The sequence below is a fragment of the Thermobia domestica genome, chromosome 7 (genome assembly GCF_964235325.1).
Source record: "Thermobia domestica chromosome 7, izTheDome1.hap1.1, whole genome shotgun sequence".
Classification (NCBI taxonomy): domain Eukaryota; kingdom Metazoa; phylum Arthropoda; class Insecta; order Zygentoma; family Lepismatidae; genus Thermobia; species Thermobia domestica.
Genome location: NC_137460.1, coordinates 2,501 through 128,546, shown reverse-complemented (window position 1 = coordinate 128,546; position 126,046 = coordinate 2,501). Strand labels below are relative to the sequence as shown.

The 126,046-nt window shown below is 35.5% G+C and overlaps 2 protein-coding genes across 6 annotated transcripts; one reads left to right on the top strand and one right to left on the bottom strand.

Moving 5' to 3' along the window:
• The first annotated feature begins 21,017 nt into the window (after positions 1–21,017).
• On the top strand, positions 21,018–74,002 carry LOC145689821 (ribosome biogenesis protein SLX9 homolog). Of its 2 annotated transcripts, none has more exons than XM_081764032.1 (4): positions 21,018–21,176; positions 30,074–30,367; positions 57,318–57,528; positions 73,770–74,002. In XM_081764032.1, exons 2-4 carry the CDS (start codon positions 30,082–30,084, stop codon positions 73,891–73,893), a joined length of 621 nt encoding a protein of 206 aa, XP_081620158.1. In that variant the 5' UTR covers positions 21,018–21,176; positions 30,074–30,081; the 3' UTR covers positions 73,894–74,002. The 2 variants fall into 2 exon arrangements, with proteins under 2 accessions (XP_081620158.1, XP_081620159.1); XM_081764033.1 differs by lacking the exon at positions 21,018–21,176 and adding an exon at positions 21,233–21,351.
• Positions 74,003–93,982: 19,980 nt separating this feature from the next.
• Positions 93,983–111,425, bottom strand: LOC145689820 (uncharacterized). 4 transcript variants are annotated; one of them, XM_081764031.1, is made up of 3 exons: positions 111,324–111,425; positions 108,446–108,997; positions 93,983–99,560 (listed from the first exon to the last, which is right to left on the bottom strand). In XM_081764031.1, the coding sequence occupies exons 2-3, from the start codon at positions 108,880–108,882 to the stop codon at positions 98,342–98,344; spliced, it is 1,656 nt and encodes a 551-aa protein (XP_081620157.1). In that variant the 5' UTR covers positions 108,883–108,997; positions 111,324–111,425; the 3' UTR covers positions 93,983–98,341. The 4 variants fall into 4 exon arrangements, with proteins under 4 accessions (XP_081620157.1, XP_081620154.1, XP_081620155.1 ...); XM_081764028.1 differs by having other exon boundaries at positions 110,657–111,415; XM_081764029.1 differs by having other exon boundaries at positions 111,112–111,415.
• Positions 111,426–126,046: the final 14,621 nt, after the last annotated feature.

Below are 126,046 nucleotides of genomic sequence, written 5' to 3'. Positions count from 1 at the left end.
CTGTTTGAATAAGTAAATGATCTTTGAATATATGTCATATAGACATGAAAAAAAGAATACAGATAAATAGGAAATAAATCAATGATTACTTGTACAAATAAATTTTAGTTTCATGAAACTTCAGACATAAGAAGAAGTGTGTGAAACAGTTTATTCTCCTTTGCCATTACAAAGTTGGTGTTAGTTGTTTTTTTACCTAGGTATTTCCTAAGCTTTTAACATATAGCATAGCATACCTAATGAAAATTCACAGGAATTTCTAGCACTGATCAAATACATGATGTAGGCTTCAGTTTTAACATATATTCACAACTTACTACATGGATTGTCTACAAGAATCCTTAACATTTGGCGAATTTTCGATAGCATTTGTTCCTCCCTATTGTGCGCGATACTTTATCTGTAAACATATTTAGCGAAAGTTCAATAACTATTGTCTTATGATAACAACTGTAATAAATTTTTTCAAGTGTGGAGTAGTCTGTATATAAGATAGCACCACTCGTTGCTAAAAGTTGTCACAAAAGGAAGTAATTCAACATGTCTTAAAGATTTATCGTGGCACTCACAGATTTCATTTATTATTCAAAATAATTTCATAATTAAGCGTACACAGATACCATAGTAAGTAAGTAAGTAAGTAATTTTTATTTGTAAGAGACAATTTGCTATTTAATCTCTACATTTATTCAGAGTTCGATTCCGTGCTGCACAAAGAAAATATTCTGATGGCAGCATTAAGTATCTAAAATGAACTAAAGTTCTTCTTCTTTGGGAATTGCGGTGGGTTAGTGGTAAGGCGCTCACCTTTAGTGCTTGGGGGTCGATCCTAGGATGCTCCAATTATTTGAACATTTTCATGACAAGTATCAAGTTTTGAATTATGAAATGGTTAAACACTCTGTATCTATGTTTCTCAGGGCCGCTTTTTATAAAGTGTCTAAGAGTTTTTATACAACAAATCTTCATGACCTAAGTGTACGGGACTCCATTTCATTTTTTCTTTAATCCAAATAGATAATGGCATACCAATTAACATACATATCATTCTACATTGAAACCCTTTATCTATATTAATCTTAGATAGTTGGATATTATCGTGTTTTTGCACAAATTTTATATAAAATACCGTGGATCGCAAATCCACAGCTTCAAAACCCAAAAGAAATACCTAGGTAAGTATTCATGGAATAAAAACTGATTTCATTGTATGTTCCCTGCTACCAACTACATTTTAGTGTTCACAGAAGAAAAAAGTATTCAAATTCTCTATCTTGTCTGCATAAAATTTCTCAACATTCGACCGCTTTTTCCCACTCTCATCATATACTTTTTTCAAGAGCTTTTATAAAACGAAACAATGTAAATTCATTCACTCATCTTTAACGGATTTAATCAAAAAGGTAAAAATTCAGACTTTTCTTTCAGTATACTATCATTTAATAGCAACAACTAATTACTAAACGAAAATGTTGTTGTTTTAATTCTTATTTATGGACACCAGCAAATATCTCATTAAGCTTGATTCACCCTACAACTATGTATATTGGTTAAAAAATAAAAGGAAATTTAGAAAAAAAAGTTTGATACTGGAGGGAAATCAAATTAGTTATGATAGCATAATTAAAATCTTTTCAATTGAAACTGTTAACTGAATAGTGCCGCGTACTGAAAAGCATAAAGATTTTTTCCTGCTTTTAAAAAACTCTTCAATGGTAACTGTTAACTGAATAGTGCAGCGTACTGAAAAGCATAAAGATTTTTTCCTGTTTTTTTAAAAATTCTAACAACAATTCTTATTCTGAAAATATCTTTTCTATGCTTCGAAACGTTACTGTTAATAAAAGGTATCTATAAGTTCAATATTACCCGGAAAAAAAAGTTAGACATTTTATGACCTTTGTTAGGCAGGTTTAAAATTCAAATGAAAGGAAACTCAAATTTTCCCATTCACCCAAAAACATGATTTATTTACAGTTTTTTTTCTTTTTACAAAAATTTTTGTTTCGGTTTTTTATTTTTTCCATTCTTTCATACTTCTCCCATGCTTTTATAAACACATCGTCTTCCCCGTCATTTAATAAATTCAAATCATTGTCATTTACCCCCTCCCCCACTGGTGGTGATATTGGTCCCACTGACATCACTTCTTCTTTCTCCGCCACTGGTAGCACTGGTATCACTTCTTCTTCTTCTTCTACCACTACTAATACTTCTTGGGGTACTTTTTCTTCCACCACCACCACCGGGTTGTATCTTTTTCTCCTTTGTTCCTCTCTTCTTCTTCTTTTCCTCCCTTCGGCCACATCCAATAATTTCTCCATCTTATTAAACCACTGGATGTGGCGGTACGAAGAGAGGGATGAGGAGGAGGTGCTGGAAGTAGTTGCTTCTGATTGTGCTTCCGTCTTTATAAAATAAAATAAAGAAAAGCGTTATTAGTACAAATTATTTTCACCAAAATGAAATCAATTATAATCTACACTAATAAAATTCTATTATTCTAATCACAAACTCAATTACATTGTTTAACTTGAAGAACAACTTATATATAATTTTAAAGGGGTTAACTTCACAAAGATTTGACCGCTATGTAAGAAGTTATATATGATTTCCGGTGTGGATTTTATGGTTCCAATTAGTGCTAAAATTTTTTCCAGGAGCAAAGTTTAAAGTTGTGTTTGTGTTTAATTTTCAGTATTTTTAACGCTAATAATCATGCTATTGGTACAAACTGTTCCGGCTTCAATTTCCAGTTGTGATAAAATATTAGTTTTATATAGCCATGCTACTGAACAAAACAGCAAACTTAAAATCAATTCAATTTATGTAGGTATACGTCTCATATACCCATACTACTGAAGGAAACAACAAACTTAAAATCAATTTAACTTAAGCGATAGCCTACGTCCCAAAGTTTTCAAGTTTATTTTCCAATAATTGTTAGTTAGTTAATAGGTTCATGTCTCATATAGCTTTGCTGCTGAACGCCTTGGTTAACTGAAATTAAGCTACTATTAATAAATCTTACAATATGTCCGTATATATTTTAATAAACGGTGCTAACGACCACGAATTCAATTTGCGGTTGTATCATAAAAGTTTCACGTTAAGGCTGACGCATTTGGTTAAAGTGAATTACAATTTAATTTCCAATGGTTCGACATGTTCTAACCCCTTAATGCTTTTGCCTTTGGTGCAAACAAAACCATGTTACCGTATTTACTAAAGTTATCATCATCTTTACTGCAAACATATTTCCGTTCTCAAGTACAAATTTCGCATGTCATAATTTTTTAATGTTATTGCCTGTCGTGCTAAGACGTACAATTTTAATTCCCGCGCGGGTCTACCCGCATAAACAAAGTCACCTTAACACTGGGGTGCGGATTTAATTCCCGCGTAGACCTAACACTGACCTGCAGGTTCAAATCCCGGGCAAGCCTACGCGCATAAACAAAGTCATCTTAACAGCGGCGTGCGTGTTTAATTCCCGCGTGAACCTAACAATGGTGCGTGGGTTCAAATCCTGGGCGGGCCTACGCGTATAAACAAAGTCATCTTAACAGCGGCGTGCGGGTTTAATTCCCGCGTGAACCTAACAATGGTGCGTGGGTTCAAATCCCAGGTGCGCTTACGCGTATAAACAAACCAACCTTAAATGCTTTACACCAACAGCGCTGCAAAGGGTCGGAAATTAATTTTCAATGATAAGCATTATATTTAATCTCGGGTTTTATTCAATGTCACTCCAATCCAGTTAGCTATAAAATATTCCCCCACATTCAAATGTATTCTGTAATATTTCCATATATCTTTCACGCCATTTCCACGGACTAAACAAATTAAGTTATTTTTTCACTGTATATAAATCAAATTTCCACCCGGACAAAGTCAAACAAAGTGATTTATTAAAAATAAAATACGTTCGCTTCATATGAGCGTTGTCTTTAGTTCAAACCTTGAGTCGGTCATAAATGAACAAACGAAATGTATATCAGTTTTCTTTTACATCCCTATATCAATTTTTAAACTTATAAATATTCTTTCAACAAGAAACAAAAATAAGATTGTGTATGTGTATTCAATAACCATATTAAAACAGTAAAATTACATTTCTTCTTCTATACTTATTTTTTTTCTTTCTTTCATCGAATAACCCCGTACTAATCATTATATAATTCTCTTCAATCATTTGTTTTCATTACTTTAATACAAAATCAACTATAATAGAAAATTGTGGTTCTATGCCATCTGTCGGAGAAATTTTAAATTAACTTTAGTTTAGTTTACCTCCGTGCGCCGTGTTGACGTATTTATTATTAGTCCTGAATATATATATATTTATATTTTAAAGGTACAGTATGATATATATTTCTTTTTATCCATTAAATACTACTGATAGCATTAAATAAGTACCAAGAACCCTTCTCGCAGTTGTGTTCTGTTAATAAAACATAATTTGTGAGGGCATAGTTGATTCTTCTTCTATCAGTAAACCACCATACGTTCATTATATTACAAATTCTTAAGGGGGACCCACCAACACATATGGACCTTCAGTTGAACATAATTATCATCATGTTATTACCTATTCAGAAAAAACCGCAATTGTAGGGACTAACTAATGGGGAACATGCCCTCAACCGGTAAAAACATGGTAGAAATAGCCCCACATAATTTCCTTTTGCTATAATATAATACTGTTAAAATCTAGGGTCGCCTATAACTAAGGGCCCCGCCAGTTATAGCTACGTGCTACAATAGGCATACGTAATTTCCTTTTTGCTATAATATAATACTGTTAAAATCTAGGCAATCTATCTCAGAGGCAAAAGCCCCTCATTGAGGGATATAGTACGAATAGGAGTACATCATTTCCTTTTGCTATAATACTGTTTAAATCTAGTCAATCTATCTGGGAGGCAAAACCCACTTAGTTGGAGGGCCATCATTTCCTTTTGCTTCGAGGATACACAACAAGTTTTTTCATATCAAAAGACTGTTCAATAACCAATGTATTTAGTGGGTCCGTCCTTTCTCTTTCTTTCTTAACATTAAAGCTATTGTATGCGTTATGTGGCTACCAACCCCGCAATAACTAACATTCAGTAATATTTACTATCAAAACACGATAATGTTGGGGAAAAACGCTCCCTCTCCTCCCCAAGACTAAAACATTTCTTTCTGCAAATACTAGTCTTAGTTCAAACATTTGCGTTCCTAAAAGATTATCAGCTATGTTGCCAAAGCGTAGTAGTATGCCATCTATTGGCAAATGATCTTACTTAAACAGTTCAAGTCCCATCTATACAACGTACATATATATATATATATATATATATATATATATATATATATATATATATATATATATTAGGTATAACGTATTTTAAAGTGATCATGTTTCAGTACACAATCGGTGTAACAGTTAAAAAATCGTAACAAATGAATCAAACATATTGTAATTAAGTATACTATAATTAAGCAAATAAAACTCTACAAGTAAATGGTCCGTCTTTAGCCCTTAGTAAATCATAATCGCAGTTCTTAAGGGAAACATAGCCGTATATTAATTTTTAAAATATTTTCGAAATTATTTGTAGGTTCACATTTTTAATATTTTTCGAAATTATTTGTAGGTTCACACTACAAGTGTTCTGAGCTTGCTTAGCAAACGAACGAACCAATAAAAAATAGAAATCGATCCATAAAATAAGTTGCTCCGAGTAATTTATTACGCGAGGTTAAATTAATAAGAACCGAACCGTTAAATATATTAGGAGAGTATCTTTTATTCTCTCTCACATATTATTCGAACATGATATTTTTTTACAATGAGCTTCTAATGAAGCGAAAGAATGAGAAAATAATAATAATAATAATAATAATAACTTTAATAATAGATTGCAAACACTTGAAATCTTATCCCTCTTGCATGATTACAAAATGGTCGTAGGTTTATTCCCCGACAATGTTTCTCAAAAGCAACTCGTGTAGTTTACCAATAATTATTCAAAAAACTTCCATTATAATTAAGTGAATAATACATGTCAGTTTAGCATTTAAAAAGTTCTCACCTTAAAAATCAGAGTTCGTTCTGTTAGAATCACTGACGAAAAAAGTTCAATAAACACACAAATAAAGTTTTTCAACACACATACTATGGAACTGTGTAAAGAACAATAATAATAAACTTTATTTCAATAGTATATATATATAAGGATTTCAATGTGTCCCTCCTCCAAGCATCATGTTTTCATCAGGTTTTCAACCCGATTTCATTAATTATAAATAAAGTCATCATGTCCGCTAACATCGTTTATTCATTGCTGCACCAAGAAATCTAAAAATTTCTTATTTACAACTTCATCAACCGCTGTAAATGACCTTTCAAGGAAAAGCTACCATTTTTCCTCATTCAGACAGGGTATCGACATTGGGCCCTGTAGCTATGTACGGTTCTCATCTAATTAAGGAAAATGCTTACATGTAACACTTTCATCAGATATTAGATATTCTGCCAAAATCAGATATTACCACAAAAATACATTTACGTGTTTGTCCAAACATCTTGTAAAAGGGAAGAAACATAAAATTTCTATCTGTCTTCTTCATCACTCCCGATAAGTATCGCTGTGACAATCATAGTTAATGGAAAAATATTTCAGTATGTCGCCAGACAGTTTTCTTACGGTCAAGGGGAAAGCGTCTAAGGTTATTTCAGTATATATTGCAAAGCGGAAATAAAATTAGAAAGTACATTGACACTCTATATATGTGTGTCACAAGTCATAGTTCTAACGTAAGCAAAAGGAAAACGCGTATAAGGCAGTGACCCGGAAGTAATGGCATTTACAAAAATAAAATTGTGTTCATTCTAAGCTCGCCTTCTCTCAGAGACGGAAGAACAATTCAGTCACTCCGTATTTCAAACTTGGCTGTAAACACGGAGTTAACTATAAGGAATAAACAAATCAATAAAACAATGAATATTAACAAAATCAATAAATAAACTATTCAAAGCATACACACACACACTTCCTATTTCACATATGTTTTTTTTCTCGCCAATTTACATGTGAGGACTGCAATAATTCTCAGTACAATACAACGTTCACCTCTGGTGCTTGGGGGGTCCCGGGTTCATTCTCAGTACAATACAGCGTTCATCTCCGGTGCTAAGGGTCCCAGGTTCATTTTCAGTACAATACAGCGTTCACCTCTGGTGCTAAGGGTCCCAGGCTCATTCTCAGTACAATACAGTGTTCACCTATGATGTTAAGGGTCCCAGGTTCGATCCCAGTACGTATCACATAAACTTTTACACATTATAAGTGTTCTCAGCTTCTAATAAAATGGTTTCCTCCCAAAATAAGTTGCTACGACTAATTTATTAGGAGACTATAAATAATTTGCAAGTTCCCACTTTCTTTGTAAAGCGAGGCAATATAAAAAACCAATTTATTCTCTCACATATTGTTCGAACATCTTATTTGCTCCGATTAATTTATTAGGAGAATATAAAAATAAAAACAGGCATAATGGTGGGACTCAAATATTTCATTTTTTCCAAATTATATATATTTCTCAATGTAAGTTTCTATTAGTCAAACTCATTTGTATAATATGAGATTCGAACTGGGTCTTCATCTCATTGTCATAACGTTTCATCATATCAACATATTTAATTCAAATCGAACCAATTCAAATTTCCATTATTATTTTTAAAAATATCCAGTATACAACCTCGAAAAAGAGGACACGACCTTTCCAACAATACAGACATGTCATCACAACTAAAAAAAAAGAAACATAGGAACTTTCCAAACCACATAACCGACATGTCATCAACCCCTAATGACCTACCAAACCGTCTGACAACACATCCATTAAAGGACCATGTTAGAACATAATTATTACGTAAAGTACCGTTAACATTCTTCCTTTCGGGTGTAGAAGTTCAGTCTCACCTACTATATAATATCAGTTTACCCTTGCCCTTACCAACATTATCTGTATAATATTGCCACCTTATCAGTAAGTCACCCTTGATATCTCACAAAGAGAGTGAGTAGAGAGAAGTTTGCGATGATTAAATTTATTGTATGTTTGTAAGAACAAAACATATTGTACTTATAAATAATATGATTTCTTAAAATATTACGTATATATTGGCAATATTCAGTACACAAGGAAGTAAACAAACTAATACTTTTAAGTAGAGACAGAATGATTCAGAGGCGGATCCAGGGGGGGCGATCGGGGCAATCGCCCCCCTCCAGAAGAGGAAACTTTCTTATTTTATATATATAAATAAAACCCATCCCAAAGTTTGGAGCCCTTAAATGTAGCAGTATGACAACCCACCGCTCCCCCCCAGAAGTCGGTCCTGGATCCGCCCCTGGAATGATTTGTAATTTTTATATTAAGATCATTTATAATGTTTTCTAGCCTTGAAAATCTTAAACTACTTTTTAGTCAAAGGAGTAATTTCAGATGTATGTATAATTCACATTACTCAAGAAAAGAACTACAATTAGTAACACAAGAGCGAATTCTATAGGAAAATTTGGCAATAACAAATATTATTAATACTTTATATACAGAAAGAAAATCAATGTGTTACTTATCCTTTTCCAAAATGTTAAATGAATATAAAGTTTGGTAGAGAAATGTATTTTATGATTTTGTATTTGAGGGATTAACATATGTTTTAATCTAACCATATTGAAAACTAATAGTGCAGAAAAGTACTAATTTCAAAAATATTAATTTCAAAACCACATCTTTTTGGTACGTATCATCATTTGCTCTCAGAGATGTGTCACTCTGAAAATGTTTTCACAATTGAAAAAAGTCTTGAATCTGCCTCTTCGTGCTCGCAAGTCAAGTCTGAAACTTCCTTTGAAAAACCACTTTGATTGACAAAACATTTGGGGCGGTATTCAGAGTGAATTCGTTAATCGGAGGTTAGTCATAGACTAGCTAGTAAGCATACTAACTCTTTATTAAGGAAGATGCACTTTTTGGTATTCAGAGTCTACTTTGAGTACAACTAAAATGATGATTTGGGCGTGATTAACTTATAGAACCCCAATGCATCGGTGAGTAAAATAAATGTGGCAACTACGGAAAAGTAGATGAGCGCATGCGTATCTGTAAAAATGAAAACACATGAATTACGAAATACGAAAGGTTGTGTCCCACGCTAAACCATGGGTAAAAGATTAGCCACTGCTCTAGATTAATTAGTCACATGTGATTAACTTCGTCAAATACTACGTCCTAATCAGAGACTCTGAATACAATTTTGATAACCATCCGTTAGTCAACCCGTAGTATGGTTTTAATCAGACGTCAAAACGTCTCTGCATAAGGCCCTTGTTGTCTAGCGTGGAAAACAGAGACTTGTTTCTTAAGATTTCCTTGTGGGTATCTTGCTGTCAGTCCTTTGCAAGAAAATGTGACAAGGATCTCTTCAAGTTCGCATTACTTAGCCTTATGATGGAAATTTCCAGTTCTCTTCTGGTGTGATCCCTGTATCTTGTGAATATTGGACTGCTCCTCTTCTGATTCTTTCTGCATCCTTGATTACGTCAATCCGCGTTGCTTCAGTAGGATATATTTTCTGCAAGATGAATGAAGATAAGCCTCCATACGTCTCAGGTAATTTGGAGGGTAGACTGTGGAGTAGAAACATAGCATCAATGACCTCGTTACTCTAGATTTCGGTGATTCGTCTGGTGGTATAAGTTTTTCAAGATGTCGGAGCAATTGAGCCTAATCAGTTTTAATAATGGTTCCACCAATATGAAGTAAAGAAAATGTCAAGGGTGTTAATGAATACTGAAGTATATTCTCAAGGGATATTTTCATTTCAATAGCGAGACAACATATTCTACCAAATACACCACAAATAAGTTGAACCTCTTTTATCTTATTGTCTTTAGTGTTTATCTTAACTTTCACACCATTTGACTTTTGATTTCTCTGCCAAAAATCTCGCTGTCAGTCAGTCAGTCATTGTCGTGGCTGTTGTTGAGTGGTGAAGTAACGGGCTTGAGTCCTTGCCTTCCATGTGTGTTGCGGCGTGGCTTGCTTTGAGTGGCGTAACTGTTCTTCGGGGCCGCAACTGTCGCTGCCTCCGTGAAGGTCATCTGGGGTGTTCAGGGGCGAGGCATCCTGTACAAATGTCTTCTTGGTTCTTTGGTGGCGATGTTCTCAATGTGTGGGTATGCAGAACTTCTGACCTGGCACCAGAAGGAAGTTGATTGTTGTTGTCGGACCTCATTCAGCGTCGCCAAGTTGAGATTTTTATGAAGTTGAGCCACCCTGGTGTCCCACGAGTGTCCTGTGATTGCTCTCGCAGTTTTGTTCTGAACTACTTGCAGCTGGCAGATGTGTGTATCGTACGTGGCCCCAGGCTTGGTGGGCGTACAGCAGTACCGATCTGAGGCACATCTTGTAGACGTGAAGCTTGGTTTCATAGGTGATTTGGGGGCTCAGGAAGAGCGGAAGGAGGGCTCGGAAGCGTTGTGTCGCCTTCTTCGCTGACGTGGAGAGGTGGGGGATTAAGGAAAGTTTCTTGTCGAGGATGACTCCGAGGTACTTTGCTTTGGGGACTGAGTGGGAGGTTGGTTCCTTGTAGGGAGAGGTGGATGGGTCTCTGCTTCCTGTTTTTTGTAAAGTCTACCAGGGTGGTCTTGTTGGGATTTATCTTGATGCGCCAATTCCGTGTCCAATTTTCCAACATGTGTGTGTCGCTGCAAATAGACTTCTGCATACCGGTGATTCAGATGGCTGGCAAACAGTGCGGTTTCATCGCATATGTGGCAGTGGTGGTGTTGGCGGTCTGAGGGATGTCGCTGGTATACACGTTGTAGAGAATGAGGGAGAGGCAGGAACCCTGCGGATCTCTCGCTCTAATACTTCTTGACGTGGTGGTATGGTCTGCATGGTGTACATGGAAACTCCTGTTTTGCAGATAGTTGGGTAATAGTTTCACGAGGTAGGTTGGGAAACTCGCTTGCGTGAGTTTATGAATGAGATCTTCGTGCTACACTTTGTCAAAGGCCTTTTCTATGTCCAAGAAAAGGCCTAAAGTGCGCCCATGTTCGTTAAATCTGAAGGTGATGTCATCTGCCACTCGCACTAGTTGGACTGTCGTGCCATATCCTGGTCGAAAACCAAATTAATGCAACGGGAGGATGTCCTGGGCAGCCGCCGTTGGATGACCCTTTCCACAAGTTTGCTGAGGTGAGATAACAAACTGATAGGCGGTGGTTTTTGAGTTCTGATATGTTCCCCAGCGTCATAGGGATGAGTATGACACTTGCGTCCTTCCAGACTGAAGGGAAGTAGCCGGTGTTGAAGATGGCGTTGATAAAACGGCAAAGGAGCGCTATGAGTCTCCTTGGTGCGTGTTTGAGCGCTTGGGGTGGGACGCGATCCAGTCCAGCGGCGCGGTGGGTCGGGAGATGCTTTACAATTTGTTCCACTTCTCTTGGGCGTACCAGTGGGGGGTGGTTCAGCAAATGAAAGTGATTGGCAGTGTGGATGGAGTGCTGAACTGTCTCCAGCGTCAGGTTGTATATCATTCGGTTGAAAGGCACCTTCTAGGTAGTCCGCAAAGAGGGTGGCTTGCTCTTCCGGGTTGTACACCAATCCTTGTGGACCTCTGAGGGGTTGCGCACTTGGTGGGCCAGTAGGTCGGGCAAGTGTTCTGACTAGTCGCCAAAAGTCACGTGAAGGTGTGTCCATCTCCTGTAGGGTGTTATTCCACTTCTGGAGACGCCTGCGTAGCAGCCTCATCTTTATTCTTATGGAAAGCGAGTTCCATACATGCTTGTATTCTGGGTGTCGTGTTCGCTGCCAAAGTTTTCGAGCTGTTCGCTTGAGGTGGATGAGTGCCGATGTGCGGGCCTCTGCCGAGTCTGGTTGCTGCTCGTCGGATGGATTGTTGCTGCTGGTGGTGGTCACATCTATCGCAGTGAGAATGTTGGAGGTTAAGGATGCTACTGCTGCGTTGATGTCTTCAGGGATGCGTAAAGGGAGACGAGGGTTCACCAACGCTGCCAGAAGGTCCTTGTACTGCTGCCAGTTGGTCTGTCGCAGTGTAGGTAGTTGCCTTGCAGGAACATGTGTACGGATGTCCACTGTTAGCTTGATGGGGATATGGTCTGAGCTGAGTTCCGGAATGGTAATGGGTCCGTCCGTCAAGGCGATGTTTGCGCTAAGCGCCATGTCCAAGATATCGGGCTGTCCGCCATTCCGGGAAAAGTGCGTGGGTTCCGTAGGCGCGGAAGACAGAAAGTTGACGCCACGGAGAGCCTGATGGAGAATACGGCCATTTCGGTTGGAGGTGCTTGAGTTCCAGTGTGGTGTTTGCTGTTTAAGTTTCCACCAACCAGCACTCGGTGTCCCAGCCTCCTGAGAAGAGTGAGGTCTGGCGGGTGAAGAGGTCCATTATGAGGTTTGTAGGCGGAGATCAACTGCAGTGGGCCATCCGGAGAGTGGACCGTGACTCCTATTGTTTCAAATGAGGTTAGTGCCGGCGTGGGGAGAGGGTCGTGGGCAATGTGCAACTTTATGAGGATGGCCATACCGCCCATGGGTCCTTGTCGGTCTGAGCGGTATGTTGTGTAGTTCCTGACAGCAAATTGCTTGTCGGACTTCAGATGAGTTTCACTGATGATGGCCACGTCTATTCTTTCTCGGGTGAGGAAATCTTGTAGTTCCTCACGTTGGTCGGCTATGCCGACAGCCTTCCAGCACGCCACTATCAGATTGCGGGTAATAGCAAATTTATTGCGTCCCATCATCCAAAAGGTCTGCGGCTACTTCCAGGACAATAGTCATTTTGGTGATGGGATCTGTGGCTGCAACTATTTTTCTTAAACCTTTCTTCAGCTTCTCGATGATGGATGTGAGATTCAGTTCCTTGAAGAGATCTAGAAGTTCTTTGATAGAGGCTGCTAGCGAGTGGTCGTTGGCTGGATTGGTTTCTGCAGGTGGAGGCGTGGTCTGTTGGCTAGTACGGGAGTGCTTGGCGGTGGCATCCGTGGGTCGCACTGACTGAGTGTTTGTCGTAATCTTAGCACTGTCACTGGTTGCATTATCACTAGTTTTACTGTCACTGTTCTTATGCGGTTGCTGCGAGGCTGTTTTTGATGGTTTTGAATGGACTTGGCGGGTGTGGACTTGGCTTTGGGTTCCGTTGAAGGGCTGGAATTAGTTTGAGCTTTCTTGTTGGGTGATGCAGCAGATTGTTCTGTGCAGGTGTTGGACTCTTGTTGGTTGGCTGCTCTTCTGCTCTTAGCCGTTTTGATATATTCACATCCTTGATAGTTAGCGGGGTGATTGCCGCCGCAATTGACACACGAGACTGGCGATTCACGGGTCTTCTTGGGGCATTCCGACGTATGGTGCTGGCTGCTTCATTTTACGCACCGGGCGTCCGCTCGGCAAGTCAGTAGGGAGTGCCCGAAGCGCTGGCAGCGGAAACACTGTAAGATGTCAACGCCTTTGTAGGGCTCAACTTCCACCCTATAGCACAGGATATAGCGGAGGTCATAGATTTTTTCACTTCCTTTGACTTAATGAGGTGCACGAGAAAGAGCGGTAAGCGAGGACGCTGCCCTGTGCTGTCAGGTCTGCCTTAAAGCTAGGTCACCGAGATGACCGGGAATTCTTGGCCCACTAGATCTTCGTAAATATCCTTGATTTTAGCGTCTATGGGAAGCTTGCGTATGACCACTTTCATTGGTTGAGATGCTTTTGGAAGTTCCGTGGAATAGGAGTAGCCTTGGCTGGAGCAAAAGGCGTCCAACTGCTCGAAGTCGCACAGTGTAGTGCATTGAAACTTGACATACTCACGACGCTGCTCCAGTTTGGGAGGGGCAGATAGGGTAGGAATATGGATTTCACGAAACCTGTTGGTGATGTTATGAATGTAGATCGGGGGATCTTCTTGGCTGCTACTACCGGTGCGGTCGCTGTCGACGTGGAGGCTGCATTTACATCACTCTGGGCATTGACAGTCAGGGGAGAAAACATGTTTCTAAACTGCATTAGGGAGGAGATGAAGCCCTCTGTTGGAGGTCGCGCCGTCTTTCTGGGACATTGAAATCCAGGGGGATCTGGGACCTGGTCTGTGGCGTTGTCCATGTCCACCACCAGCACCAGGTCGTCGATGTTCAGCGTTGAGAGGTCCACTGGGGAGCTGGAACTGGGGTCGCTAGCAGAAGAGGACTCTTCAGGGGGACGCTATGGTAACTTTCTGTGCGGTGGGATCAACTGGAGCATACAGCTCCGTGTTGTGGAGGCTGTCTTCTAGCACTTCTTGGTTGCACTTGTCTAGCTTGCTAGTGGGGAGGGGTACACGCTGGCGGGGGCCGGTGCCGAGTGCTGTTTTATCGCAGTCCCTTGAACTTCTTTTTAATTTTCTTTGTCTGGCCCGGGGGGATTTCCTGCACTTGTTGGGTTGCGTGGACGTTATATGCACTGGTAGAATGTATATTGGCTCAGAAAAACACCACGTAGTGACGGGTCTAAGTGATACTTAAAGGGACCTGAACAGTACTCTATTGGTATCGTCGGTAGTAATTTGTTGGTTCTTATTGTTCTAACACTGGTCACGAGCGTATTAGACCTGCTTGGACAGACATAATGTTTCTTTTCTCCTTGTATTTTTGAGTCAATATAGTCAGTCTTTATTCATATGGTGATCACTATCTTTTAATGTTCAAGCATCCATTTTGTTCTAACGAACCTTGCCGGGTGCTCGTAGCGCACTATGCACAGATATACGGTGGAATCTGCTTGAATATGAGAGGGCTAGAGCTGGCTCAGCCAGTCAGGTGAAGGCGCTTTCGTTTTCGTCCGCACTCTTTGATAACTACGTTTTGAGCGTCAGTACGTGACGTTGGGTGTGGGGAGTGCTTTGTTCCTTGTTGCATGCAGCATACGACATGCACACACGACCTACTGCATACTAACTATGCACTCCACTACACTATCATAGCACTGTGTACTGAACGAGAGTTTACAAATGGTTGCCGTAATGTTTATGTTGGTAGGGAAAAGTTTATTTTTCACCACAAATTTGTTTTTCCTTGAGGAAAACACGATTTTAACGGAATGAAAACTCGCACGACTTGGCTACATCCGGGTTCTCCTCTCGCTGTCTTTCTTACATTCATTAATAATCCATTGTTCCCAGAAGATATTCTTTTGTTTTATCCCTTGCTGCTTTACCTGTTCCAATATTGTAAAGTATATCATCCTGAATTGTGATGATGAATGGGTTAGCTGATTCCTCAATTACATGGCATACTGCCTTTAGATCTAAATTGTCTCGAAGAATTCTAGATTTTCTGAGTTCACTACAGACATCGTCCTCAGTGTTTAATCCTGCCATCTCATTTAGACAGTAATAATTTCTGATCTCATACTTCTGGTTACAGTCCAATGCAAATGAGCGGAAGCTTGATTTGTCATCGCTGAAATCCCTGTCAGTCTGCTTGCTGAGTCTCTGTTTACGATTTGTTCTAAGTTTGATCAACTGGGGCACCACTGTTTTGAAGCTGAGCCTTCAAACCAGGATACTTTTCATCAATCTTTTTATAGTTTTCTTCATATTTAATCATCAATCGAGCATAATTTGAATGGTTTGTGAAAAAAAAGAGAGAGACAGAGAGATTTGTCATCATTGGCAGACAGAAAGTGAAGAGGTCTACATCATTCATTCTTACAGCTCTTGACATTTTAAAGTATAGATTTACGTAATCTATGTACATGAACCAAAATTGTGCTGTACAGCATGCTCATCTGTGCGTGTAGCATTGCAGAATACTTCATATTCAGAAAGAAATTCTTTAATTTCTTCTGGGTACTCATTTGCTGCATAAAAATCTCTATCGTGATAGATATTAATCAAATAGACCTCAAATCCAGATGGAGTCTCTGTATTAGAGCGATTGAGGAAATGTTTGATATGTTGTGTTTGTAATAATAGTGTAAACTGGTGCAAGTTTGGATCTATTGAAGTATCTGCCGGAAAGAACAAATCCTTTGACATAATTTTGTGCAAAAACTCCACTTTCACATAGAATATGGGAACATCCAGACTCTGATGTGGTGCTTCCGCACGAAACCCCGTTAAGTTTTTCCTTGTACCATATGACCTAATTTTTAGTCCTTTTTTCAAAAATCTTGTATTAAGGAAATTTGGCCCCAATTCTTTTTAACTAACAAAGTGTTTTGGTGCAAAGGTACTTGAAAAGAAACAAGACGGCGAAAGAAATTTTCTTGTACCTTATGACGTAAATTTTGGCCCTTTTTAGAATTTTGAATCTTGTCTTATGGGGCTAAAGCACCCGAAAATCTTGTCTTGTGGACCCCTTCTCCACCAAATCCCGTTAAGTTTTTTCTTGTGCCATATGACGTAATTTTTAGCTCTTTTTTTTCAAAAAATATTGTCTTAAGGGGATTTGGCCCCCAATTATTTTGTCTTACGAAGTGTTTTGGTGATTGGCACATGGAAAAGAACAAAATGGTGAAAGAAATTTTCTTGTACCTTATGACGTAAATTTCGGTCTTTTTTCGAATTTTTAATTTTGTCTTATGGGTCTAAAGCACTCGAAAATCTTGTCTTACGGACCAGGTTTTAGTTTTGGACATCCTTCCGCAGCAAACCTCGTTAAGTTTTTTCTTGTACCTTATGACGTAAATTTTGGCCTTTTTTCCAAATTTTGGGGGCTAACTATAGCCAAAAGACCCACACCAGATATGGGGGGTGAACAATTTGTACTTTATGACGTGATTTTTCATGTGCTAGCTCCCTGTCCAGCATATTTTATGTTCAAGAATGAAATCCCCTATAAAACGAAGTATGAATCTCTTATCAATCTTACTGCACAGTTGGATCATACTGACCAAATAGCTAAATTTATTGCCCATTCGCCGGAAAACGCAACATGTAGAAGTATTACAACAGTTGTCGAGTTTTCAAAAGTAACGGACAACTGTTGTAGTGCTTGGCAAATGAAAAATTAGAATATATAAGAGCAAGTCCTGTTCTAAGGGCGATAGCCGACAGTTCTCCGAGTGCGATCGGAACTTTCACTTTGTGTTGAAACCAATTGATTCCTTGAGTCTAATTTTACAGCCCGAAAAACTTACTCTTAGTGATCTACCAATGAAAGGTTAGTAACAACCTCTCGTTTGAAGGATATTATGAGTGATTTATCGACTTACCTGGAAACATTTCATAAGTATCACAATAAAGTGATGAAAGAAAGTCTGTACGCATTCCTCGAGCAGATTTTGAAGTTGAGTTGAGTTGAATTTCAGTTTAGCGTCCCTTTCAGCAGCGAGGCCATGTGAGACGTGGACCTACTGATTAACGTGGAATCCGAACCACATGAGCTCCCGCCGGGAATCGAACCCGGGTCTCCCACGCCAAAGGCGCGTATGCTAACCGCTTAGCCAGGGAGGAGCTCTCGAGCAGATTTTGAAGACTATGATAAGCTCCATAATGAAGTTGAGGGCCATATGTGATAGAGTTGCAAGAAAATTTTGATAGGAGATTTGGGGATACCGTTGACAAAATTTCTTTATGGTCCCAAATGTTTAACTGTAGTGACATAAAGCCTATGGATAATGCAATAAAAGAATTCAAATCTTTGTGTGATTTTTTCTATGAATTTTGACGAATGTGTAACTGAATATAAAGGACTAGCTCGGGAGAGCAATGCTCCCGGAAGTAGAAACGAGAAACACAGTTCTGATTGGTTGGCGTTATCCACTTCTTGTCACGTTACACTAAAATAGCAGAAATCAAACGCTTGCTGCTGTTGGCCTTTGTGGCAGAGTGGGCTAGCGCTATATGCTACTAATAAAATTCTCTTTTGGCGTAAGTTCAAACCCGGCCCGAGGAAAGTTTTTTTTTACATTTTTATAACATTAAATTAAAATAATATGAAAATAATACTTAAAAAAGTGATTTATTTACTTTTGTGCAGATAAGTAGTTGTAGTACTTATACCCTTATACTCCATGATATAGGGCTCGTTTTGTTCTCCTTGTACTTCATGATATAAATTTTGTGACCAACTTAAAACAACTGGCTAGGATAGCGCGTAAAACAGCTGGCTAGAGTAGCGCGCGGAAAAACGTACTTCCGGGAGTATTACTCTCCCGAGCGGGTCGTGAATATAAATGTTTTCATTCAATTTTAAAGAAGTATGCAGAGAAGAATATGAAGGTGATCAGGACCGGATCTAAGATATTTTACGACCGGAACAAAGACGTATATCTGCCCTAATTTCTCCCAATTTTGCATCGAAATGGCGCCCCCTACATACTCTCAACCAGCCGCGCCCCGGGCAAATGTCTCGAATTGACCCGCCCCCTAGATCCGGCCCTGAAGGTGAGTGATATCTTATGTAAACTTCAAGTGGGACGGTTTTCGTACCCTACGACATCTAGATGCCATATAAAGTGTGTGTCCTTTAACCCTTTCTGTAACCCGGGTTTTGGGGTATTTTTTAGACTTTCAGTCAAGCAGCTACTGCACCGTCACTTTTTATCCTAGGATCATGGTTCATACCTCATTCTCTTCAGAATGGAACCGGCTTTCAAATGGTACCACTTGTATGCTCATACCATATACCAGGAGAGAGAAAAATGATGTCAAAGGGAAAATTTCAGAGGGATTTTTTCACATTTTGGGCCCCTCTGGAACGGCCCTGTGTGAATGTAGAGATCTAAAAAAATCTGATAAATAGTACTTATTATACTGAATGTGTGTTCCAAATTTCAAGTTTCTATCTTGAATACTAAGGGCGGGAGAAATTTAATCAAGAATCCCCACAATGCCCCAAATTACCACAAAACACCATGATCGCAGGTAAAATATTTCCTGAGACATCTCTATTTACCCTAAGACTATAACCCGCCAATCATTCTCTTCAGAATAGAACTGCCTTTAGGGCGGTACCATTCACGCGTCTCTATCGTGTATCTAAGGCGAGAATATCCCGAAAAAGGGATTTTTTGGTTCTCAATATCCTTTTTTCAAATTTTAGCCCCCCCGGACCCCCTGTTTTAACGCAGAGATCTAAAAAAAATCTGATAAATACTAGTAGGTGGGCTGAATGTTTATGCACAATTCCAATTTTCCAGGTTCAAAAGTAAGCCCGCCAAAAAATATATACCGACAATGTCCCATATTCCCGTATACAGAGGGATATTTTGTAAACATTCCCTGAGACATCCCTAATTACCCTAGGATCATGGTTTGCATATCATTCTTTTCAGAACAGAACTGCCTTTCAGGCGTTACCACTCACATATCTCCATCATGTATAAGGGGGGGAATCCCATGAAAGGAATTTTTTTTGGTAAAAATATCCCTTTTTTCAACTTTTAGCCCCTCTGTATCCCCTGTTTTAACACAGAAATATGAAAAAAATCTGGTAAATACTACTCGGTGGACTGAATGTTTGTGCAAAATTTCAATCTTCTACGTGCAAAAATAAGCCCACCAAAAATAATGAACATAGGCGAAAAAGAAAACATAAAAGAAAATATATGTTTAAAATTATGATGTCATCACCTCCTATGTCTGGACGCAGAAAGGTGTGAAACCATACGTAACGTGTTCTACAATGCCTCTGGATTAAAAAAAAAAAAAAAAAAAAAAAAAAAAACCGGACGAAAAAGCTCAAATAGGAGTTATACCCACCCGTGTACCATGAAACACCCGTATGGTACAAATTGTACCTTGGGATCCCCAAAGGGTTAAGTCCCTGTAAAGTTGAAAGATCATTCTCAAATATGGCACGAATTTGTATTAAATTAAGAAACAACTTATACCAAGTCGTTTAAGTTCACTTGTGTTAATATCTATGGAAGGTCCTCGTGAACTGGAACTTTTAGATATAGGAAGTATTATAAAAATCTTGTATAATTCATCCCCAAGAAGAATCGCACTGCCTTCTTTTAAAATTTAAAGTGTAAAATATGCTGGTTTATTAAAAATATATTATTTAAATATTCAGTTCATGAAAAGGTAAGAATCTTCTGGATTATTCTTCATACTTTAATAATTGAATAAATATAAATCTTTATCTGATCAAAAATATTATTAGTAATAATTCTTTATATGGAGTATTTCAATAGTTAAAAAATTGGAAAACAAACATACAGTTCTCTGAAAGTATGTAAACAGATTCTATGCTCCCAATTATTAAAGTTATGGATTGCATATAGCACATGGTTACTTTCCACAATTTTAATGGGTTCCCCCCTAGAAGTTCAGATTCTCCTCCAGAAAACAGAGGGAACTGCATAAAACAACTGGTTTTAGTTTGTGATGATAGGCACAGCAGTCACCAGTTATAATTGATTTTTGTACATTAAGGGCCTTTTGATGGGTGGAGGGCAGAGTCGTTTTGATGGGTGATTAGTAGCATACTAAAGAATTCGACTAACATATGTTCCCTGCAGTAGTCAGGATTTTAGTATGATTCTAATCATAACGTCAAAATGACTCTGCATAAGGCGGTGAATGTTTTGCGTTGCTTTATGTTCAACAATTTTTACGAAGTCTGGTACGGGACAAGTCCTGAGATATTGTGAAGCGATAATATAAATTGGTATGCTTTATCACAAATATTTAATTACATGTGTATTGTCTGTGGTGTTTTCTGTCAAGCGAACTGTCATATTATATTATTTCTTTTATTCACGAATTCGAATTAAAATAGAAGATATGGGACCTTATTATGTCACGGTTTCATGTTGATCGCAACATAACACAATGTAATCGAAGAATAAATGACAACTTTTTGTTGCGTTAATGCAGTGTTATGTAATGTACCCATAAATCGATAGTTTTGCGTTGCTTTGACGCAAACCGATAAATGCAGGTATTTGGTATAATCATAGCGTGGCAATGATGCAACGGAGCGAAAATATGGGGATTTGGTAAAGGTATTGTAATTTATGTTGCTTACTAGGGATTGCGAAAAAAAAAAAAAAAAAAAAATGAAAAGTTGACTGTCGATTAAAAATAGGATATTGACAAGCTTCAAATTTTCATAAATACATTGGCCAGATTGTAAATAACTGGCACTAAAGTCTAGTTCGAAGACAGCAGCACTTTTCAGGTATATATAGGGTCTACATAATACATCTAGTATGAACAGAAAGAATAAGGGAGTAGTTAGGCAATATGGGGGCCAACCAAAATTTTATAGGGAAAATTCGTTGGTATATATTGTGAATACGACTGGCTATAGAAAGCAACTACAAATACTCATTTTTTGATAGTCACAAATAAAGGTAAAAATAAGTATGGCCTTTGTGCTGATAAGTAGATCCAACATGTTAAGGCTTTGGTAAGCTTAAGGTAGGGTAGAGTGATTTAGTTTAGGTTGTTTTGGCTACTGTAGTAACAGTTTCGATACCAGTGGCCCTGCACTGCGTCACTGAACCCATAAGTACATTTGGATTCATTCGAGCAGACTGTTCTACCAAATAGAAAATTTATAGGTAAAATACGATATGAATCTTTTTTTGTGATGGAATGAGAGTGTGACTATAAGTAATTAGTGTCCGTGCACAGCTTATTGAAATGATTGTTAGGCAACAGTGAAAGTATTGTATGTGTAAGTGTGCTCTTCCACTTGTTCCTTTATGCGTATACCCCCCCGTCGCTGACGCGCCTGCTACATACGAACGCACCCCCTCGGTATCGCTTCTCCTCCTAGGGACGTAACCCATGTTGCGGTGACTCAGATAGCATTCATGCTTTGTAGTGGGCACCTAGTACATGTTGGTTCGTGCTTTATGCACTGTAGATTTTATGCCATACGTCCACACTGTATTTACACTCAGCCCTCATAAAGACAGTCTGTAAGTAGTAATGGAGCTCCTCATTAAATGCATGCTCTGCTAAAAGAAGTACACATCTCTAACCTAACCTGAAACTAAGAAGTATGTCAACATTTGGTAGAACCGTCTACTCGAGTAATCCCGTATATTTGTAGGGTGCAATTCTCGGTAGAAGAGTACTAAAACAAACCTTCACAACCATTTACTTTCACTAATCACCCGTCTCCTTTAGCCTAATGGTCATAACTACAAGATGTTAAAAAAAAAAAAAAAAAATACGATTCGCCTCTCTAATACAAGTGATTTGAATAGTGACTTGCTATGCGAACAAAAGACAATACCGGAGTGACGAAAGCTAACAAAGAACGTAATGAAATTTAACTAGATTTAGTAGTGTATATTTCTCATTATTTATTTTGTCACGTGCAGATTGAGTATCGTTTGGGAGTTATACGTACGAATTGTAACTTGTATATACTTGTGTCTAGGTTTTACCAATACTTATCCAGGAACGAATACGAATTTTCATTAATTGGGTTTATTTAATTTAGGAAAGCCATGCCTACTATTTGAGTGTATAACAATTTGAAGGAACTTATTTTTAGCGGAATGACCACTGAAAACTAAGCAGAATGAAAGCGAAGCGAAGCATGTAAGCATTAATTGCTGTCTTCAGCACATGAAAATATAGGAAAGGAAGAACACCCCTTCTCGTCATGACATTTTCCTGTATAATGCAGTTCTCTTGTGGGAAGAGTCATGGTCATTACCTACTACATTAATACAAATAATTTTAAGTCTGTAAATACTGTATTATACAAGCATTACAGATTAAGAGTTGAATTTGAAGATGATTATTAGCAATGCTTAATTTGGCAACATCGTACATATAGAATTCACATTGTGTTGGAAGACATAATTGTATGCAACGTAGAAGATTACATTGTAAGATATATATAGAAAAAAAAACTTGATTTAGGTGTTAGTGCATTAAATAAATTATACTGTATTCAATATGCGTATAGACGACACTGTTGTAATAAATGTATAAAGACCTGCATATAAGAACGTTGTAAGCATAATTTCTGACAAAAAGTGACCACGAGAAGCATTTGAAATAGGTTAAAATATCACATGAAGGAACATTAGTCAGGTTAGTTTTAATTCTTATTTGCACTTCTTTGGTCGGCAATTCGGTTCTATAACACTCAGTGAGCTACGTATTTCGAAGATCTTCTTCTTACTTGCGTAAACCATCCAAGTCTACTTTCTTACAGTTTTTCTACTACGGACCTTACCAAGGTTCTTCGCATCACTTTATTGTAAATTTTTTCCTTCCGCGTCACTACACATATCAACCCCAGCGACAGTCAACTTCTTTTCCTCTTCTTCGTCCCAGATGAAGTCCCACTTAAAGGATGTCGTAAAAGGAATTCCCTGAAAAATTGTGTGACATATAGGTTTGCATTTCTTTATAATTAATGCAAAGTCTTTTCGATGTTTCCATCGTCCAAATTTAACTTTGGATGTTTTGGTGTTTGGGTATTCGTGCCGCTAATTTGTGAGTTAGTATTTTTAATATTAACAAAAATATTAATAACTTATTGTTGATTTTAGCGTTACTCTAGAGAATGGACTAAATTAAATAGAATGTAAAATATTTTGAAGCTTCATTAGTGTCTAGCTATCGAAGGCAACCGGCTCCTATGGCCAAAATCATACCGATTTCCAGAGTACATGATAGGAGAATGTTAATTAATGTTAACAAAATGAGCTAGATTGTATCCGTGTTAAAGAAAAAGGTAGTATGATTCTTCTTTCCAGCTATAGCTTCCACCATTCCACGCGATAAGTATTTACGTGCATATGTCTATTCCACGATAACTCCTGTAAAAAAAATTAATTTTTAATAAATTCTACATTATCCAGACATTTTCACCCTTTACGAGAGAAGACGATTTTTATCTACTGATTCTGGATTGGATATTAATGTATTTTTTTTTTCTTTTTTGTTTACAAGTTTAAAATCGAATGCCAAGGTGAAAATAGGAACTGGCAACTGTGTCCTCTTGCTGGTAAGCGACACTCCTGTCGCGCGTCAGTCTAGAGACCATTGTTCGAAAGGCGGACAACAGTATGATCTTGTACGCGGAACATTGTGTTGAGACGAAGTTTATATGAAAGAGAGCATAAAACGAACTGAAATTTACAGAAGACTTCAGTCACAACACGATTACCTCAGTAAGACATTTAAATGGTTTAAGAATGGGCGTACGTCTGTCACAGACGATCCCAGTCCACAGCATTCAGCGCGCTGAACATCTTATCCCTAACAGTCGTCACAATGCGTAAGCGTGTAATCTTTCTTTACTAGTGTTGTAAATAGAAAAAAAACCGTTCGTTTTTTTTCAGAAATGTACGTTTTTTTTAGAAAAAAAACATTGCCTCTCGTTTTTTTTCTAAATTTCGTTTTTTTTCAAATAGTCATTTCTAATGCATCTTACGTCTATTTAAGTATTAAATATTTTTATGTAGGTATAATCACCGTAAAATGCAACATAAATTAAACGGTAGATACTGATACGCTACAAATATTTTACAATTTACATGAATACCATACCTATTAACAATTCGAGTTTCAGCAGTTTTCATCAATATCAACTAAGAAATAAAAGTAGAAATGAAGTTTTGTTTTTTCGTGAAAGCAGGTCTTTAATAAGTACGAAAATAATGTCACGAACAGTATAAAATTCACATAACTTGTCTAAAGATAAAAACTAATACTAATTTGCCTAATAGTATTTTTCTAAATGTCATATATAAATAATTTGTCGAATAGATACATATGATATGCAGAGCCGGCTCTACCATATATGCAAAACGTGCATTTGCATGGAGTGGCAAGTTTGGATGGTCCGGCAAAATCTGTCATAAGTATATTATTTAAATTAAATATTTCTTGTTGGAAACAGACTTTATGATGATGGTAGTTACATTTACTAAGCTGACCTTCTATTTGAATACTACATTCATAAATTATGTTTAGGATGCATTAGTTTAAGGCCACATGGACAATGCTAAAGCAAATAGTCGAATAAATCCGAGCACAAATTGCTTGATTGTTGCCAAATGCAAGAATTCAATTCTCGAATAGTAGTGAATATCTGTTCCATTTAGTAAGTTATCACAGTTTTGATATGACAACTAGTCTTGTTTTTGTCAGAAACAAGTTCCTTATCATTGAAGATAGAAACAAGTTTTTTAGAAAATGTTAACAGATATAGAAGAGAAATCAAGAAATAAAGATAAAAGAACTAGTTGCACTGGAATTGCATGAGATTGAAGCTCGATAGTGAATTCTATAAAAAGGATTACCATCTATCCTCTGCAGGTGTGTTTGCTTTATGTTTCACTAACATAATAGATTAATATTTAAAAAACACACACACACAACGGGATTGCATTTTTAGTGAGTATTTAACCCTTATCCGAGCAACCGGGGCTTCCCAGGCCCAGTAGCTTCATTTTTCTAAAATTTCTCAATAACCATACATATTTAGAAGACATAAAATACTGAATTCTTCTATCTTTCGTCGAAGTTAAAATCATGAACATATCGAGTTGGTAAAGCTTTTTTTTTTTTTTTTAAATTTGAAAATCTTTTCCTGACGTAACCGGGCAACCGGCGCCTAGGAGGTTCCGTATAACTTTAGTGAAATTCCTGTCAAATATTAGATCAAATTGTCACATAATTATATATTGAACACGTGACTATTGTAACCTTTAGTCGGAACAGTATGCGGCAACAGACATTGAATTTTGAGTGTTCTGCACTTAAAATATATACTGGGCCTGACAGGCCCCGGTTGCCCGTTTACGTTAAAAAAATGTCTTGCCCGGATAAGGGTTAAGCCTTTCTGAGTGCAGCTGCACTTACCCTCACCTTTGTTGTTCATGCTGGAGTAGCATACTTAAAATCATGACTTTTAAGATTTGTTCTTTCTGGAGAAAGGGGGAGGCGGCAAATTATGCCATTGCATGGGGCGACAAATTGACTAGGACCGGCCCTGATAATATGTATATAAAAGACACGAATATAGGATGACTCAAATTGAAGCCATGCAGGATGTTTCAAAATTAATATTAGGGTTTTGAAACTTTGTAGTATCTATTACAATTAACTTACAATTATAAATATTATATAAAATGAAAGAGCAACTCAAACAGTTTTGTACGCACGCATGTACATGCATTGTTTCTTCTGTCTGCCGTTAGAAACAGCAAGCAGCAAAGATGTAAACTGGAGAGCAGAAAGTTTTTTGTGTTTTAATAAAGACTGAATCTGTACAGTGCAACGGTCTATGTGAAGAATATTAAGGAGACGCTTGCAACTACATCCTTATCGTTTGCAGTTGCTACAGGTCTAAAGTCTACAGACTACGGTTTACATGCCAATTTCGCAAGTGAAATATTGCTGCATAACAATGAAGATTTTCTGGATCGTGTCGTCTTCAGTGGTAAATCGACATTTCACCTAAGAGCTAATGTGAACACTCATAATGTTTGTATCTGGCCGTCAGCAAATCCTCAGGAGATGGTACACTTGAAACGAAACTCTCCTAAATTGAATGTGTTTTGTGCCATATGGCGGAAAGTTTATGGGCCTTTCTCGCCTATCGACTAGGTGTGTGCCGTGTGACGAATGAATCTCACATTGAACACTTGTAGCAAAGACTGTTTGAGGTGCTCTTTTACTTGATGCATTGTTTATAATTGTACGTAAAATGTAATAAGTACTACGAAGACTTAAAACCCCAAAATTCATTTTGAAACACCCTGCATTTCTCACCAACAGTGTTGGAACTAAGATGTGAAAAGGAGAAAATTTTCCTTATAAAGTTATTGTTTACAACTACGATAGTATTATTAGTCGAGACTATAACTACAACAACAACACGAGTTAGTATTAAAACAAAATGTAATCAAATGTATACTCAGTGGCCCAGGTGGCTAAAGTGGCACACACGGGTGTGTCATTTGTTTAATCCACTCCTGTGTGGACACTAATTAAGATATCGGGATATTATTCTTGCAAAATATGGTTGGACTATAGTTTATTATATTAATTTTTTTCTTCTGGTGTCGAATTTCCTTCTCAAATTTCACCCCAGTCAAAAATGCGAGAATTTTTCTGATTACAAATTTCCTTTACTACTTTTTCCCTGTAGCTTCCTTCGTTGTAGAAAGACCTCCTTAAGACTTGCCAAGTAGATACCTCGGATGGATACCTAACTGATGACATCAATTGGACTGGCCTGCGCGCAGTGTTGCCAATTAGAGAAATTAAAATTTTCCTAAATTTGGGCAAAAATTAGAAATTTTTATTTATAAATCCGTACCTATACGTCCGAGTGCAAGTCAACTTACGCCAATCGAACATTTGTCCTTACTTAAGAAACGCAAGTTCAGATCGTTACAATGGGATAATTAGGGAACGCACGAAGAATTCATATTTAGGTTCTAACCCTTGATTTTTCTAATTTTTCCCTACTTTTCTATTTACCGTAATATATTTTTGGTAATTACAAGTTTTGTTCCTTAAATATCGTCATAACACTTGTAGAATATATTAGTGGTGTACCAATGTTTAATTTAAGATAGTTTACGTCTGTCTGGTAGCAGTATTACCAGATACAGAAAATTTTAATTCCAGATTTTAGGGGGAAATTTGGAAAAAATATCTGTTTTGTCTCTATTATTTCCCTCTTGTTGGCTATATCGGACCAAACGTACCAGTATCTGGAAATCTCGTCTTTGCTCTACACAACGCACTATAGAAAGTTTCAACAGGATAATTAGGGGAAGTACAGTTGAGGTTTACAGTAGACCTTGTTCTCTAATTGGGAAGAAAACTGTGATTTTAAAAATGGTAGAATGAGATATTTTTTATTAACATGCTTACTTTATTAGATGTCATACTACTTGTAGGATATATTAGAGGGATACCAAATCTTATTTTAAGATAGTTTGTGTGTGTCTGATAGCAGTGTTGCCAGATACAGAAAATTTTAATTCCAGATTTTAGGGGCAAATTTTGGAAAAACTTCCCTTTTTTATTTCTATTATTTCCTTCTTGTTGGCTACATTCGAACAAACGTAGCAGTGTCTAGGAGCCTCATTCTTAGCCTAAGCAGTGCACCATAAAAAGTTTCACTAGAATAATTAGGGAAAATACAGTTGAGGTTTATAATAAACCATGTTCTGTAAGTGGTAAGAAAATGGTGAATTTCTGAGGTAGAATGAGATTTTCTTTAAATTTCATGCTTACTTTGTTATATATCGCCATGATACTTGTAGGATATATTCTTGGAGTACTAAGGTTTATTTTTAGATAGTTTTCGTCTGTCTGATGGCAGCGTTTCCAGCCAAAACAATTAATTCCCACTTTTAGGTGAAAAATTCGGAAAAAATCCCTTTTCCCCTCTAATATTACCCTCTTACTGGCTACATTGAAACAAACGTACCACTACCTGAAAGCTTCCTCTTTGCCCTACAGAACGCATCATAAAAAGTTTCAATAGGATAATTAGAGAAGTTGTAGCCCCGGCATATTTGATTTTTGCTTGTGAGGCGTAAAAAGTGTCAAAATTTCATGTGTATGACAGAATTTTTTCTTTCTCTCTTTGGATGGAAGCAAGCGACTACAGGATTTCACTGTACCTTGTCAACACACCAAAGATTCTTTTTGGTGATTTGAACCCATATAGCAGGAGTGGTACTAGATACAAAAAAAATTGAAATTCGGTTAGGGATTTTTTTGTATATTTTCACCCCTACATTTCCGTCAATAATTTCCTACCCATTGGCAACACTGCAATGCAACTTACACCAAAAAATAGTCACATCTATTTTCTAAAAAACAAGGCCTTAACCATATCAATCGAATGAATGGTTTTTGAGCAATAAGTCACTAACTGGAAATGTAGGAAAACGCCAAAAATGACCTGGAGCCGAAAGGAATAATCACACAATTTTGCTAGTATATACGTATAAAGAAACAAAAGATTTGTAAGTTACGAGGGCTTCGACTCAAGTTCTGTTGATTATTTCAATAATCTGCAACGTAAATCAATAAATAATAGTTGCCAGAAAAAAAACAGACATTTGAAAAAAAACATGAAAAAGAACGATGTTTTTTATTGAAAAAAAACTTCACAGAAAAAAAACCGTTTTTTTACAACACTATTCTTTACGAAAATAAAAAAATAAAATAAAAAGATTTAGCCACTTATCATGTTTTGCAACTGACATGTTAAATATATATATATATATATATATGTGGGGGCTTTTAAAGACCTGCGCCAAGGGCCCTCAACTTGGCCAGTCCGACAATGCACTGTAGAGTTGAAAAGAGCGTCAGAGCAGTGAAAGCATGCGGACTCTTTGAGTTTCGAACAATTACGTCATCACATAAAATGCTGGCAAGTTTCTTGTAGCACAAAGACGAGATTATTTACGTGGAACTTTTACCCTGTCGTGTCACTATCAACAGTAAATATTACTGTCGTGTTCTGTGTCATAATGCTCTACGGAAGAACGGCCTAACCTAACCATAAAGAGTGTTCTGTTTCTGAAGGACAGTGCAACACGTCATAAACTCAATGCACAATACAAATATTACAGCAAATCGTCTGGGAGTTATTAGTACATTCTCTGTATAGTCTGAACTTAGCGCCAGGTGATTTTTCAACTTTTTAGGTCTATACAAGAATTTTTCGTAGGTCAACATTTCCACACAGACGACGAAGTGAAGCAAGCCGTCATAGAATGGTTCAGACGTACTGTCAAATCTCCCTGTAGCCAAGTCTTGCAGGGAAAAGAAATGTAATGTCTACTCCTTAACTTTTATATATATGCCTGATAAAGCGCCTGGTGTATGGGGTCCCTGATTCAATAGTTCGTGGCAGGTGGACTTTGTGAGAATAAACACTATGTACAGGTTTTTCTCGGGGCTTTCCCACTTTCTTCATGCCACCATTTCGTTCATTATCATCAGCACCGTCTCCCTTAGTGTAGGTGCATAAATGTGGGACGAAAGAACTTTAAAAAATGTTGTATGCTGTTTATTGGATAGGTAAAAGAAATGTGTATTCCATGTATTTCCTTTCAGTATACAGAATGGGGAAGCTGAAGAGACCTAGACAAAAATACCATTATTCTGTCACAAGGACAGAGAAGAAACCAAAGGACGACGCCGTCGAAACGTGTTCCACTCCTTCTTTAGCGCAGCGTGTGGATGTGTCAGACAACTTGTTCGCTGGGATAGAAATTTCCCCTGAAGACCTGCAGCAGTCACTTCCAGATCTTGACAGAAGAAGCATTGTTTCCAGCAAATTCTCAGCCAATGAAAAACAGTTGACCAAAAGGGAGAAACTGAGAATTCGGCGGGAAATGTTCCTAAAAAGTAAGTTTTTGTGTCATATATTTCTAGATGTTGTTGAACAATAAGAGAACATTCATTTATGAATAGCTATGAACATTATGTGTAAAGAGCTCTTTTTCTCAGCTACGTTTGCAGAAATACTGGACACATCCTCTGGCGAACTTTTTAGAAGTGTATTGAACACTACTTTGTTAGAACGTACACTTTAAGGCTCTCCCCATTAAAAAAAAAAAAAAAAGTCAAATTAAAGAGAATGAAGAATATAAAAAATGCAGAAAGTGAGCCAGGTAGTATCTACAAAACGGTATTGTATAAACTAACACCCTCCGTAGGTTCCCAACAATTATAACATGAACTGTCCCCATAAGAAAAGGCTTGCAATTAGTTATTAGTTTATTTAATAGTACTTGCCACACTTTGTATATTTTTGATATACTTTCGGAGTTGACATTTACATACCGACCTTCTGTATGTTTCGGATACCGTAAAGTGTCGATATACCGAAGAGAGAAGGGAATCGAGTGTTACATTGAATCGCACACGACATTAGAAATTGTAAAATATATCTTTCTGAGTAAAGGTTCCACTCTGGAAAGATTAATTTGATCATTTTTTAAAATTTTATACTATTTCATTATGTATTAAGAAAATGTAAATAATATCTATACATTTAAAATAACGGGAAAACTCAGAACTTGTGTGTAATGAAAGAAGGTGTTTATTACGGAAACGTTAATATGCAGATGTTATAAACATGAGGGTAGAGGAGGCCGATGAATGGGAGGCTCTAATAATGACATATATACACTAAACTATCGTTACTATTTTCGGTTATGCAGAAGGCTTTTGAGGTCTCTTTATTTTCACGAACTTTGGAAATAAACTGAAGACGGCGAAAGTTGTTTCAGGTTCTTTTTATTATAATATACACATTATGAACAACACAAGATACAATAGAGGCCGATGGCTGATCAGTGGTAGAGTGATCCGTGAAGTTCCTGATTGATCCCAGCTCGCATCAAGTGGTTTTGTGGTGGACAAAGATTTTGTGCTTGAATTTTCTAAGTGTTCTCTTCGTCTCTTCCATTTTGTTCATTAATATCATCGCCGTTCCACTTTAGCTTCTGAGGATAATCGTAAGACGTAATAATTTATAATTAATAATAGAAAGACCTCCAAAGATTAGAAAATGCATTGCAGGGCTTTTAAACCATCTGTCAATCAGTGTGCATTTGCTTTTTTGTCATTTCTTGCTTTGCGTCTTAATTATATAGGATAACGTGGGTCCTATAATTTCTTATGTATTTCAGTTTCATAGCTCAATTCAGTATAACATGCGTTATTTAGCATAACACCTGCACAAGACAAGCATTTTTTGTAAAGTGGTTTTAGTAGGAGTTACAAGCAATAAAAAAACTACTTCCATCCACTTTACGGGGATTTCATAACATTTTGCTTAGCGTTAATTTTTAAACTGACAGTTTTAAAAAGAAGAAAAAAAGTGATGTAATCAGTTTAAGTATAAAAAATAATCATATTAATTATTACAATTTACTTTGGATGCTATAATTGCCCGATTTTGTTATACTATGGGACAATTATGACAAAAATAAAAAAGGAAACTATGGACGCGTTCTCTGGAAGCAAGAATATAGAATTTAAACAAGAAAATGTATTTTAAAAAAGTTACATATTGGAACTGTTTAAGGTGTGCTGAATTTCGATGTCTTTATAAATATCTGTGACACAGATACCTACATTACAGCGGAAGAACTTTTTCGATGTTGATGCAGTGAAGATTTTTTCCCCTCTATTCAGGGTTGGCTGGTTTAAACCAAGGTGGTTTAAACCATGGTTTAAACCAAGGTTTAAACCAGGGTTTAAACCAAGGTTTAAACCAGCTGGTTTTTTCAAAAAAAAAAAAAAAAAAAAAAAAAAAAAAAAAAAAAAAAAAACTGGTTTAAACCAAAAAACAAAAAAATGTTCGTAAAAGTGTAAGTGTTTGTAAAATCTTGATGAACACACATTTGTGGGTTATCACGTTTCACTTCCGTATATTATTCGTATTATATTCAGACCTAAATTCCCCATTCATTACTCAAAAAGATTATACTACAAAAGCAACTTTTTTTTTATAAGTTTATAAATGTTTATTTTGTGATTTTTTGTAGTTGTTATTATTGTTATGTAATTGCAATCGAAGAGAAATTCTAAATATTGTTTCGTTTCAGTGTTTACTATTGATAAAATACATCGAAAATGCCGTACTTTTTTTGTGTGTGTGTAGGGGGGGGGGGGGTCATACAGACCCTACGAGAGGCATTTAGTGAAATAAGTATCTTTGGTATCTATTTATGTATAAATGAATCTGAGTCAAAGTGGACTCAAATAATTCGTATTTTTATTCACTTTTCTTATTGATATGCAGATTAAGGCGGTGTATTTCTTTAATTTGGACCAATAAAAGTCGTTGTTAACTAACTTGAACTAAATTAGTTCTTCTGTACTCCGTAGTACTTTGAAATTGTTCGTATGTAATTCTGTGTAATGGTTTCACTTGTGCAACTGTTTATCTTTTTGGCCTTCTGAAATGACTCTTGACAGTTATATTAAGAAGCATGTAAAAATCAGTACAACGTATTTTTTTAATCAGGATTCCTTCGTGAGTGAGTCGGCAGACGTATCGCATTTGTGGCCAATTAGTCCTGGTTCCGAGTTCAAATGGAGGACAATTTCTCTCGGATGTAACTCGAGAAGCGGTTTTTATTCCGCTTTAAGCTTATGTGACCCCTTCCAACATAACCCGGTTGTTGCATAATAACATCAAGGCGAAACAAACTTATTTCTGTCCATATATGATATGAATATATAAAGGAAATTATTTAAATCATAAAAACCTGGTTTAAACAAAAAAAAAAAAAAAAAAAAAAAACTGGTTTAAACCAAAAAAACCGTTTTTTTTTTTTTAAATAAAAACCATAGTTTTTGCCAACCCTGCCTCTATTACTTTAAACAGACATCAACCATTTACAGTAGAATGGCCATAGTGGTTTTTAGGTATAAAGATCAGCTTTTCCCGACACACATTTTGTGCTTTTAGCAAGTCTCTTACTGTTCCTGATAGTATAAGCCATTTACATTTTCCAAAATATAATACAGGAAGTATAAATGTTTTAAATAAATAGAGACCTAATAGTTTTAAAGTCTGTTTGTGAGTTTTCATGTTCTTGAATGTCTTCCATTTCAATTCAGGCAGAGCATGTACCATCACCATCTCATATATTGTTGAAACTCTTTTTTTATAGCAACTAGACATTTTTTTAACAGACTCATAATTTTTTTTGTTTTGTCGAAAAAAAATTTCTCGCCAAGTAATGGGCCATCAAAGATGGGGAGTACAATTTATGAATTGTAGAAGACATGGAAAATGGTCAACTTCGGAACCTCACCATTCGGCTATGGAAACAGGTAGAGAGTATGTACATAGGGATATAAATAAATTATATTTTATTATAGTTTGGTTTGCGCATGCGTACCTTTTTGTACGTAACGAATGAACGTCAATTTATCTGAAAAGTCGAAGTTTGTGATTTTTTTTTTTCGAGCACTTCCGGTTCGAATTTTAAAATTCTGCTTTCACGGTTGGTAAGACCTAGTTACCCGCTTTCCGAAATATATATATATATATCGCTTCTGTGTGCAACCGTTTTGTCGCAAAATATCAAGAAATTGTAAAATTTTCAAAAATCTCCATTTGTGGGCACCATTTTCTCGAAAACACCATCTTTTAAAATTCTGTATTTTGTCAGATGGTTCACCATTCTCGACCAATGCTTCATGAATTAACTACAGCCTTTTGAAGTTAGCACAGTTTCTTTAACTTTGATGGCGCAGTTAGCAACACTGGAAACAATAAAAGTGCAAAGATTTGATTATATTTGTGGTTCACATTCATTAAATGAAGAATGAAAGGTTTTCTTGACTGGTTTTTTATTATTTTGATCAAAAAAGCTCTCTGAAATAGTAAAATGAGCCTCCCCATACTCCTCGTTTTCTTAAACCGAAGTAATCTGAAATGGAAATTACGATTACGAAACACACAAATTTTAAGTTTACTTGAAATGGCCATCCAATAAATTCTGATGATCTATAAAAAGCCTGAACTATTACCTCAGTGATGATTTGGAATGCTCCAGACAAAGTCTCAATTAAGTGCGATATCATTACAGTGATCGAAAAAGGACAAAAAGTTAAAAAATGGAAACGTTTTCTTACGCGTTCCGAAGAAATTTACTGACTTTTTAAACAGAACAATCCCAGCATAAGAATGGGTCACTCGGAATTTTATAGTTTTCGACTAAAGTAGGTCAGTCAGTAACCTGCGAGGGAAGTGTGTGTGTGTATTGTGCAAATTTTAAGTTAGCTGCTACTGCGTTGCTACAAATCAAAGGTGCAGCCCGTATTGAAGCTGTCATGAGTGACCTATTTCCTTTAGTAGTATGATCCGTAGAAAATGACTACTGTCTTCTTCAAGAATGTTGTGAATGTCCGGGAGTGGAAGGAATAAATGTGGAGTCTTTAATTATTGATCCTGATGAAAATGAAGGTGTTACGTATGCCATATGGGAAAACAATGATCTCGTTAAAAAACTGTGTCACTTTCTGTTTTCGTATCGTACATTGCTGGTTTAACTGTAAGAATTGTAATTCATGACTACATCAAGAAAATCCAAAGAGAATTAATTGCTACCGAAAAGCACCGTATAAAATTTGAAGATACAAATTCTTTTTTACTTCATGTGGACTTCGGTGAAAACTGGACTGTTATTCTGCAAAGTGAAATTCAGAGTTATCACCGGAATATGAAACAACTGACAGTTTTGTTGTAATAAACGAGGATAAAACACATGATTCGGCTCATGTACTCATAGCCATACACAAGATTCTAAAAATACTCAAAGAAAAGCGAAAATATATTTTATAGAAAAAGGTTTGAATACGTGGAAATAAGTGTCTACAATTTCCCAAACCGTGTCAGTGATTTCTGATGGTGCTGCATCCTACTTTAAAAATAACTTTCAGATGTTCGAGATGCAGACAGCTCCGATAAAGCGGTGGTTTTGCAGTGAAACCGGCCATGCAAGGGTCTCTGCGACGGTATTGGGGGAGTGGGGTGTAAAGAATGTGGCAACGCGGCATAACCTTAGGCAAAAACAGATACACAGTATTAAAACCGCAGAAGAAAAAAATGAAATGAAACCTTTAAGTTTTACGTCCCAAGCTTATGCCGGTTAGGCTAAAAGAGACGATGATTATGAGAAATGAATGAAATGGCGGAATGCAGAAAGTGGGAGGAAACGGGATAATCCCGAGAAAACCCACGTGCACGGTGTTTGTCCACCACAAAGCCCACACGGCGCGAGCTGGGATCGAACCAGGGACCCCAAGCAGCGGCGGTGAACGCTCTACCACTGAGCCACCGCGCCTCCACTAAAATCGCAGAAGAATTCGTGAGTATAGTGCAAGTGCAAACTCCGGGTATTACTTTCGTTTTGTTGCCTGGAACTGAATTCGACGACGATGTCATCTTTAGCTTTCGGAAAATGGCGAAGTTTTTATGGCAGTAACGGATCACCATGAACTAACTTCATGCTTCCCCCCAAATCGAACTTCTACAATTCAAAGTGTAGATTTAAGAAATCTGCAAATAGGAACTTTTCTTACATACATGTATGTATGATAATCAGTGGTGCGTCGCAGAAATATTATCAATAAATCATGAATTACGCGAAGTTGAAGTGCTGTTTATGCTTCCACATGGATCTTCAGCAGAGTACAGGTTTCCAGAAGAGCATAAGAGAAGTAAAAATAAGTGTTTTGTGACTATCGACAATGTGCTACACAGGGGCGGATCCAGGACGGACTTCTGGGAGGGGGGGGGGAGGTTATAATACTGCTACTTAGAGCTACTTTTAAGAGCTCCAAACTCTGGGATGGGTTTTATTTATACACCGTTGTATATAAAATAAGAAAGTTTCTTCTTCTGGGAGGCAATCAACCCCCTAGATCCACTCCTGGATGAGTTATGAGTGAACCAACAACTATTGGAGCATCTGCACGGTTACATGCTATTAGCGAAGACACCAACCAAGCAAATGATTGGTCCATGTAATAATAATAAAAAAAAAAAAAAATAAAAAAATCAGTGGAATTTTGTTTCCGAAGACCATTTTAAGTAAGTGAACTTGAAATTTGTGTGTTTCGTAATCGTAATTTCCACCTCAGATTATTTCGGTGTAAGAAAACGGAGGAGTATAGGGAGGCCCATTTTACTATTTCAGAGAGACTTTTTGATCAAAATAATATAAAACCGGCAAGAAAACCTTTTATTCTTCATTTAATGAATGTGAACCACAAACATCATCAAATCATTGCACTTTTATTGTTCCCAGTGTTGCTAACTGTAACATCAAAATTAACGAAACTTCGCTAACTTTAAAAGGCAGAAGTTAATTCATGAAGTATTGGTGGAGAATGGTATTTGGTGTATTTATTATTCATGTAAAGTTGAAGCATCTGACAAAATTTCAGAATTTTAAAAGATGGTGTTTTCGAGAAATTGGCGTCCAAAAATGGCGATTTTTGAAAATTTTACAATTTTTCGAATTTTTTGCGCCAAAACGGTTGCACACAGAAGCGATATATTTTTTTTTTTTTTTTTTTTTTTTTTTTTGGAAAGCGGGCAACTAGGTCTTACCAACCGTGAAAACAGAATTTTAAAATTCGAACCGGAAGTACTCGAAAAAATTCACAAACTTCGACTTTTCAGATAAATTGATGTTCATTTGTTAATTTATGTACAAAAAGATACGCATGGGCAAACCAAACTATAATAAAATATAGTTTATTTATATCCCTGTGTACATACCACAACAAGAGTTATAACTCTATCTGTCTCCATAGCCAAATGGTGAGGCTCCGAAGTTGACCATTTTCCATGTCTTCTACAATTCATAAATTGTACTCCCCGCCTTTGATGGCCCATTACTTGGCGGGAATTTTTTTTTCGACAAAACGAAAAAATATGGGTCTCTTAAAAATATGTCTAGTTGCTATAAAAAAAATTCAACAATATCTGAGATGGTGATGGTACAATTTTATATTATTTTGCCTGAGTTGAAATGGAAGGCACCTAATAATAATAATAATAATAATAATAATAATAATAATAATAATAATAATAATAATAATAATAATAATAATAATCAGTCGTTTTTATTTATAACTTTCTTCCCCAGAGTTGAGGTACTTTTGGCAGTTGAGAGTCCAAAAAACATATCTCAGTTTTCTTACAAGCGTTTAACAGTTTTCCTCTTAATCCATGCAAATAAAATAATATAGAACTAACATAGAATTATTATGTATTTGTGAAAATTAAAACAAAATATTTTATTTTGAGATATAAGCAGTTAATGTTATGGTTTACGTTTACTTGGTACAACAATTGCCCCACATCACCCTATTTGTTTGGTAGTAGTGCTCAGATGATCTATCTTTTTCTTTTTTTCTTTATGTTTGTTTGGAGACCAAAATTATACCACAAAACCAAGAACCGAGCATATATAAATTGCGTGGGATTGATTTGTTGGAGTGAAATTTATCACTCCAGTTTCAGTATCAAGGCTCTATGAGCCGGAAATTTCCATTACTTTGTTTTTTTTTTTTTTTTTTTTTTTTTAAGTTAGAGCAAGATACTGAATAAGAAAAAAAAAATCAATTTCATAAATCTCAAAAAAGCAGCCTGCTTCTTATGAGTTTTTAATAAATTCTATTCGTAAGTCTTTGTACCAGCTTAAACTTTTGGCCTAATTAGTTTTCTACACAAGTTAGAAACACCTAATCTTTACTAATTTTGGGCGCTGACACGAAAATGAGACTGAAAAAAAATATGACTGGCTTTCAGTTCTGTGTAACAGAAGGTGTACCTATACAACTAGTATATGCAAGTTTAGTAGAGTTGATGATCTGATGACGCCGCAGGCTAATACAGAAAATTTACGGTAACGAATTTTTTACCCTTACCAGCTTAAGAAGCACTGCGACGCTACTAGCGGTTGCGTTCGATTTGCAATCCTTCTATATTTGGTATGGCTCTGCGCCTCAGTTATCACTGAAAAAGTAGTAACGGAAACATTCACGGATGAAGTGCTGAACAGTGAGATCAAATCTGTTCCATTCCTATGGCAATCTTTGTGGAAACCGTTGAGTATGCGCTGACATCGACAGACCAACACTCGTTTCAATTGCAGGAATTCCAATTTAACGTTGCAATCACTGTTGATTTCACTATATGATTTGACTCCTTATCGACAACGAAAGATATGTCGCTGCCATATTGGAATGGAAGACAAAGTGGTATAGTGGCTCCAAAATTTTCGTCTTATCATAAGATGTATAGATTTTAGCCTTTTTGCCCGCTGTGTGTAGCGTAAATTTGCCATTACAGCAATAAACCACCAATAACCATAAAGCCGCGTAGAAAATTTTCCGCACATTTACGTAGCCAACCAGAATGACCTCTGAAATCACAGGAGCGATAGAAAGTGCTCCCCCCTTTTTTAAATCACATTCTGATACATACACACATGGCTTGTTCAGAGTCTAGAAACTTACACTTGTCCCCTGCAAGGTGGCATTCGTACAGCTTTCGAGTGTTCGCCTTCCTCTCCATGATATGTAAAGAAGAGTAAATACTCTGAAGCAATAGAAAAGATCAAGTTTAAACTCTTAAAAATGCTTGTATATAAGAAAACTGTTTTCTATCCAATTTGTGTCCTTTATGAAGACTTAGTAAGTAACTTTAATTTTCAGACATTAGGAAAACATTGGAAGTATAAGGGTAAGGGATATTAATTTTCAAAGAAAGAATAATATAAAAGGAACTTATTTACACAACTGCCAAATCTGTATTTACAGTAATAAGGTAGAACGTGGTCTTCTTATATGCCTCCATAAGAGAAGCACTCCACACATTCCATGTACTCCAATACGTAATAAGCACTTGTCAGAAATATTGTAAATCTGTGTGACTTCCAATAGTGCCCGTCCCCCATTCGGCGCCTTTACATTATGCAACTCGCTTGCCTTTTGCTTCTTCAGCCCTGTGTTTTATGAAATAAATATCCTTGCCGAGCATATTTAGCGAAATGGTAATCTGCTAACAGAATAAATGTATTTAAAGGATTAAGAGATTTGTTTGGCCGAAAATAAACACTATTTTGCAGCCATATTTTGTGTGCCAGGCAGTTAATCTATACGAAATGATTAAATCCATCTACATCATGCAAAGTTTCAATGATTTAAAAAATGGGTTAATCCATATGAAGTTGCTTCGCATCAATGAGGGTAACATCACCATTTGCAATTTTAAAAGTTTTATATATATATTCTGTTACCGTATACAGGGTGTTAATGAACTATACCGACAAACTGTAAGAGTTGGGACCTGTGGGGAAAAGTGCATAGTTTCAGAGCTAGGGATGTTCAAAATCTCGACAAAGCCAAATTTCAAGAGGCCCTATTTCGAATTCGAGAAATTGTGGAGTAGTGGTCCTTATCAGCGTAAAGGAAGTCACCCATACACAATCCAAAAATGCACATTTCATTAATGTACAATGGGTGTGCAGAGTATTCCCTGTAGGGTAAAATTCCCAGATATGCCATCAACAAAATTTTGATGTGTGCTCTGACTTTGTGATTGGTTCAAAGTAGACAAACAATAAACCTTGACATCAGTGAACACGGAATCCTTTGGCTTGGTGTCAGAAGTATGAACAGCATGGTCTCTCGTACTCGAGAAAAAGCATGCTGCCATGTGACGAAATATATCGCATCACACGTTATTCATTAAAAAAAAAAAAAAAAAAAAAAAAAAAAAAAAAAAAAAAAAAAAAAAAAAAAAAACTGCCGGTTTCTAACACTCCCGAGTTCCCTCCGAAGCACTGGATGTCGATTGTTGTCAATTCTGACCTCCTGCCTACTTTGGACCCTCCTTGAAATCAGGGTATATCTGAAAACTCTATTGAGATCATATTTGAGTATTATACCCTATACAGAATACCCTGCACACCCATTCAAAATTGATGTAGTATGTATTTTTGGAGTGTGTATGCGCGACTTTCTTTACGCTGATAAGGACCACCATTCATAGTTTCTGGAATTCGAAATAGGGCCTGTTGAAATTTAGCTTTTTCGCGATTTTGGACAGCCCTAGCTCTGAAACTATGCACTTTTCGCAATAGGTCCATATGACCTTCTCTCTTATTCTCTTATTTTGATGTGAGGAATCACATCTTACAGTTTGTCGGTATAGTTCATTAATACCCTGTATATTGGCAGCACAAAACTATTTTTAAAAATTTTAATTCCAGCCGGTTTGTAAGTGACTGTGATTTTTGTTGAATAGTGCGTGCCAATAAGTGACTTTGCAGGTGTTAGTGTAAACTTGTATATCTTAGGACTGGGCTATTCAAAAACATTGCAACAAACAGTATTTTATTTAGGATGTTTTCTTTTCTAATTTTACTTCTTAGCATGAAAAACCCTGATTGAACCTTAATAGGTGAAAATTACTTCTTAAGTTTAGTATCTAAATTCAACAGATTATACATTTTAGAGCTAAGCTTTGTAATGAAGGGGGTAAAATATCGAATTTGTTTATTTAATTACAATTTTATATGGTACTATAAGTTACTGTAGCTAGAATAACAATACTAATACAATTTTTATGATTTTTTAAAATTGAAATTTGTAATTTTTACAATGCTTGATGTATGATAACTCTGGTGAGGCATAGAATAAGAGAACTGTAATAGAAATTTCAACTTTAATATTTGGCAGTGAACGAAGTTATGAATTTTCAAAATTACATGCGAAACGCATGTTTGTGCTACTCTCAGCTATTTGTTTCTGAACTAAATACTTAACCAACGTAAATTATGGAACACATTATTTTAATTTATTATTTCTATTTTAATATTGAATGACTTACATCTTAGAACAAGCTTACAAATAATAAAAGTTGATTTTGAAAATTAAATAAAATTAATTACCAATAATGAATAATATAAATAAAATAAACAGTTTGTTTGTGTGTCTGTCTGTGTGCGACCTGGGGACCAGACGAGTGGATCGAGAGTTGTCAAATTTAGGTCACGGGTACCTTGATGTAGCCTCCAGACCAAGACGAAGCTTTTTGCCAAAATTAGAACCAGGGGGGTCTGAGGGTGGTGTTTACTGGGACATGTAAAAGTAGTAGGAAACAACCGATATTAATGTCAAAAAATTCATAGTCTTCGCAGTCGCAGAGATCAGTGGTGACACTTCCATTAGCGATAACTTTCAAATTCAGCTACCATTGTATGTGGGTCATCCTTCCTTCTTGCCATGGGAAGAATATCTTGAGTAGGAGGCACAACAATGTGTGAAGTAAATAAAGCCAGCTTGCAAAGAACAACAGGAAAACATATCCTCAATATAGAACAAAATGTTCAATTTGTGCAAATAAAACATCAAATGTATTACCTAATTTCTCTTCTCACAAGAATAAATTGTAATTCGTTTCATATCGACCTTAAAACTTAATAAAATACAACCTATTACTTTGAAAAAAGAAAAAAAAATGCGTAACGTTATGATATTATTATATTATGAGCAGTGGCCCCCGAGTTTTTTCAGTGGCAAATGTAATTTAAGCTATTATTTATATATTTTTAAAAGTTTATAGTAAACTCATGATACCTATCATAGTCTGGGTTGTGGCTGCCCCCCTCCCGGCATTTTTTATTTTCTAGATCCGCTTGTGACTATGAGTGTTAATTTACACAAATTGATGGTTAGAATTTCAGGAACCTTATCCAGTATGTTGAGTTAAAAGAACATTTCAATAACTTACAAGCATCGCTTCTAAGACGAACAGTAAGCAAATGTATAAAAAGCAGGAAAATAAACTTAAAAAGTCAAATGTAGAGACTTTCTCGCTTCAATTTCTCAAACTAAATCAAGTTAAGCTGTAGTTATTACTGAGACATTTATTTATCAAACACGATGAAAATTATAAGGCGTTTTCGGAAATCTTCATCTGAAGGAAATTCACTCCAAAAGTAAACTACCCCTTCCAGATATTACTTATACCATTAAATAAGGTTGTTAATGAAATACGTGTTCACAAAGTATCAACGAAATTGCGGGAGTCATATTTGAGGAATTATCGTTAAAAGAAGAAAAAAAAAGAGAGAAAACATCCACAAGAGAAATTACTCTTGTGAATATTTTCATGACAACTGATTAATGTACCTTTCAGGGCCGTACTGGCCGGGTGGGCTATCATAAGTAGCGGTATATGAACACGTCACGTACTCCTCGCATACGGGAGAAAGGGAACGAAGGATGATAACACTCAAGTACCGGCAAAGCAGTCAGCTAATCCCAAATCAGCGTTGCTAGCCCATGATGTTCACATTTTTCGTAATTCAATCCTTGAAAGGTTCCCGATTTCCCACTCTGCTTTATACTTTTGCTAACGTTGAAGTATTAAACTAAATTGAAATATCAAAATAATACCATAACTTGAAATTAAATAATAATTTACATTTTAGAGTTTTCCGTATAGAAAATATATAGGGCCGGATTAATCAAAATCGCCTGATTCGTTTTTAGAAAATCATCCAGGAAAAAAATCATTCCAAAGAGTAAATTTTTCCTTGTGAATTTTTTAGAAAATGAAATGAGGTTTGCCATATTGTCAAGTTATTAGTCAAATATTTACAAGTGCATAAAAAGTACGTGTGTCATCGTTACGAAAATGTAAAAATCTGCTAGTTAATACAACAATTACTTGTTAAATATAAGCACACAAATAGGCCTAGATATTTTTATTAGTAAAATAAAAGCTCTTAATTATTATTAGAAGCGAATGATACTTTTTAGCGCCACAAAAGTAACTTTTTCTTTTCCTCGAAAACTACGCATCAGAGTTTACTTTCTTGTTTACAATTTATCGTGATTTATCGACTGTATATGGTTTATATTTGGACAATATTTTAGTTCATCAGAAATTAAAATGTCAAATTTTATGATGATTTTAGACTATATACTGTGTTGTTGTCTTCCTATAAAGGTAACCAAGAAAGTTCTGCCGCTTTTTCACCAACCATCTTCGAACATCCATGCGTCACCTAAGACGTACCTGGAAAATAAAAAATTGTCCCCAACAACATCGACGACCTTCTGCCAACGGATTCCATCGCGGTAGAACTTTCTGGGCCGTGAAGTGAAGAAGGTATCAAGTGCATTTTACACTTCTACTAAAGATTTGAACTGGCGTCCTCTAAGGTGATTGCCGAAGAAATGGAGCAGGTGATAATCGGACGGTGCAAATGATATCCCGGGACATCCTAGTCATGTGGGGCTTAGCGTTATCGTTTAACAAGAGGACCCCTTTGCGATTTATAAGTGCTGGCTCCAAAGTTTTGAGTTTTTCTTGAACATGGCTTAACTGCTGACAGTACACAGTTGCATTGATGCTCTGACCAACTGGTAGCAGTTCCCGATGCACGATGCCGCGAACAGTCCACCGACACACAGGAGGACCTTCTTCTGGTGAAGTACTGGTTTCGGCTGTTTTGGAACCGGTTCATAGGATGTTAACCAATGATGACGGCACCGTGGAGCTTCGTACAGGACCCACTTCTCATCACATGTCAACACCCTGTCCAGAAATGGCTCCTTCCTCAGACGAGACAGCAAAGAAACACAGGTTTCTGTTCGCATTGCCTTCTGGCCCGGAGTCAAATCATGTGGGACCTATCGACCCAAATTGTAGTGCTTTCCAAGTCGATCGAGGTGTTGCCGAAGGGTTTTTCTTCTCACACTGAATGGTAGTCCCATTTCCTCACATGTCTGGCAACTGTTTGCCTCAATTGCTGCCTGAAGATCTTCATTTTGTAGATGTGTTGGTCTTCCGGCACGTGGTGCGTCTTCGAATGTTTCGTCAGCATCCTTAAACTTGTTAAACCACCGCATAGTCACGACACCCTCACCAAAGGCCTGGCATATCTTCCGCCTCGCTGCAGTTCAGTTGACTCCAGTTTGAACTTGTACAGCATAAACGCACTTATGACGCTCTGTGGAGGTCCCATGTTCACTCTGTCGTTACACTAGTTCACGGTGTAACTGAACTGCCACAACAGGTAGTATGTTGGATATACCCACACCTTCGCCTTATCTCCATTCGCATTCAACTCACGGTGTGATGGCCAATTGAACACATATGTCCACAAAAAGCAACAGAACGTTCTTTCTTACTTTTATAAATAGTTGAAAAAACTAATTTAATCCAGAAATCTCCAAAAACTTCACGTTTACAGTGGGAAGAAGAGGAGGAAAAAATGTCAAACATCTGATCCTACTACTTATATTTTATTACTTGGAGAAATTCAAGAATTCTTTCTTTCTTTTTTTTAAATACCTTGATGAAATTTTTAATACCGATGTGAATTTTTCCCCTCAAAGCTTGCAGGTTATGACAACTTTTATATCTGCTGATTTCTTTAAAAGTAAAATAACCTACAAATTATTCACAGGACAAAATATTTTCTCTGTCTGTGGTTCGTATATAACATAATCATCATCATCATCATAGGTATTCTGCCATTATTGGCAGGTGACTTGCCGCAGCTGAGAAGTTTTCATGTTCCACAGTCTTCCGCTAATCTCTTCGTCTTCAAGTATGATTTTTCTGTTTTTGTATTCTCCTTCGCCCCACATCCCTCATGATAGAAAATTCTTAGCAATGTGCCAATTAGTTTCTGTTCTTCTTGTTAATAATAACTAAGATAACATAACATACCTATCGTGTTATCATTTTGGACAAATATTTAAAAAAATCTATTTACCTTGAGTATTTCGAGCGGAAACTTGCGCGATTTTATTTAATCTCATAAATTTCCCTATAAAAAAATCAGCCAAAAAGAGGTTGTAGGTTGCTGTTTAGTTAGTTTCTGTTGCTATAGAAACCAGCCTTGACCTTGACCTTGGCTTCCTGGCGGTCAGGTGGGTAGGTAGAAGTATGCTGATAGGTGCTGACATCTATAATGTACAATCAGAGAAAAAATACGTAACGAACCTTCATACGACAGAGGAACATGTAGCCGGCTAGATCTAACTAAAAAGTGTTCTTCGAAATTGTAACATTTAGTGTTGAATGTGGACTGTTTAATGGACATATGTGTTATTAGTGTTCGGCTTAATTATAGTCAAAAATTCTACAAAAATGGATCTACTAGTCGGTGTTAAATAAAACAAATATTTCTTCGAAAATAGTGAATCTACTATATTAAATTTGAACTGACTTTTCGGCAACGTAATTGGAAACAGAAAGTGATGAGTTGTGGATTGGTGATTTATTTTTCATATAATTATATACTGTGGAAGATTTCAGGTAAATTGTTTGATTTAAGTGGCACGTGAAGAATTTAACGAGAAATATTTGCGTTGAACCAAAATTTCCCATACTTATACGTTTGAATGCGGAATAGGTTTTGTTTTGTTTGTATTCTTTGTTTTTTTGTTTAAAAATTTGTTATCATTTAATTGGCCATTTTCAATTATCTATTTGAATAGAGAAGCCAAATCCGCAGTTGCAATAACGGTATAATTATATCATCCAACAAACGTGGAACGAAACCTCCCTACGTTCCATCCTTTGTTTTATGACAAATTAGTATTTAAAGTCTCTTCTCAGAGATCGTGCAACAACAAATGGACGATTGCATTATTTATAACAATAACAGTATATAGTGTTGAGCGTGAAATTGAGTGTGATTTTAGGAGTTAAACTCAACTCACCTTATATTTTTCAAAACTAGTTAGTTCATGATAAAACTCACGAAAAACGAGCGAGTTCATTTGAAACCCTGCTTTTATACGTTCTAACATATAATAAATTTAGGAATTTTATTAACATATATATTGGTAACATATAATAACTTTGTTAGGACGTTTATAATACTGACGTTGCAAGTTGATATCATTTTACTTTCTTTTCCAATATCTTCAATCCTTTTAAACAAATGTTACCAGAAAACAGCAGAATGTTTTCAAAAATGACTTCTCTCACCATGATGGGTTTTTCTTGGCTCCGAAGAAGATCATGGAGACATCCGACAATTAACAGAAGCTTAGTTATCGTGGTCTATTCGTTTTTTAAATCACGTAGTAAATTTTTAGTATAGTAGTATTTTGATCGTGCGTCGTACAGGCAAACAAATTATAGCATACATACATACATATAGCACTATTATCATTCCGTTTTCAACCCTGTCTTGAGTCAGACGCAAGGGGGAATTCGTAAGGATCTATGGTCTTTTTTGGACTTTATCACTCTTACGGCAGGTAGGTTTTTGTGACCAAAGGTGTACATTCCATAAAAATTAGGCTATGATTATAATAAAGGACAGTATCATTGTCAGTAACAGGTGTTTTCTTTTCTTTCGTAAGGTAAATTTTTCCTATATTTCGACTTCCGGAGTAGCCATATTCACGATCCATTCTTGTTGCATGCTGGAATTCATTTATATTGCACCCTTGTTCGTGTAAAAGAATGTGAGCCACAAATTTTCCAATAAAAGATTTTGAACTTGTCTGCAGTGATCGGGATGAGTAGGGATGAACAAACGATTAACGAACTCCATGTATATATACAAGATATTTCAAAACAACACCAACAACGTTTGGGAGGGGGTTCCTGACACTAATATAAAACAAAAGCTATAGACCAACCTGGGTGCATCAATCCGTCATTTTGGAGTTATAAGCTGCCGAAAACATGAAAATAACTAACTAACTAACTCTATGGTCTATAGAACCCGGAGGTTCAATGCCGCGTTCACAAAAGCTCTCCACTGACTTCTATCCTTAGCCAACTGCATCCAGTTTCTACTTTGTATTCCAATCTCTGCAAGATCCATCTTAATATTGTCCTCCCATCTGCACCTAGGTCTTCCTAATGGTCGTTTTCCGATTGTTCTTCCAGTCAAGACTTTGAAAGCGTTCCTACCTTCTTCCATTCTAGCTACATGACCCGCCCACCTAAGCCTCCTAGACTTGACGACCCTAACAATGTTGGGTGAACCATATAAATTATGTAGTTCCTTGTTATGAAGTTTCCGCCATTCCCCATTCCCGTTCCTCTTGGGTCCGAATATTCGTCTCAGGATCTTGTTCTCAAATACTTTCAGTCTATGCTCTTCCCTCAGAGTAAGTGACCATGTTCGCACCATACAGAAGAACAGGCATGATTATCGTTTTATATATTTCAAGCTTCAAATTCCTCGACAGAATTCGCGACGACAAGAGATTTTGAACCGAATAGTAACAAGAATTTCCTGCTTTTAGTCGACATTTAATTTCTCCGTGAACATGATTTTCGTCTGTTAATATTGATCCCAGATATTTGAAACTATCCACTTTATCAAAAGTATTATTTAATATTTTAACGCGTCCATAACTTGCTGTATTCCGATCCCGACGCACTTCCATTTATTTAGTTTTCTCTGCATTTACTTCTAAACCCATGTCCCTGCAAGCGTTTAATAAGATCTCTGCATTTCTTTCTATTGTTCTCCTATCATCCCCTATTAAATTTACATCATCAGCATATGCCATAACCTGGTGAATACCGTTCAACTCTAGGCCCCGGTTGCTATCTTTGATTTTCCTTATAGCGTATTCCAGAACGAAGTTAAATAATAATGGCGACAACGCATCTCCTTGCTTCAGGCCATTTTCGACGTGAAAGGTCGTGGACAAAAATTTTCCTACCCGGACTTTACTTTGGGATTCATTTAAACATATCTTAATTAATCTAATTAGCTTTCTCGGTATTCCAAGTTCTGTAAGAACGTTGTATAATGTTTCTCTCCTAACCGAGTCGTACGCCTTTCTAAAATCAATAAATAGTTGATGTACCGGGGTATTGTATTCCCACTTTTTTTCGAGTATTTGGCGAATGGTAAATATTTGGTCGATAGTTGATCGATTTCGTCTGAATCCGCACTGGTAATCTCCAATAATTTCATCTGCGTATGGGGTCAGTCTTTCTAATAGAATATTTGAAAGGATTTTAGAGGATGTTGACAGAAGAGAAATGCCTCGATAATTATTACAATCAGTTTTGTCGCCTTTCTTGTGAATTGGAACAATGATTGATTCTTTCCACTCTTGTGGCAATTCTTCCTTGTTCCAGATAAGGAGAATGAGTTTGTGTATCTTGTTCCACAATTTTTCGCCTCTCGCTAAAATTAACTCAGCCGGAATTTCATCTACACCCGGAGATTTGTGTTTCTTTAATTTCTTTATAGCGGTTTCTACTTCTATTCGGTTGGGTTCTGGAATATACGGTTCTGCGGTGTGTATCTCTTTTTCTTCACGAACACTAGTTTCTGGTTGCGTGTTAAGCAAATCGTCAAAGAAATCTTTCCATCTATTTAAGATGTTATCCGTGTCAGTGAGAACTGTACCGTCAGATTTCTTTAATATATATGCACGAGGTTGATAGCCTTTCTTAAATTCGTTGATTCCCTTATACATGTCCCGGATGTTTTTATTTTTACTATTATTTTTAAGTTCCTTAATTTTAGCTTTCAGAAAATCGCGTTTCTTTGTTCTAAAAGTTTTGGAAGTTTCCCGCCTGATATGTGCGAAATTTTGTGTAGTTATTTCATTCGGGTTTTGTAGCCAGCGTAATTTTGCCTGTTTTCTTTTCTCTGCTAGTTTTATGCATTCCTGGTCGAACCATGGTTTGTTCCTACGTATTTCCGCGTGTCCCAATTTTTCTTTTGCTGAAATTTTAATGCTATCTCTAATTTCAATCCAGGTATCCTCAACACTAGTGCATTCCGAATCTTCTAAAGCCGAAAATCTATTCGAAACTTCAATCTGGTATTTCTCTCTTACCTGGCTCTCTTCTAATTTCTTTAAATTGAATCTCTCCGTTTTCGGACAATGAATATTACCTTTATTCAACGATAACCTCTCTCGTATTATCGCTGCTACCAGATAGTGGTCAGTGTCACAATCAGCCCCTCTAAACGATCGGACATCAATTATGCTAGATTGCCTTCTTCTATCTACTAAAACGTGATCAATTTGATTATGTGTTTTTCCGTCTGGTGATGTCCAAGTGTATTTATGAACGTCGCGATGTGGGAATTTTGTACTTTTCACGATTAGGTTTTTGGATGTTGCAAAGTTCACGAGTCTAACTCCGTTGTCATTACTTTCCTTAGGCAGACTTTCGTTCCCTATAATCGGTTTGAAAATATCCTCCCGTCCTACCTTCGCATTGAAATCCCCTAATAGAATTTTCATATGGTATCGCGGGAGTTGGTCAAATATCCGTTCCACTTCTTCGTAAAAACTGTCTTTTATATCGTCATCCTTATCTTCAGTTGGGGCATGCACATTTAAAACAATAATATCACACCACCGTCCCTTAAGAGTAATAAAAGAAAGTCTGTCAGTAACAAATTCAACCCGTTTAATTGCTGGTAATATACGTTTATGAACAAAAAACCCTGTTCCTAACTGGTGATTTTTATTTCCTTCCCCATAAAAGAACGTAAAATTTCCGGAATTCATGGATCCATTTCCTCCCACCTAACTTCCTGAACTCCTACTACGTCCATCCTGTATTTCTCTAACTCACTCGATACGGATTTTAACGCGCCTGCCCTATAAAGACTCCTAATATTCCATGTTCCAAATCTCATGTCCATTTTCTTTTGCTGAGGTCGTGCCAAGTTATCAGTCCTTGTCCGAGGCTTTTGTGAATATTTCTGAACAAGTGCTTTTTTATACTGGATGAGGTTGTTAGCCCTACCCAAACCCCCAAGCTGGAGGACCACTCCTAGTCGGCTGTCCGCGACTGCTTATTCAGTATATTCGCAGTTAACCTCTATATCTAGAGGCCTTCTCCTCGATCCGCTACCTGAGGACGCGCCATGCCGTGGTGACAGGAACCCACATTACACGGGAAAACATGAAAATATGAAGTTTATAAGGTACATAGTTCCAAAACTCTGGGATCTACCGTAGTCGGGTCAAGACTTTACTTAGGAACTAATATGTGCCCTATCCAAAAATATGTGTTTCAGAATCCTAAGGTACTCAATTTTTAGAGAGGGAGTTTGTCTTCGGGCATATAATTTGAAGTACTCACCAACTGTCTCTATAAAAGCTGGTGCGGAAGTACCTTAGGATTCGGAAACATGGATTCGGAAACATGAATTAGGATAGGGCACATGCTAGTTCCTAAGTGAAGTCTTGGCCCGACTACGGTAGATCCCATAGTTTTGGAGCTCCTATGAAATTAATTTTTTCATGTTTTCGGCAGCCTATAACTCCAAAAGAAAGCATTTGTGCAACCAGGTTAATCTATACGTTTTGTCTTATCTTGTCAGGAATCATCTCCCACAAGTTGTCGGTGTTGTTTTGAAACATCCTGTAGATATATATTCAGCATTTTATTTCTAAAAATAACGGCGCCGGTACGCTGGACCTCCGGATCATTATGGTTAAAAAATTGCGTAACTTTCAGGATGTAATAATAATTTTTATTATTATTAATTGGAAATTACATACTAATAGTCCATTTACAATTCCAAGTACAGTACATAAACAATAAAACAATCATACAGTAATATTAAGTAGAGAAAAAAAGAATACATACAATAGCAGCAAACATATTACATAAAACACAACTAAAATTACAATCAAATTATAAAAAAGAAAACAAAGCAAAAGGCATGCACAGACAGTGATGAAATTGTGATTATGAAAAAGTAATAGATTATGATAAGTGATAGGTCGTAAACTTTCTTTGGATAGAAGGAAAATCAGGTGTATAAAAAGTCAGTGACATGCAAATAGTTGTTTTCATTTAACAGACATTTATATATAGGCGCATCACTAAAATTCGGGTTATATTTGAAAATTTTAAAGTTTCTTCTAGCCATGTTAGGTACACCAAAACTAACGGAACGGCTTCAGTCAGTACTAACCTACCCGACAAAACATTATGAAGCAGGTTAATGTCAAATAAAGTTCTTCTTTCAGATAATTCTAATAGGCCAAGATGGTATCTAATTTCATCATGAGTTTTTCCTGATGGAAATTTAAATTTCCATTTTAGCCATGAAAGAAACAAGTTTTGTACTACTTCTATATCCCTTTGAAAATACTGGGTTCCTTTGTTCCAAATACTGGTGCAATATTCAAGTTGACTTCTAACATTTGCATAGAGATCCATTTTGTGATTCCCAGATTTCTTCTCGCTCTGGAAACTATATTTTCCAAATGTTTATTGAATAACAATTTGACATCAAAAGTAACACCTAGATCTTTTATAGAAACAAGCTTTTTAACCAAAACATTTTCGACCACATAGTTATAAGAAACAGGATTTGTTTTTAAGGTAAAATATACCAAACACGTTTTGTTAAAATTCAAAGGTAAAGCGTTAGTCTTTGACCAATTAACAATGATATTAATATTATCTTGTAATTTACCACAATCACTAGCATCATTTATAGCACGATAAATCTTCAATTCATCAGCATACATGAGAAACTGACAATTAATATTTTCTTTAAGGTCATTCACAAACAAAAGAAACAAAAGTGGACCTAAATTAGATCCCTGAGGAACACCAGAAAAAATATTATCATGACCTGTATATTCTACAACAAATCTTCTACAAGTTAAGTATGAGATAAACCATCTAATAAAGATTGGTCACATGAATTAAGTTTCTTGATTAATATATCATGAGGAAGTTTGTCGAAGGCCTTAGAAAAATCAAAATATATTACATCTACTTGTCCTTGAGTTTTTACAGGAGGAATAATATCATACATAAAGCATGTTAGATTGGACAAGGTAGATCTATTTTTCAGAAAGCCATGCTGTTAATCCATAATTTTTGGAGAAACATGATTATAGAGATAATAGTATACAAGTTTATCAAAAATTTTAGGTAATATTCCCATAATAGAAATTGGTATATATAATTCGTATAATCTTTCCCATTAACCTTAGGGATAGGAGAAACAAGAACAATTTTCCACCTCTCAGGATAGGTAAAGGTTTGTATACTCCAATTAAATAATGACGCAAGAATAGGGGTTATAATATACGTAATTCCTTTAATTATGAAAGTTGGTATACCATCAATTCCACAAGATTTGACTTTCAGTCCTTTAATGATATTAATAACCTGATCAACTCTGAAACTAGGAAAGAAATTACTATTTCCAGAATTACATAATAATTCATTTTCATCATAAGACGTCTTTGATATATAGATTCAAAAAACCTAACCCCGTTCATTGACAACTTTATTAGTGTCATCTACATATTCATTATCAATCATAATACCTGAAGAAGATTTAGAGCGATTATTATATTAATACTTACTTACAAAACCCCAGAATTTTTGAGGGTTTTTGGTTAAAGAATACTCAATGCCCGAATGTCCAAGAATATTTATTTTCCTATCCATACGAAGTTTGAATTTAACTTGCCTTCTATAATTTGTAAAAATAATATAATCATCGTCAGATTTAGTTTTTTTTAAAAATATTTTTATATGCTTTTTCTTTCGCCTTAATTAAAGAGATAAGATCTTTAGAATACCATAAAGGAAAACTCCTACTTTTGGGTATAAACTTAGGAATATTATTATTCATACTGGTTTTAATTACATTCTCCACAGCATCAACAGCAAGGTTAATATTCTCAGCTAACAAGATATTAGTCCAGTCTGCTCCGCTAATTCCTGGTATAAAGCTAAATAATCACCTTTATGAAAGGAATATCTTGGCAAGCAACCAATATCCAAACAACATATCTTATTACATATAGTAACTTGGATAGGATAATGATATGAATCAGGAATAACAATAGACAAAACATCTTAAGTTGCAACAACATTAAAATTTGATACATTAGAGACAACATTTAAATTATAATCATCCAGGAATGAAAATAATATTCTGGCCTTGCATTTGGCATAGTAGTGTATGCCAGGAAGGAAATCCCTATTAGCCCAATCAACTTTTGGGATATTATAATCACCAATTATGAGAATATCATAATTCAGAGGATTGATCTTAATAAAAATGTTATTTAAAAAATCTCACAAACAGTAGGAGGCAAATTGGGGTGAAAATATGCACACAGTATAATAAGTTCTTGCCAGTTCTATTAACAATTTCAAGTAAAATATGTTCTTCAAAGATCTCAAACTCAGTTCTTCGATTAACTTTGATATTTCTTTTAACAGCACATAACACTTTACCTCCTCTTTCACAAACATTAGGTTCATATATTCTGTCGGCTCTAAAACAATTATAAACACCCGGAAAATAATCCTCACTGTTATGTAAATCACTTAACCACGTCTCAGTTATAACAATTATATCATAAGCACAGTCTGCTACAGAAGACAGGAGAAAAAAAAAAAAAAACTTTTCATGTTTGGTCCTAGGACCACGTACATTATGGCACCAAAGTTTATATTTATTCTTGGATTGCTTCTCCATTTGAACCAGAAGTGATTTGACCATTACAGTCATTAAATACTTTTAATTTACCGTAGAAACGACCAATAAGGATACCTCTAGGCCAAATTTCAGGAACATTAATAATATTATAATCACAACTGTTGACTTCTATATAAAAGGATGCATACGAATCATATTTAGTTCTTAATTTAGTACACTTAAAGTTATTCAAATGTTCTTTTACTATATCTTCAACATCAGCAACGGAGGCAGTTGGACTAAATCTAGTGACAAATAGAGCTTTTTTTTTTTTCATACTAGACACCAAGTCAGTTTTATTGTTGTTACAGCCAATATTCAATTTACGCACAGTCTTTTTAACGTCTCTTCCCAAGTTTCGATTGACAATTATAGTTGTTTTTATATCATTAATTTTCTTTTTATTCCTTGATACAACTTCTGCCCATAATTCCTCACTTACTTCTTCAATATTTTTATTATTATCTAACTCTAGTTCATGTGAACCATCGTCAACCTTTGACTGAGATAAATGACTAACCTTATCATGAGACACATTTAAGTCTTTACCTAATGCTAATCCTGAATTCTATACATCAGCTATGTTAAACTGCTTGTCTCTAAGTTCCTTATTCCCTTCTCTTAGACTGGCTATTTCAGATTTCAAGGCTTTGATTTCATTACGGAAAATATGCTTCATATTAACAAAGGACAATTCGATTTGTTTTTGAATAGCTTATTTTTGTTACTAAGTTGAGGTACCACTGAGTTTTGGCTATCAATAATCTGTGTACTACTGTTCTGATTATTGAGATTAAATGTTTCAGATCTATTTAAGGTCAAAGTTTCCTGATTTTCACATTTTGTACATTTAAAATTCATATATAGTACTTCTTCTTTTCCTTCGCCTAAATTCTGCAAACATTGCAAATGATATTTGCCAGAACAAACATTGCATTTAACAGCTCTTTGCCTTCCATAAATTGGGGCATTACAAATACGACAATTAGCTGATGCTGGTATGCTTAAATAAAACCCAAGTAACTAAAATACAAGCTACAAGAAAGAAAACACATAAACACTTTAGACACATCCCTTCCACTTTAGCTCAAATAGAGAAGGAAAAACGACAAAAAATAGAAAGAAAAAGGAATCGCTTCTCGACACTGCAGAGGATCATTAAAATAATGAAGACCACACGACCCTTCCAAATTCACCAGAGACTGGACAAGATGGAAAGTGTCCCTGAGCCCTTCAGCAACACACAGTCACTGTTATAATAACAGCAACCGGTTGACTAACGCTCGCAGTGTTACTAGCCGTACCAGCTAAGAGGAAGGAACAGCTGCCCACAGATGTAAGGAGCCAGATAGAAATATTGAAAATTTCAAAGATAGGGTGAGCAGCCCGGGGCCAAAGGCCGAGAAGCGATAATAATAATAATAATAATAATAATAATAATAATAATAATAATAATAATAATAATAATAATAATAATAATAATAATAATAATGTCCAGCAACATATCACTGCAGTCTTATAACTAAAAATTCTCATATACATATATATAAAGACGCTTTAAAAATGTCTGATTCTTACGTTTTAATTTTATAATATAATAAACGTTCTTAACGATTTGTTTCATGCTTTCTTTTTTGTCTTTCTGTAAACGGGTTAAAGTAAGCTGCCCGTATTGTCTTTTCAAAAGGCATCAAGAGTTTCACAAATACCGAATTTCAATAACTACACACATATTGCGTTATCGTTCACATAATGTTCTTCAGAGTTCAGTTCAGAGAGAGAACGAAATATTTCCTCTTCAGTTTAGAAGAATAAATATTCCGTTCTCATTAAAGGTTCCGGTATGCAACGGTACGACGTACCGGAACCTTTTTAATGAGAACAAAATACCCATGGAGTTTGTTAATCTTCTGTTCATCCTTACTTTTTTGAAGTTGTGAAATAATAGGAAATTAAAATTGCTTCAGTGACATTACGAAATAAGAAATTGTAAAAGTAAGCCACTGTAAATATAACAAATTTAAATAAGTACACGTAAAATAAAAATATCTAAAAAATGTAATGTGTAATTACAACTTCAAATTAGAAAGTATCTAGTGTTCATACAAAAACCGTTACAAGATGTATCTGTTGTTGACATACTGCTAGTGCGGGTGTATGCAGAAAATGAAATGTAAACAGATTTTTTATTGGTATATTTGGGCCCCATTTCCTTTTACTGGATTGACAGAAACACCGTAGGATGAGAAAAAGTGAGCTCCAGCATGCCACAAGAGCGGATCATGAACATGACTACTGCGGGAGTTGAATATCACAAAAATGTAACCAAAAAAAAAAAAAAAAATAAATAAATAAATAAAAATAAAAATAAATAAATAAAAAAAAATAAAAAATAAAAAATCAGGTACTGAGGTAAGTCTTTTGTTATATTAAGATGTATTTCTTAGCGTTTGTTAATAATTATAGGTCATGGTTAGCCTGATTCGTGTTGTTTCACTCTGGACACTTCATCAAAGGTCCTATCCGCTTTGCCATACGCACCAGACTGTGTCATGTGATCAGGTCAAAAGTCACGTTGCGTGCTAAATCGAGTCTGGAGATTCCAAATCAAGATGCAAGATATTTCAAGTACGTAACCTCCGCGTGGGGCGCCCCAGGTAATTCGAAGAAGACTAATATACTTTATCATTATTATTGATTTTACTGAAACAACTTGACTTTTGACAATGTTCTATCCATATTTACCTTATGTGGTATACATCATTTCTAAGTTCTTCACTATGTGTTTGCAGTAAGCCTTCTGTATTAGCCATCTCCTTATTATAGTTTTTCAGATATGTGGATGACTTCATTTTTTCACTGATTTTCCATTGACTTGTTTTTTCCATGTTTCGTGCGATTTTTGACTTATGTTCCATCCATTTTAGGACAATTTGCTTTTCGAATAAGAATCTACCTAACCTCTTCTACATTTCAGCCATCTCTCCCAAAGTCTGTTTATATCATTAAAACCGGATAACTCCTTATTGAAGATATCTATTGAACAATAAAATATGATCTTGAACTTATTTAAGCAGCGGAGGGGAGTCTACAAAACAACATAAATACTTCGTAAAAGATAGGTACTGAGTATAATGACAAAGTTGCTAAAATATACCGATAAGTTAAGAACATGGGTGTTTACGTAAGTTTAAGATCACATTCTATTACGTCACCAGATGTTTGGGAGAAATGAACAATATTTGAAATATCGAATACGTTGCACGAAGTAGACTCTTATTTTCTGTTAATGCAGCTGTTATTGTTTTTAGAAATTTCTGCTGTTCAGCAGCTAGAAAGGGAGAGAAAAGAACGTAGTAAACGCCAGAAGACCGTAATCACTGGAGACATGAGGCCTCTCGCCGACGCCCTTCCATCACTCGAGGAGTTGATGAAAAAAGAAAGTAAACAGGAACAACGGAGTCAGAAGGAGGCGAGGAAAGTGCGACCAGTTCCTAAGATGAAACACAGGCAGAAGAACATGTAAGTTTTAATTTATCTTTACCTTTACGCTAATTTTTAAAACTTTTATTTAGTGATTCACGCTAATGGACACAGATGGTTATGAAAGAATTGGTACAGTTATAATGTGGAAGGAAACGAGAGAACTCCGAGAAAAAACACGGATGCTCTCCACTATTAACTCACAGCCTAGGTTAGAACCTCTCGAACCGGAAGTTGGCGCTTTACCACTGAATCACCATCCCTCCAGACAAAGAAATATTGCCTGTGTGATACGTCATGGAGTTCGTAATACCTGCTAGTTTGTAAACTTTGCTACTTTCATTGGCTGAAGAAAGTTTTCTAAACTACTACTGTTTCCTAACTTTTATTTATTTATTTATTTTTGTATGCTCTTCGAGAAAATAGCTTCAACACCGGAAAGCAAAATGTAGATTTGTAAGCCTCTCCACTTCAGGAGTGTGTATATTGCTTTATACATTTAACAGAAGCTAGTTGCCACAATTATTTTTCAAACTAGTCCTAACTTCATTAGTACAGCAAAACCTGTCAACTTGGCCACCTCTCTAAGCCGTGTGCTCATCATGGCCTGGTTCGTCTTGAAGCTCCATTTTCCCATAAGACATTTCGTTACTTATCGCTCTGTAAGTTGGCCATCTGTCTATTTTGGAAGTTAGACGCATTGAAGCAATGTTTACCCTATGATAATAATGATACATTTACCTGCACATCTTGGCCACACAAAATACCGTTTTGTAATTTTTCTTAACTATTTCGTATTCCCATATGAGTGTATTTGTGACTGGAAACAAAGAATTATGGATTCCTACGATTTGTTTTTGGAGGTCAATGGCCCTGATAAAGGGATGGTTAAGAAATATCTAAATAAGAAAAAGCACGTACATTAATTCAGGAAATGGTTGTACGTATTTGTGTACCCTGTCTGTTTTAGTAAAACCATTAGCTATATCGGTTCGTGTCATCACTGGAGAGCTCTAGTAATTCTGAAGAATACCTAAAGTTAAAGCTGGCCATTTCAATTGTCAACTATTGGCACCTGACGGCTTGTCGAAAGGTAGCGGAGGTTTAGAGATATGAATTTCCTTAAGATGTTCTCAAAACCTTTTTTTGCTCCGAGGAAAACAGTTGTAGTTCATTAACAAGAGACAGTTAACTACACAATTACAATGTGCATACGTGCCAAAAAGAATAAAAGAAATACGTCTAAAATAAACCATCATGAGTAAATTTGTTATTAATAAGTGGTTTGCTATTTTTCGAAAGGTATCCATAGAAAATATTTGTCACTGTCGAATATATATATATATATATATATATAAAAATAAACCACTTAGAAATTATTCAAGTTATAATTTTGCTTTATTTCTTTTCAATCTGAATAACTCAGCGTGCTACAATATCAATTTCAATAAACTGCGTACATATATTTCTCTTTTATGGTTGTTCGTGTTATTGTGTTCAATCCGAATAATTCAGTGTACCAGATTAGTTTTCAGGAGGAGAAAGGTACATATATTAAAGATACTGTAGTATTTTTTGTAGTGCTGTACATTGTTATGATTACACTATATGCATTATTTAAAAGTAGCTGTCGTGTTATTGCTTACTAAAATTTTATAATTAAGTAATACTTGAAATCCTATTCTAAAAATACACACCAACCACACTTATTTTCTGTAAGTTGGCCACTTTTCAATGGAACCGATCGTGGCCAGCATAGACAGGTTTCACTGTATTTTGCATGAACTTCGAGCGGATTAGTATAGTTTGGGTTCCACGCACACTATATATGTCTCGGTGCTGAAAAGAGACGCTTAACTTTAACAGAGAACAACAGCATCAGATTCGTATTGTTTTTTTTTTTTTTTTCTTTCTTAAATTTTTATTTTGTGTTGGGCATGTCACGCATGTTGCCGAAAGAATAATCTGTATGCATGTTTTCTCAAAGTGATTGTGTGTAAATAACTCAGTATAAACATAATTTCCTTTTTCTAAAGATCTTTCTTCTTCCACATTCCGTAGGGGCTGCGGTGGCTCAGTGGTAGATCGTTCATTTCTTGTGCATGGGTCCCTGGTTCGATCCCAGCTCGTGCCAAGTGAACTTTGTGGTGGACAAACACCGTGTGTGTGGGTTTTCTCGGGGTTCTCCTGTTTCCTCCCTCTTTCTTCATTCCACCATTTCATTCATTTCTCATCATCAACGTCTCCTTTTGCCTAACCATGGGACTAAAACTTAAAGATTACATTTTTTTTTTTTTTTTTTTTTTTTTACACATTCCGCTTTCTAATTGTTATACATTGGTTTTCCTGCCTTCTGGAGGCTTAGTGAAATTAATCATAACTATGTTACAAGTTTTTGTTGAATGAAATAGCTTCGGTGTACGCGGCTTCAGCGCGGGAGACCCGGGCTCGATGCCCGATGAGAGCTCATGTGGTTTGGATCCCACATTAAGCTGTAAGTATATGTCTCTTACAACCTCGGTACCGAAGGTAACTCCAATCCAAGCAAATAGGCTTATCTATTTAAGAGATATTTTGAGCGGAATAAAGATTTCCAATTCGTACGTGAAGAAAGTAGATATAATAAGGGCCGATAGGAGAACAATAGAAAGAAATGCAGAGAAAACTAAATACTTGGAAGTTTCTCGGGATCGTCATACTGCAAGTTATAGATGCATTAAAATATCAAATAATACTTTTGATCAGGTGAATACTTTCAAATATCTAGGATCAATATTAACAGACCATAACCATAGTGACGAAGGAATTAAATGTCGACTAGAAGCAGGGAATTCATGTTATCATTCAGTTCAAAATCTCTTGTCGTCGCGAATTATGTCGAGAAATTTGAAGATCAAAATATATAAAACGATAATCATACCTGTTGTTATGTATGGTTGCGAAACATGGTCTCTTACTCTGAGGGAAGAACGTATACCGAAAGTATTTGAGAACAAGATCCTGAGACGAATATTCCGACTCAAGAGGAACAGGAATAGGGAATGGCAGAAACTTCATAACGACGAACTACATAATTTATACGGTTTACCCAACATTGTTAGGATGATCAAGTCTAAGAGGCTCCCAGGATGGAAGAAAGTAGGAACGCTTTCAAAATCTTAACTGGAAGACCAGTCGGAAAACGACCATTAGGAAGACCTAGGCCTGGCTCAGATAGGAGGAAAATATTAAGATGGGTCTCGCAGAAATAGGTATACGAAGTAGAAACTAGATCCAGTTGGCTAAGGATAGAATTCAATAGAAAGTTTTTATGAACGCGGCATTGAACCTCCGAGTTTCATAGGCCATAAAGTTAGTTAGTTACTTATGTCAAGAAAGTAGTGATTCAATTTAAAAAAGTAAAAAATGAAAAGTATTTTATTTGCTAATGAGAAAAATATTTTTGTACATAATATTCAGTGGATCCATGGTATAATGGAATTTATATACTAGGCTAGCGAGAATGAATAATGAATGGAAGTAAGTGATGAAGGAAGGTACTGGTAAAGAACGAGGAGATTCAAACAGATTCACTGGTTAGATGAGTCCAGAACCCTTTTTACTAAAACTAAGCGAGCTGCCACTCACCTAGTTTGTCTGAAAAAGCTCTGCATTTGTGGGTTTTGTCATGAAATTACGTGAGTGGCAGTGAGGACTGCGAGGTTAAGAGAAGCAAGATTCAGACGTTGTGAAGACCTGAAAATGAGTAGTTATGAGGAGTCGTCTAGTTGAGGAAGGATGAAGTTGAAGTGAGGGGCAAGTAAGTGACGAAGTTGAGTGAAGTTTGTAGAAGTACCAACCCCTTCATGCCAGAAAAATTGTGTTCGATGTCAACCGGTTTCTTCGACTGTTGATCCCTCTATCCATATGTGCATAAGTCCCGGAGTGTAATTTGTATAGTACGGTTCATAATTTTTAGATTATTCGTTAAAAGGTTTCCATTAATGCTGCTTTTACCGTCAGTTTGATATAATTTTTTTTTTTTTTTTAGAAATTTTATCTTCCCTAATCATTTACAGGTAAAATCTCAGTCATCGTTAGGAGAGGTGCAATAAAAACAGTAAATTAAAAAAAATCTGTTCCAGCAGAATCAAAATTATCTATTATTATTGGCAACGAACTCGATTTTTTTTTTTTTTTTAAGCGGCGTCTCATTTTGTTTAACTGGATGCTGCCTATCGGTTTATATATGTCTCTCATTTGGACATTTTTTCTCTGTTAAACGCTTGTAATTTTGTATAATTTAAAGGGACAGATCACAAACATCACTAGCGCGTACTTGAAAGGAAGATTTCAGTTCCTTTCCTGTTTTCCTACTTGAAAGAAATTTGTGCTTGGAAAAAAAATGCTGCCACTTGTGCGATCTGCTCACGTATATGTATAAGCACGTGGTCTTACTCCAGAAGTTACCTGTTTATATGTATTTCTGAGCAAGTAAAGTGATATTAGAGAACTGGATGTGGCCTGCGAGGATGTTTACTTAGCGTTGCGAGGATAATTTATTCCAATTAAGGAAATATTAGAGTCCAGTCTAGAGAAACAGTAACAATGATGATGGGGCTCAAGATATGTTGACACATTCACAAATTTGGCCAGAAAGTTTATTATTACTTCAGAGTGCGTATCTTAACATTTCTAGATCCTTATACAGGGTGTCTCAAAAGTCCTCTGACATATAGTAAGTGTTGTTATTGGAGTTACAGCAATATGTAAGAGGGGAAACCGTCCTCAAATATGATGTTTTCAATCTAAAATGAAGGAATTTTTTTAAAATCGGAGTGATTGGGCTGTGCACTCTTTTCGGTCACATTTTTTTTTTTTTTATCTGTTCAAATATAAGGGACTTGAAAATTTTGTTCTATAAAATGTCAAAATTCACCGCCAAAAATGTCTATGGTTGGCTTTAGACACTATCAAATTGCAAACAAAGGACACTTCTATGGACAAAGGCATGAACGATTGAATGAGAAACACGAAGGACAAAACAAAATCAAGATGGAAGCAGAATACCTTAAAGAGTTGAAGAAGAAAAGGGGATTGTTACAACATACCGAAGAGGAAGTTGAAGCACTTCAGAAGGAGATGGAAAAAGCTCAAAAAAAGGGTAAAGAATATTAACCAACTTAAAAGAGAGATAGAATCCATCAGTTCTGCTTTCACACTTTTATCCCTCTACGTCCAGTCGAAAATCCATCAAGTAGTTCTTGAATTTGTGTCCTGGCTGGACAGACACGCGGACAGAGTCCGTATTTTGAGCTCTTATTGTTTATTTGTCACAATAATTGAAAAAGGGAATAAATTAAATGCATAGTTTATTACAGTTCACTTTCACAAATTACCGTGTTTACTTGCGTAATACTCGCACTTTTTGTACTAATTTTTTAATATGAAAATCCAACTGCGACTATTACGCGAGGAAAGCTGTCATTAAGTTATCGCTGCGATCAAAACAATTTCGAATTTTGATACATATAACATAAAAAATAAAATATACCCTACATACGGTAAAATATTGAAACTTGTAAAAATTAAACTCGTAACTTAACGATTCGCGAGAGACAAAAAATTCTTGACAATGGCACGAAAGAACGATATATTCACATAATCGGGTAACACATGAATAACAAGTACTTAACACCACAAAGGAGAAACCCTTACGCGCAGAATGGAGGGTGGAAATAGATTCACAGATGGGCCACGATGTTACATGCTACTAAACACGAAAAGTTCTTTTGCTCGGACTCGCGTAAGAAAAGCAGTTTCGAAGGAAGTCTCGTTCACAAAGACAAAAATCCCATAGACTTCGACTTTTATGCAAGCGAATTTCTTGGGCGAATGTTTTTACTTCGAACATAAGGTGCGACTATTATGCGAGTAAACACATTCTACCTTATGCAGAGTCGTTTTGACATATGATTAGTCTCATACAAAAGTCCTGACTACTGCGGGAAATATGTTAGTCGAACTCGTTAGTATGGCACTAATCACGCGTCAGAACGACTCTGCATAAGGGCCGGTATGTCTAAATTTTAAGTACGCGTTTTTTTGAAAATAAAATTTATAATACGCGACAATGCTTCTTTTAGCTTAACATTTTTTAAGCCTTTGATACTGATGAGTCAATTGCTACAGTGACAGAGAGGTACAACAATTGACCAACTAGTATTTTCTCATGCTCATCAGGGAAGGCTCTCGAATTTTAATTTTGGGTAGGCCTGCTCTCTCGCTTATGGATATATATACACATTTAATTGATTAATGACAATAGGAAATTACTTTTACAGTAGTGGTTAATGCTATTTGTTAAATATTTATCTACCATCAATATAAATAGTGGAAAATATATTTACTCTTTATTGTATGTTTGAGCGTTTATATGTTATTCCAAATTTTTGGTTAAGCCGTATCCGGCCTACCCGCTAAAGCCGCCACTGATGCTCATATATATACTTACATTTGAGCCTACCCTTTAACGTATATTCTGTGAACATGTTACTCTTTTCTTTTGTTTTCCAAATTTCCATTTGTGTTTAACAGGTCCTTAGTATTGCTCCAACTACGACATACCCTCAGTGGTGGATCCAGCTCGGGGCAGGGGGACTAGGACCCCGCAGTTTTGAGTGACAAAAGTAATTGGTCTTATTTATATATTTTTGGAAGTTTATAGTAAACTCATGATATACCTATCCTAGTCTGGGTTCTAGTGCCCCCCAGTTTTTATCTTCTATATCCGCCCCTGGACGTCCTCCCATTTATGATTGAAGAGATACTTGTTTTTTCATCATCATCTGAGTTAGAAATACTACCCAAAAAGAAATGCTAATTTAGCATTTAGCAAGAAAAAATACAAAAATACATTTACGCTAAATTCAGAACTGCTCCAAACACTTGCGTTGTCATGATTTACTACTCCAAATGTTTTTCTGCTTCACAAGTATTGCTTGTATTCGTTGTTTTAAGTATGAGAACTGATCGAAGCAATATTGAATCGCCGATTGATTGTCTTTTTTTTTTTTTTTTGTAGAAATTTAATCGTCTCTTGTACTTTAATCTACGCTGGTGTAGAACGTAGCAGCATCCATTTAAGTATAGGAAAGTCCTTGAGTGGCATTATCCACATCTTTAAATATGCAGAACATGTTTCATAAAACTCTTCCACTTCAACGTATAATGTTTGTACGTTTTAAGCTGATACTTCATCTTCTGCTTTCTTCACCAAAGATTCCACTTTCAGAGATAGAAACCCTTCTTCTTTCCTTTGGTTTATCAATGTAAGAGTAACATTGATTACTCTAAAATTACAACAACTTCTATTAAACTAATATCTGCCTTTTCTATTTAAAATATTTGTCGGTTGAACATACTCATCTGGCTGTATACAAACTAAAGATATGGTTCACTTAGCTGATTTTCAAAGACGGTTCTTAAATCTTGTGGTGCTTTTTCTTCTGAAAGGAAAAATGATTTAAGTACATAAAGTGTCATACTCTCCCTGCTGCTATTTTGTATGTGACAACAATGTGCGGTATTCTACATCTACGAGGGTTGATCCAGAAATAAGGTTCCCAAATAACTCCAGCCGCATGGCAAGGTGCGCAGCGAATCCCACTCTCGATTCCGCCCGGCCGCGTTTCGCTGCGCCGCTCAGTCTTGGCTCAGCAGCCGCCGAGATGGAGGTGCCCATTGTTGCTCCCGGCAAGTGCGAGATTCGTTCCGTAATTCGCTATCTGTACGCCAACGGGACTCCAGCTGTGGATATTCATCGTCAGTTGACAGAGGTGTATGGCGACAAGTGTTATGTCCGTTCAACAAGTCCGAAAGTGGTGCAGGGAGTTTAGTGCCGGTGTCACAGGGATTTTTTACCCCTGGAAAGTTTTACCCCCTTGTCGGTTTCTGCTAATTTCAAAGGAAAAGTCAGAAGTCACATTAAAAAATTATATAACTGAATGTGATCTCTCAGCGTATGCACTCACTTCGGGCAAGATGGCTTTAAATCCGAAGATTTGGTAGAGGGGTAATAATTTCCTAGGAAATTATTACCCCCCTGTCAATTACTGGTTACTTCAAAGACAAACTCAAATGTTTCATTATAAATTGATACCACTTTGTAGTATTTCTTAACAGACATAGTCACTTTGAGCAAGGTGGCTTTAAATCCGAAGATTTGGTAGGGGACTAAAAATTTTCTAGGAAATTATTACCCCCTGTCGGTTATTGGTTACTTCAAAGAAAAACTCAGATGTTTCATTATAAATTGACACCAATTTGTAGTATCTCTTAACAGAGACAGTCACTTTGGGCAAGGTGGCTTTAAATCCGAAGATTTGGTATTTGGTATTTGGTAAAAATTTCCTAGGTAATTATTACCCCCTGACGGTTATTGGTTACTTCAAAAACATCAAATGTTATATTATAAATTATTACCATTCTGTGTTATCTATTAACAGAGGCACATACTTTGGTGAAGATGACTTTATGTCCGAAAACTTGGCTTCATACCCCAAACTTGATAGTTGGTAATGTTTTCCTAGGAAATAATTGCTCTTCCAGTTTTGCACGGGATTTGGTGTCTGACGAGGGTGTCTTAAGAAAAAATGAAATGAAATCTAAGTCTTACGTCCCACGGTTATGTCGGTTAGGCTAAAGGAGACGGCGATTATGAAAAATGAATGAAATGTTGGAATGAAGAAAGTGGGAGAAAACGGGAGAACGCCCAGAAAACCCACGAGCATGGTGTTTGTCCACACAAAGGCCACACGGCGCGAGCTGTGATCGAACCAGTGACCCCAAGCACCGGAGGTGAACGCTCTACCACTGAGCCACCGCGCCCCTCAGGTGTCTTAAGATTGTTGCAGTGTCAAAGTGTTATTTTCTATTAATTGTTTTCTTATTATATCAATGAAATAAGTATAAGCTGCTCTTCAAGGGGAACATGTTAGCACACTGGTATAAAAAGGAGGAAGAAACTTTCCTTCGAAACAATGCACTGTTAAAAAATATTTCATAGTTTTGTTCGTATAAGCAGGTCTTGACTTGTTCTACAAGTAGTCGAGATTTAAGGATTCAGTAGCGACTAAAGGAAAATATTGATTTTGAAACTCGATTTGACTCTTTTGACAATGTAGAACACATGGGAAGAAAAATATATCGAGAATAAACAATCTTTTGAAACAAAGGTAAGTAAATCTAACTTTAAATTCTGTTATTTTCAACTGTGAAAGCAGAATTTAATTCCAAAATATTACATAGTTTGCAGTTTAAATACTAGGTATTACTTGCCTTATAATCTTGATAACTGTTATTACACAGTTTATAACATAAATGATTGAAAATATATCTTTCAATTAGAAACAACGTTATTGTAATTTATTCCTTTCTCTCTCTTCCTATATACACATGTTGGACAATTTATCATTATCATCTGCTATAACGGGTTTAGACAGGAATGCACAACAGTTTTGCCAACAAAATATAAGTTTATATTTTTTCAAATGACACTACATACTTCAAACCAACATGTCAAATATAAACTTAAAATACCACTTTTATTATTCAGTGTTACAAGCTAAGGATGATATAGTATTACAAACATCCGAAGTTTGGAAGCCTCTAACGCAGACACAGCACAACAGAGATGCACAGGATAATGTACATCTAAAGAACTTCAGCGCTGAATACCATGGTCGTGGTATAACGTTTTTCGAATGAATAGGAACGAAGTTGCAGGGATTGAAAATTTTGAATTTTTTGAAAGTCTTTATTTAAAAAACATCTTAGGTAAATATCATATCTAGTTACACGTATGGTTTGCAATGAACGAACAAATTATTTTACCGTTTACAGCACTTCGATATCTCAAACCGTACCGGAGATATAATAAACCTTGATAAAGTTGTCAACACCGTTCAAAATGGCGCGAGCTAGCCACTAGAACAACGTGCAAGGCTTGTAAAAGCAAGATTCTCAAGTCGTACCAGTTGGAAACTTAAAGCTTGGTCAGTACATAGCATCTAAGACGTAAGATACTACAAAGAAACGATTTTTGGAATTTCGAAGTAGAAGCGAAGAATAGGGTGAAAATTACCTTATAAAAACGTGTACGTTTTCGGACCCTATTAAACTCCAGTCATAAAATTTGGTATTTCGACATCTCATTTAAAATAAATAAAAGTTTTAGCCTTCTTTATATGTTATCTCCCTCTAAACTTTCTGAATATAAAATCAACCTTCATCCTCCCCAAAGTGAGTGCGTCTGCTAAGACAAAACAGTATAACAGCAATTTATAATGTGAAAATTTGACCTAATCCTTGAAGTAGCACAGAACCAATACAAGAGTATAAATTCCCTAGAGAAAAAGCACCCCCTATAAAATTTCTGATATAAAGACATCTTCGTCCGTCATTGCGTCTGTTAAGAGATAACAGGGTATAAAATCAATTTATAAAGTAACATTAGATTTTGTCTTTGAAATAACCAGAACGGACAAGGGGGTATAAATTCCCTAAGAAAATGTTACCCCCTCTCAAATTTTCGGCTACAAAGGAATCTTGGCCAAAGTGAGTGCGTCTGTTAAGATATAACACGAAATAATATAAATTTATAATGTAACATTTCAATTGGTCTTGAAGTAACCAAAAACCGACAGGGGGTATAAATTTCCTAGGGAAATATTACCTCCTATTAAATATTTGATATTAGGTCATCTTGACCAAAGTGAGTGCCTCCGTTAAATGATAACATGGAATTATAGCAAGTTATAATGTAACATTTGAGCTTGTCTTTGAAGTAACCAGAAACCGACAGGGACGTAATAATTTCCTAGGAAACTATTACCCCTCTACCAAATCTTCGGATTTAAAGCCATCTTGCCCAAAGTGACTGTGTCTGTTAAGAGATACTACATAGTGGTATCAATTTATAATGAAACATTTGAGTTTGCCTTTGAAGTAACCAGTAATCGACAGGGGGGTAATAATTTCCTAGGAAATTTTTACTCCCCTACCAAATCTTCGGATTTAAAGCCATCTTGCCCAAAGTGACTGTGTCTGTTAAGAGATACTACATAGTGGTATCAATTTATAATGAAACATTTGAGTTTTTCTTTGAAGTATCCAGTAACCGACAAGGGGGTAATAATTTCCTAGGAAATTTTTACCCCCCTACCAAATCTTCGGATTTAAAGCCATCTTACCTTAAGTGAATGCTTACACTGAGAGATCGCATTCAATGATATGAATTTTTAATGTGACTTCTGACTGTTCCTTCGTAATTACCAGTAACCGAGAAGGGGGTAAAGATTTCCAGGGGGTAAACGTTTCCAGGGGTAAAAGATCCCTGTGACACCGGTCGGAGGGACGTCCACGATGAAGAACGGAGTGAAAGACCGTCAGTTTCGGAGGCGATTGTCGAGATGGTCCAACGCGAAGTGCTTCAAAACAGGAGGATCACCGTACGTGAACTTGTTGCTCCATTCCTGGGAGTTTTTATGGTACAGTGGAAAGAGCTTTGACTGAAAAATTGGAGTATCACAAGTGTTGTGCTCGATGGGTACCGCGTATGTTGACAGCAAAACACAAGGAGAAACGTTTTTCCTGTGCTCGCCAGTTTTTTCAAAAGTATCAAGAAAAGGAAGGACTGTTAGACTCCATTGTTACCAGGACAGGACGTTTGGGCGCGGACGTTTCGGCGCTGCCGTTTGGGCGCAAAGCTGTTTAGGCGCCAGACGTTTGGGCGCGAGGTACATAGTAAAAATCACAATTTACGACATATAAAGTAAGCTAGGCACTGAAAACTTGCGAATCAAGATATATACATTTCCTATACTTCTGTTTTTATCTCACCTCATTTATCTGTATATTTTCTAAATTAAATAGTTTAATTCGTTTGTGGTATTTGTTGCCTAACCTTGTCATGGACTGATTTTTCGCTTGTTCACTATTCTTGTACTTCTGATCTAATGATCTAATTTTTGTATTATATAAGAAAGCTAGAAAATGAAGGAATCAGACGACTGTTAATAATGCCGGGGTGGTATCTAATTTACAGGTCCAGGCCGCTTCCTTCCTTCCCTTTCCCCGGATAGTGTGCTCCCTCAAACGCGACGGGTTAAATGGCCTTAAATGCCGAGAACCCAGAAATCTAAAAATCCTAAATCCTAATCGAGTTGAGGGAAAGATGTTAATACAGGGTGTCTAAGACATTGAGTTTAGGAACTGCAGTATGCCGTATTTCTGGTATCACTTTTTTATATTAACATTCCAAATAAAAATCAAAACTTAACACACTTTTTTTTCGTCCCATTGTAAGCATTTAATCTGCATTAAAGAAAGTGGAGAAAGGGAAAAAAGAACGATTTCAAAGTGAAAAATATTGTTAAGTGTACATATATTGGTCATTTAGCCACTAGAAATGTGTTTGACATTCTCACTTATTGCATAACCACAGTAGAAGGCCTGTTTAAATTTTTTTATGGAATAGGTTCACTATGTATGTAATGCAGTCAATCATATCTAGTCTGGTCTACTTACTTTTGGCTTGAAAAGTTATCAAATAAAAAGCACACTTAACTTTGGCTGAAACTTAAATTTACAAAATTTAATTGTTAATTCAGTTTTTAGAATTTTGAAATTCCAGTATTTCTAATATGTAAAACAAAATCCAGTATAATTCAAGGACTTCCACTACAGTAGACACCTTGTGATATCTTGATTGGAATTTAGTACTCAGCGCCTAACATAATGACTTTTTAATTTAACTCGCGCCCAAACGTTCAGTGCCCAAACGGCGGGACCCAAACGTCCGCGCCCAAACGTCACGTACCGATTGTTACGGGAGACGAAACTTGGATTTTTTTTTTTTTATTTCACTCCCGAAACGAAACAAAAGTCCACACAATGGCGTCACTCAGGGTGAGCAGTCGCAAAGAAGTTCAAACAAACTCCTGCTGACAAAGTCATGGTCAGTGTTTTTTTTTTTTTTTTTGATCGTAAGGGGATACTGGTGATCGGTTTCATATAACATGGAGTTTGCATGCTATGTGGTTTTTAATTTCCTCTCTTCCCCCATACGATATATTAATATAACACTTACACATTTTGCACTCCACTTCATGGTAATTTCTTACTAATTTTATAAATGACCATTGCACTGAATATTTCCGCTGAAAAGAACGTTTGGGCTTGGACATGATGGAAACACTTTCTTTATACACCACATACTAGCAATATGAAACAAGATCGTTGACTTTACACAGATAAGGAAATTAAATTCACTTCACTTTACGTGCAAAGATATTTATAGTATACGCACTAGAATGCAAAAAACGCTGGCTCACGACAGACAGGATGAAATAGTGTAAATGCATTTAACATGCAGCGACTGAGAGCAGTACCGTCATTGTTGATTAAAGTTACAACAATGAAGCAGTTCCGCGCTGCCGATTGAAGTATAAAGTAACTAGAAGTTAAACAACCCATAGGACAAAAGAATGGATCTGATTTTCAAACTCCTTGTTTGTTTAGTAAAATTAATTGGATACACAAATCTTTCGAAAACCTTCCGTTTTTAGATAAGACATACTAGTCTTTGCAGGTTGAATTTTTATCAATCTGAAACAGTCGTCCCAAAAACCATTTTCAGGAGAACTCTTTGAAGCATGGTGGTACTAATATTATACCACCTTTTAGATAATTTTTGTGGACGTTGCACAGCGGTATACATTCATTACCAATGTTTCCTCTAGCTAAGTAGTTCTTTGCGTAGCTAAACACATGTCACTTTTACAACACTCTTTTGTTTTGGCACCAAGTGCGTAGTACATGTAAATTCGATTTAGGTAAAACTTGTGCTTCAAAGAGTTAATTCTTTCATTGAAAACTAGGACGTCTAGTAACCATGGGCGTCTCTGGCGGGGGGGGGACGCGTCCCCCCCAATATTTTGAAGTGACAATCTAAAATTCCGCTGAGATACTAGCAATTAGATCATTTCCTTTGATGTCCCCCCCAAATATTACATGCCAGAGACGCCAATGCTAGTAACCCTATATATATACGTACGTGATATCAAACACAAATAATTTCACTGTAAACAGTTAAAAACTTTCGTACAAAATGCCTTAATGAAGAACAATATGGAACGATAAAACGCGATCACAAGCGAATGAATAAAAGTATAGTGCACCAATTGTGTCTGATCCCGGAATGAGTGCTCTTTTGTAGTTACCTATATGGAGAGTAATGTACACGATTCGGTCGTTATATACGTAAGTTCTGCCATTTCAAGGTGAAGTTATGTACTAATACTGTTATAGTATTTCAGTGACAGAATACTATTTAATGCCGTTAGCAATAAAAATATTTTTATACTGCTAGCTATAGTGTATCACCTCCAACATTTTGACGCTTGTGCTGCTGCACATATCCTAACTGTGAACTGTGTGCTTAAATATTAGGCAAATGCGCAGATGTTTTGAATAAACTTTTTGCTCACAAATATGGAGGGCAATTTATTCAGCAAATTGTTCTAAGGGAATCTTTATGAATTATTTACTGCTACTCCGTAGATAATTGGATGAACTATTGTATTAAATTTAATTATTATTTAGTCAGTACTATCGTTTAGCAGTCCAAGACGAACTAATAATTCTCAGTTTTCTCTCTCTTTCTCTCTCTCTCTCTCTCTCTCCATGTATACACATATGTCTTACGTTCATTGTATCTTTTCAAATAATTTACACTAGACTTAATTCTGTTCATTCAAAATTTACTTTCAAAGATGAAGGCATCAAGTGTGTACAAATAATAGCTATCATCCGAAATTTCTAGAAATAACACAAAATGTGTAGATAAAAATTTTTATTACACTAAAGCGTGTCTATGTTTACCACCATCGATTCCATTCAAAAGTTGCCAACTTACAGAAAATAAGTGTGATTGGTGTACTTTTAGAATAGACTGTCTAGTATTACTAACGAATTGACTACTTCGTGATCAGTTTTTCGTAATTTTCTTTTCCTGTCATTATTGTAGTTTTCTTCCCAAACCTTAATAATTGAGTCCGTGTTTTTATTAATGTTTTCTACCGTAGATTTTGATACTCCAAATTGTTGATATTGAGCGTTGACTCACACCTTTATCTATCAACTCTAAATTCCTTTTCTTATACATACACAATTCATTAAACTTCCTACGTTTTGAATCCATTATGAATCCATGAATACAACACATCCCTTTCCATAAACACAGAGATCACTGAACACACACACACCAAAATCGGGAATCACTCTTTTGCTGCCTGTAGAATATTTTTTATCTCTACTGATTGAACAGTGATAAATATTTTCTGTAGATACGGTACCTTTGCAAAAATAGCGAATCAGTTACTAATGACAAGTATATTCATGGTCGTTCATTCTAGACGTATTTGCTTTATTCTTTTTGGTACATATGCACATTCTGCTAGTTACCTACCTCTCATTAATGAGCTGCAGTGTTTCCCTCGGAGCAAAAGATGTTTTGAGAAAATCTTAAGGGAATTCATATCTCAAAACTCGACAAACCATCAGGTTCTAATAGTTGACAATTGAAATGGTCAGCTTTAACCTTGGGTATTTTCCAGAATTACTAAAGCTCTCCACTGATGAAACGGACCGATATAGCTAATGGTTTTACTAAAACAGACAGGGTAAACAAATACGTACAACCATTTCCTGAATTCCTGTACGTGCTTTTTCTTATTTAGATCTTTCTTAACCATCCCTTTATCAGGGCCATTGACCTCCAAAAACAAATCGTAGGAATCCATAATTCTTTGTTTCCAGTCACAAATACACTCATATGGGAATACGAAATAGTTAAGAAAAATTACAAAACGGTATTTTTGTGGCCAAGATGTGCAGGTAAATTTATCATTATCGTCATAGGGTAAACATTGCTTCAATGCGGCTAATTTCCAAGATAGACAGGTGGCAACTTACAGAGCAATAAGTTACGAAATGTCTTATGGGAAATTGCAGGTTCAAGACGAACCAGGCCAAGATAAGCAGGTGGCCGAATTAAAGAGTTGGCCAAGTCGACATGTTTTACTGTATAAAATATCTTAAATTTTAAACTTAAATGTATAAAAGTCAGTGCTTTATTTGGAGATGTAGGGCTACTTAATTAGTACATTATAAAACTTGTTACTGGTATTTCAACATTAATTTCCCTAATATTACTGACCAAAAGGTTTTATTTTTTTCAGGCTGCAAGACATATCTACTTTCCAACAAGTTCTGACAGATCCAGAGTATCAGTCCAACCCCATTCAAACCATTACTGCGTACATCCACAACAAAATCAGACAAGGAATTATGGATGAAACTTGAAATATTTTTTATAAGTCTATAAATTTCTATTTGTGGTGCTGTGTCAAAATAGTTTGTAACAATTTATTTTTATAATGATACTTGTATTAAAAACGATACTAAATATTTAGTGGACGTGTTTATTTAATTGTCTTTTTAAGGTTGGAACACTTTTAATCCTTATCTGTTACGGCGAGAGTCAAATTTATGAATAAAAGAAAAACCCAGTTCCTGTAATTTTAATTGTAAGTGATGTTTTGAAGTATGATGCGTTGATCTGTTGCCAGTCTTAACAGTTAAAACTGTTGGTGTTTGCTAAAACGACGATCTAGTTTTCCCACGAACGATTTTTTTGGTCGATATTTCCTTACTTACTTCGGTGTTACACTTTAATCTGTGATTAGTTAATGTGCTAGTACTTGCGTTTGTCGGCGCCGGACAGCTTGGTTTGAATTTCAGAAAGTTACTTCCCGTGATAGCGAGTGAATGGTGGTATTTAGTGGTTCTCCAAGATCATATGAATTTTCCACTTAAGTATCCCGTTATACTTAAGCTGAGCTACGAGATCGTCGAGTCAAATATTTTATTATTTATTAGTGCAACAATACAATCTGATGGAGTGACTTTGACATTAACAATTACTCTTATAGCTTAGAGACACACCGTCATCTGCAGGGGGTACAATGGTACCTTACTCTCTGTTGTTTCACTTATGCCGGGGCAACATGAAGGCACACCATAATCGAAAATGTCAGTATGTGTACAAATATTAATATTTCGAAGGGATTGATAGATTCAGATCGTACTGCTCTCATAGGCTTCTTTAGTAAACTGAGTTGGGTTGATTTTGAGTTTAACGTCCCTTTCAGCAGCAAAGCTATATGACACGGGACCTGCTGATTAACGTGGAATGCGCACCACATGAGCTACCGCCTAGAATCGAACCCTGGTCTCCCACGCCAAAGGGTTTTTGTAAACTCAACTGTCAAACCTTGGTATCCTTTAACATCCACAAACATTTCAGTACAAATAGAAGAAAATCACATAAACCTTGCGGCACTGGCGCTACAAGATAGGTTTCTTCTGTTAACGAAGTCAGGTGGATAATAATATTTTGAAAATGACAGAAATCAATGATTATGAGGTAATACTTGATCATAGGTTAATGGGCTAATGAACCTGGTAGTGTGTGTGGAGGATACTATGCGGCTCCTACCTATCATAGCAGATCATTGCTGATGACGTACACGAGGGGTGTCCAAACTTTTTAGCCTAAGAGTCACCCTGACTTCTCAACTAAGTCCCAAGGGCTAAGACCTAGTTAGCTCATAATACCAAGCGCCAGCGCCATCTTGTAGCAAGTAGCACTGGAAAAGCTCTGCTGGGTAATCGCTTGTCTGGAAGATTTGACAACTCCTGAATGTTTTCGAATATGTTGTACACACTGAAGACGCGTGGTATAAACATGGAAGACAACCGAGAGCTGAACAGTTCCAAATTTTGAATTCAGAGCGACAAATTAGATCTGAAGTGCGAAATATAGTGCAACTAGTGTATTTTGTGATTATAGTTTCTTAGTGAAAATATAGTGAGAGTAGATGAAACCAGTGTATCTTGTTTATTCAAAATCCCGGCTTGTAATGGAATTAATTAAATTAGGGTTGTAAGTTACGTGCCTTTTGTGTGGATTTGTACAAATATAGAAATGAAACGGAAGGTAGATGGTGAATGCAAGACATTTAAAGAACAAAGTGGATACCGAAATTTTGTTATTGAGTTAAGTAATAAGAATAGGCAATGTGTGTGATTTTTAATGAACAATATAAATCCTCAAAGAATAATGTGATATCGCGTCATTTTAGACCATTTCGTATCACTAAATAAAAACAACATGCTTCGGTACAAAAACCAACAAGCAGACGACGGATGGAACACAGAACCCTCCGCAGGCTCCAGCTCCGAAGACTGGCATCTTGAGGCACTAGGCATCAGTTGTTAACTGGTCATCTCCTATCTATCTCTCCAAGCTGCAACGGACAAGATAACGAGCCGAGTCAGCAAAAATTTCCCGCCTTTTTTAGCTGCGTCCCAAATCACGTGGTATCATAGCTCCGCCCAGACCCCTATATAAGCAATATCCCTATAATTTGTGTTGAAATCATTCGAGCAAGTGCATTGTAGTTGGAAAGATGTACTACTAACGCTAAAGAATTCCTGTTTGCCAGTTATTATCCAATAAGTGTATTTAAGCAAAACAAGTGATGATCGGTATCACAGCTATTTCGGTAGATCGGCAAATCAGATTTTATCATTTGATTGGCCTAAGCAGAACAGTTTAATGTACAATGGGACATTCAGCAATGGGAAATATTACTTACACGAATCGACCAAATCAATGAATATTTTCATGGTGAGCTAAGTGTGACCATTGTTAAAGCATTAGGTTCAAATCATAAACTGATGCTACATACAGTCCTCGGAAAGAAAATGATTCTGTTACGTAAAAAAAAAAAAAAAAAAAAAAAGACATTGCATGTGACTCGTAATATATTGTATCTAGCACAAACGGAATGTCAAAATTAATTTCTTCCCGCGTTTTAGTGTCTAAAGTTATATCCCTAATTTTCTAGACATAATCTAATTTTCTGATTTGGTCGCAAACCTATAAACGAAATAATTTCCCCACCTTGCCTGAACTTCATTAGTTAGCTTACTGAAATATAGTTCTGTGGAAATCTTAAGTTTCTCATTTAGTCTTTGCACAATTGTCCATGTAACAGTAGAGTACGTCATTTGCTCCCACACCTGTAAATAGGCCCTGAAACCAAAGCCTTGGTCATGACGTAATAAACACTGCAAGCATAAAGTTTGAAAATTTCCACTGTTTATTCTCGTTTTCAACGTTTTTATATGTGTTTATAAAATGTTGTTGTACTCGAATAACTACTGCGTTGTCTACTTCGTACTTTGGTGCTCATAGATAACTGAAAGAACTTTCTTGTGTATCATCGATTGTAATAAGTCTGTTTCTTGTCAGCATTTACCATACAATGAGCTACGGAATAGCATAGCAATATACCCGAAGGTTCGTATATGTAGATATATAGGTTCGTTCCTATATTTTCCTGATTTAACTATTTTTTTATGTGCATTATAATAATCTGTAATATAATTTTCCTCGTTTCCTTTGCTTTTACATCAAGCAGGAAAACCTAAAGTCTCTTGTTTCATATTCAGTTAAGAATTCACGTAGTCGTGAAGAAGACTATTACAATTAAAATTCTCTGAACCGAAAATATCAAATTCCCATATTTCTTTAATAGCTAGTATCTTGTATTCGACTCGTATTGCTCTATGAAGGTGTAGGGTACAGAACGTTCCAGTGATAACCCCATCCTTAAAGGAGTGCAAGTAATTATTGATATTTTAGTCTTCGATACGGCTTTATGGCAGAGACCGAAAAGTCCTCCCGTAACATATGACAAGATTAAGAAATACAAATCTTTCAGGAGAAGACGGTGTATTTTACTAGTCCATGGATATTTTCCACTTGTGTAAAATCAGATCCTAATAGATTTTCGGTTTACCTACGAGCATCGGTTTCATACCATCACATATGAGTAAAGACTCGTGACATCTAGATATTGTATACTTTCATCATTCGTACACTGAGTAAAGCATTAAAGCATTCTGTGTGAACAGCATGAAAACCTGTAGGTGCAAGGTAATCCATAATGTGTTTACATTAAGTCTTGATAAAGTGTTGTATATGCTTATGTCCTGCTTTTCTTAAGGTATCTATCTTTCTATCGTAATCTTCTGATAGTAATCGTGCAAAAAGTGTAATTTATTTTTTTTAAATTCATTGTCATTCTGCAGATTATACTGCTTACCACTGAAAGCAAGTTCTTCGTGTCAGGTGATTAATGGAAACACAATATGCCTACAAATTTTTGTACTTATCATTGTTCTAAGAATAAGAAAAAGAGACGTCCAATTTATGTAAGATTCAAATTTATTAAATTTACATGCATGTTCAACTTTGTTCTTGTTCTTAAAGTCAAATTCATAATTTTCATCTTTGTATACATGTCATCTTACATCTTGAATAATAATCCTTACATTTAAAACATATCGCCTGTGAACAGATCTAATTCGGATCATAAACTTGTTCTTCGTATGCATAAGCATATTCTCTTGTTAAACACAAAAATATATAAATACTTTTTTACACTGTTAATACAATTATTCTGTGCATAATAAAATATTTATCACATTTATGTAAAAAAACATGTACTCATTTCCTACATATACACATATTTTCTGCGCATCGTTATGGTTGTAAATAGGATTCATGCGCGTTCTTGTACCACAAATAAACTGGCTTATTTGCTGTTAATATGTACAGCCAAACGTTCAATGATTCATCAGACGGAAAACGAAAATTAGATCAAGACATACATAATGTACATCTGAGAACATCTAATGACAAGAAGAAAGGTGAAATTCAAACTAATCTTTCGCTAACACAAAGTGCAAGTGTAAACTCGTAAGTATATTTCGCCACGTGAAAAATGTTTTCAAATTGAGAAACAAAAGAAAACTTGTTTTACATCCATGTGATCCTGATATACCCGGAGAAGCTGATGTATTCAGCATTATATATCCTACACAAGGTATAATATGCGAATGTGTGTATAGACGAAATTTTAGGTATCCAAATGAAATACCATTTGAAGTAGAAAGTGAAAATACATTTTCTAATGTAAATAGTGAATATCTTACATTCAACGATGTGAACTGTGAATGTACTGTCAATCAAGTAAGTGAACTTTGTGTAAAACAATTATTACAAGATTATAAACTTGATGAACCATTACTTTGTGAAGGATGTGCTATACGTTCTGAAATTGAAAGTGTGCACAAATGTGTAAGTGAAAATGATGAAGCTTTAAATACCATTGTGTGGAATTTCTTAATTCAGAAAACGACTCATGAACAACTGTTAGAACAATATTTAAAACACATACAAAATATATAGATGTAAAGATAATTCCATATTTTATAAACTATTTTAATTTCACATATCAGAACTACATTTAATGACTATCATATTTTCAATTTAAGAGAAGCGTATCTGGAAAACGATAAGTATGTGTTCCAGAAATCATCAGTGCGAACATCAATGTCTTTTCCCTTAATATCAGTGTGCTTCCTTTTTGTGAGGCGAACAATCTGCGTTACTTTGTATTGCAAAATGGAGACCTCAATAACATTTTTTGTGAAGTGCATGTTTTCTAAATCGAAATAATGTTCAGGAACATTAACGTACCAACACGTTCTATTTTGTGTTACAATACTTGGTGTAACATGGTTAGTGTACAAACGTTTGATGTCGATTTAATCATGAAGTTATACTTACAGAAGATTTACAATTTAAAGGTTTACAATTCAATTTGAAATCTTTGTTTTCAAAGAAACGATTCAGAAATTGAAACTGGTTATTTATTTTCGTTTCCATGGCAAACTCATGTTTAAAATGGCAGTATTAAATTATTGGTATACAAACTCATTTAGTAAGAGAAGTGTTATAACAGAATACGAAAAGAAATAATCCGATCCTGTAAATAATAATAATGGAACATCAAAAGTGTTGAAAGTGCACATAATGAAAGCTCTTGTGTTAATCATATACAATGCTTATAAAATACTGAAAAGAAAATTATTAACGAAAACGTTGCATTCAAGTTAACGGACAAAACTGTTCCCAGTGAATTAAAACTGGTGTTATCCTAATCGGAAAAACTTTTACCTTTAGCTTTAAATTTGCAGAGATATACTTGTACAAAGTAACTTCGTAAACATTGATTGCATTAAAACATTTTAAGAAAAGTTAACATGTAGAAAAAATTCCAAAAGTGAAATGTTAAAACTTAGTATGTATTTTTTAAACTTTTATACAGAAACATGATTATACTTGTAAGTATAAATAATATTCAGATTTGTAAATAAAAAATTCTATTACTTCCAATTAGTTGCTTTTTCTTTTTATTATTATTTCCTTACATGTTCAAATATTATAACAATATTTTATTTAAGGTAGCAAAGGATTTTAAAGAATGTTGAGATTTCTTATGACCACATAGAAATCATTGGATTTTTATTTTATTTCAACTTCACAAATTGCGAATAATTGCATTTTTAATTTTCCAATTTGTATTGCAGGAGCTAAACATACTTAAAAGACCGTATGAAGAATTACATTTTTTGCAATTTGAATTTTTAACTTTACATTTTGCATTTTGTGTTTTGCAAACACATATTTTTCATTAAATTTATTCGAATTTTGCATTTTACATTAAAAGAGTTTAACGTATTTAAAGAAATGTATGAAGAATTGCAATTTTAACATAACAAAAAATCGTCGGTGAAAGTTATTGGAGAGTTTTACTTGGGCGTCATGAAGCGTTTGCTGGCAAGAATTTATCGTATTCGACTCGAATATCGCGAAATCGGCAGTTGGACTCTTTTGGACGATAATGCACCATCACATCGTTCGCGACTTGTAACTCAATTTTTGGTCAAAAATCACATTATTCGGTTTCATCATCCGCCCTATTCACCAGATCTCGCTCCGTGCGATTTCTATCTGTTCCCGAAACTGCATTTGGCTATGAAAGGAAAGTGGCACGCATCGATTGATGTCATTGAGAAGGCGACGACCGCCGTCCTAAAGACCATTCCAATAAAGGACATGGAGAAGTCGTTTGACAACTTGTTGGAGCGTGCAAATATGTGTATCGATGCAGAAGGGGAATACATTGATTAATAAAAATGATTTGTTCCAAAATGTACATTGCTTTTTTGTTTTTTTAAAACGTTCGGTTTCTTTTGGAATGGAGGGTGTATGTATAAAGCATAAATGTGAACATAGATGGCAGCAGATTTGAGCCTTCTTATTTCGCGAAAGAATACAGAACTGTTGCAGATATTTTAATATAAACTTCAAGTTTAACTTACAGTATAAACTTTATCTGAACGCTGTGTTTAAAGTATAAACATTTTTCTACGTTTTTATATAAAAAGGTAGCAATTTCAAGTACTCGCGGCTAATATAACAACGTATTAGATATTTGTAAGAAGCAACGGCGCTTTGCTTCTCACAACTAAACAGTAGCAATTATGCTTATTTTGATGTTTTGTAGAAGCGGATCGGAGACTTGGGTGTTTTCACAGTTGTGCATTTGCTTCAATAATTGGGAAGGCGAGGGGAAAATATATTGTAGCATAGATTTAGTTAGACGGTTAAATTATACTGATTTCATACTGTTTTATCTAAATTCACTTACTGCAAGCTTCCATATAACTTGTTTGGCGTGTTTTCGCTTGCAATAAGGTTAATAAAGCTTGTCATTGATGAGAATACGCTTATACTTGGCTTGCGTTTGAGATAATTTGACTTGTGTTTAACTTGTGAAGACAAGCTTGCCACAAGCCTTGCCCAGATATAACTAACTAGCTTGCCCCAAACTTGCAGCAAGCTAATTGGCTTGCATAGTATAGCTTGCGGCAAGCTAATTGACCTTGCAACAGCAAGTTTGTGTCAACTTGCAGCAAGCTTAAATTGCTGTCTGGGTAGTTACTCTACACTAAAATAAGTAAATAATGAGACTACGATTAATTTTTCACAGAAATAACCATTATGTGTTTTTGTTGTTATGAATGCGAATCTTGTTTAAATATGATAACACACGCTTCACTCGCGTTTTTTGTATTACAAGATGTTAAGTGAAACCTCAAGCATTCATTACAAATGCATAAGCTTTATTGCATGAGAGATTTTACTTTTGTTTGAAACGAGTTGAAATAATTAACCAGTGAACGTTTCCACGAATCACAAAGACTTATGAAAATACATTTCCGTTCCCATCGTATCTTCAGCTTCTTTCCTTGGTTCACTACAAACGTTACTCTTAATTTAGTTTGAGGTTTGACAGTGATGTGAGCAGACAGACAAAGTTCACACTGCATATTTCCTAAAGCTGTTTGTACTGGTATCGTATTAGTATTTTTAAACATCTCAAAACGAAAACTAGTCTACCAGTAATTTTCTTTTACGTTATAAGTTACTTTTGTTTCTCAAGGTTCCATGAAAATATTCCAACAAAGTAAATTCTTTTCATGAAAAAGTTTTCATGTTCATCCTTTCATGAAAATATTCATACATTTTCCCGACACAATCCAACGTCACTCAAGAGTACTGATCTCAGTGATTTCAAGGTTAAAGTCAAGCCTCGTCTTCAACAGTTATTTTCCTTTATGCGTCATAATGGTTTGTTTCTCAAGCTTCCATGACAATATTCTCACGGCCGTAAGAATGTTCCTACGGTCGTGAGACTTGATATAATGTTCCTGCACATTGCATGCACTGTTGCTTAAACCATGTAACTAAGGAGAGGGACGTAATTCAAGGTGATCCAATCAACTTAGGAGCGGAGCTAATAAAAGTGTTGTGATCATCCAATCAACATTGGAACTATTGGAAGTGCTGTTACTATCAGCGAATGAGAAACGACAAAATTAATGAAGAATGTGACACGTGACCTCTATCAACCAATCAACATAAAGGATGGAGGGTCAATCCATGCATATTGATCGTATAAAACGAAAAATTGCCGCTCGACCATCTCCAAAAATTTTTTCACGAATTTTTATCCTATATAAGAGTACTTCAAAACCTCAACTAATTACTTTTTTCAACATCGCATGGCGACGCTGCCGCTGCCGCCATTTTGCTTTTTCTCGATTTTAAGCGTTTGCATTGTTTTCAATATCTCAGCATGTATTTGTCCTACCAAATTGAAAATTGTTGGATGTCTCCAACTTGTGCAGAGCGAAAATTTGATATCTTAACAGTTTTGCCTAAAACTACTTAAAAGGAGTGAAATCAGGGCCTATAGTAGTAACATTTTTGGACATTGAAGACATGTTTGGGAAGAGGACGCAACTGACGTAAAGGTCTGAATTTGTGTGTGCATGTAGTCCAGGGTCATAAGTTTATACTGAAAAATTTGGAGACCTGTAGCTGCTCCCAAACGCCTGAAAAATCGTAAAGTTGGAAAATTATGCCAATTTGGCACATGAACATGTACTTACTTGACTGAGGATTGAAGCAGGGGTCTCATATCAGAGACGAGCGCTGAATCACAGTGCCATAGTGAATCATGAGGAACGTACCCTTGCCACAGAATTAAGATTTCTTGTTCGAAGTAATTCTACTTAAGGAACTAAGACGATTTTTCGTTTCTATTATTTTTTATTAAAATGTAAATTTCCAAAGTTAACCATAAGAACAGAAACACAACTAAATTGTAGAATGTTACTAATGTTGAACGGGAAAACAAATGTGTGCAACGATAAAGATGAAATCTTTCAGTTTAACGGCCCATGAATATCTCTTTTAGGCTAAGATGAAAGGATGATTAAGGTAAATGAAATGATATAATGAGATGAAGCGGTAGTACCCTATGAGAATCAACGGACACGATGTTGTCCACCACAAACTTATTTAATGTCCTACGAATATGCCCATTATGTTAAGGGCACCATGAGCTAATATATTCTGTAGTCGATCTAGGGTTCCCCATACACCAAATGTAAGCGCTCTGCCACTGTACCATCTGGTTATCTTTCCGTTATTAAGTTCTTTTAGCATCCCCAGCTGATCTAATAGCTAACACGGACATGTAGTGAACGTGGTCCTGAGTTCGGTTTCCGGAGGGGAGAGCATTGAAGTTTAAATCATGTGAACTCTTAGTGAAAAAGGACATTTTTCTGGGACGTTAAACTGAAAGATTTCATCTTCAATAGCGTTGTAATGTCGTTATTAATAAGCCATGCTCGGTTCAATTGCACGAGAAATGCACACCAAACTGAACTAGATGATTATTATTAGTTGGTATTCTTTATGAATCACATAAGGATATCGACTGGAGTATACAAAAAGGTGCTCAGCAAAATACTATATCTCACAAACACACGAACAAAAAAATCATAAATCCCAACCTCCCTACCTCTGTACATTTAATAACCTTATTCAGTTTCACATCTGAAACAAATTTTCACTTCCTTATTCACACACATTATTCGATATGTGTATCAAAATAGCATCTTTAAAAAATTTTATCTATTAAAAAACTTATTTTACATTACACATAACTCAGCGTTTTCGCATTCAGATTACACTATCTCCAGTCCCACGTAAGTATGTTCGTATGTGAAGACGACAACAAACATACATGTAATCTCAAATGCTGTATACGTTTGAAAAAAATTATGCAATGCGATATTCACCTTAGCAACTAAGGTCTATTCGATCAAAGAACAATCTGCAAATAAATCCTATTCCCATGAACACATACAACTGAATTCGTGAGAACACCAAGACCCAGCATGATTACGTAGGAATAACAATCACAAATGAGACAGAAGGATATCGCCCTTTTTGGTTGTCGTTCAGAGAAGCAAGAAATCTCTCAGCGTTTAAGACATTCGTTCCTTTCCGTGCAGTACTGGTCTTGCGTTCGATTCCGGTGAGAGACCTTTCAAAATGAAAGCATATTTAGGGGGTCAGGTTCAATTCTCGGTGAGAAAGCATTGAATATTTTAAGACATTAAGTTAATTCGTTCCTTTCTGTCGTGAAACGAAGTGCTATATACGTGAAATTCTTCTTTTCATGCAAGGACTAGTACAACTCTAAAATCATTCAAGTACCAAATTCAATCTTAGCTCCCTACTAAAGTGGGTTTTTGTGTACAGAGTCTTTATATCGTAAGTTAGCGAAGCTATATTCAAGGTTAGTTGTCTGCTTCACTTTCACTCCTCCAATATAATAATAATAATAATAATAATAATAATAATAATAATAATAATAATAATAATAATAATAATAATAATAATAATGTGATGCTGTATTTTTTCACGCCTTCAGTTCATAACCTACAGGCATTTCGTGGGAATAGGACGAAGGGGCTAAATCGCTTATGCTCTTCGACTTCCCAGGAGGAACGGGGCGGGGAAAGACGAAGACCAATGCTATGCAAAATAGCTATTCAATACATAACGAAAAGACGAAAATCAATCAATCAATTGGGAAGCTCCGATCGTGATAACTGAAAGGACTCTGATGAAGATCCGATGGCCGGCCAAGATTATGAGCATCCAAGACTATGAGCATAGCAACAGCCGGTTCTCACAAACCAACATTTTCCCACGGGCTCCTGTGGTAGCCGTAAAAGTCTATGAACATAACAACTAAAGGCTTGTCGAAACTTGCCTCCGACATATTCGGCTTTCCAGGAGGAGCAGGGGGTGGCGGGGTTCAAATAACTAAACAATATAAGACGAGGAGACGAAAAAAGGCATGTTTCATCTTGTTTTTTACATCTGGTAGGCGTCCAAGAGTATACTTCCTTATTCTAGCATAGCAACATACTGGTTTAGGCCGGTTTAGGGCCAAAATTTTCCCACGCGTATGAACAGGGGGATATCTACTCCACCAAGTGAACTTTGTGATGGACAAACACCGTGTACATGGAAGGTCCCAGGTTCAAAATCCTGTTCCCACCAAGTGAACTTTGTGGCGGACAAACACCGTTACGTGGTGGACAAACACCATGTACGTGGATTTCCTCTGGGTTCTCCCGTTTCCTCCCACTTTCTTCATTCCAACATTTCATTCATTTCTCATCATCACCGTCTTCATTAACCTAGCAGGCATTCCTGTGGGATGTAAAACTCAAAGATTTCCGAAACCGAAAGAACAAATCCCGGAATCGAAGAATCGAGAAAAATGAATGACGCAAGTGATTTTTACTAATTGTAGAAGTACTTTTGTTTCATATAACTCAAGAGCTTGTCATGTGACCTTGTGGAATGAATTAAGAAACGACAGGTCAAAATTGATTGGTCAAACACATTCCAAATATTCTCACAGTTTATATATATTGTAAATAATGGCCAAATGGTTAAGTCAAGTAATGGTCGAGAGTTAAGAACATTATCCAAGAAAATATTGACGTTTATGTAAGAAATGTATGATACTTGTAGTTTAAGACATGCATCCAAATTCCCAAGGTTCACGTTAATCACTACGTAAGTAATTTTTATTAGTATTTTGTTACCATTGTTTCCATCGAAATCAAAGGAATGAATTACTTAAAAGAATAGCATTTCCTACTCGCTTAGTTCAGAATTAAAATGGAAGGACATTCTTAATGTGTGAATTGATTCAAGAACTATTCATCTTTACTTTTTTCAACTTTTATTCATTAGTTTGTTATCTGGGTTATTACCCCTAGCAGAGAAACTTTTAAACATTGATCCTTTTACTTTCATTACATGTGTACAATGAACTTTGTTATTGACAAAAATATGTACAATATTCACTTCTCACGTTAAAACTCATGCTTTCACTTTGCTGCAGCAAAATTTCTCATATACCACAAGTATGTGTGTATTGGGTCAATTTCCAGCGTACCAGCAATTTATGTTCAAAGCTAGGAAATACCAGCAGAGTCTTCAGGAGAAACAAGTGCATATTCCTGCTAGTACGTTTTTAGAAAATAGGGGTTGCACGGGGGTGAACGACAAATTGTCAAATGTGACGTCATTTCCTAACACTTATAGAAAATCTATGAAATATAGAATTGTTAAGCAGAAGGGCATAATTTCAAATACTATTTCGTTTTTAATATTATCTTTTAAAAACCAATTCCAACCAATCGCACAATCCACACACAAATGGTTGAATTGTACTAGGCTAAGATCAGAAACTGTTTTCCATTTCTAGATTTCTAGGTTAACAACTTTTCGTAAAGGGAACACGTGACAGATATAGCTGTAGTTGATTTTTTCCATGTGATAAATTTGTACCCACAGTGAAAATTGAAAGCATGCTGGTTATGTGTGCAAATAATCTTATGTATTTATTAGTGGAATAGGTTAAGATACGTGTTCAACCTATGATGATTTATTTTACAACATATTTTTATATTTTATCTTTTAGGCAATGTTAAACAGAATGCTAGCGAAAGCTGCCTACGTAACTGGAGCGCCATTGTCCATGGTGGAACATCCTCTCTGGATAGATTTCTTCAAGCGTCTAAGACCTTCATTCAAACTTCCAGATAGAAAGTCGTTGTCAACTTGGCAACTTGATGCCCAGTTTAATGAAATGCAAACACAGCTGCGTGTAGAGCTACAAGATTCGAAATATCTAAATTTTCAATGTGACGGTTGGAATAATGTTCGCAATTTCGTTATTACCAACCCTCATCCAATATTTGTTCACTTTATAAACACGAAATATAACCGTCACACTGCTGAGTACATTAGAGATCAAGTATTTGAAGTCATTGAAAAATATGACCCCAGTAAGTTCTTTGTTCTCATTGGCGATAATGCAGCAAATATGCAGAAAGCTTTTTCTCTTGTCAAAGACAAGTATCCCCATTTGCAACCATTGTCATGTATAGCACATACATTGAACCTTGTGATACGGGATATGAAGTCAGGACAAGCTAGGACATCTTTATTTCATGTGTAAATTCAACCAGCCATCAATGGAAGCCAAGCAGCCTTCAAGAATTAACTGCCTGATATTATTAACACCAATATTCTGTTGTACGTCGCTAGCTGACTTTACATTCAAAGATTAATTAACTATTGCTTTGCAGTTATTGAGGAAGTCTTTGTACTTGTAATTTGTAATAAACACTGGTAGCAACTTCCTATTACCTTTTGCCTACCAAACAGTCTCACACGCGACGCTTTTAATTTGCTTTGTTAGATCATTGCTTCTCTCAATTGGTTCGACCTCATTGGCCCCTCATAGTCAGGCTACTGCAACACATTGTCCGTTTCGTTCGTTTACCCACGACACGATGTTACAACAAGGAAGTAATAAATACAGAAGTAAGTACTTTGACTCAGGTGAGTCTCTTTTTAGTTCGTTTACCTGACAACGTTAGCAATCTCAGGAGCAAGTTTGAGAACTTTGTGTTGAGTCGACGACCAGGGGCGTCATTTCAGACTTCGCTTGAGGGGGCAAGAGCACCATCGACATTAGACTTTCACGTTTTGTACTAGTATATTAGTAGACATCGATTAAAGCATATGTACTCTTCAAACCCTTGGGGGGGGGCAATTGCCCCCTCCTGCCCTCCCTAAATGACGCCCCTGTCGACGACATGTAGAAACATGGACTTGGTCAATGTCAGTTTTGGGTAATCGACCACGCTCAGCAAACTCTGTGGTGTCACCATCATCTCATTCTGACGTCAGAGGGACAGTCAGGTCAAAAGCAATTGAGAGAGCACGATCTGGGTCTTTGGATCTCAACCACGATGCGAGACACATCGGAGTCTTCCTGCCTTTGGGGTCCGGCATTCAATGCCATGGTTGATTGTCGGACAAGTTTTCATCATGGACTTCATCAGGACAACCCAACCTGCAAGTCACTGGAACTTCGAGGACAGCACCTAAACATCACCTATGAGTAAGAGGGAGAAGATTGGAACTACTTCGAATTAGGGTGAGACTGTTCAAAATTAGTTGCTATTCCTTTGCTCTACCATCTATTCCTTAACGCCCTTACTGCTACCAATTTTCAATGAAAATGCATTGGTTGTTTTCAAATTATTTTAACACTAAATTTATATTCATTATCTTGTCTAATTTTGTTCATGGTTCTAGTCGCCTAAGACTAGTGGTGGAGTCGCCCCCATTTAGTATGTGCTGTATTACTATAAATTTGATATTGTTATCCCGCACCTCTTAGGTGCCTCTCATTTCTATCCCGACAGTTAAGTGATGTCGGAACATGGTGGATTGCGCCGTGAGTTTTGGTATCTCTGTGGTCTTCTCGCTGCTGCGAATTGTTTTTCCTCCCGCCTTTTTGAGTAATGGAAATTTTTACCCGCCCACCAACCCTTCTGGAAGTAGTTTTGGACGTTTATACGCTTCTGATTTTTTTCTTGCTGAAGTATCTTTATCTAAGTTGGTTTAGTATTTTACCTCCCACCTCTAAAATTTTATTAAATTTTACTTTAGGGCCATTCCATTGTCACGGGCAGGATATTTACACTACATTTTTGATGCTTTAAAGTTGTATATTTCTAAAAATACAACATAAATTCTGCTAATTGTATGATACATGAGCAGCACAGACTTAGGAGTATATGTAGCTGATGTTTTCAGTATTTTTTCTGTTTAGAGTAGAAAATATTAATTCTTAAACGTCTGTCACGGGCGGGGACAAAAAAGAGAAGTGACTTTCGACACACCAAGTGAATGTTACAAAACTCTGTGAATTCTTAGCTCAAAATGTTTTTATTTAAACGGAAATGTATAAATGATGAATTTTTTTTACCAAACTTTACTTAAGAGAAATTTGCCAAATATTTATATTAATAAAAAAACTCAACTTTACTGTGTCACGGGCGGCACACATGGTTGTCAAGGGCAGGACACCGTGTGAATCAACACACAAACTCTCAATAAGAATGATTTGAAAACTGAAATAAAATCGAAAATAAGTCAATTTCTGCTATTTTGTTATATCATTGTACACAAATAATTCTATTTACTTTACTTGGAGCTCACTTTTATCACATAAAATAAAAATATATAGTACACTTATTTCTAACCACCTACACTTTAGGAAATGGTTTTATTTGCCCATTTACACCCACCTTGTAGGGAACGTCGTACAAAACACTGTCTAACAGTATATAAAATAGGTGCTGGTATCCAGTGCCGTGCCGTGGAAAATCAGCGCCCGGGGCGAGAGTATACGATGGCGCCCCCGTAAATTTGAGTGAGGTCGACAGACCAGCCGCAAAGCGTCACATGGTTGGCGCCATGCGTAAGAAGATTTTCAAAAATAAACCCTGCTTTTCCTTGATTTTGAACATTATTTAATACTTTTTCCTTCCATTTATATATATCTTTTATTTTTTACTCCTGAATTTTGCGCCCCCATATTTTGACGCCCGGAACCGTCGCCCCGCTCACCCCTTCTCCCAACGCCACGGCACTGCTGGTATCACAGGTATTATTTGATTGAAATGCATGTAAGACATATCTTCAACAGTTGAAAATTTTACCGCTATCGCTTACGGTCTTCATACCACCCTCTTCCACTGGGCTATGTGCGATAGTTGCATGTCTATGCTTTCTTTTTCTGTCCACTAGAGAAAAATTCCATCAACAAAAATGTTCCTTGTGTTATATCTTCAACAGCTGGCCTAACACAAGCCTTGTTAACATGCAAACCTAAGTCGTCGCTCAGGATAGCTTCATGGCTTTCGGAATCATTTTCAGAATCTGAATAAAAGTCTGTTAGGAATTGAAAAATTTTACACGGATGAAGCTCTGATTTAAAAGTTCGACGAACTACTCAATTTTCGCTGTCAAAGTGCAGGAAAAAAAGTGTTTTGATTGAAGACATTCAATTGATAAGAGCATTTTCCCGCCTTTTATTCAACGCGTCTTTTTTTTTTAATTTCTGCTGATGATAGTAGTAAAACATATATTTTGAAACGAAGAGCTTAAAGCTGCTACGAAATCAGCAGCACATTCTAAAATTACTTTCTTTTGTTTCACAAAGTTCCATACTGGCGTTTTTGTACGTACTCCAATCCCATCCACGTCTCCCTTGAAACGAACGTAAAGGTGACGCTAATGATAATATTTATATGACACTTATTTTAAGTTAAAACATCATACTGACAACAATAGATAATCCTCTATTTAAGTAAATAATGTTCATGCTTAGAAAACTTTATTTTAGTACACATGGAATCATTTTCTATCATGAATAACCAATGTACACAAACTTTCTCACCAATGACATGCCCACTGTCACGGGCAGGACAAGTTTTCAAATTGAAATAAATCGAAATATATTATTAGCATTAATCCAAAATTTGGTAAATGTGAAGTACACGTACAAATTGTTACTTCTACTAAGTACGAACCACATTCTCAAATTTAGTAATTCAGTACAATAACTTTTGGTAGTTTTCTGTCACGGGCAGGACACTCAAGTTGACGTTTATATCTTTAATGATATTATAAACAATTTTTATCCTGTAAACACTTTTTCAACTGCAGCTTGTAGCAAAGAGAAGCATCTTCAATAGTTCGAAGTTACTTCAGCCAAACATGCACAAATTACCGTAAAATGTTGCTGATAACAAGAATAAAAAAATTCCTCGCAGCTGACATGTTACAAATTCACAACTTAGATTTGAAATTTTACGTGAATTCTAAGTATAAATAAGTTTTTCTTTATGGAAAAGTAAATTTCGTTCTATTTACTTCATATATATGTAAACATGCATTGGTTTTGACAGTTTTCGAAAATTTGGGTTCAGGCTCACTTTCGCGTGGAATGGCCCTTTAGTTAAACTCCCTCCCAACCACCCTTGACTAGGTTTCGATTATGGCGTTGTCAGTTCGGTTGTATGTTTTGTATATATGATTATTTTGATTTTTGGGTTTACTTATTATTAGTTATGAGGAAGGTCAGTTTTTTTTTGAATTATTAGCGTTGATAATATTTATTCTCGAGTAGTTATGGTAACATTTTAAGAAATTTATGTGACTATTTTTGATCCCCCTCGTATATATTTAAATTATTATTATATTCTTATTTTGGTAACGTTAGTGGTTTTTATTCAATTATATTCGATATTTCTAGTTCGGTAGAGTTTTCTGTTATTTTATTTAGGATTCTAATATTCAACGCAATTTTCGTCGTTTGGTTTTCTCAAAGAGGAAAAGGTAAATTTATTTTCGTTCGAATTGGTTTCTTCTTTTTACCGTTTGCATTCTCTTGCGAAGATTTTGTGGAATGAATGGAGTTCGTTTACTCTAGTAAACATTATGTTAGGTCAGTGTCGTACTTTGATCTCGAAGTTTCAGCTCATATTTCTGTCTGTGTTCAGGCGCAACCTTGAGTATGATGTATCAGCATTTCCGTTGTCTATGGTGTAGGAAATGTACACTTTTTAGAATGTGCTTTAATTAACATTGAGATTTGTGACTGAGATGAATTAAAATTATTCTTTTGTTAATTTTAAATATCTCCTTGTTTTCCTTTTACTATTTGAACTTGTATGAAGTATTATATGACCTCCTTTAGACAGGAACATATAGATCTAAAATTTGGACATTTTATTTTAGTAATTTCTATTATGATTGGTGTTATTATTATTACTACTATTTTGGAAAGAAAAAGAAAACATTCCTGACTGCAATTTTTGGTTGTCCCTGACACCATTTTTGGAATTTTTCAGTAAGTTTGTGGCAATTTTTTTTCCTGTGGTGTAAACAGGTCGTAGTCCACTCGTGAATGTACACAACGTGTTTTCACCATCTTAATTATACATTTTGGTGCTGAGAAATAATTTTCTGAGCATTTGAAAATGTGCCGTCCATAGTCCTTCCTGCGTACTCTTCATATGGATGGGAACAAAATGGTAAAGAGAGTGTCAACGTTTGGTAACTATTAAATTGATGCAAGAGAAGATTCACTCATTTTTCTATATTGTTTCTATATTAATGATAATAAGTTACGAGTCTAAAAGTATTTATTTCCATTTGTTATGTTGGAAACAGCAAAACTATTATATAATATAAATATCTCTATGCAATGAGTGAAGTTAACTTTAAGAAAAGGTTAGGGAATATGTTTTGTGTAAATCTTATTTTAATTATTTTTAAAAAATAAAATGAGATTGATTCAATCTGAAAGTGTTTTTATTATATACTGGTTTGCTTATTCTAAATACTGCATCTCTGAAACACGCTAAATGCCCAACCGCCCTCTTGGATCCGCCATAGTTAGAAGTGCGGCAAAACTACTTGCACCAGTGACATTTTGAAAAAATGTCAGATGTATCTGATGTCATTTTCTCTTATTTTCATCAGAAAAAATAACTTGAATCCAAATCGGTGGATGAACCATGTATCGTGCGCCAGAGATGCAGTACATGTCCCTATTCAAATGTGATGTAGTGATATATCCATCTGGTGTTAAATCTGAAAAAAACTATATGGTCACATCTGGTTTACCGATGTGGGTGGGATCTCCCACCCAGATCTTCTCCAAACCCACATTGCCATTCTAGCTTCCTTGGTTAACCGATGTCTCTATATGGGTCCAGCCCACATCTACAACATGCCCTAGAAATGAACACATCCGCACTCAGATTTGAATAAAACTTTATTTAATCGTTTAGTGTGAAAAGAAATAGGCTGAGCTCGTACGTTTCGCAATTGTGTATACAAGCTGGGCGATCAGAAATATCGCCTATTGTGTGTTCCTTGTGAAAAGTACTGGGCGATTCAAATACATTTGAATAGCTCCCTTCTTTTTACAAGGAAAATATAGAGCTACATCGGTTAACCATATGAGCTAGAACGACGATGTGGTTATGGAACAGATCTAGATGGGCCGACATTGATCTCGCATAGGCCGATATTGTTCAACCAGGGATCAAGATCGATGATGTTGATAAAAGGCAGATCTAGATGGGGCGACATGGATTAATATAGGGCCAACATTGATCTGGAATAATCATGGGACCCACATAGGTCAACATGGACGCTGATGTTTATCGACATAGATTTGCCGATCTTGGCCAATGTCGGCAAAATGTTTGCCATTCTACATCGATCCACATCGACAGCAACATCGATCCCAACAACAAATACCATGTTGATCGACATCGGCCCATTAATTATGCTACTGGGGATGGACCAACCCGAAGATGAAATATTATGTCTGTAGTGTTAGAATACCACTAATACGACAGAGAAATAGGAAGGAGTGTGAAATTAGACAAGGAATCAAATATAACGTAGGATAATTAATACGTACATACCATATATGATTTTTTTAAAGTAGTGTATTGAATAGCGCTAATTAAGAACATAGAAAAAAAGTTTTCCACGAGCATATTTGAGAGTGATTTACTTCGGACATTGGCATTGGCATCCAGAAATATATTGGAATCCTATTCCATTAAATACGTATGAATATATCATTTGAAAATCAATGTAGAGTTAGCACAAAATAAATAACATTACAATTCGTACGTGTCAATGTTTAAAGTACATACTCTGATGTGTGCGAAAAATGATTAAGTAATACGTTATTCTTAAACACATGTATATATTAAATTCATCCACAACCGCTTACAGCAAAAAGTGTTCCTTTCTCATGCATGGAAATTAGAGGATAATTATAGGCATAGTTACCTAAGATAATAAAGAAATTATTTATTAATAGAGTTGTTATAAAGAATTCAAAGGAAAACGAATACAAAGAAAATTTTACCACTAGTTATACAGATTATAAGTTACCGAATACTAATTATTGTATACAGCTACGGAGAGCGTAAGTAAATAGGTAAATAGTAATTGCCCTTCTTAACAAACTGTTGTTCTTATCCAGAAACAAAGTTAATTTACAACTTGTAGCACTCTTTTTACACAATTGTTTTTTGGTATTTTATCTAACGGAATCCAATAAGTGGTATAGTATCCTATAAATAAAATGACTCCATTTATTTCAAGCTTGAATATCTGCCTAATATTGGAAAAGAAATACAAGAATAGCACTTAAACAATACGGAAGACCAATAATGTAAAAGAATGTTAGAACTGAATGAAGTGACTGCGGGCCTTCTCCTCACTACTATAACGATCTTCTTGACATTGTTGTTGTAGGTTATCCACTTTTTATTGCTTGTGAATAACCACTTCAGAAATGCCTCGAGTTCGTTGTATCAGTAGAATTTCATAGAGAGAAATCCGATCTAGTAAATGTTTTTAGGAAGATTATACGGCAAACAAACATCGAGCTTCTTCGTAGCTAGTTTTCTTCAAATGGTTACCACTGTTTTGTGATGGAAATTTAAGTCATTGGCGATGTCATGATTCTCTACACGCGTATGGCTCATCATTTTACAATATCATATAATTTTCTACGTTTTTTGCCTGTTGTAACATTCTAGGCATTGAAATTTTCAAAATGGAAGCTTCTAAAACATATTTTGATTCTCACTTTCTAATAATCTATTTTTTATATAAATAGCACAAATTTCTTCATGATACTTCAATAAAAAAAAATTAAAATCTTGAAAATATATGATGCCATTTTCACACATAAATTATCACTTAGTGTCCGCCATTGGATTTGCTCTATTAGAATATTTTCTAGTTTAAAAAATAAATTGAATTTTGTTGTAGAAACGGACCTACGTTACATTTTAGAGAATTGTGATATCTGTAATCTGGAATTCCTTTAAAATACGGACATTACTATTCCGGTTCCATTAAATATTTTTATGCTAAGTTCACACTGTTAAAATTGTATTGAAACATACCAAAATCCAAAGCGAGTCATTGCGAGAAAAGCAAAGAACCTTCAGCTACACAACTTATAATTTTCAAAACAAGTGCTGAAATTTTCAACAAGCAATGGATGAATTTGAGCTTTTTTAGATGTTTAATTTCATAAGTTCTTAATGTTAATTTTCAATTTTATGCAGAGTGTTTAGCTTCCTGTTCAAGAGTAGCTTGGTTGGGAGAACAATTGAACCTCAATATATTTCGTTTTATGAAACATTCTTGAGAAACCGTAATACTCTGACAACTATTTTATTGAGTTTCTTATATCCCGTTGCCTGCTTTGAGCAAACTGTGTATTCTATTCTGGTTAATAAAAGCTCGCTGTGTGATACATCGGCGAAATGCACATAACTATTGTATCCTTTAAACATAAACAAACATAATTTTTCTATGGCACCTTTACATTAATAGAATGTCGAAACTATTGCGTTTAAAGCTGCTAGGTCTCACAGCCACAACGAAACGAAGGTGAATTTACAAAAGAATACCACCCGTAGAAGGATTGGAACTTGATTCCTTCAGTTCCTAGGCAAAGTGATAACTCTTATTGACTATGCTATTCCGCCGCTAATACTGTTTCTTGGAATGGAAACTGAAAATCCGTAAGCCGATAAACTTATAATTGTAATTATATGCTAGTGTAGTTAATTGTTAATAAAATCAGATTGTTAAAGCGGTGGTCTATTCTCGATTTCATTCCCAGAAATATGATAGCTACATTCCAAATGTATCCTTAATCTAAAGCCGAAATAATACTGCATATTATAGCAAGTCCATGAGCAGAGAATCTGACTTCACTGGCGTAACCGAAACTTTATTACGAGAGGGCTTGAAATCCCAAGAAAAAATATATATGTGTACAGAGCTCGAAGAATGGCGACTGGAAATGATAGTCTGACGCCTAGTTAATTTAAGCCCAAAACACCTACTACTATGTATCGAATTCGTCGCAAATGGCATAAATTACAACTACGAGATGAAATGGCAACCAAACTCTGATCTGGCTACCGAATTCAAATGTATGTGTAGTCCTCCCGACAATATATAGCAAAGCATTATATAGATACCTTTACACATAGCCTGAAAGAGTCAGAAGTATGGCGTTTGAAGCAAAAGGCCAACAAACGATGTATATATGCGCAAGCAACGATGTATAGTCATGCCAAACAAAGATAAGAGGCTCTATAATTAACTATATGTAACAAGAGCAAGGTAGTAAAGAGTAAAAATGATATTTAAAACAGAGACTGACCATGGCTCAGGTACCAAATATAGCGATCATCATATAGTGAATTCATGGGCTTAATGCCCATTGACTTTCGTTGAGATCGGAAGCAGCAATCAGATCAACTTTTTTCCCGGCTACGGCAGTGTCTTTCGTTATTAAGCTTGTCACGTTTAACAGGAAACTTAAATAAGAATCACTTATGTATGTTTTTTCTTATCAGTTTTAAACTGTCATACGTATATTTTTCAAAAAACACAATAGTAAGAACGGAAAATTTTACATGGATTAGTACCTGCTTGCGTTTTAAATCAAGAAACACGGCGTTTACAAGGTATTAATCTACTTTAGGAAAACAGTACTTCCATATATAAGATATATATGTAGTTTCGTATATGAATGCACAAACTAATTTAATGCAATGCTTACTGAAACTTACTTTATTATAAAATACTAATTTTGCGTTTGGTTTTAAAGAAGTCTTTTGAAAGTCTTGAATTTTGAACCTAATTCTTTTTCGACATTAAGACGTGAAGTTTTTCGTATACATGTCTGAACATATGCTTACTTAACTACCTTTGTAATTTTATTCTTTAAAATACCCTTCTTTTATATGTGAGGATGTATTGTGACAACTTTTCAATAGATTTTTTCTGCATTCCTTACACGTCAGAGACATTTTTACCTTCTTTCTGTACTCTACATACAAGTTATATGTGTCACTCTTATCTGTTAACACGTATTGCTAAATTTAGTTCTGAACTTAGTCGTTTTTTACACTCTTCGCTTGTATGAAGGTTCTTAGCTTCATGTTTTGCACGCCTATATACACTCATACATCATACCCTCACACACTGTGTATGTTGGAGAAATTACTTTTGAATATACCGTCTTCAACACTTTACCCGATACGCTTCCAATCTGTGCTGCTAACTTCAACTAAATGCTCTCGCACAATCTTGCGACGAAAAAAAGTCTTCAGTTGTCTCACCTGAATTGACTTTAAACCGAATATTTAACCACATTGTATATTTTGCATCTGAACATCCCTTACAGCCAACACTCTTAGGTCCTGTGTTTTTTCTTAACTGTATAAATAAACATCTGACTTTCAAAACTTGAATTTCAACAAAATTTTCTCTCGAACACGAACGAAAGTTCCATCGGAGTGATAACACTCAAAGTTAGAGTAAAGTATTTATCACACTCTTGGCAAGTTTGACTTTTTCACCTGGTAACACAAAGACGTGATGCAAATGTGATCTTAGATTATATAATGCTCGGGATCAAAATGTTATTAAATCTGAAAAAAGTCTCTTCCACACTCTTTGTATGTGTCTTTTGCACCTCTGTCTTAACACGTGTGTGTCCAAATGTGAAATTGGAACAAACGCGTTTCCACAATCTTAGTGTGTCTCTGCATTTACACCAGTATGTATTAACATGAGTCTAGCAAAATATATTTTACTAAAAGCCTTAACACACCCAAGTATGTGTGAGTTTTTTCACCTGTATGTAGTCACATGCGTACAGCTAAACTTGAAATTTGATTGAATTTCTTGCCACGCAATTTGCATGTTTGAGGTTTTTAACCTGCCTGTATTATGTTTATTCAAATACAAACTTCGTGGCATGTGTGAAGTTTTTCGCTTGTATGTAGTATTAGCATGTGTCTAGCCAAAGGGGAACTTAGATTGAATTTCTTGCCACATACTTTGATTTGTGAGGTTTTTGACCTATATATATTAACATGTGTTTTTTCAAATACGAACTTCGTGTAAATCTTTTGCCACACTCTTGGCATGTGTGAAGTTTTTATTAGCATGTATTAGCATGTGCTTAGCCAAATGGGATCGTCGAGTGAACTTCTTTCCACACTCTTGGCATGTGTGAGGCTTTTCACCAGTATGTATCAGCATGTGCCTAGCCAAATGGGATCGTCGAGTGAACTTCTTTCCACACTCTTGGCATGTGTGAGGCTTTTCACCAATATGTATTAGCATGTGCCTAGCCAAAGGGGATCGTCGAGTGAACTTTTTTCCACACTCTTCGCATGTGTGCGGCTTTTCACCAGTATGTATCAGCATGTGCCTAGCCAAATGGGATCGTTGATTGAATCCCTTCTTACAATCTTCGCATGTGTGGGGCTTTTCACTTGTATGTGTTAACATGTGTACATCTAAATTTGATCTTTGGTTGAAGTCCTTTCCACATACGTTGCATATATGAGGTTTTACATCTCTATGTATTATCATGTGTCTAGCCAAATATGATCGTTGATAAAATCTCTTTTCACAATCTTGGCATGTGTAAGACTTTTCACCTGTATGTACTAACATGTGTGAACTTAAACCTGAACTTTGATTGAATCCTTTGCCACACTCTTGGCATGTATGGAGTTTTTTATCTGTATGTATTAGCATGTGCCTAGCCAAATGGAATCTACTACTGAATCCCTTCCCACAATCTTGGCATGTGTGAGGCTTTTCACCTGTATGTAAGAACATGTTTTTTTTCAAATATGAACTTCGTGTAAGTCGTTTACCACACTCTTGGCATGTGTAAGGTTTTTCACCTGTATGTATTAACATGTGCATAGCCAAATCGGATCGTTGATTGAATCCTTTACCACACTCCTGGCATGTGTGAAGCTTTTCACCTGTATGTATTAGCATGTGCCTAGCCAAAATTGAACGATTAGAGAATCCCTTTCCACAATCATGGCATATGAGAAGTTTTTCACCTGTATGTATTAACGTGGGTCGGACCAAACTTGAGCGTACATTGGATTCCTTTTTACACTCTCGGAATGTGTGCGGTTTTTCAACCTTGTGTTTTAACATATCTGTTTCTAAATGTGATTGAGGAAACCCTGCGTAAGGCTGCTTGCAAATATGAGATTTCTCACCCGAATGAGAATTCTTTTCCTTTCGTGTAGTAAACATATATGCCTTCCTGCAAGCAGTGTGTTTATGTAACCTGCAACAAATTCAATAAACACGCTAATGGATATCGAGTTAAATATGAAACATTAATGATATGCAAACAGTTCCATATAAAATACTTGCTTTCTGTTATATTTGTTATTGCATCTTAAAGCATGGATTGCCATGCGTATCATACGTGATACAAATGACGTGTTCCGTCTATGCTTCGTGTATCATATCTATCATATCTGATACGTAAGGAACGTTCTTCTTATTTATATATATATATATATATATATATATATATATATATATATATATATATATATATATAACAAACTTACTGGCGGTCAGGGACCTAGAAAAACATATTGCAGCAATAATTCTCCCGTCAGTTTCCGTTCAGTGATCACGTTTTTGCTAAATAAAATCTGTAAACATTTAGCTAATACATCCGAACTCCGCAATTTGTAGATGACCATTTTTATTTTCCATACGCATTTGGTATATTGTTCAAACTTTGGTTTGTGTAGGTTAGGTAAAGTTGGTATAGTATCTATTACAGACATATGTACTAGATATCATAAAACTGAACCTCACCTACACAAGCCAACCAACAAGTAAAGAAAATGTATAATCAAAAGTAAAATCTTTACGCATTTGTTCGAAGTTTACTCTATATATTTTCATATGGATAGTAATATTATACTATATGTAATACATATTTGCACTCCACATGTAAATTATCACTTCCTGTCGCACAAAATATGATAGGTCTACACAGCGATTAGGCCACTTTAGAGCTTGATATTGAAATATTCTAGGCACATACATGGACTGCCTTTGCACGCATCCCAGATAGCTTGTGTGACCTATTTCCTGTCATAGTGTTGACCCACCTCTTCTCGCGTGCGTTTTGTAGCACCTCGTACAACTTTCTCGAACTTTCGTGGGAGGACTACGTGCAGGTGTGAAAATTAGCTGATGTTCACTACTTTCTTGTTTGCTGGTACAGTAAGATCTGATTTATCTTGGATTGATGCCCAACATAAAGATTTTATTATGGCGTGGTGAAATTCCTTTATCCTCATTTTCTGTTTCAAGGTATTACTATTATAAAGATACTGAGCAATTCCAAGACTCGTACCTCAAATTGCCTAAATAACAATTTTCCTTACCACTTTGTATATATTCTTCAAGTCTACTATATGTGGCTATCTGGTCTCAAGTATAAATCCCTTTCGTGGTTCTAATTTGCAATGCAGTAGGTTTAAGTTCTTGGCCAAGATAAGTTTCTTGGTTAAAAGTTTTCAAGACATAGTCGTCTGCAGATTTAGCAGTGGAAATCATTAGGATATCTCTTTGGGCTTTCAATTTCAAAACTGATACCCCTCCACCTGATATTTTACCATTAGCCTCTCTTCTGTTCAACTTCGCATATTTCACTTCCTTACGAATGTTTTTTTTTTTTTTTTTCATTTCACAGGATCCCAACGAGATGAGAGTTTTCGCGCAACAAATATTTAGAGCAATAATGATAAAATAATTGTCTACGTAAAATGAACGTCCTTCACCAAAAAGTCCTGTAATCAATGACACAACCACTCCCTTCGGAACTGACTTCTTGATTTACACTTCTACCAAATACCATGCATAACCACTATCACTACATAACTTAAGAGAAATTCATTCCGTATTTGTAGCGGTTCGATGATACATGCTGATGGAATGATAGTCGGCCTCGTCAGGGGATAATGAATTAAACCATGCACACCTTTCTTCCTCGAGGATATATACATTGATATTTGCTAATTAACAGATTTAGAATCTTTTCTACTTAAGAAGTCTATTATCAATAGCAGTTTCGTTGTCGAGAAAATGCCACAATCGGAACAGAAAATCAAATCTGTTTTGCGACAATACCTATCTTGGCAGTGTGAAACGACATAATTTACTATTGCTCCAATAGTCCTCCGCATTACACTTTGACAAGTACCACAGAACCTACCAAGTCAAAAGTTTTCTTTATTTCTTCAATATTGGTCCGAGTGCACTTATATAATTTGAATGAGGTTCAACGTCTTCATGTTGCACAACAGTGTGAGTAGCGAAGAAGTTTGTTTCATTCACCATAATATGTAACAACACTTGGATTGTTAGACAGGTGAAATATGCTATATAAAATATCTATTACAAACCAGTGAGCAACTGATCTACGCTTTAAGAGATTGAAGCGGCAATTTGCGTAGTTTCCTTAATATATATAAAATTACTATATTTTGTAAAATTAATAAGATGTCCAGTTTAGTAGTCACAGTTTTGCTTGCATACAAGAAATTTCAGGTAAACTAGCTTTTCATGAGGATTTCATAAAATGTTGTTCACCTGTGAATCCATGCATCTTAAACATAACATATAGATTTATTTCCATATTTTAACATGAAACAACGTGTTAAACTGTAGAAGGTCTCGTGGGATAAGACGTTAGACATCTTGTAAGGCAAAGTATTTCCATCATCTAAATAACGGTATTTTCCCCTTCTTCAATTACGTAGATAATTCTGCTGCTTGGGAAGAATATGTAAAAAAAAAAAAAAAAATCTCCTGCGCAATTCATACTCATATTACGTATATCATTCCCGAGTTACTACACTGCAATTTTCACTGGAGAAGACTTTACTAAGTATATCTATGTAGTTTTAAGACTTCATGTAGTATATAACTTTTTAAACAGACGACTGGGAAGGTAAATATTACATACTATATGCCGAATATTCTGACAAATACTCAATATTTGAAGACCATTATAACAACGAAACTAGAAAAGCAATACACATTTAAAATAGTGCTTTAAAAATAACTTCTTTCCACGTCTATACCAATGCTTTCTGAAAAGAGTACACAATTTATTTATATTAGTTCATTAAAGTCCCTTTACTTCGTGAAAATGCTTGCAGAAACTTGTCAAATTTCATTTCAGTAACAAATAAGATCTAGAACCTGCAGATCTTGAATCTGGGGCAATATAGATAACTTATTCCCCATTGTATTGTCTCAAAGAGCTGTGAAATTCAGAAATTGAAGTTGCGCATTAGTTTTCTGGACATTCTGTTACAGAGGTCGCACCTGGGCCAATCCATGCAATGTGATAGAGATGAAAGAAAAATTGCCGCTTGATCGTTTCTAAAAAATCTAATTTTTAAAAGAATCTTTATCCTAGATTAAAAGAATCTAATCAGAATCAGAATAGAATCTAATCAGAATTAAAAGAATCAGGGTACTTCGAAATCACAATTAGTTATTTTTTAAAACGCAATATGGCGACGCAGCGGCTGCCACCAGTTTTTTTTTTTTCGATTTAAGCGTTAAAGTTGTTTTGAATATCTCAGCATGTATTTGTCTTACCGAATTGAAAATTGCTGGACGTCTTTAACTCCTGCAGAACTAAAACTTTGATTTCTTAATATTTTTGCCCAAAACCACTTGAAGGGGGTGAAGCAGGGTCTTCACTAGCAACATTTTTGGACATTAAAAACATGACTGGGAAGAGGAAACAACTGACGGAGGTCTGAATTTGGTTGTGCATGTAGTACAGGGTCAGAAGATAATACACCAAAATTTACAGAACTGTAGCTGCTCCCAAAGCCCTAAAAAAAACAGAGAAGTTGGGGAATTATGCCAATTTAGCATTTTTCAATCTCCAATATCTCTAATGGGCCAGAATAAAAAAATCTGAAATTTTTGCAACAGTTTGTCCTTTAGTGTACCATAACACACAACGAAGCGCGAATTGTTTTTTTTAGCAGAAAGGGAGTCAAAGTATCAAGTAATGACGTCATACTCTAGGAGATGTTTTGTTCATAAAATCTACTGGAAATTTTTTGTTGTGAAGCAAAATAAAGTAGGATGAATCCTTAGTCCAGTCAAGGCGCTGAAGCTCTTTCTTTCCTCTAGTTATAAACTTGTCACCACAAGAAAAGTCAAACACTATTCTGGTGGCATGAAAAGTGTACAGTAGGTACATGGTAACGCCTTAAGACCAGTATAATTACAAATAGCAATGTGAGTAATACTACTACTACTTTTAGTAATAATAATAATATAGAGAAGTTCACTTAGTTAAAATATTTGCCGTACAGCCAAAAGGAATGAGATTAAGGAGAACAGAGCAACATTAATGGACAAAAATGCGTATAGAATTATTTACAAATCCTTTTAACACTAGAATTAATATTGAAGAAACTAAACAATTGAAAATCCATAATTCATTAGTATTAAACATACAGACCTAGGCTACAGAACAATTGGATAGGGTACAATGCATCAGTACTAGTTAACAATCCTATCTGTTTATAGAACTCCTGATAGTAATCATAATATTTTTTTAGAAAAAATGGAGAAGTTATTACCATTTCTCAGTTATTGGCAGTAACTGGCATAATTATCAGGTAGTAATAGGGAGAGATTAAAAATACACATTTTGATGTGACAACTGAGAAACGAACTGTCCATGAGTTACTTAATCTATCCAGACAACATAATCTTCAAGCGGTTAACTTAAACCGACTAGAGGCACAGCGTGCTTAGATAATGCATTTACCAACGTAAATGTCAATTTCATTTGTGTTGCTGGTGGAAACTGTTCTATGATTGGTTGATGTTTATTTTCGTACTAAGAAGCTGAAGCCAGATGTCAGGTAGATGATAACCTTCGTCTCTGTTGATGGAGGCATTATGTGTACGAATGAATAGAACTTCATGTATTTTCCTGTCCTAGAACTGTTTGCTTTTCTTTAGAACTTCAATTTGGTTTCACATAGTAGTTAATTTTATTGTATGCGGTGTTCGGTTATTGCAGATTTATCAGGTTGTTTCAGTCTGATGTTTCGCTGGTGTTCTTTCATGGTCTTCAATATTCCTTCTCGTTTCGCCTATGTAAGTGGAGTTATATTCTCATGTGAACCTATGGATGCCCTGTGTCTTTAATCCCAATGGGTCTTTTGGGTTAGGTAGAAAACTCTTGATCTTCGGTGTGGGGCAGTGTTAAGTCTTGATGTTGAATTTCTTCAATAGCCTTGCTAGTTGATTAGAGGTTTTTCCCACTTATGGAATAATTGCAATATTTTCCTTGTCTCCGTATTGTTTTCTTTTGTGGCGCAATTTCTGTTACTGTATTTTCTCATGGCTGTCTTGATCTGTTCCGACGAATATTCGTTGGATTTAAATACGTTTTCCAGGTGAGAGAGTGCTATGCTTATATTATCTGCATCAGCCATTTGGTGTGCTCTGTGTATTAGATTATTGAAACTACACATCTTGTGTGCAGGTTGATGAAAACCGGTATCGTCGAGATAGAAATCGGTGGGCATAGGTTTCCTGTAGATTGGGTGGCCTAGACTTTCATCTGGTTTCTTGAATACGAGTACGTGCAGGAACGGGAATCTTCCTTCCATTTCTACTTCCATTGTGAACTGAATGTTGCACTGTATATAATTCAGAATGGATGTGCTCGTATTCAAGAAACCAGAAAGAAGTCTAGGCCAGTCAATATACAGGACACCCACGCACAGTGATCTCTACGTCGATGATATCAGTTTTCATCATCTTACACAGAAGATGGGGGTGGTAAATACTCTAATGCACAGAGAGAACATCAAATAGCAGATGTAGATAAGCATAGAATTCTGTCAGATCAAAACGGTATTTAAATTTAACTCACAGTCATCGAAACAGATCAAGACAGCCATGAGAAAATGTAGTAACAGAAATTGCGCCACAAAAGAAGACAATACGGCAGGCAAGGAAAATATTGCAGTTTATTCACACGTAGGAAAAACCTCTTAATCAATTACCAAGACTATGCTACCTACCGTTTCCCTTGGGTGCTGGCTCCCGAAGAACTCCCTAAGAAAACAGCTGATAACAATTCTGGTCCAGGCTCATATTCTGTTCAGGCGCTGATTGATAATATTGAAATGTAACAAGTGATTTGACATGAGCCACGTTGGTGCTTTTGAGATTCAGGTTGTATTATACTTACTTTTGCGTATGCACACGCATACATATACGCAACTGGCAAGCCGTCTGCTCGCAGGAATTCACACAGACATGAATGAAGACGATAATATTTACTTAGGTAAATTCCTATTTATTGAATATGAATATATGTGGGTACGGAGCGGAATAAGAAATATATATATTAACAACACACAAAATTCTCACTTTACAGAGCTAAATGCTCAAACAGAAGAAATTGCACTGAGGCAATCGAATAAACGAAATGAAGAATAAAACTCTTAACACTGCATGGTAAATGTAGATATGCGCACACTATATACGAACACTAGAAACATAGCCCTTGTTTAGATATCACTTGCACTATAAATTTACTATTCGCACTGAGACGAGACTTTCACTGCGTAATAATGACAAGGGGAATGGGGAAAATACTGGAAAAACACTGATCAATGAAGTATCTTGACTCCAAAAGGACGTTTTAGCTTCACACCCTATATATTAATGTAGCGACACAATGTTCTTCCTACTATGACTCCTTGCCACGAACTCCCCTTTTTCTAACTCTCGCTTCTACTGACGCTTGGGAACAACCCGTTTTCTACACCTAGGGTTGACAATGCATTATATCAAATAATAAAGAAAATGTTAAAGTTTTCTGCATTCATACACAATGCCAATAGGTCGATGTTATAATAGAGAACATTGGCAACATTTGATTTGGTCCCGTGAGAGTGAAGCTTGGAAATAATAGTTAAGAAAAGTGTGGCAGTCTAAACTAATAAATTCTTTCCATGATTATTGGATTTTTATACACTACTGTTATACGTAAAACAGTTCAGTGGAAAGGAGCAAACGATGGTAATTGTGAGTATGAGTCATTTCACCTACGACTCCTGCAAGACATGAACGCTGTTCTCACGGTAGGAAGGGTGACGTAATATGAGTGCGTGAGAACACGGCAAACACAATATCATTCACACACAATATCAACTTCGTGTCCAAAAATATTCCCAATCTTAATAAATGTTGTTATGAAAAAAGTATATGCGGAACAGTCATGGTGACGAAGACTATAAGTTGGAAACTATTTTTACGGAAAGAAAAAATAAGTTTGCTGCTACGAAGCACTCTGTCTAGACGATAAGCGTTGCATTGAAAAACAACAAGTTCTTTGTTCCACCGTGAGAAGCAATAAGAGCGACTGAAGAACACCTGCATACAGAAAGAGTTGGCCAATAACAACAACCAGAAGAAATACAACAATTCCTTAAGATTATGACAGTGTGTGGTTCGAATACCGTGTATTCCCGTTTGGGATAAGCCATTCTATGACGGTATTGAGGTTCATGTTCCGATAAGGGAACATTACACTATCACGATCTCCAGGTTCCGGTGCTATCAGATTAATAAAGAGAGACTTGGTTGCGTATCCACCGTTGCTGAAGAGCCAGTCGTAGTGCAAAAGAAGGGTTAGAACTTTTGTTTTTAACAGTCTCATAATAAGTGTATTTATATTTCCGAGCTTCTCCTATAGCGTCTGGAAGGAAACTCATGAGGTGTACAACAGGCAAAATAAGCACCGGATGGTTGCAGAGGACAAATGTACCCTTGCACTGCGCTACATTAAATATATCGATGGATATATGGGCAAAGGTGGTATGTCCAATTTTTTTTTTTCGAAAATGAGGTTATGACTGATACGGATAATGTCCGAAGTCCTTTTTCATTTATGAGCAATGGTTCTAAATGCAAATACATAATAACGACGTTATTGGCAAAAAACAAAGGTTATATGTTTTGGAATCATGATATGCTGTGAGCAAAAGTGATAAGTCCATTTATGTGGACATATCAACTCTGTTTTTCTGAAAACGGTTCGTAGTTCTTTGGCATCTTCACATATCTTCTATTTCTTTTGGTTGCTGATAATTCCACCATTCTACTTTGTATATGCACTTATTATTATTTTTAAAAATTTTACTGGAGGTATCTATTTCCACATTTTGCACTTGCGGTTTCAATATTCTGAAAATATGAGCCACTTTCTGAGACGGTTAAAGTTACATGTTTACCCTAGCAGAATAAAAAAATAGTTCCTACACAACAGTTAGTTTTTAAGCACTTTCTTCGCTTGTAAAAGTTGATCAATTGAATATTATCTTATTGGGAACATATTAATCATATTTAAACACATAATAATATACTTAATAACTAATTATTGTAAAAAATGCACATTATGACGTATAGTCCACCTCTGCATTTTAGCTTTGGGTAGGAGGGAGGAGAATGTTAAACTGAGTTCAATTTTTTGTCCGTATTTGGTCGTACGAAGAGGAAAATAGGTGGTTGGATGCACACACACATATATATAAATCAATAAATTCTCTTTGAATACGAGAGTTGATTGAGAATTATATTACGATAACGTTATAAGATTACAATATAAAATGCACTAGCAGCACACTCTAAGCCATAGCTCTGAAGATGTTATCGTTGCATCGTAACGAAAACTCAGCACAACATTCACTCTGGCAGCAATACTGAGAACATTGGATTAATATCTTTGTTATGTTTATCGAATGAACTGAGTTTGATTAGGATGTCTCGTTGACAGGTTGATGTCCTTTCCTTGTCAGAAGCGTGTCAGTATTCAAGTCTAACACCCAACGCTTATAGCAATACGAGGTTTACAGCAAATTGTAATTACTTTTGGATACTTATTTCATTGCCAAAATGTATTCCCTCATACAAACTTAAGCATTATGTTGCATTCTTTACGTGTCCAAACGTTTGCGATAAAAATTAACTCAGTTTAAAGTAAACGAAGAAAAGAATAGTTAACGACGTACTTGAAATGTTGAAAATATATACTTGTACGCACCATACCCATGAAGAAAAAAAAAACGAATTTAAACGTACCTGAGGGCTTGTGCATCGTTACCTGCTTCTCGATTATCATTTTCTTGAACATCCTCTTCCTGATCGTCCTTCTCTCCAATAGTGGCAGACATGTGCGTGCTTGACTCTTCCGTGTTGTGTGTAAAATCCGGGGATCTTGGCTCGATGTTACTGTGAAAATGTTTCGCATTTACGACTACTTCATCTGTTGATAAACGCTTGATTAAACATATTGCTTCCGAAGTTAGTTTCCAATCGGATATTGTTCCATCCTTATTACTTTCTGAAGCGATATTCTCTCGTTCGGTTGCACTTTCTTGTTTCTTACATTCGAAACGTATTTTAAGGGGATCTTTGTGATCACTAGTGTCACTAGTTTTTAGTACATAATTACATTCTTCAAACGACTCAAATTCTGGTTTCATTTCAACATTAATATGATCGTTTTCTGTTTTCATTTTAATTTTATTACGACCAAAGTTGAAACAATAAAAAGGAACTTCGCTCACACAAAAGCTGTCCACGTTAGAGAGTGAAACCTTCAGCAGTTAGTGTTCAGCAAAGCAAACAAATCTGAAAACAATTAGAAAGATATTTAAAAAAAAATATGAGTGGGCCAGAGGAAGACAATGATAAAAACTGCTTCAGGTGAAATTCAGTTGCTGAATGAAATCGTTTAGGATCAGACTACGGGTGTGAAAGGTACTGAAATCACTATTTTAATATTTCTGAAATTTTCCTACTAGCAATACTGAAATATCGATCTACCATAATACCGAAAATACAGAACTGTACCGAAATACTGATATTTATATTTTTTTTTTCGACTTTACATACGAGTATATTATAGATCTATATTACCTCTCTTGCCTAGTGTTGTTTTTTAATACATAAGTTCATTTTATCGATGTACTATTTTTCTTTTTGATTTTTAGGTAGTTACGATTTGTCAACATCCAGTGTTGCACGAGGACAGAAAAATATTACATTAAAAAAATATGGAAAGCAATGTTCTACAAATTTTCCAATTAAAAATAGATAACATTTCCAAACTTACTGTAATACTTTAAAAACAAATCTGCTGTTCTATGAGGTCTTTTGTCTTTACTCAAATGCAATAGCGCTAGCAATTTCTAGTTAAACTCATTTTGTTTTGATTGTCCTACGCTCTAATTTTATGAACTTACTTTTTTTTGGTATTTGTGGTTTACAGTATTCGTCACCTCTTCATTAAAGTAACTTATGGTATTTCTTGTTATATTCGCGTTAAGGGTCAGTTTGGTAAAAATATTCAGTGTGTAGGACCTACTGATTAATGCTGGATCCTATCAACATTACATCTTATCAGAAATAAATCAGTATCTCGCGCAGAAGGTGCACAAGCTAACCGCAGAACATCTAGAGAGCTCTTATATGGGATGTAATAGGGTATATACTCATTTAATCTTTTTATAGTACATCATACCTAACTTAAATTAGCGAAAGGACAAACATATTAGATGCATAAACATACGGTATATTTTACTTAACTAAAACAGTTTAATAAATAGATACACATGTTATTCTTTTTATACAATCTTTTTTGATAATCAGACAATCAAAATCAATACCAACCAAATCTAAACACCAAACAGCACAAATGCTAGCGAGAAATTTCATTTAATCTAAAAATGGAAGTAAAATAAAAAGGTGAGAATAGTAATAATGTTACCTTTCTTTTTAGCCTAACATTAAAAACAAAATTTATTTTACCCAAATAAATTGCTGTTTACATTATTATGTAGTTCACGATGTAAATGGTAATCTTTCTTATTTGGACGCAGAAAACTGCCATTTTCTCGCTGGTGGTGTAGTTTTGGCACACCACAATTTGGAAGATTTACAGGTAAAATTAGGTACTTTGCACCAAAGAATATTTTAAAATCAAATTTCTCAAGCGACAGGATTTAATAAAAAGTAATACAGCTGTATTTTAGGTTTGGAAGTGCAGGTCTGCTAGTGTAAAAATCATTACAAGTGCATTACGTCGGATAAAAATATGTGAGTGTATAAGAAAGAGGACTCTATTAGGTGCTACTTTTTCTTTCGGTGTATTTTCTTTAGAGTGTACAGAAGCGGTATTTTATGTTAACAAATAATGTTGCCAGTAGGAAATGATGGCAACTGCTATTGAAATTTATTAATTGCCAAAACACATCTATTTTCAGTAACCTCACTTACGCATATACCTACCATTGCTGACGCGCCCGCTGCCTCAAAACATCCCGGATGGACCACAAGCTTCGTCCTGCCCTGCCGGGGTTAGATAGTATTTGTTTTTACAAGCTACTTAGTATGGATAGGTTTGTGTTTTAAGAACTGCATGCGTAAGGTGTATTTACATGTAAATCATAAAACAATTGTAATATTTCAACATTTACTTCGGGTGGTTGCCTTTATCTATACAAAGTGAGATATTTTCGTGTCCCTCAGCGCAAATCTTCTATGGTACTAGTGAACGAATTATAGTTTTTCAACATTTGACTGGTTCACCCCTTAGCGATTTTCTATACTTAACAAATAATAGCATATTATTTTCCTCCCCTTTCAGAAATATCCCGGGAGAATTTATCCAACAGGATTCAAGTAGGGTTACAGTTCTTTCTTAGTATTTATTTCCATCTCAGGGAGAAATGTTCTACACTCACCAATGCTACAGTTAATTACTCGAATGACATATTATATGAGTGCTTAACATACTAAGCGGCTGAACATACTGAGACCACTCACATACAAGGACGTGTTTGAAATTAATTTTCATGTTTTCTTTCATATTTGTAGAAAGTTAGCAATCTTGGATTATAACCTAGATTTCATAGATCGTAGTTCAGTCTGTAGATGATGTGCAGATGATCCTTACTGTTTTGTTGGTGTTCATATTCATTAGCAATCTGCATCTTGTTTTATGGTAGAAATGACGGAGAAAATGTCTGACGACGCTTGAGAATAGAGATGCGCGATTGCAAGATGTTACAATCGAAACGTTTCGATTGTTTGAATCTCTCGAGGATTTCCTTAACGAGAGGTTCTAAGCGAGAAGCTCTTACCGAGAGGTTCTTAGCGAAATGTTTCGTTTAGATGTGGCATCTATTCTCGTACTGGACAATCGAAGTCTTAAGGGAGAGGTTCTAAACTAGATGTACGAAGGGCGGACATTACTGCTATTTTATATATAGCCTATATATAAATGAAAGTATGCGTGTATGTGTGTATCTGTCTATTTGCTCTTTATGGACTCCTAAACCATTCATCTGATTACCATGAAACTTTGGGAAGTTGTTAAGTACGTTCCCAGGAAGGATTTTTGGCATACTAAATGTATCCTCAGTGGCGTAGACAGGATTTTTTTTGGAGGGGGCTCACTTATAACCACCCGATCGCTATGAAACTTTAGTAAGTTGTTCAGTATATTCCCGCGAAGGTTTCTGATAGGGCATAGTGCATCTCTCCTCAGTGGCGTAGCCAGGACTTTTTTGGGGGACCTTATTTATCTGTCTGCTTGTCCTTCATGGACTCCTACACCATTATTTCGATCGCCATAAAACTTTGGGAAGTCGTTCATTTCGCTCCCGTAAAGATTTTTAGCATATTAAATCCTCAGCATTCCTCAGTGGCGTAGCCAGAATTTTTTTTGGGGGGACCTCATTTATAACCATCCGATCACCATGAAACTTTGAAATAGGACACCAAATTTATTCATTATTCACTTTTTTGTGTTTGGTACAAACTGAGTAAGTCATACAAATTTATCCGACGCTCTGTTTACAAGTTATTAAGGCTTAAATATTTGACCTTTGACCTTGTTGGTAAATACTTTTAGGACATGTAGTAATTGATGACCTATTGTTAAATGTGGAAACCGCCTCAATATGTGGCTAGGTTTAAGAGTTATTCGGGTTTATATTTTTCATCTTTGATCTTGATAGTCAGTACTTTTGGAACATGTAGTAGTTGATGACCTGTTACTTAACATGGAAACAGCCCCTCATCATGTGGCTCCGTTTACGAGTTATTGACCTATGACCTCGAACGTCAGTACTTTTGGAGCATGTAGTAGTTGATGATCTGTTACGAAATATGGAAACGGCACTGCAACATGTGGCTCCGTTTACGATTTATTCGGGTTTAAATATTTGACCTTTGACCTCGATGGTCAGTACTTTTGCGTCATGTACTACTAGATGTCCTATTGCTAAATGTGGAAACACCACCTGAATATGTTGTTTCGTTTACAAGTTATTAGATTTGAGTACTTAACTTTTGACCTTGATGTTCGGTACTTTTGGGTCATGCAACAGTTGATGACCTATTACTAAATGTGGAAACAGATCCTCAATAATGTTGCTTCTTTTACGACTTATTCGGGTTTAAATTTTTGACTTTGAGCTCGATGTTCAGTAATTGTGGGACATGCAGTACTAGATGAATGCTTGTGTAATTTCTGGTACGTTGCATAGGTGATGATAGAAGGGAACGAGTACATTCCTGCTATTGGTTCATATTCTCTGCTGAATTAAATAGGGGTTGTAATCTGTAATATGTTAAACAGTGGTTAAAAATTAGTCCATTCTCTTTCATACATGGAGGGAAGCAAAAATAGGTGTTCGTACTCTCTGTGTAATATCTCCTATGTTGAAAAAGAGGGCATAAAAGAGAATGAGTACACCCCTAAAAATGTGTCATAAAAACAGTTTACTATACCTGGTCAAGGCAGGAAAATGTACTCAAAAATAGGGCAGGAAAATGTACTCATAGTCTAATGCTATGTAGCCTTTCCTGTGTAATGACTACTATGTTATAAGGGTTGCGGTATGCCATAGATATGTTTATACTCTTTGCTAAGTTACATAGGAGTGCTGCAAAATATGCGTTCGTAGTCTGTGTACATTGTCTTACGTAACTTTTATGTTAAAATAGGGGTGGAAAAATAAGTCAAACTCTTGTCTTAGGCCTGCTACGTGTTCGAAGTCTGCTATTTACATAGGGGTTGGAAAATATGTTCATAGTCTTTTATTAACTATCATATGTTCATAGTCTCTGTGTAAGTTCTGCTATGTTAAAAAGGGGACGAATACATCCCTAAAAAGAGGTCATAAAAGGGAAGGAGTACACCCTCATAAAGAGAACGAGTTTTCGAGTTCGTCGATTTTCCCTGGTTGGACTGTACATGGGTCAAGGCGTATTCCACGTTAAGTCAGTAGCTGATGACCAATTACTAAAATGTGGAAACAGCACCTCAATACATAGCTCCGATTTCGAGTTATTAGGTTAGGTTAGGTTAGGTTAGGTTAGGTTAGGTTAGGTTAGGTTAGGTTAGGTTAGGTTTAGGTTTAGGTTTAGGTTAGGTTAGGTTAAGGTTTAGGTTTAGGTTAGGTTTAGGTTTAGGTTTAGGTTTAGGTTTAGGTTAGGTTAGGTTTAGGTTTAGGTTTAGGTTAGGTTAGGTTTAGGTTTAGGTTAGGTTAGGTTAGGTTAGGTTAGGGTTAGGTTAGGGTTAGGTTAGGGTTAGGTTAGGTTAGGGTTAGGTTAGGTTAGGGTTAGGTTAGGGTTAGGTTAGGTTAGGTTAGGTTAGGTTAGGTTAGGTTAGGTTAGGTTAGGTTTTTTTACTTTTTACTATTTTTTAAACTACCCTGATAATTTGTTGATTATTGCAACTACAATGTAATATCTGTTGGTTTATAAGGAATTGTTCTTTTCTATTTATATCGTAATGTTATATTTGTGTTAGGTTTGTTGTTGTATTTTGGTAGTACCTCGTTTTTTCCTGTATTTTCCTTAGAAAATCTAACACTTTTTTGTCGCTACTAGTCCATGTTGGGCATCTCGAACCCATAGTATATCATACTCACATAACGGCATCTAACAAGAAATGAATACAGAAAAAGCATTCAAAACTTTCTTTGCTTTTTCCCAAGATAAGAACACAATCCTTGTTAAATACGAACGAAGCAAATCTAACATCAGGATATATACTTGTAGGAAATATATCACATGGAAGTCCAAGGAGGGATTCGTTGATGCCACTAATTTGAAATAATTTCGAACTTGCTAGTTACTTAATAATAATGCTCATTAATGATGTTGATTTTTCATACTAACAATAGACAATAAATAAAATTCTTGATATTTTAATGAAGACTTACGACGGGTATTGTTTCAAGACATACGAACAAGTGGGTTCAATAAGCCCCTCCTTGGACTTGGTAGGGTTACATTACTTAATATTGCACAGCCTTAAACATTAAAATGAAAAACTTACCTAATTACTTGAATTTCTCGTAGTCGATAACTTTCTGTAGCAGTATTATTAGGCGTGTTGTTAGATGTAGATCTTGAAAAGAGGACCAATAATTAAGTAGGAAATGAATACTAAAAACTGCACGCATTTTACTTGTAAATATTTAATGATTTGAAGATGATAATTAGGTTACTTAATATGTAATGTTTAACGATTAATAGAAAGTACAAAACATTTGATGTACACAAAGCTCGATCTAGGGAAAGCTTACTTCTAAATTAAATTAGCCTTTAAGAGTGAAGGTTGTCCTTTAGTTAGTACTATTATCTCCTATGAATATCTAAATTTTAGCAGTAATTAGGCTCTGCACTTCTCTAGCTGTGTACGTGGAAGGTCTGTTAGTGGAATAACATATTTGGGGAATTTTCGTATAATTTGATGATATATTATCGCTAATGGTTAGGTTAGGTTAGGTTAGGTTGTTAGGTTTTTTATTTTTTACTATTTTAAAACTACCCTGGCAATTGTTCGGTTATTGCCACTACAATGTAATATCTTGTGGTTTATAAGAGATTGTTCTTTTCTAATTATATCGTAATGTTATATCTAGGTTAGGTTAGGTTAGGTTAGGTTAGATTTTTTACTATTTTTAAACTATCCTGGTAATTGTTCGAATATTGCAACTAAAATGTAATATCTGGTGGTTTATAAGAGAATGTTCTTTTCTATATATATGATAATGGTATATTTGTGTTAGGTTAGTGGTTGTAATTTGGTGGTACCTTTTTTTCCTGTATTTTACCTAGAGAAGCCAAGAATTTTTGTCGCTACTAGTCCAGGTTGGGCATCTCGAAACCACAGTCTATTATACTTAGGTTAGGTTAGGTTAGGTTAGGGTTAGGTTAGGTTAGGTTAGGTTAGGGTTAGGTTAGGTTAGGTTCTGTTAGGGTAGGTTAGGTTAGGTTAGGTTAGGTTAGGTGAGGTTAGGTTAGGTTAGGTTAGGTTAGGTTAGGTTAGGTTAGGTGAGGTTAGGTTAGGTTAGGTTAGGTTAGGTTAGGTTAGGTTAAGTTAGGTTAGGTTAGGTTAGGTTAAGTTAGGTTAGGTTAGGTTAGGTTAGGTTAGGTTAGGGTAGGATAGGTTAAGTTAGGTTAGGTTAGGTTAGGTTAGGTTAGGTTAGGGTTAGGTTAGGTTAGGTTAGGTTAGGTTAGGTTAGGTTAGGTTAGGATATAGAAATAACAGTACATAACATGTAGATGCGATCGTTTTTATTGCATGCCCCTATTATTTAAATGTGAAATTGCACGTTACAGTTATTTGATATGTATAATACACTTAGTATTTTGTTACTAATTGCGGAGACCATATGATTGTAGTTTACTTTGGATTGTGATATTCAGATTTTATGTTTAGTGTGTGTATCCTACCAATTATGTAATCGGTAAGATCGAACAAACAATTTGAAAATGCGTAGAACTCTTGTTTACCAACCTAATTTTGTGCTGTTTAGATTTTCATATTATATATGCATAAGAATACAGTCCATACATAGGATGAATATATTTGAAACTGAAATTGTATTTTAGATATTTTTGTAGGGTGGATTTTAAGGAATACCCATTTTTGTTTTGTTACATACTTATTCTTTTATTTAGGGTGCAGCATTTTTATTTACAATATTAATGCGTATACATTAAAGATATAAGACCCGAATTTAATAATTTTATTACTAATTTAATACAGCTTGCATTCAAAATAATGGTGACATTATGGATTGTCAAATCAAGCGTCAATTTTACTAATTAAACTATATTTACTACGTATAGCACTAATTTTACTAGAACTTGCAATGGTTTTAAGCTGTTTTGCTTGCATGAAATTAACATTAGCGGTTTGATTTACATTGGAGTTATTTGAATTATGTTTTGAAATTAGATTTTTTTATAACGGGAAACTTTATAATTGAATTTACTTAGAAATTCTGTTTGAATGGTATATACGATTATTGCATGTATGTTGATTGGTATATACGATTATTGTTTTGTAGGTGAAATGAATATCTGTTTACTGAATGAAGATATGATTACAGAAATATTTGATTTTGATAGTACTATCAGGAATTGAACTAAGAATTTTTTGCTTCAGAGGTTACAATTGAAAACTAAATAATTTTAAGTTTATCTTCCTACGATTATGCATGTTAAGGTAACTTGTATCAGACCACTTTGTGGTGACTTTTCCTCTTAAGATGAATGAAACGATAAAATAAAACGTAAAAGGTTAGGTTAGGTTAAGTTAGGTTAGTTTAAGGTTTAGTTTAAGGGTTAGGTTAGGTTAGGTTTGGTTTGGTTAGGTTAGGTTAGGTTAGGTTAGGTTAGGTAAGGTTAGGTTAGGTTAGGTTAGGTTAGGTTAGGTTAGGTTAGGTGAGGTTAGGTTAGGTTAGGTTAGGTTAGGTTAGGTGAGGTTAGGTTAGGTTAGGTGAGGTGAGGTTAGGTTAGGTTAGGTTAGGTTAGGTGAGGTGAGGTTAGGTGAGGTTAGGTTAGGTTAGGTTAGGTTAGGTGAGGTTAGGTTAGGTGAGGTTAGGTGAGGTTAGGTGAGGTTAGGTTAGGTGAGGTGAGGTGAGGTGAGGTTAGGTGAGGTTAGGTTAGGTGAGGTTAGGTTAGGTTAGGTTAGGTGAGGTTAGGTGAGGTTAGGTGAGGTTAGGTTAAGTGAGGTTAGGTTAGGTTAGGTTAGGTGAGGTTAGGTGAGGTTAGGGTAGGTTAGGTTAGGTTAGGTTAGGTTAGGTTAGGTTAGGTTAGGTTAGGTGAGGTTAGGTTAGGTTAGGTTAGGTTAGGTTAGGTGAGGTTAGGTTAGGTTAGGTTAGGTTAGGTTAGGTTTGGTTAGGTTTGGTTAGGTTAGGTTAGGTTAGGTTAGGTTAGGTTAGGTTAGGGTTAGGTTAGGGTTAGGTTAGGTTAGGTTAGGTTAGGTTAGGTTAGGATATAGAAATAACAGTACATAACATGTAGATGCGATCGTTTTTATTGCATGCCCCTATTATTTAAATGTGAGATTGCACGTTACAGTTATTTGATATGTATAATACACTTAGTATTTTGTTACTAATTGCGGAGACCATATGATTTTAGTTTACTTTGGATTGTGATATTCAGATTTTATGTTTAGTGTGTGTATCCTACCAATTATGTAATCGGTAAGATCGAACAAACAATTTGAAAATGCGTAGAACTCTTGTTTACCAACCTAATTTTGTGCTGTTTAGATTTTCATATTATATATGCATAAGAATACAGTCCATACATAGGATGAATATATTTGAAACTGAAATTGTATTTTAGATATTTTTGTAGGGTGGATTTTAAGGAATACCCATTTTTGTTTTGTTACATACTTATTCTTTTATTTAGGGTGCAGCATTTTTATTTACAATATTAATGCGTATACATTAAAGATATAAGACCCGAATTTAATAATTTTATTACTAATTTAATACAGCTTGCATTCAAAATAATGGTGACATTATGGATTGTCAAATCAAGCGTCAATTTTACTAATTAAACTATATTTACTACGTATAGCACTAATTTTACTAGAACTTGCAATGGTTTTAAGCTGTTTTGCTTGCATGAAATTAACATTAGCGGTTTGATTTACATTGGAGTTATTTGAATTATGTTTTGAAATTAGATTTTTTTATAACGGGAAACTTTATAATTGAATTTACTTAGAAATTCTGTTTGAATGGTATATACGATTATTGCATGTATGTTGATTGGTATATACGATTATTGTTTTGTAGGTGAAATGAATATCTGTTTACTGAATGAAGATATGATTACAGAAATATTTGATTTTGATAGTATTATCAGGAATTGAACTAAGAATGTTTTGCTTCAGAGGTTACAATTGAAAACTAAATAATTTTAAGTTTATCTTCCTACGATTATGCATGTTAAGGTAACTTGTATCAGACCACTTTGTGGTGACTTTTCCTCTTAAGATGAATGAAACGATAAAATAAAACGTAAAAGGTTAGGTTAGGTTGTGTTAAGGGTAGGTTAGTTAGGTTAGGTTAGGTTAGAATTTCTTTATATTTTAGTTTTTTTAAACTACCCTGGTAACTGTTCGATTATTGCAACTACAATGTAACATCTGGTGGTTTATAAGAGATTGTGCTTTTCTATTTATATCGTAATGATAAAGTTAGGTTAGGTTAGGTTAGGTTAGGTTAGGTTAGGTTAGGTTAGGTTAGGTTAGGTTAGGTTAGGTTAGGTAAGGTTAGGTTAGGTAAGGTTAGGTTAGGTAAGGTTAGGTTAGGTTAGGTTAGGTTAGGTTAGGTTTTTTTACTTTTTACTATTTTTTAAACTACCCTGATAATTTGTTGATTATTGCAACTACAATGTAATATCTGTTGGTTTATAAGGAATTGTTCTTTTCTATTTATATCGTAATGTTATATTTGTGTTAGGTTTGTTGTTGTATTTTGGTAGTACCTCGTTTTTTCCTGTATTTTCCTTAGAAAATCTAACACTTTTTTGTCGCTACTAGTCCATGTTGGGCATCTCGAACCCATAGTATATCATACTCACATAACGGCATCTAACAAGAAATGAATACAGAAAAAGCATTCAAAACTTTCTTTGCTTTTTCCCAAGATAAGAACACAATCCTTGTTAAATACGAACGAAGCAAATCTAACATCAGGATATATACTTGTAGGAAATATATCACATGGAAGTCCAAGGAGGGATTCGTTGATGCCACTAATTTGAAATAATTTCGAACTTGCTAGTTACTTAATAATAATGCTCATTAATGATGTTGATTTTTCATACTAACAATAGACAATAAATAAAATTCTTGATATTTTAATGAAGACTTACGACGGGTATTGTTTCAAGACATACGAACAAGTGGGTTCAATAAGCCCCTCCTTGGACTTGGTAGGGTTACATTACTTAATATTGCACAGCCTTAAACATTAAAATGAAAAACTTACCTAATTACTTGAATTTCTCGTAGTCGATAACTTTCTGTAGCAGTATTATTAGGCGTGTTGTTAGATGTAGATCTTGAAAAGAGGACCAATAATTAAGTAGGAAATGAATACTAAAAACTGCACGCATTTTACTTGTAAATATTTAATGATTTGAAGATGATAATTAGGTTACTTAATATGTAATGTTTAACGATTAATAGAAAGTACAAAACATTTGATGTACACAAAGCTCGATCTAGGGAAAGCTTACTTCTAAATTAAATTAGCCTTTAAGAGTGAAGGTTGTCCTTTAGTTAGTACTATTATCTCCTATGAATATCTAAATTTTAGCAGTAATTAGGCTCTGCACTTCTCTAGCTGTGTACGTGGAAGGTCTGTTAGTGGAATAACATATTTGGGGAATTTTCGTATAATTTGATGATATATTATCGCTAATGGTTAGGTTAGGTTAGGTTAGGTTGTTAGGTTTTTTATTTTTTACTACAGTATTTTAAAACTACCCTGGCAATTGTTCGGTTATTGCCACTACAATGTAATATCTTGTGGTTTATAAGAGATTGTTCTTTTCTAATTATATCGTAATGTTATATCTAGGTTAGGTTAGGTTAGGTTAGGTTAGATTTTTTACTATTTTTAAACTATCCTGGTAATTGTTCGAATATTGCAACTAAAATGTAATATCTGGTGGTTTATAAGAGAATGTTCTTTTCTATATATATGATAATGGTATATTTGTGTTAGGTTAGTGGTTGTAATTTGGTGGTACCTTTTTTTCCTGTATTTTACCTAGAGAAGCCAAGAATTTTTGTCGCTACTAGTCCAGGTTGGGCATCTCGAAACCACAGTCTATTATACTTAGGTTAGGTTAGGTTAGGTTAGGGTTAGGTTAGGTTAGGTTAGGTTAGGGTTAGGTTAGGTTAGGTTCTGTTAGGTTAGGTGAGGTTAGGTTAGGTTAGGTGAGGTTAGGTGAGGTTAGGTGAGGTGAGGTGAGGTTAGGTTAGGTTAGGTTAGGTTAGGTTAGGTTAGGTTAGGTGAGGTTAGGTGAGGTTAGGTTAGGTGAGGTTAGGTGAGGTTAGGTGAGGTTAGGTTAGGTGAGGTGAGGTGAGGTGAGGTTAGGTGAGGTTAGGTTAGGTGAGGTTAGGTTAGGTTAGGTTAGGTTAGGTGAGGTTAGGTTAGGTTAGGTTAGGTGAGGTTAGGTGAGGTTAGGTTAAGTGAGGTTAGGTTAGGTTAGGTTAGGTGAGGTTAGGTGAGGTTAGGGTAGGTTAGGTTAGGTTAGGTTAGGTTAGGTTAGGTTAGGTGAGGTTAGGTTAGGTTAGGTTAGGTTAGGTGAGGTTAGGTTAGGTTAGGTTAGGTTAGGTTAGGTTAGGTTTGGTTAGGTTAGGTTAGGTTAGGTTAGGTTAGGTTAGGTTAGGGTTAGGTTAGGGTTAGGTTAGGTTAGGTTAGGTTAGGTTAGGTTAGGTTAGGTTAGGATATAGAAATAACAGTACATAACATGTAGATGCGATCGTTTTTATTGCATGCCCCTATTATTTAAATGTGAGATTGCACGTTACAGTTATTTGATATGTATAATACACTTAGTATTTTGTTACTAATTGCGGAGACCATATGATTTTAGTTTACTTTGGATTGTGATATTCAGATTTTATGTTTAGTGTGTGTATCCTACCAATTATGTAATCGGTAAGATCGAACAAACAATTTGAAAATGCGTAGAACTCTTGTTTACCAACCTAATTTTGTGCTGTTTAGATTTTCATATTATATATGCATAAGAATACAGTCCATACATAGGATGAATATATTTGAAACTGAAATTGTATTTTAGATATTTTTGTAGGGTGGATTTTAAGGAATACCCATTTTTGTTTTGTTACATACTTATTCTTTTATTTAGGGTGCAGCATTTTTATTTACAATATTAATGCGTATACATTAAAGATATAAGACCCGAATTTAATAATTTTATTACTAATTTAATACAGCTTGCATTCAAAATAATGGTGACATTATGGATTGTCAAATCAAGCGTCAATTTTACTAATTAAACTATATTTACTACGTATAGCACTAATTTTACTAGAACTTGCAATGGTTTTAAGCTGTTTTGCTTGCATGAAATTAACATTAGCGGTTTGATTTACATTGGAGTTATTTGAATTATGTTTTGAAATTAGATTTTTTTATAACGGGAAACTTTATAATTGAATTTACTTAGAAATTCTGTTTGAATGGTATATACGATTATTGCATGTATGTTGATTGGTATATACGATTATTGTTTTGTAGGTGAAATGAATATCTGTTTACTGAATGAAGATATGATTACAGAAATATTTGATTTTGATAGTATTATCAGGAATTGAACTAAGAATGTTTTGCTTCAGAGGTTACAATTGAAAACTAAATAATTTTAAGTTTATCTTCCTACGATTATGCAGTTAAGGTAACTTGTATCAGACCACTTTGTGGTGACTTTTCCTCTTAAGATGAATGAAACGATAAAATAAAACGTAAAAGGTTAGGTTAGGTTGTGTTAAGGGTAGGTTAGTTAGGTTAGGTTAGGTTAGAATTTCTTTATATTTTAGTTTTTTTTAAACTACCCTGGTAACTGTTCGATTATTGCAACTACAATGTAACATCTGGTGGTTTATAAGAGATTGTGCTTTTCTATTTATATCGTAATGATAAAGTTAGGTTAGGTTAGGTTAGGTTAGGTTAGGTTAGGTTAGGTTAGGTTAGGTTAGGTTAGGTAAGGTTAGGTTAGGTAAGGTTAGGTTAGGTAAGGTTAGGTTAGGTTAGGTTAGGTTAGGTTAGGTTTTTTTACTTTTTACTATTTTTTAAACTACCCTGATAATTTGTTGATTATTGCAACTACAATGTAATATCTGTTGGTTTATAAGGAATTGTTCTTTTCTATTTATATCGTAATGTTATATTTGTGTTAGGTTTGTTGTTGTATTTTGGTAGTACCTCGTTTTTTCCTGTATTTTCCTTAGAAAATCTAACACTTTTTTGTCGCTACTAGTCCATGTTGGGCATCTCGAACCCATAGTATATCATACTCACATAACGGCATCTAACAAGAAATGAATACAGAAAAAGCATTCAAAACTTTCTTTGCTTTTTCCCAAGATAAGAACACAATCCTTGTTAAATACGAACGAAGCAAATCTAACATCAGGATATATACTTGTAGGAAATATATCACATGGAAGTCCAAGGAGGGATTCGTTGATGCCACTAATTTGAAATAATTTCGAACTTGCTAGTTACTTAATAATAATGCTCATTAATGATGTTGATTTTTCATACTAACAATAGACAATAAATAAAATTCTTGATATTTTAATGAAGACTTACGACGGGTATTGTTTCAAGACATACGAACAAGTGGGTTCAATAAGCCCCTCCTTGGACTTGGTAGGGTTACATTACTTAATATTGCACAGCCTTAAACATTAAAATGAAAAACTTACCTAATTACTTGAATTTCTCGTAGTCGATAACTTTCTGTAGCAGTATTATTAGGCGTGTTGTTAGATGTAGATCTTGAAAAGAGGACCAATAATTAAGTAGGAAATGAATACTAAAAACTGCACGCATTTTACTTGTAAATATTTAATGATTTGAAGATGATAATTAGGTTACTTAATATGTAATGTTTAACGATTAATAGAAAGTACAAAACATTTGATGTACACAAAGCTCGATCTAGGGAAAGCTTACTTCTAAATTAAATTAGCCTTTAAGAGTGAAGGTTGTCCTTTAGTTAGTACTATTATCTCCTATGAATATCTAAATTTTAGCAGTAATTAGGCTCTGCACTTCTCTAGCTGTGTACGTGGAAGGTCTGTTAGTGGAATAACATATTTGGGGAATTTTCGTATAATTTGATGATATATTATCGCTAATGGTTAGGTTAGGTTAGGTTAGGTTGTTAGGTTTTTTATTTTTTACTACAGTATTTTAAAACTACCCTGGCAATTGTTCGGTTATTGCCACTACAATGTAATATCTTGTGGTTTATAAGAGATTGTTCTTTTCTAATTATATCGTAATGTTATATCTAGGTTAGGTTAGGTTAGGTTAGGTTAGATTTTTTACTATTTTTAAACTATCCTGGTAATTGTTCGAATATTGCAACTAAAATGTAATATCTGGTGGTTTATAAGAGAATGTTCTTTTCTATATATATGATAATGGTATATTTGTGTTAGGTTAGTGGTTGTAATTTGGTGGTACCTTTTTTTCCTGTATTTTACCTAGAGAAGCCAAGAATTTTTGTCGCTACTAGTCCAGGTTGGGCATCTCGAAACCACAGTCTATTATACTTAGGTTAGGTTAGGTTAGGTTAGGGTTAGGTTAGGTTAGGTTAGGTTAGGGTTAGGTTAGGTTAGGTTCTGTTAGGGTAGGTTAGGTTAGGTTAGGTTAGGTTAGGTGAGGTTAGGTTAGGTTAGGTTAGGTTAGGTTAGGTTAGGTTAGGTGAGGTTAGGTTAGGTTAGGTTAGGTTAGGTTAGGTTAAGTTAGGTTAGGTTAGGTTAGGTTAAGTTAGGTTAGGTTAGGTTAGGTTAGGTTAGGTTAGGGTAGGATAGGTTAAGTTAGGTTAGGTTAGGTTAGGTTAGGTTAGGTTAGGGTTAGGTTAGGTTAGGTTAGGTTAGGTTAGGTTAGGTTAGGTTAGGATATAGAAATAACAGTACATAACATGTAGATGCGATCGTTTTTATTGCATGCCCCTATTATTTAAATGTGAAATTGCACGTTACAGTTATTTGATATGTATAATACACTTAGTATTTTGTTACTAATTGCGGAGACCATATGATTGTAGTTTACTTTGGATTGTGATATTCAGATTTTATGTTTAGTGTGTGTATCCTACCAATTATGTAATCGGTAAGATCGAACAAACAATTTGAAAATGCGTAGAACTCTTGTTTACCAACCTAATTTTGTGCTGTTTAGATTTTCATATTATATATGCATAAGAATACAGTCCATACATAGGATGAATATATTTGAAACTGAAATTGTATTTTAGATATTTTTGTAGGGTGGATTTTAAGGAATACCCATTTTTGTTTTGTTACATACTTATTCTTTTATTTAGGGTGCAGCATTTTTATTTACAATATTAATGCGTATACATTAAAGATATAAGACCCGAATTTAATAATTTTATTACTAATTTAATACAGCTTGCATTCAAAATAATGGTGACATTATGGATTGTCAAATCAAGCGTCAATTTTACTAATTAAACTATATTTACTACGTATAGCACTAATTTTACTAGAACTTGCAATGGTTTTAAGCTGTTTTGCTTGCATGAAATTAACATTAGCGGTTTGATTTACATTGGAGTTATTTGAATTATGTTTTGAAATTAGATTTTTTTATAACGGGAAACTTTATAATTGAATTTACTTAGAAATTCTGTTTGAATGGTATATACGATTATTGCATGTATGTTGATTGGTATATACGATTATTGTTTTGTAGGTGAAATGAATATCTGTTTACTGAATGAAGATATGATTACAGAAATATTTGATTTTGATAGTACTATCAGGAATTGAACTAAGAATTTTTTGCTTCAGAGGTTACAATTGAAAACTAAATAATTTTAAGTTTATCTTCCTACGATTATGCATGTTAAGGTAACTTGTATCAGACCACTTTGTGGTGACTTTTCCTCTTAAGATGAATGAAACGATAAAATAAAACGTAAAAGGTTAGGTTAGGTTAAGTTAGGTTAGTTTAAGGTTTAGTTTAAGGGTTAGGTTAGGTTAGGTTTGGTTTGGTTAGGTTAGGTTAGGTTAGGTTAGGTTAGGTAAGGTTAGGTTAGGTAAGGTTAGGTTAGGTTAGGTTAGGTTAGGTTAGGTTAGGTTAGGTTAGGTGAGGTTAGGTTAGGTTAGGTTAGGTTAGGTTAGGTGAGGTTAGGTTAGGTTAGGTGAGGTGAGGTTAGGTTAGGTTAGGTTAGGTTAGGTGAGGTTAGGTGAGGTTAGGTTAGGTTAGGTTAGGTTAGGTGAGGTTAGGTTAGGTGAGGTTAGGTGAGGTTAGGTTAGGTTAGGTTAGGTTAGGTGAGGTTAGGTGAGGTTAGGTGAGGTTAGGTTAAGTGAGGTTAGGTTAGGTTAGGTTAGGTTAGGTGAGGTTAGGTGAGGTTAGGTGAGGTTAGGTTAAGTGAGGTTAGGTTAGGTTAGGTTAGGTGAGGTTAGGTGAGGTTAGGGTAGGTTAGGTTAGGTTAGGTTAGGTTAGGTTAGGTTAGGTTAGGTGAGGTTAGGTTAGGTTAGGTTAGGTTAGGTTAGGTGAGGTTAGGTTAGGTTAGGTTAGGTTAGGTTAGGTTTGGTTAGGT

What these genes read in the sequence shown, in the direction of transcription:
- LOC145689821 (XM_081764032.1), top strand. Translation starts at nt 30,082, where the DNA reads ATGGGGAAGCTGAAGAGACCTAGACAAAAATACCATTATTCTGTCACA. An exon ending in GCGGGAAATGTTCCTAAAAA is followed by an intron (nt 30,368 to 57,317) that starts GTAAGTTTTTGT and finishes TATTGTTTTTAG; the next exon opens with AAATTTCTGCTGTTCAGCAG. An exon ending in AAACACAGGCAGAAGAACAT is followed by an intron (nt 57,529 to 73,769) that starts GTAAGTTTTAAT and finishes TATTTTTTTCAG; the next exon opens with GCTGCAAGACATATCTACTT.
- LOC145689820 (XM_081764031.1), bottom strand. Translation starts at nt 108,882, where the DNA reads ATGAAAACAGAAAACGATCATATTAATGTTGAAATGAAACCAGAATTT. An exon ending in AACGATGCACAAGCCCTCAG is followed by an intron (nt 99,561 to 108,445) that starts GTACGTTTAAAT and finishes AATTTGTTGCAG; the next exon opens with GTTACATAAACACACTGCTT.